The following is a 144,179-nucleotide window of genomic DNA, read 5'->3' as shown; positions in this document are numbered from 1 at the left end:
GGAACAAAAGTCACGGGAGAGCCAGCTGAGTTTGTCGTTAGGGTAGCAAGTAAGAGTTGCGCTTTGTCGTTAGGGTAGCAAGTAAGAGTTGCGCGGTGCTTTAGAGGAAAATGTACGTTGTTGCCAACTCAGAGAAGGGCACGTGTGGGGGATCAGGGGTCTGGATATTGGGGCTTCAGTGAGGAGAACACAGCAGGAAATAGGGGAATCGCTTTCCAAGTGTAAGCAAATAAAATTTCCAAAGAGTACAAGAGAGCTGGCTGAACATGTTCAGATCTCCTACATGGTCCCCGCTCGGAATGACTCTGCTGGTCGGGGTGACTTACGAGGGACACAGTTCACAATTCGGGTTAGGACTCAGTACAGCCACCTTGAGAGAAAGCCCCCAAATCATAGGCCTCACGAGGCTTGACAGTGACATAGAAAACTGGGGCCCAGTTGTTCTCTTGCTGGTGTGTGGGCCCCATGTGCATCAGAGCACCAGCCTGGTCCCTGCCTTCTCAGCTGCTGTTTCTAGCTGTGGCTCCCCCGTCGTGGTCCAGGATGTCATTGAGGTGCTGTTTCTCACATGTCACCCTAGACGTCCTTCCAACTCAATCTTCTTCTTCTTCTTCTTTTTTGATTTGTTTTTTCAAGACAGGGTTTCTCTGTGTAGCCCTGGCTGTCCTAGAACTCACTCTGTAGACTAGGCTGGCCTTGAACTCAGAAATCTGCCTGCCTCTGCCTCCCAGAGTGCTGGGATTACAGGCGTGGGCCACCACCACCTGGCCCCAACTCAATCTTCTAAGGGTAGACCTCCGTGCAGGGGTTTATAAAACACAAACTGTCAGGAACGCTATCTTTGAGATGAAGGGGATGGTGGGTGATGCACTGGTAAAATAGAATCGCAGAGAATTTGGGAGAGAAACGGCAGAAGCCTCCCTCTGGGATGTTTGTTCCTGCAGCGCCGCTCAGTTCTTGAGGTGTTCAGGCCCTGCCTGAGGCGCTGCTGTAGGGAAAAGGGGAAAAGGTTCCTTTCCCAGGAAACTTAGAGTCTAGCAGGAGGCTAGACAGATAACAAGCAGCCATCAGTTGACAGCTTGCCATTCATACGTGAGTCTTCAGATGTAACTTTGCATAATTCATGCCCAGAGCCGCCAGCATCGAACTTTGCTGTGTGAGGTCCACATGACTCATGGCAGTCAGCCTTGTACACTTTTGGTATAAATTCCACCATCTGATGTCCCTCACTAGGCATAGTGGCGCATATCTTTAATCCCAGCACTCTGGAGGCAGAAGCAAAAGCATCACCGTGGTGGAAAGGCCAGCCTGGGTGATGTAGTGAGTTCTAGGCCGGCCTGGGTTACAGTGTGAGACCCTGTCACAACTGAGTGATTGAAACCGCCTTTGAGTGTCTGTCCTGAGGTCCTGAGAGATGAGGAGGGTAGGGAAAGGAGAGGAAGAAATGAAGGTCCACCCCGAAACCCACCCACACGGTTAATCCAAAGTCTGATTCCACTTTGCTTAGAGGAGGAGACTTAGGGATCTTTCTCTCCTTGCTGAGCATTGGGTGAAGAGTAATTCTGGGGCTTTTTGAGGCATCTGGAGGGCACATTGGGAGAACTTGGGAAAGCACAGAGACCTGGTCTTTCCCTTCTCACAAAACCTTCATTGAGTGGTCCCTAAACCCGGTTTCACTAGGAACCCAGGAGGGGTCGTGTTCAGTGGGCTTCTACAAGGGGAGAGATTCTAAATCTAATCCGGAGCCAGTGTCACCTGCCTAGAAATCCTGCTGCCATTGCTACGCAACGAGTTTTTCCCTTTAAATTCTATTCCCAGTTTGACTTAAAAAATGAAATAGTGCATTAGAAAAATCATCAACAACAACAACAACAAAAGTGTTATTCAATTTGGATGTCTTAGTTAGGGCTTCTGTTGCTGCAATGAAGCACCATGACCAAAAACAACTTGGGAAGGAAAGGGCTTATTTTGCTGACTCTTCCAAATCACAGTTTATCATCAAAGGAAGTCAGGGCAGGAACTCAAGCAGAGCAGGAACCTGGAGGCAGGAGCTGATGCAGAGGCCATGGAGGGGTGCTGCTTACTGACTTTCTCCTCAAGTCTTGCTCAGCCTGCTTTTTTACAGAACCCAGGACTACCAGCCCAGGGATGGCACCACTCACAACGGACTGGGCCTTCTTACATCAACCACTAATTAAGAAAATGCCCTGCAGACTTGCTTGCAGCTCCGGCTTTATTTTCAGTTGCAGTTCCCTTCTCTCAGATGACTGTAGCTTGTGTCAAGTCGATATAAAAACTAGCCAGCACACTGAGCATAGGTAATAATATAGGCCTGTAATCCCAGCACTTGTGAGGCTGAGGCAGGAGGATTATTAATTCAAGCGTAGCCAAGGCTATACAGATAGCAAGACCCTGCCTCAAACAAAACAAACCAAAAAAATCAGGCTAGGTAAGATTAGCAGATACAGCTCTTACCGTGCAGGCATGAGGATGAGAGTTTGCATCCCCAGGAGTCCACAGAAGCAGGTTGGGTTTGGTAACCTGTATGGGAGGTAGGGACTGGGGAGCCCTGGAGCCAGCGGCTAGCCAGACTAGCCAGCACAGTGAGTTCCAGAGTCAGTCAGAGACCCTACCTCAATATGCATGGTAGGGAATATATAAGGGACATCAAGGACATTGCTCAGTATCTACCTCAGGCCCCCCCCAGGTCCATGTGTCCATCCATCCACATGCAAACTTGAGCATCCATACACCTATAAATTATCTATAACCCAAGGGCTGGAAAGATGACTCTGCTCTTAAGAGCAGTGTTGCACTTCCAGAGGACCCGTTTCTGGTTCCCAGCACCCACAGGTGCTCATTACCACCTGTAACTCCAAGTCCAGAGGATCTGATGCCCTCTTCTGGCCTTTACAGGTATTGCATACACATGATAGGCAACCATCCAGGCAAAATACCCATAGGAATAGAATTAAAATAAACAGATGCTTTAAAAAAAATAAATATTTTAAACATTATTTCAAAGATTAAGTTATAACTCAGGCATCTATTTTAGGTTTAGGGGGCATGAAATTGCTCCATCTGCTTAGAAGTCTTTTATAAGCTAGCTTAATTCCTGCCTGGAGTTTGTCTACAGGAGAGAAAAAAAAAAAAAAAAAGGAAAGAAAATCAGAGCCTTTGCTACCAGCCCGGAGGGACTGTGTTTTGGGCTATACTGCCCCTGAGGCCCAGGGCCAAAGGCCACTGGGGAACTGCTGTCCTTCCCAGCTCCATGTTAGGGCAGTAGGGCAGTTATTAAAGCGAACGAGGAAGCTCTACGGGAAGAGAGCAGCCTGGCTGTGTCCCTCTGTCCCTTAGACCTCTGGCTCAGCTCAGTGCTCTGGGAGCGAGTTCCCTGCCAGAGCTCCACCGCAGGTGAAGATTCTCTTCTGCCCCTGCAGCTGGAGCCGCGAGAGGTCACGCTAACTGTGGTCCTTGTAGTCCGTCTCCAGTTCCCTTCTTGAATACAGCGTTGGGCCTGCGCTCGCTCAGCAAAGCAGAGGACCAGCGAGGTGGCGGTCTTCTGCGGCTCGCCCGGCCCAGTCCGGGGAAGGTGAGATCACTGTGGACTCTGTGTTGCAGTTCTCCAAGGAGAGGCACATCATGGACAGGACCCCTGAGAGGCTGAAAAAGGAACTGGAGGAGGAGCTTCTGCTGAGCAGCGAGGACCTTCGCAGCCACGCCTGGTACCACGGCCGCATCCCCCGTCAGGTATGCGCTGCGAGCGCTTGCTCTGCTCAGGGAATCTCACGCCGAAGCCTCTGGTGGGTCCTGCTCAAAGACCACAGAGCGCTGGTGCTATAACGTGACTTAACATAGAACCGGCTCTAAAGAGACCTTTGGAAGAGCCAAAGGGGGGGACTCCAAATATATTCCAGTCATGAGGGAAAGGACTGTGCTCCTGGGGTCCCAGACTCATGCAGTACCCGCTGCCCGGGGCTCAGATAACTAAGCTCTTGGCCGTGGTCAGAGCCCCCTACTACTTGGACCCGTTTTTGAAGGCAGTGACTTAACTCAGAAAACTTCCTATGCCACAGGGCAGATGGCGCAGACTGACAAGGCCACCCCTGCTTCAATGGGGCAAGCGGAGGGAAGGTCCGCTGTCTTCTGTTCTTCTTCACCGAGTTCTGTGACTCAAAGATGGGAGGCAGGGGGATTACTCCAGGGGCCAGGCTCATCCTTCATAGCTCAACATGTGGTTGTCATTAATCATGTTGTTATTTGATAAGAACTAAAAATAGAGCTGGTCAGTGGTGGCCCACGCCTTTAATCCTAGCACTTGGGAGGCAGAGGCAGGAGGATTTCTGAGTTCGAGGCCAGTCTGGTCTACAGAGTGAGTTCCAGGACAGCCAGAGATACACAGAGAAACCATGTCTCGGAAAAAAAAATTAAAAATAGACTAAGTCTGTAGAACTGAAGTGTACAGTTACCTATGAGTTTTTATTATAAGCATAATCTGACCAGTCATTAATCAAGGACAGCATAACAGGAAATGCATGCCCAGGTCTAAGGAAGGTAGCGGCGTGTTGTAAATACTGCCTTTGGTGTAGCCAATTTCTCTTTTTAAAATTATTATTTATTGTGCATGTGTAGAGTGTGCCACAGCACACACATGGATATCAAAAGACAACTCTTTTTCTGCCACGTGAGCCTCGGGGATCCAACTCAAGTTGTTAGGCTTGACGGCAACCACCCTCCCCTGCTAAGCCATCTTACCAGATCCATTTTTTTTTTATAATACTTATCAAAGAAATCATTCTTATTTTGATCTTATTTGAAAGATAATTTTTTTTGTTGTTGGTAACCTTAAAACCAGCAAAGTGGTAGAAGATACAGATAAGAAAAAATAAAATTCAACTTTTATCCCTGATCGTCTCCCCTGGAGCTAGTTGTTATAAGTATTTTGGTGTATGTCCCTCCAGACCTCTTCAATCAAAACGGAGAGCTTCCTGCTTTCTGTGGTCCACTTTCCTCGCTTAATGGTGTGCCCTGGGAATTGCCTCTGGCTGTAAACTCTCCTGCTGTGCCTGCACACACTGTGAATATGGCCATCACACACACACATCACAATTTATGGGGTACTTAGAGTGTTTCTAGCAGCCTGAGCAACATCCTGTAGGATAACTACCACGTTCAAACCTATAATTCTTTCTGCTGGCTCGATTCCGGGAAATGGAATTTCTGCATGAAAATGTATTTTTAAGGCAAAGAGGCAGTTCTAAAGTAACCATGGCAGCACACTATTCTGAGCTAGCAGAAGTATAGCGTCACTCGGATGCTAGAATATCCCAGGGGGAAAAAATGTCATCACTGCTGTCCTTGTTAGTGCACCGGGAGGGTGAGCTTGCAGAAATCCATCCTCCTGGACCGGCTGACTGAAAGCCTATGGCAGTGGTAGCAGGGCGCCAAGATTCTATCCCTTTGAAGCTTTCAGTCACCTTATAAGCAGTAGCATTCTCTCTCTACATCTTATAGATGGCGTAGCTGGGCCACAAGGCGCTTATGTGCTCTGTCTAGTCACACAGCTGGGGCAGAATGCAAATCTGGGTGGTTAGGCTCCAGGCTGATGGACTGGATGGCTGGAAACATCAGCATTATAGTGGTTAGTTACCTGTGGGGTGTTACAGGCTCTGTACCTATGCTTTGCCTATTTCTCATATGCAAATGGTTATCTTTACAATAACTCTGTGAGGCAAGGAAACCTCAAGTGACTTTGTATTTTTTTACCCTAGCCTCATAGCATGCCCGGAACCCACCGTGTCCTCCCCGGGTTCACCCTGCTCTGCAGACAGGAAGCTTAGGAGGATATTTAGGAGACCGAGACCCAGATAGCCTGTTCCTCCTCCCTTTGATGACTAGAAAAAAAATCAGACCCAACAAGGGTGCAACCTCATTTCTTCCTGCTGGTTTACATCCTTCAAGTCCGTGTTAATGTCCTCTTATGGGGACATCTTCCTGGCCACCCTCATTTGAACAATAACCCTTCCAAGTAGTCCATCGCCCTTCCAAAGTTTTTCTTTCTTTAGCTTCACAATATCTGACTCAAAATATTTGGAGCCGTCTGTCCTGAGAGTGCTACCCCAAACACACACACACATACACACACACACTCACACACTCACACACTCACACCCCACACCCCACACCCCACAAAGCCCCTGAGGAAGCACACGTAGTCATTGCTGTATCTCCTGAGTCTGCAGCAGTGCCGGCATGTAGAGAGAGGATGGCCCATAAATAGTTGGGTGTTTTGTTTTGCATTTGAGAGGGGGATCACCTCAAATGTACTATGTATCCCAGGCTGACCTCAAACTCAACAGTCCTCCTGTCTTAGTTTCCTGAGCGCGTTGATCACCGCTGTGCATAGCCATACCCAGCTAGGATACAGCTCTTGGGTGTGACAACTAAAGACGGGACAAAAAAAGGGAGTTCTAGGAGATGGCTCAGTTGGTAAAATAGTCATCTTGCAAGCACAAGGATCTGGGTTCGATCCCACCATGAAAACAAAACAAAAACAAAATGCAGGAGAGCCAGGCGTGGTAACACATGCACTAGAGAGGCAGAGAGAGACAGAGAGAGGCAGAGAGAGGCAGATCCCTGGGTTGTGGAAGACCAAGTGTGCCTAAGGAAAGACGCCTCTGGTCTCTGCACGCATGCGCAGACATGCACACACGGAAGCGGACTTAGCAGCACTGCCTTCTGTTAAGTTCTTGAGAGACTGTGTTTGTCTTTCCTGCTCCTCATTCACCATTTTGTCTACAGGTGTCTGAAAACCTCGTGCAGCGTGATGGGGACTTCCTGGTTCGTGACTCCCTGTCCAGCCCTGGGAACTTCGTCCTGACCTGCCAGTGGAAGAACCTCGCTCAGCACTTTAAGATCCACCGGACTGTTCTGCGGCTCAGCGAGGCCTACAGCCGTGTGCAGTACCAATTCGAGATGGAGAGCTTTGACTCCATCCCCGGGCTGGTGCGCTGCTACGTGGGCAACCGGCGGCCCATCTCCCAGCAGAGCGGTGCCGTCATCTTCCAGCCGATCAATAGGACAGTGCCGCTCTGGTGTCTGGAGGAGCGTTATGGCACCTCCCCGGGCCGAGGCCGGGAGGGCAGCCTTGCTGAGGGAAGGCCCGATGCCAAGAGGCTGAGCCTCACCACAGGCAGCATCCAGGCTCGGGAACACAGCTTGCCCCGAGGAAACCTCCTCAGGTAGGTCTGCGGGGTGCCGGGGCCTGGCTTGGGCTAAGGGGAGGCGAGGATATTGGTCCGCTCACTGTCAGTGGGCAGCTATCCCGGGTGTGCATGATTAAACTTACAGAGCATCAAAAGCGAAGGGTGGAGCTGGATGCGTGATGCTTGCCTGTAATCTCTCTCCGTGCTTTGAGGCTGAAATGGGGGGACGCCCCAAGTTCGAGGCTACCCTTGACTATGAAATGAGATCCTTATGTCAAAAACAACAAAAAGACAACAAAACAACAACAAAAAACGGCAACAGGGTCTGAGCAGGGGGTATTGGGGGGGGGACACTGCAAAGAAAGGGGGGGTCCTCAGGGATTTAGTGTGAGACATTCAAGGACCAGAGGAGCCTGCAGGGCTGATTGGCCAGGCTAGAGTAGATTTGTGTAAGGGAGGGATGGGGTTAGGAGCTGATGGAAACCCCCCGCTGATGGTGGAGGCCTCTGTGCCAGGCTACAAAAGTTTGGCGGAGAACAGCAAATCCTGAAGCAGAATTGGGGAGCAGTAGGCGTAGAGGGGGGAGAAAGGCATAGACGGAAGCAGGAAGGCCAGTGTAGGTTTCTGCAAGGGCCCAGGCTGGAAGAGGGAGATGGGGTCGACTTCTGAGGTCTTCAGGGTTAGAGGGAAAAACCCACCTAGGCAATCAGAGGGCGGGGACTGTAGACATGCTGCGTGCCGGCGTCCAGCAGGGGTCAGTGCTGAGGCTAGGGACTGGTCCTGTGGAAAAGGATTGACTTGGAGGGAACAGATCAGGTTTGAAGGACTGTTAAGCACAGAGGGAGGAAACTGGACTCCGTGCCCCTGGGATGGAAGCAAAGCCTTCCTTCAGAGACTAGGCCGGAAAGGGCTGAGAAGAGAACTCTTTATTTGCATAGGACCTGGCTTCCAGAGCAGAGAATCCTTTATAGAGCCAATTGCTGGAGCCGGGGGAGTGGTGGGGGTGGGGGTGGTGGGGGGTTGGGGGTAGGAAGCTGAGACGTAGACTGGACCCCTCTAGTGCGCAGCAGCCCTGCCCCCACTCCTGGCTTCTGAGCTCCCACATATAAGTAAACGTGTCCATTCGCCGCTCTGCCTTCCTGTCTGGGCCAAGAGAAAGTATAAACTATAATTTCTTTACTGCAAACGCCTTATGAAATACAGGACTACGTAAGTAACATAAACTGTAGCTGTTGCCTGGTATGTATTAGTCAGCAACTGACTCAGAACCTGTGGCTCCGTGCTGGTTCCGTGTGGCTAGCCGTGCAGCCCCGGGCGGACACCTTCCACTTCCCTGGGACTCCCTTTCTTGCTCTGGAAGCTTCGGAGTTGCAAGGGTGTGGGAAGTAGAACTGTTCACTCCCCGCCAGTGCTGGCAGGCCTGGGAGCTTCCTCTGCAGGGGAGGCAAAAGTCAGGCTTAGGGCGAAGCAGGGCGGCAAGGAAGGACATGGAGATGCTCTTCCGACTGTCCTGTGGAAGGCAGAGGCTCTGGTACAGCTTCCCACAGGAAGCAGCCAGCACACTTCAAGTGGGGGAAGGGAGACCTCGGCATGACCAGTGGCCTTCCTGGGCTAGTCACGGTACCCTGCTGTGCTTCAGTGACTTCCCCACGTCAGCCTTGGCCTACTGCCACCTGCTGCTTGGCTGGCAGCCTGGGCCCCGGGCAAAGGTGTGCATTCTCAGGCACTCATGCCTACGATCTAGCTCTCCGGGCCTCTGGAATAATCTGACCGGTTGATGGTTGATCGTGGCGGACATGGCTCAAATATCGTTTCTCCAAAGTTGTTTCCTTCAGTAATTTGCTCCGACCTACTTATCTTTGAGTGGTTGCTGGAAGGTTTTTTGTTTGTTTTTGTTTTTTTATTTCTTTGTTTCCAAACGTGGGGAAGATCTTGCAGTTTGTGAGACTGGTTTACTGTTCAGGAGGACCTGCTCTTTGCTGCCTGCCTGGTCCCTCTGTCAATGGAATCCTGTCTTACCGCTGCCACTGGCTGTAATTAGAATGGTCCCCAATGAATCAGAAGGGACAGGGGGAGTGCTGGGACAAGCGCCTCAGGCGACTCTACCTTTCCCTTGGCTGGTTGCGCTCTGCGCCTCCCAGTTGCCATTTGGTGACCGTACTGGCCACTCTCCCCTCTAACTCAGCAGTTAGAGGTCACCTGTGGGTGCCCCAAGCCCAGCTGGGAAGAAAGGTATGAGAGTCGCCCCTGGAATCTGCACATTATTTGGGGGGGAAGGGGGAGAGCTGATCTGTGCATAGAAACGTAAAGTGGCCTCCAGCTCCCTCCCAGCTGACACTGACCCACTGTGGAAAAGTGTTAGCTAAATAAGCCGCTCCCCAGGGAGGGGGGGGGGGTCAGTTAGGCCTTTTTTTTTTTTTTAAGTACACATTCCAGATCATCAGATGCCTTCCCACTACTCCCCAGAGGACTGTGACCCATTCAGAAACTTTTCCCTACAGGATGGAAGGGGCTGAGGACGGAGCCCAGGACGGAGCTGCTCTGGCCCCGGGGACTCGGCACACCCTAGTCAGTGGCTCCTCCTCTCTGGCCTTTACTGTTAGAATCTGCGCTGCCGTGTCATTCTGGGAGCTTTCTTTCCTTAACTTTCCGTGACGTTGTCTAATTGAGGTTTTTTGTTTTGTTTTGTTTTGTTTTTACTGCTTAATGACGCGGTTCTGCCTGGTCTCGGGCTTCAGGAATAGGGAGAAGAGTGGCAGTCAGCCGGCCAGCCTGGATCACGTGCAGGACCGGAAGGCCTTAGCCCTCAAAGCTCACCAGTCGGAGAGTCACCTGCCAATAGGTAGGTGTGGGGGAGTGTCAGGCCATGAGGTGGTGGGTGGCACAGCCCCGGGTGCCCTTGAACTGTTTCTGCCCAAACAGGCCCCGGGGTTTGCAGATTCCATGCCCTCGGCTTGGGGGGGGGGGGGAGGGGGGAGGTTGGCAGAGCTGCCTGGTTACAGCTCGCTAAGTTTGAAGCTTTACACATCCAAGCACTTTAAGCCTCATAATCAGCCTTCAAAGTAGGCACAGTTATCCTCATTTTACAGCTGGGGAAACTGAGGAATTAAGGTACTGAGTAAGAGGGTCACCTAGCATTTGTACCCAGGAGTTTGACATTTCAAACCCTGTTGATGGGTGGTGGTTGGTCATCATGAGAGAAGATGGGGGTCATCATGGCCCCCCTCCCGCCCCATCAGCGCCTCAGTCGGTCTTGGGGCTGCTCATGGAGCAGCTGTCCACAGACACCTCACTGCTTCGCTGTGTTCTTTTCATGGCCAGGAAAAAAATGGTGGGGCGTGGACTTGGGAACTCCATAAGCATTTAGTGCCCGTGGGACGGTTTTCTATTTCTTTTAATAAGTAACCTTCCACTGGGCCACAGAGTGCCTTTTCCCAGCGTTCCTCTTGTGTTTGCTCGGCTTATCTACGTGTGTCTATCTTCCTTGCATCTCTTGCTCTCTCTTTAATGCTGCCTGAGACGCATCCTGACTTTGTGACTCAGGGCCCTTCATGCTGTGTGACTGAAGGTTTCTATTTCTTCTGACGGGGTTGTGCTATTATTCACTGCCCAAGATGCGTTTCCTTGTTCTGACTGTCCCAACCTGCTATGACCATAAAATGGTGTTAGAGCCCAGCCCTCCCTCCCCGGGATTTAGAGTCACCTCTAGAGTGAGGCGTAGCCAGGAAGGCCTTCACAGTGTTCTCGGCTGCCACAAACCAGACCTGCCGTGAGAAAGTCACCGTGTTTTCTTTTGTGGCCGAGAGGGGAACCCAAGGGCATAGGCTGAGAGTGGGGAGCGGTTATTCCCATTTTGTTTTCTGTCCTCCAGACCACCGAGCTTTCTCTGACCTTTTTTTGTCCTCCACAGGCTGCAAGCTGCCCCCCCAGGCTCCGAGTATGGACACAAGCCCTTGCCCCAACTCTCCCGTGTTCAGGACTGGCAGCGAGCCCACTCTGAGTCCGGCACTGGTACGAAGGTTCTCTTCAGATGCTAGGGCAGGAGAGGCGCTTCGGGGATCAGACAGCCAGCTGTGCCCCAAGCCACCCCCAAAGCCCTGCAAGGCGCCCTTCCTCAAGGGTCCCCCCTCTCCATCTCCCTGGCTCAGCTCAGAGGCCGGCTACTGTGAACTGAACCCCACCTTTGCGGTGGGCTGCGACAGGGGAGCCAAGCTTCCCTTTCAAGCTCACGACAGCCACGAGATGCTGCTCACAGCCAAACAGAATGGGACAGCAGGTCCCCGGAACTCTGGCATCAACTACTTGATCCTTGATGGGGATGACCAAGCGAGGCATTGGGATCCACCGGCAGCGCAGACGGAGGAGGGTCAGGAGGACAAGACCAAGTTTGTGCCACCTCTCGTGGAGACCGTGTCGTCATTCAGACCCAATGACTTTGAGTCCAAGCTTCTGCCTCCAGAGAACAAGCCCCTGGAAACGGCCATGCTGAAGCACGCAAAAGAGCTGTTCACCAACCACGATGCCAGGGTCATTGCACAGCACATGCTGAGCGTGGACTGCAAGGTCAGTGCTCGGCTGCTGTCCCCTTCCGTCACTTTTAAGGGGGTCTACCTGGCTATGCCCTGCCTTGCTGGGTAGATGCTTTGTCATAGGGAAAAGAGCCAGCCAGTAACGCAGGTGTGGAGATTTATTTGCAGGGTGGGAACCACTGTCAGAGCAACCTTTGCCCAGCAGGGAACTGGTAGACTTCACCTTGGACAGAGGGAGGGCAGACCTGCCCCTGAACCCAACCTGCTAAAGACAAGAGTGTCTGGGACTCTTCCTCCTCCTCTCCTCCTCCTCCTCCTCCTCCTCCTCCCTCCTTCGTTAAGGACTCCCCTCAGCCCTGACAGAACCTGAACGGCTGGGGGCGGGGGAGGGCCGCAGAAAGCCTGGCTGTTGGAGTGGCAGGGCCCTTGCTATTTTATTCTACTATGCATTATACACGGACATGGCATATTTATTTAATTTCTGATATGACCTTTATGATAATCATCTTCAACTTGATTTTTTTTTTTACAAGAATTGTTCAAGTTAAAAAATTGTAAGATGCAGATTAGAAGAAAAGATAAAAATCCTACAAAATCCAGTTTCCGGGGTCAGTGAGGTGGCTCATCGGGTATCCAGAGCTGGCGGACAAGTCACAACCTGAATACATTCCCCAGAACCCACAAGGTAGAGAGAGGACCAGCTTCTGCAAGTTACCCTCTGACCTGTACACACATTGTGGTATATATACATGAACACACACACACACACACACTCTAAATGTAATTTTAAAAAAAAAATCTCAAAACTCAGGCTAGAGAAACGTCTCGGTGGTGAAGAGCGCTGGGCCTCTATTTGATTCCCAGCACCCACAAGGCAGCTTTCAGCATGTGTGTAACTCCAGGTCCAGGGGATCTGACACCCCCTTTCTGGTGTCTTTGGCACCACCCACACATGTGTTTCAAAAACATACATGCAAACAAAAGACACATATACATAAAATAAAATAAAAAATTAAAAGCTAATTTAGAAACTCCAGCTTCCTAATGATCATCGCTGACAAGGCTTGGTAATGCCAGGCTTCTTAGCATTCGTTAATAACACTGTTTATCACACATGGATGCACTTCCAAGCCTGACTCTCACTCCATATTTATGTACGTTTTTATCATCTTTGTTTCCTGCTTTAAAAAAAAAGATTTATTTATTTATTTTATGTATATGAGTGCTGTTTTCATGCACAACAGAAGAAGGGATCAGATCCCATTACAGATGATTGTGAGCCACCATGTGGTTGCTGGGAATTGAACTCAGGACCTTGGGAAGAGCAGCCAGTGCCCTTAACCGCTGAGCCATCTCTCCAGCCCCATCCTCATATTTAACAGGGGCATTTGCTTCAGGAGCAGGTGATCTGTACGCTCTTGGCTTCCCTTAGACAATGGGCATCTTGGGCTTAGCACGCCTTCTTGGTGTATAGCAGTTGGTACTTGTTTCATTGGTATATAGCAGTTGGTACCTGTTTCATTCAACTCAGAGAAGGCCATGAGTTTCAAAGGATAGGTTTATTCCTTCCCGTGTCAGGAGTCCTGGCTGTAAATCTATCCTTGCCATACCCCAGGGAGTTTGGGGACTGATAAAGGACTCCCAGAATAAACCGGAGGGTCACTGAATAACCCTGGTGGAAAGAGCTCTTTTCCTGAGTCCAGGACTGGAAAGCTAACTAGAAGACCACTGTAAGTCAGTGCCTATGGCTGAGGGTGTCACCCATGCTCACAGAGGAAGGAGGGCGTGTCCCTGCTGAGCAGGCTGGGGGAGGGGGAAGGCTCCACGGGAATACGACTGCTGGGAAAGAACAGGGCTTGTTCACTCTGGTGACTGGGCAGCCTTGTGCAGAACACACAGGTAGGCAGATGATTGGCCATGTTAAATCCTTACCTACTATCTGGTGGTGGCAAGAGAGGACTGAGCGCTCCTGTCCCAGCAAGTCAGTCAGGCTGGGCCCTGGGTCTGAGCATTCAGCACCAAGCCAGCAGACCAGAGGTGAGTGAGATTCACACCTATGTGAGCCCGCCTGCCCGCCCCCCACAAGCCCCAGGAGGAAGCCCCTTGTACACACAGGGGTCTGTACTTAGAGAACAGCTCCTTTCCTGGGGGGCAGCGAGCCCTTGGCTGTCTGTGAGGCCTTGAGTGTCTAGAAGGAGAGAATGGGGAGATGCCTGCCTACTCCTCACAGGTCTGGAAGCTTCCCACTGCTGGTGACATCCTTCGAAGGAGAGCCCGAGTCTGATGTCACTGGACAAGTATGCAGTGCTCCTGCTTTTCCTGCCCTGAGCGGTTTGTCCTCCTCCTGGTCCTCCTCCCATATCTGTCTTCAGGTTTCATTGAAGATAGGTTTCTTGGGAGTCCCCAGCAAGCAGAGAGAAAGCAGCCTAGACTCTGTTCCCCAGCCTCCTGGGCAAGGCTCTGTTCAGTCATCCACATTCTTTCCTCCACTCTCGCTCTTCTCCCAGACCTCCTACCAGGCAGGCCAGTGTCTCCAGCAGGAAACTCTTCCCACTGTAAAGGTAGCAGCAGCGAGTGGAGCCGCCCAGGAGGCAGAAGCAGGCCTGGGGCAGCATCTGGGGCCATGTGCCCATTCCCCCCTCCCCCCAGCACACGGTTCAGGGACAGCTGCATCAGGATAGTGGGTGGGCCCAGTACACCGCAAACTCCAGCCCATCCGTGTCCAGCACCCCAGTCAGGGCCCCTGCCGCCTGCAGATGGGCACTGCTTGCGCCTCCCTCCCTTGCCCTCACGGGGCACAGCCACGCTGCCACCTACTGTCTTTGAATGTGGAAGAGAAGTCCCCCAGTTAAGAACTTGGCCTTTACGGATGATTCCAAGTCCCTCCATTGTCCGATAGCAGCTGCATGGTCCTCTTTCTCTCTCCATGTGTGCAATGGAATGCCGGCCACCCAGGTGGTCAGTAAAGATGGAGAGAAGATATTTGAAGCCCTGGGCACTTTGCCTGGCCCAGGGTAAAGCACTAAGTGTTGATCAGTGTCACGTGTTCAGCCTTGATTGAGCATCTGCTGTGTGCCCGGCTCACTGGCGTCTCTATCCTGGACCGACCTGCTGTGTGGTGGGAATGGGATGAGAGGAGATGTGATACAGGAACTTGGACCGCACCATGGCCAGGAAACGCTCTGGCAGGGGTGTCTGGACCCCCTAGGCTTGAGCAAGGGCTTGAAGCTAGAGATCATGGCCAACCGAGATGACTTTGGAAGGCTGAGCCGTTGGCAAGGTGACTGTAGAAAGCGGCTTGCAGTGCTGTCACAAGCTGTGGGGACGGGGTGGGGGGGGTGGTCTAAATGGGATTCATTTCTGCATCAAAGAATGGGGCGATGGGGTGGGCTGGGAAGGGCCTGATTGTTGTCCTCAGCGTTTGCATCTGGGCTCACACAGGATCTTGCAGTTATAGCACTTTACCATCAAGCCCATGTGTGCGTGGGCGCAGGTCTGAGTCCTCTGTGCTGGGGACAGCAGAGCCAGAACACCCAGTGATTGGGCCTGGTGGCCTGATTGCCTTTTCGGCCTCTTGGTAGCTGAGAGGAGGGCCAGGCCAGATCCCCATCAGGGGTCCTCAGGATACCACAGGGGTCTTAAACATAGACGAATGGGTCCAGAGAGTGGCGGCAAGAGTGTCTTGCCTTAGGACATTCGTGCCACCCTGCCCTGCCACAGTCAGCACACCCTCTGCCTCTAATCCTACAGAGGACTTAGCCTGGACCCCAGTGAGCTCTCAACATCCCCAGTCTTCCAGCTCAGCCCTAGAAAGTATATATAGCTCAGGAAAGAGACCTGGTGATGGGTGACTGACACTTAATTCCGACTAGAGGCTTCTTGCTGTCAGGATGCCTGCCAGTGCTTCCAGAAGAAAACTACGTCAGTGGTGAGCCTCTGAGGCCTACTACATAGAGGGCATGGGTTGTAGCGCATGCCAAAGAGGAGCAGGGCTTAGACTCTCTGGCAGGATGATGGGCTAAACATGTGAAACGTATGGAATGCCTTGCTGTGGTCAAGGTGGACTGCTGTTTGCTGAGATCGGGCCAAAATCACCCCCTTTCCACAACTTGTACCTTCAAATAGTCATCTGAATCCTTAGCAAAGCCCTTGAGAGGGGTGAATCTCACCTGCAGTGGGGAGCCTAGCCTGAATCCCAAGTCCTGTCCTGGGTGCCACCCAACTCCTGTCAGCCAGGACCTCATGTTCTTCCCCCAGGGCTGACAGGAGTTGCCTTGCTCAGCTGTGGGAGTTTCAGGTCAGGTTTAATAACTGTTGAACTTCCAGACCTTTGTTTGTGAGGCATACTATGAAGATCTCTGCACCGTTTACATGTCTGGCGTGATTATGGTAGAAGACAGCCCACCTCAGGAAGCTCGGAACCATGTCCAGACTTGGTTAGGGGTCCTGGATCCCAGGGTCACACTGCAGTATGTCAGTAAGCCAGCGTGGCCCCAGTTTAGAGATACAGCTCACTCCACTGTGACATTTCCGTGTGCTGTATACTAAGAAACGGCCAGGTCTGACATCTGATTCCATTCAAATGTGGTTATGCGTGTTAGAAATGAGATGGTAAAAAAAAAAAAATCACACTGTAAGAAACCGAAAAAATGAATTTAATCAATGAGAGAAAAGCAAAGAATTGGGTTGAGATGAGAGTTGGCTTGGACAAAGAAAGATTTTCTTTCAGGGAAACCTCTGTGGAGAAGATGTGGGAGTCTTGGTTTCCAATCACCGCATATGTTTTTAATGGCTTCCAGGCGTAAGGTACACTTACTGCACCCTGGAGAGGCCTAATTAAGGGCAAGAGCAGCCAGCCGCGGCTGTTAAATGAGAACATGAATGGTAGGGCCCAGAGCAGAGGGGAACTTGGACGACACGCTGCTTTTCCACTGAAGAGTCTGGTGGGCTCCACACACACTCAGCCTTGTTGGCAGCAAAGTGTCTTGCCAGGATCTAGCCTGTGTCAGGCCCGAGCAGAACAAATGATTAGTTCCCTGGCTGGGCTGGAATGCGTACCAGATCTTTAGACTGTACAGACCATTTAGTCAGTCCTTTGCCCACTAAGAGTGTGTGTGTGCATGCATGCGTGCGTGCGTGTGTGCGCGCATGTGTGTGTGTGTGTGTGTGTGTGTGTGTATGTATGTGTGTGTGTGTGTGTAGGTGTCCTGTGGAACTGGGGCTTGCCGCTAGACTGGTGAGACCCAGACCAAACTATTTCCCCCACTCCTCACCCAGTTTTATATTTTATTATGTATATTAAGATTCTTCAAACAGTTCTCATGCTGCCACTCAAAGAAACCCAAGCACATCCCATCCGCAGCCACGGGGTGTCCACGTACTGTATTTCTTTCTTTCCTCGACACACTTCCTGATCCAGCGACTCTCTCCTCGGCTCCTCACAGGTTGCTAGGATACTAGAAGTCTCTGAGGACATGAAGAGGAGCATGGGAGTGAGCTCGGGACTGGAACTCATTACCTTGCCTCACGGACGCCAGCTGCGCCTGGACATTATTGAAAGGTGAGCACACTCTCTGCGCTCCAGTGTCCGCTCCTCACGGTGGCCGTGCAGCAGGATGCTGAGGGAGGGAGAGAGGAGCAGCATCAATGTCCCGGAGTCGTGTCATTCCAGGGTGCGCAGGACTCTCCTCAGGCCTGAGCTGTAGAATACCTGAGGGTGAGCAGACAGTGCAGCCCCAGCCCGGGACATCTCGCCTCCCTTGCCCCCTTTCCGAGCAGTGGCTGGAGAGCGGCCTTGTTTGAGGCTGTGGTGTGACTGCAGCCAGAACTGCACCTTCCTGCTGCTTTCCTCCCCTCAGGTGCAACTCCCAGGGTCTCTGAAGCTTAAGACCTCTTGATGAATTAGTTACGATCGATCAGTCGATGGGGATAGACTGAGGAGAAGGGATTCTGCCCTTCAAGGGGTGGACAGGAGGGCTGGGGAGCCCAGGGCTTTCAAACCATGCTGCTATTCTTCAGAAACACTGTAAGCCCCGGGGTACTTAGTTTCTTGTCTTGTTGCTGTACTAAATTACCCTGGCAAAAGCAGCCCCAGAAAGGGATTATTTCAGTTCACAGTCCCTCGTGGTGGGGAAGTCAAGACAGCAGGAACTGGAAAGCTGTGGTCACTGCCTTCAGTCAGGAATGCCAGCTGCTGCTCCACACCCCTCTCCGTACAGAGAGCAGGGTCCCAGCCTGGGAGAGCCACCACCTCAGGGCCGAGGCTTCCCACCTCAGCTGATGAAGTCCCCCAGGGGCCCAGCTACCGGCTGAGTCTGGATTCTCTCCAGTCGACAGTACCCACACCACCACACTAGGTGCTCGGTGAACCACACAGCTGTCTGTAATCTCAGTACTTGGGGGCTGAGGCAGGGTGATTAAGTCCGGCCAAGGCCATATCATAAAGGCTTTTCACAAACAGTAAACAAACCATGAAACAAAACGAAAGCATGCCTTGAACATGGAATGCTGCAAGATGAGATACGCTCTTAAGACAAGAAACACAAGACTAGATTTTCATATTAAAACAAAAGCTGGCCTGCCTCTTCCTCTCTCTCTCTCTCCCCCTCCCTCATGCTCACCAGTGTGCAAATTATTTCCCAGTAGACATGACTGTTATAGCTTCCATGATATTCTTGTGTACAGCCCTGGCCAGTTGAGTTTTCTATGGTGCAGGAATGTGCTCAAACCACTGACTGTTGTGGCCACTGTGCGTGAGTGGTAGAGGGAACCGAGAGATGAAAAATTTTAAATTTAAGTGTTAATATCCACTTGTACAAGCAGCTGTTGGCCTAGGGGAGTAAAGGTTTCATTCCATACAACTTTATAAAAATGAGTGTGGGTTGGCCTGTCTGTAACTTCAGCATTGGTAAAGCAGAGGACCATAAATTCCAAGTCAGTCTGTCATATGCAGGGAGTATATGGCATATATACGGGGAGTATATGGCATATATGCAGGGAGTATATGGCATATATGCAGGGAGTATATGGCATATATACAGGGAATCCAGCCTAGGTTATATATGGAGATATGGTCACAACAAATAAAAACAACATAAAGCAAGTGGCTTTGAGGGAAGCAGAGGCTGAAGTGGGGGGTCAGGAGGAGGACAGATGTGTTAGAAAATGTCCCCCAACTTTGTTCAGGCAAGCTTTGGGGAATCTCATGTCTGACTTCTGAGCCACCTGCTTTCCTTGACAAGACTTCTCACTTCAGTTTCCTCCTCCTCCTCCTCCTCCTCCTCCTCCTCCTCCTCCTCCTCCTCCTCATGCCCACAGCATGTCTCTTCCCGTTGTTGTCTGGGTGGAGTGGTCACCCTCACTTCCTCATTCCGAGTAGATTCACTGCAATCTGGACTCTGCAGACACTGTTGTTTTTCTAACCTGAGAGGTGCGTTGGGGCCTGCGCCCGGGCCTAAGCCAGGCCAGCAGCTGCCGGGGCCGCTCTCTTGCTTGTCTTCTGACTTCTGCTCTCTCAGGATTGCTCCTTTTTGCTGCTTGCCGAGACCCTTGCACCCTAATTTGTTTCTGTCTCTGGCTGTGGGATCTACTCATGGAGCCTGGGGGATAGTTTGACTAGTTAGTGTGTTAACCAAATGAAGGCTTAGGAGCCCCGAATCTGGAATCAAACATAAAACTACCCCTGACATCTAACTTACTATCTCATCCCTGGGCAGGCAAAGCTGGTAAGATGTGGGTATGGCTAGCCGCTGGCCCGACATGTAAGCCACACACTGAGTCATTCTCACACAGCACCAGCACCAGGAAGTCCCCAGCAGATGGTGAGCAAGTGATTGTCATTAGCCACTTAGCCACTGTTAGCACACACACGAGTGGAGCAGGGGAAACTGGTTCATTGTTAGTGGAAAGAAACACCTGCAGTGTGGGGCTGAATTGACATTGTTAATACTTTACTAAGAGATACAACTCTTCAACAAATACATGAAGCTTACCTGGGAATCTGGTTAGACTCATTGGTTAGAAAGATAAGAAATCAGGAATGGGACATAGTTGGGAGAAAAAGAAAGAGATGGGACAAACAGAGAAAATAAATCAAGGTGGCCAGGTCGGATGGGGACAAGCTTGTCAGTTATAGCTTGTACAGGGGACTAAGGCAGGAGGACCACAAATTTAGTAACTGAGGAGGCAAATTAATGGGACCCTGACTCAAAGGTTAACATGGGCTAGGGACATAACTCAGGAGTAGAGTGCTTGCTCTGGATGTGCCTGGGTTCAGTCTCCAGCACCTTGTGGGCATGGGAGGGGGGTGTGAGTTAGAGTTAGTTATTCTTGTGCCCACAAATCTTGCCCCTGCTTTGCAAGTGCACACACACACACACACCCCACAGCCAGGAATAGCAGCCCCAGTTATGAGCTTTCAGAGTAGGACCCTGGAGTTCCAAAGGCACGGGCTATCTTAGGGACCATAGCTACAGACTGACTCCCAGCACTTGCACAGTAGCTTGGAAGATTAAGACAACTTTGGCCCAATGCAGTGAATTCCTGGGTTCAGATTGTGGAGGGGAAGGAACAGGTCACTGTCTGAGCTTCCTGCCACCACAGATCCTGCACATAGGCTCCCATTGTTATCTACAGAAAAGTCACCCGTGTTTCCTGCCCTAAGGCTCTTGAGTGTGACCCTTGTAATTTAGGGTGAGAAAAAGGAAGAATTGTGGGTGGGGGAGTAAATAGTCTGTTTTATTAGGGTCTGACCTTGTAGCCAATTCCTGCCTGTCTTTCAGTCTTTGTTTACCGCTCCACTCAGGTCTCTCCGTGGAGCCTGTGCTGGGCTGCAGAACGCTCTTCTCCCCTCCCCCTCCTCTTGTTCTAATACCCATGACATCAGGAAGCAAGCTCATATTCTTCCCCCCCAACCCCCGCCACTCCCCCCTTTCTATCCCCACTAAGTGGAGCTCCAGGCTTCCTCAGGGGGACTTGGTATCTCCTCAGGCCTCTCCTGGCAAGCGAGAGAACATGTAGCTGCATGCATTTCTGAGGAGGTCCTCCCCATGGTCCCATGCTCAGGGTTGCCCCTGATTTATGTCCTAGGGTATCTTACTTTCTGAATTCAGGTGCATTCTTTGCCTGGTGCGGGATGGACTTTAGCGAGATCAGCTTTCCAAACTGGCTCCCAGCCAGTGGCACACAAATAGCCCTCCTGGATGATTAGGGCCATTTTCTCCTCGTCTTGTTGGCCCAAGCCTGACCCTCAGTCTTCTCCTACTTAGACACAACACCATGGCCATCGGCATTGCTGTGGACATTCTTGGCTGCACGGGCACACTGGAGAACCGAGCGGGCACCCTCAATAAGATCATCCAGGTGGCCGTGGAACTGAAGGACACCATGGGAGACCTCTATTCCTTCTCAGCCATCATGAAAGCCCTGGAGATGCCTCAGGTGAGATGCTGACTTGGTGCAGCCTCCCATGCAAGTGTGCATTCAACACGTCACCACACACACCTGACTACTCCTGCCAACCTCTAAAGATGAACTAAATGTTCACGAAAGTGGCGGCGGGGACAGGCAGTGAAGAGAATTGTTCGCAATGTTCTGCTTCTGTTTGTAAAAACACTGATAACTGCTGATAGTTCTATAAATCATCTTCGATGCATAATAACAATTATACTTGGAAGAGTTAGCCTCACTACTAACAAGTAATATTCCTGAAGAACCAGTTAGGGCAAGGCAGCACACTGGAGTTCGTGGCATGACAGATGCTGCATCCGGTCATCAGGGATGTGGCTAGTTGGTATAATGACTGGGGAAACTGAGGCATCTAAGGAGCTTGTATCAGAGATTCCCTAAACCAGCAGTCCTCAATCTCTGATTACAACTTCTTTGGGCATCAAAGGGGTTACATGCCAGATATCCTACATATCAGATATTTACATCACGATCTGTAACAATGGCAAAGTTATAGTTATGAAGTAACATTTTATGGTTGGGGGGAGGCCACCATAATACGAGGAACTTTATTACAGGGCATTATATGTAGCATGAGGAAGGATGAGCACCACTGCTCTAAACTTGATTTGTTTCAAAGTATCTTCCCCAAGGTACTTTAGGAAGTTGTCTAGCTCTCTCACTGATCATAGCTCCTCAGCTAGAATATCTCAGGTAGGGTCTCTTGACTTTGTGTGCATTGGCAGATGCTGGATGCTTTCAGAAGCTTATCAAACACCATGGCCTCCACTGTGAAGGAGGTGAGATCTGCTGTGTGCTCTCCCTCATGGGAGTGCTTGCAGAACTCTGAGTGTAGAGTCAGTCCTGCCAGCCAGGTCTGGGCAGCAGTGTCACCACTGTGGGGGTCTTTATCTTGGCTGTTTCCTAGACACAGATTAGCTCCAAAATCCTGCCAGATGCTCATCCGTAGCCCTCCTTGCCACCGAGGGACCAGCTGCAGTCATATGTCCTGGAAGTCAGAGCACACTTGGCACATAATTCTCTTCATTAAAAACAAACAACACCACCTTAAAAGCAAGATGCTGAACAGATTAAGAGCCCTTACCAGAAATTTCTTGGAATCACACGGTAGGGAAAAATCCATTCACTAGTTGTCCTTTGACATACACACAAAATAACTACAGTGAGATAGTTTTAGGCATTTATTTTTTAAAGTATGTATAGATACACACATGCAAGCCCTGTGTATCAATGTCATCGGAGCAGTGTGGAATGGGGCAGAGGAGTTACCTCCCACAGCTGCTCTGACAACTTCCTGCTCATCCATCTCCTATTCCAACACTTAAGCAGAAAGGTATTTTTTTTTTAAAAGAGCCTTTCTGAAACAATAACCTTTCCTTCCTCCAGATCACAAGGTTAGAGAAAACATGGACCGCTCTGAGGCACCACTACACCCAAACAGCCATCCTCTATGAAAAGCAGTTGAAGCCCTTTAGCAAAATCCTGCATGAAGGCAGAGGTGAGCACAGGAGGGCAGGGGGAGTGTCGGTCGGTCGGCTGGGCGTCTGTAAGTCTCTCTCATGCTAGCGGTTCCTGTTCTGCTTGTCAGAGCTTTAATGGCGCACATGCTGAGCCCCTGCAAGGCTGATGCTGGCTCCCTCAGTGGCACTGCACTACAGCTGAGCAGTGGCTCAGGACTCCCAGGTGACTGGCTGGGTCTGTGATCGTCAACAACACGCGGTCAGGAACTCTCATCCTTCTTCTGCAGAGTCTCCCTGTGTCCCAGCAAGCAGTGTGTCAGTGCCACTGCTGATGCCCCTGGTGACCCTGATGGAACGCCAGGCTGTCACTTTTGAAGGAACCGACATGTGGGAAAAGAATGACGAGAGCTGTGAAATTCTGTTGAGCCACTTGGCGTCAGCCAGGCTCATGGCCGAGGCTTCGGAGAGCTACAGGATGAATGCTGAGAAGATCCTGGCAGGTAGGAACTTGTTTCTGGAATCTTCTCTGCACAAGGATTAGAAGGAAAAGAAACCAACAACAAAGGGCATGGATGTCCTTGAGAAAAATGGCCAACAAAAGAGATTAAGGTGTAGATACCAACTTTCCTTCGCCACTGCTCTTACTTCCTTTTTTGGTAATGTATAAGAGCATACAAAGAAATGGGTTTCACTGTGGTGCTCATGCGTGCATGCATGTGTGCGCATGCGTGTAAGCCAAAGGTCAACTTCAGATGTCTTCTTCAGGCCCCATACACCCCTTTTTGAGTTAGCATCCCTCACCGGCCTGGAACTTACCATGGGGGCTAGGCTGCTTGGCCAACAAGTCCTAAGGACCCTTCTAACCCTGTCTCTCCAGTATGAGGATTAGAGGTACACACTATGGCTCTCTTTAAATACATATTTTTTTCCAAGTTGTGCAGTGATGACACACACCTTTAATCCCAGTACTTGGGAGGCAGAAGCAGTTGGATTTCTTCGAGTTCAAAGCCTGTCTGGTCTACAGAGTGAGTTTCAATGAAGCCAAGTCTACACAGAGAAATTCTGTCTTGAGAGACAGAAATTACTTTTTAAAAAAAATTATATGTTTCTATAGGTGTGCATACAACCTGAGTGGAGGTGCATGGGAGGCAGAGGGATCACGCTGTGAGCTAGCTACAGGCAGCTGTAGCCTGACATAGGTCCTAGCAGCCAAACTCAGTCCTACACGGCAGTCCATTCTTAACCACGAGCCATCTCTCAGGCAGCCAAGACCAGCTTACAAATAATTATTGAGAATTCCATACATGAGTGCTGTATTTATGTAATTTCTACCATACATGCTTCCCTTCACCTCCTGTGTCTCCCTATGTAGATCACTATACACACACACACACACATGTATATATATGTATATACATGTATCTGCAAATATAACATTCTGAGTCTATCTAGTGTTGTTCATATGTGTATGTGTCAAGGGATGACCAACAGGGATTGGATCCCTGGAGGAGACTGACTCCTCTTCTCTTAGCAGCCATTAATTACTGCGGCACTTCATCTAGGGGTGGGACCTTCTAAAATTTCCCGCATCCACTTTGAATGCCAGCTGGTGTCGCCATTGAGCAGGTCGTGTTTAGGTGATCACAATTTTGAGATTTCATGGGTTCACTTCCCATCATATTCAGAAGACAGTACCTCAGAATCTTGGTCCCCTGGCCCTTAATCTTTCCACACCCTCTTTCTTCCCTGCTGTCCCCGAGCCCTAGGTGTAGAGACCGGATTGTAGATGTACCAACTGGGGGATGGGCAGCCCACAATAAATTGTTCTCTGCATTTGACCATTGGGGACTTTTGTTGGTCATTAGCAGCTGCTTTGATAAGCAGCAAGAGCTACACCCTTCTGTAGATATCAGGGTAGATACTTAAAGTACAGTCAGGAGTTACACTGGGATAGGAGAGTGCAGGTAACAGGTCTCTGACCTCATTAACCCAAGGTTGCTGACTAGGTTTACAGAACTAGGCACAATTCCCTCCTGTGAGTGTGCCTTTAATCCAAGTAGATGGCTATTGGTTACCCCCAAGATGTAAGTGCCACTCTGACAGCCTTTGAACTATCTTGCTATGACAGTCATAGCTGTAGCTCACGGGCTTTAAGGCTGAGCAGGACTTGGTGGCCTGCATAGCATCTACAGGTGCTGAGAGCTAGTCCTCGGAGAGGCTTCCAGGTCAGTCCAGCACCATCCAGCCAGCAATCGGGTCTTACGTTCAAGTTCTGGGAGTCTCTTGAACCCCTTGGACCAGACTCCGAGATTTCCTATGCCTGGCACTGGAGTTTCTGTTAGATTGACTATGGCTCTTGGGGGGGGAGTATTATCACCCCAAGTGACACAACTTGATTTAATATATTTATATATGTATACACATGCACTAATTTAAGTGAACATTAAGAGAACATTTGTTTCTCTATAGTTCTTTTCAGTCATCCTTGGTGTGTGTGTGTTGTGTATTTTTAAGGTTGGGAACAGTGGAGTGAGGAGGGACAAAACCTTCCCCTTCATAGCACCTGTGTCCTATTGTTCCTCTCTAGAGCTCCCCCAGAGACCCACCATTGTCCCATCCTGAGGCATTTGTCTTTTTGGGTTTGTTTGCCCCCCTCAGAATAGTATTTCCTAGTTCTATCCAGCTACCTACAGAATTCATTATTTCACTTTCTTTGCAGCTGAACAGTATCACATGGTGTACATATACCACATTTCCCTTATGCGTCCATCCATCAGCCCAAGGACACTTAGATTGTTCCCAGTTCCTAGCTACTGTGAAGAGCACACTGAGCATGACTGAACATGTATCTGTGTAGTACCATGTCAGGTCCTTGGGGTGTCTGCTGAGGAGTAGCATAGGTGGACCATATGCTATGTGAGCATTAATCACAGTAATCTACAGTGGCTGCCCAGTTCACCATTCCTCAACAGTGAAGAAGGGTCCCCTTTCCCCACATCCTTGCTGGTGTCTGTTGTTTTCTTGATCTTAGCCACTCTGACTAGGACAATGGGGTAAGATGAAATCTCAAAGTAGTTTTGTTTCTATTGCTTTTGGGGGGTTCGTTTTGTTTTTTGAGACAGGATTTCTCTGTGTAGCCCTGGCTGTCCTGAAACTCACACTGTAGACCAGGTTGGTCTCCAACTCAGAAATCCGCCTGCTTCTGCCTCCCAAGTGCTGGGATCAAAGGTGTGCGCCACCACTGCCTGTCTCAAAGTAGTTTTAATTTACATTTTCATAATCTCTAAGGATGGTGAACACCTTTAAAGGTGTTTCTAAGCTATTTCTGTTTTTTTGAGAACTCAAGAGCACATTTTTTAAAGTTGGGCTATTTGTCTTGCCTATTTTTGAGCTCTTCTGAATATCGTGTCAGCAGCTTTTGTGTTATGATGTCCTAGTTGTCAACTGTGTATGTGCAGCCCTTTAGTGTGTATTCTGGAGATTGACCTCAGGCCTCTCTGCTCATACAACAAGCGCTACTGACTGAGCTGTCTTCCCCAACCTGGAATTCTCATATACATAATGTCATTATCATTATTCCAATTCCTCCCCAGACAATGTCCTGAATCCAGATGATCTGGAGTCCTGTAGCTCCTTCCGTGTTTTACTCGGGGACAGAATAAATAAAAGGAAGAATGTCCACCATCAGCACCTATTTTTATCTAGACTTCATTGTGTTCTTGCTCCAAGTGTCCCATGCATATTAGAAAGTGCTGTGGGGCTGGAGAGATGGTTCAGTGGTTAAGAGTACTGACTGCTCTTTCAGAGGTCCTGAGTTCAATTCCCAGCAACCATGGTGGCTCACAATCAACTGTAATGGGATCTGATGCTCTCTTCTGGTGTGTCTGAAGACAGTGACAGTGTACTCATATAAATAAAATAAATCTTAAAAAAGAAAAAATCTAGGCATAGCAACTCACATCTGTAACCCCAGACTTGGGTGGGCAGAAATAACGAGGCCCCTGAAGCTTACTGGCCAGCCAGTCTGGCTGAATTAATGAGATGCAGAAAGCAGCCCTTTATTGAAGGAAGGAAGGAAGTGCTGAGTGAATTGAACTTTAAGCTTTGTCATAGAAGCAAGCAGCTTTCTCAGACAGTGATACACATTCATCACAGGTGGTATGTGCTGCATTAGCTAAGTGGTGATTCTCTAGGTGCCTAGAGAGGGGCACCTGGGCACACAGAGGGTGAGTGTAGAGTGTGCCACAGAATTCTCAGAGAGGCAGCATGTGAGGATGACTTCCAAAAGAAAAACAAAACTTGATTGTTTTTAATAACTGTTATTGTGAGACAGGGTTCACAGTGAAAACTGATCTTAAGTTCACTGTATACCAGGGACGACCCTGACTTCCTGATCCTCCTGCACCCGTCTCCCAGGGGCTGGGATCACAGGTATCTGCACCATGCCTGATTTATGCTGCAGTGAACCCAGGCCTTCATGCACACTAGCCAAACATTCTACCAAGTGACTTATGTCCATGGTCCTCTTTGTTGATTATTCCAACATCACTTGGCAGAAAGCAGAGATGGGCTGAGTTGGGAATTCTACCCAGACAGAAAAACTGGCTGCCTAGAAGTATGAAGGAAGTATCCTAGAACCATGTAACTTTCCTAGCATATATCATGCTTTTCAGCTAAGATAGCTGAATCACATGGTATGTAGCTGAACAAAGTGTCAGGTAAATTCTGCATCAGTCACATTGTTACAAACATCTGCAGACAAAGAGCCAGGCACCACGACTCCTCCCAGCACCACAAGCCCACAGGACACACAGGCTGAATAAGCTGACTGAATTCTTTAAAGCTGGTCAAATGCCCCACATTTTTCTTTAAGCGTTTTTTTTTAGAATTTTAACTCTTCTTTAAAACAAACTTTCGTTCATGTTTACCTCTGAGTTTTGGGCAGAAAGTACTGAACTTACCTGTTTTGTCTTGGCTAGATTTCCAACCAGATGAAGAAATGACTGAGATCTTAAAGACTGAGTTCCAGATGAGATTGTTGTGGGGCAGCAAGGGCGCCGAAGTCAACCAGAGTGAGAGATATGACAAGTTCAACCAGATCCTAACCGCCCTCTCTCGGAAACTGGAGCCTCCTTCTGGGAAGCAGGCTGAGCTGTGAGAGCCGTCTAGGGGACCTTGGGGCCACCTGGAGCATCTCCAGTCTCTCTGGGCATGCTTATTATCTGATAAAGTAATAACGTGCAAAGTCTAACAAGATACAAGCTGTTAATATCCACAGGATATTAAATGTGTAAATTGCACAGGGCACACTTATTTATGAATTGTTTTAAATTACTACTGATTTTTAAGTGAATGGTAATTTATTATTAAGATAACTATTGCTAATGTTGATCAGCAAATTTAAGACATAGCTATGTTGCTGGTTGTTTAATATCATGGTATTTCACCATCTTAGTTTTAATTCCTTGTCAGATAAATGTAAATAGAGGCATTTAAAAGAAAAGCATGAAACATGGAAGAAGATATCAGTTATATGATATTCTTTGAATATGAAACTGTAAATAGCCACGAATGGAAATATATCTTTTTGTGAAATAATTGTATCCTGTCTCTTTAATATTGACTCAACTTAGCATGACAATTCTAATTCTCGGATTCTAAGGACCTTTCTTCCCTATCTCCATATTAAACCAAACTTAACAAAAATGGTTTCCAAGTCTAGGGTTTCTGCTGCAAGACACAGAAGGAATACTGCTTCAAAAGACCTGGGTTCAAACTCAAGGCAAGTTCTTGCTAAAAATCCTACTGAACACCAAGATATCAGCTGCCGTTTATTTCAGGACATACTTGGTGCACTGAGCCCACGGTCCCAGGGCACTGGGAGCGACGCTTTCCTATCCATGGTCCTTCTGCATCTCTTAAGTCGTTTGTTGGTTACTTTCTGCAAAATCAACATGAGGAAGAAAGGGTTGATTTTGGCTTATGGTTCCAGAGGGACAGAGAACATCACAGCACGGAAAGTGTAGTCAGCCCAAAGCATGTTTTCATCTACACACAGGGCCCAGAGTAAGACCAGGAAGTGGGGTCAGACTATAAAAACAGCCCAATCCCAGTGACAGGGCTCCTCAGCAAGACTCTACCTCCTAAAGGTTCAAGGACCTGTGTGTGACCTTCCCAAACAGCACCAACTTGGGACACAGTGTTCAAAGACCTGAGCTTTTAGAGGACATTTCCACTGCACCAATCTCTGTGAGAAGGCAAACCCTAACACTTTCAGAATGTATAGTATTTGCTATACCTTGAATCAACAAAAATATATATAGAAGAAGCACGTGAAGTAACTGTTTCCTCTAGCTGGTAAATACACAAATCTTACAGGCTCATTTTCTAGGTTTTTAGCTTACCCAAAATAATACTCTATTTTTCCATTGTAAAAAGTTTAGAATACAAGATTTTAAAATATTCTGCCACCAACTATCAGAGACTTAGCTATTTGTTTTCCTATCATTTTTGTTTGAGACAGGGTCTCACTATACAGTCCTGGCTGTCCTAGAACTCACTATGTAGACCAGGGTAGCCTTGAGTTTACAAGAGATCTGCTCACCTTTGCCTCCAAGTGCTGGGCCTAGCTTGTTTTCCTACTTTTTTTCTTTTTTAAAGATATACTTATTTTATGTGAGTACACTGTAACTGTCTTCAGAGACACCAGAAGAGGGCATCAGATCCCATTACAGATGGTTGTGAGCCACCAAATGGTTGCTGGGAATTGAACTTAGGACTTCTGGAAGAGCAGTCAGTGTTCTTAACCACTGAGCCATCATCCGAGTCAGCCCTGTTTTAAGTATTTAAATCACACCAAGTTTTATGGCCATAAAACCAGTCAGAAGGTTTCTTCACAACATTAAATAATCCTTAGAAGAATGATTGATTGGTTACACTATAGTGTATCACACTATAACATAATACACTGTCCTAGTTTGTTTTGTTGCTGTGATAAAACACTGATTAAAACAAACTTGGGTTGAAAAGGGTTTATTACAACTTATATTTTAGAGTCCATCGGCAAGGGAAGTCAGCGTGGGAATTCAGTGCAGGGATCTGAACTGGACAGAGGCCAAGGAGGACTGAGCTTTCTGCATTGCTTCTTGCTTCTGCATTCTTACACAACTCAGGACCACCTACGTGCCTCAGCCATTACAAGATGTCCCAGAGACTAATATGAAGACAAAGCCTCAATAGTGTTCCCTCTTCCTCGGTGACAATTTATGTCAAGTTGACAAAGTAACAAGCACATTTACTCAAACCTACTATAAGCAAGTATAAGCCTCTATTTGTGGTCAATAAAACTGTTCATTGTATTGCAGTTAATACAACTGTTAGGTACTATTAGCTTCAAATCCTCCACTCTGTATTTCCATTACTAAAACCTAGAGTCACCAGAGTTTGCCACCTCTTGAAGTTGCTATTGCATGTGCGTGTGTATGTGCTGACTGTATGGACTTGTGTGTGCTTGTCTGCATATGAAGCAGGGAGGTCAAGGCTGGGTGTTTCACACCATTGATTTTTGTTTCTAGGATAGTCTTTCACTGTCCCTGGGGCTGATTTGGCTATAGTAGACAGCCAATGAGCTTCATGGGCCTTCCTGCGTCCACGCCTACACTGAGGTTACTCTCCAAGCCTGGCCCTATGTGGGTGGTGAGGATCTACTCAGGTCCCCATGTTTACACCCAAAATCTCCCAAATGCTGGAGTTACAGGCATGCACTAGCCCATCCAACCTACATTTGTTAATTGTTGTAGTAGGGGAAATGTCCATCTACTTTGGGCAATATAAAGGTTCAGTTATCTTTAGAAAGCTCTTTCACAAAAGAGCACCAAATAATTGTTAATCTGTCTTTAATGCAGTGTTGAGCTTATTGATAGAAAAACTCGTGTAACACTCCCTCTCCTCCTCAGCTCTCAAAGGTAGAACAAAGCCAAACCGACTATAACTTAACTCTGAAGGAAAACACTAAATTCACCCTAATGAATGGGAGGATGGAGGAGCTGAGCTTGAAATGACCCCATAAATGGGGATCCTACTTACTAAATAGGGTTGTGGTGGGGGCTGTGGGAGGGACAGTACCTACTTAGCAAAGGGGGGGATAATACCTGGTTCCTAGGTAAATTCTGGCTCTCCAGGGACAGAACCAAAATGTAATTATGTAAAGACTGAGGAGGGGGTTTAGTGGAAGTGACTTATATGCTTATGGAGACTAGGAAGTCCTGTTGCCAGGCCATTTGCACACTGGAGACGCCAAGATCCTGTAGTCTCGCTCAATCCAACTACAAATGACTCAGAATCAGGAAATCTGATGGGGGTAACTCTCCGTCCAGGACAAGGGCTTAAGACCCTGGGAGTCCCTGCTGTCAGCACTTAAGTCCATAGTCCGAAGGAGCCATAAAGCTCAAGGGCAGGAGAAGCATCCTAGCTCCAGAGAAGATTCCACTGCTCCTTGGTGCTCATGTCCTCCCAGTTAGTGTCCATCTATCTGCACTGAGGTTGAATTTCCCCAAGTCCCATGCCACCCTCTAGAACAACTAACATAGCCAGTAATACTTTCCCTCCATTGTTCTAGGTAAACCCTTAATCTAGACAAATGGACACCTAACATTAACCACCATACCGTAGAATATACCTTTATTCACTCCAAGAAAAACTGTAGCCTTCAGTGAGATTTTGCAGTCACTGTTCTTACCAGACACGTCTTAGAGTAAAACCTTAAAAATATACATAAAAGCCAAGATACTAATTTATTATGATCCTATGTTGATATAGCCTACTAGACAGATTCATGTTTGTCTTGCTAGACAGAAAAGCTCAGTATGAAGCTACAGTTCAACATAAACTGTTGTTAGGACGTGAATATGTGAAGGCAACACTGCTGCTCAGTGGAGGCAAGGATGACGTCTCCAAAGTCGTAAACAACTAGCCATGCAAGCCAACAGAAAAGAAGTGGCTCTGTATAATACAATTACAATCAAGATAAATGAGCCAGCATGCACTGGAGAGATGGTTTAGAGGCTGAGAGCACCAACTGCTCTTCCAGAGGTCCTGAGTTCAATTCCCAGCAACTACATGGTGGCTCACAACCATCTGTAATGGGATCTGATGCCCTCTTCTGGTGTGTCTGAAGAGCAATAATAAATACATAAAATAAGTAATTTTTAAAAAAAATCTCTGAATAAAATTAAGGAAAAAGAAAATCCATTTTAACTTAGATAACTAAGAATTCTAAGATTATACTTGTGTGTGCGTGTGTATGTGTGTCCATGGAGGCTGGAGGAGTGCATCCACTCCCCTGGAGTTAAAGTTGCAGGGAGCTGTGAGCTGCCTGATGTGGGTGCTGAGAAGTCGACTTAAGCCCTCTGAAAGAGCAGCTCCTGATGGCACCTGCTGAGCTCGCTCTCCAGCCCAACCAAGAGTTTACTTAAAGTCGATTTAAAAAAGAAAAGTAGTAGTTAGGGGCAAGTAGATGATACGAATTAAAAACAAACTTCATCAAAGAATAACTGGGTGGGGTTGGGGGGCAGACTAGAAAGATGGCTTAGCAAGTAAGAACACTGGCTGCTTTTTCAGAGGTCCTGAGTTCAATTCCCAGCAATCACATAGTGGCTCATGATCATCTATAATGGGTCTGATGCCCTCTTCTGTCTTGCAGGCATAGGTGAGACTATAATACTCACATACATAAGAATACATAAATATTAACAACAGGCATTACCAACACATAAAATTGACAAGATTGTTGACAGGCATCTTCTGCATCAGGCACGTTCCCTGCCTTCTGCTACCAACAGCTGTACTGTCCCACCCACATGGACCTGCCAGGCCAGGGCTGGTCACTGTGATCAGAGCATAGGACAGATTCGCTGTTATGTCATACCTGAGATTAGAACACAAAGACTTCGGCCTCCACTGTAGCTCTTTGTTCTTCTTTGGTCCACTAACTGTAAGATGTTATAGTGACAGTGTCACAGGGGAGAGGTTCATGTGATAAGAAACTAAAGCCTTTGATCAGAGTCCACCAAGGAACTATCAACCCTATCAACAACCTAAGAATTATCTTGTAGTGAGTTTTTCGGCCTCAGGCAAGCCTTTAAATGCAACCCATGAGAATACCTGAGTCAAAACCAGGCTTCTATGTTACCTATCTAGCTGTGTGTTTCCTAGTACAAACGAATGATACAATTAGCATCCTCAATACAGTAAGAATTCCCATGAAAGACAACTAACCATAGGGAAACAAAGGTCAAGGATTAAAAATGGGCTTTTCACAGAAGGGGAAACATAGTATTCACATAGAGATGCCCAATATGAGTAATCAGAGAAACCCACACCACAATCAACTTTGATATCCTTTGAACTGAAAGATCAGAATGTCTGACTCTCAAGAGTGGGTCAGGATGTGGAAAAGGTAACCCTTACACCAAAATTACTAGAATATAAAAATATAGTAACTCTGGAGGTTAAAAGGGGCCTTATCTTTAGAAGTGAAAATTGAACACTGTCTTACTGTTCTACTGCAGTGAAAGGACACCATCACCAAGGCAACTTACAAAAGAAAGCATCTAGCTGGGGGCTTGCTTACAGTTCAGAAGGTTCCAGCATGACCATCACAGCCAAAAGTAGGCGCGCGAGGATAGTGCTTGGAGCAGTGCCTGAGAGTTCACATCTCATCTCTAAGCTGCAGGCAGAGAGGGCCTGCTATGGGCTTCTTTCTGAACCCTCAAAGCCCATCCCTAGTGCCACATCTATCGCTTCCTAAAGAGCCCACCAACTAGGGGCCAAACATTCAAATAACATGAGCCTATGGAGACCATTCTCATGCAAACCCCTAACATATAAATTAGGACTTCTACTTCTAGGTATAGATTTTAGAGAAAAGTCCTGTGTCCATAAACACATATATGAATATTCGCAAGCAACATTGTTTAAATTGGACAAAGTTCAGGAAAATAGCCAAAATGTCTACCAAGAGAGAATGGGTAAATTGTATATTTGGATAATAGCAGACTATGCACAAGGAACCATGCAAGGAACTATGCATGGGCTTTTCACAGAAGGGGAAACATAGTATTCACATAAAGATGCCCAATATGAGTAATCAGAGAAACCCACACCACAATCAACTTTGATATCCTTTGAACTGAAAGATCAGAATGTCTGACTCTCAAGAGTGGGTCAGGATGTGGAAAAGGTACCCATGAACCTTGGGTGAAAAAAAAAAAAATCAACCTTAAGACATAGGAATGCCCAAAGTATATAACAAGTTAGGCATTAGTATATCCATTTTATCCATAATATACAAATAAGTATATAAACCAATAGACAAATCAAATAAGATGAGTTCTTCTACTTTTCCAATAAAATATGATAAAACTATCAGAAGATAAAAGTACCCCAAATTGCCAGTCATCTTCAGATCCTTTGTTTCAGTGGATCGTAGACTCCTGTTTGCAACGGCCAGCAAAAGGCATGGTACTCCTGACACTCCATACCAGCTGGGAACCACCAGAACTTTCCCAGAGACTTCCTCTTTTGAATTCAGTCATGAATGCCCTAACAAGCTGTCTGACACCTGCAGAGACAAGCCATGCAGCGATGCCCCCGGACAGCACAGTACCATCTGGGTGCTGACCATATGGGCAGAGCAATGGCCAGAACAGGCAGAGGGGTGGGGGGAGGCGGCGTTGGGATGGTGGAGACTAATCTGCTGGAGTCCTGTCTCGTTTCACACCCAGACTGCACTTTTACACTGGCCAATCAGAAGCCTCTGAGCTGTCGAATCAATGCTGAAATGCAGGACACATGCCAGAGGGAAAAAGTCTGAAAACACACAGGGCAAAATGGGCTTCCTCTGGTTCTGAACCACATCAGCTTGGTCCTCTCAGCGGTCAGCAGAGGCCGACTTGCAGGAGACAGATATGCTCTGGAGACAAACCAAGTAAAGAAGAAGAACATGACAGCTGTGCTGTGTCATCTGAAGAGCTCTAAGTAGACACAAATGCACAAGGTGGGCCTGCTCTCCACTCTACACACTGTTACCAAATAAGGCAAACCATGTAGAAGAGCATTCTAGGGCAGCACTGCCCTGTGGAGGGGCCTGCGCTCCTGTCTCTTCAGTTGCAATGCAGGCTGAGATCCAGCCTTCCGGCCCCTTGAGCAGGACAAGGGCTTTCTTTGTGGGGTGGGCAGAGTAGAGCCCTCCCACCCAGGGATCTATGATACCAGAGCCGCTCAGTAAGCCATAGTGAACTTTTGCCTTGTGTCCAGTGGCCACACCTGAAACACTGAGTAAAATGGGTGCGTGTATACCTTTTGGGCTGGACCACATGAGCTGGGACCTAGGTGCTTGCTTCATTTTGATTTCTGAGTTACTAAGCAGTATGGAGTGTTTCGGCATTTAGCATATGCTGTGCATGAGTGCTAAGGAACATGAATGTCGACCCTGCTCACACGGAACACCTCTACAGAATCATCTACCCAAGGTACTAAAAGCAACCCCCCCATCCAAAACAAAACAAAACAAAACAAAATTCAAATGCAAGATGAGGTGGCAATCATACTTTTCTACTTATTAAGTTAGATGCTTATTCAGTCTGATTCAAAATTTACACATACATATTTTCCTTAGAATTTCTCCAGAGGGTTGACATGCTGGGTTACCAAATAAGCTTGTTACAAAAGCTCCCATTCTTGTATTATATCACAAAAATGAGACATCTTGTCACAATGAAACGGCACTGAAATGAGGATGGTAAATACGTGTCTTAGACTTCATCTGTACCAGACAACGAGGCTTTGTAGGAACCTAAACCAGTTGCCTATGAAATTCCACCTGAATGCTGACATTATATACTACCTTTAAGGGCGGTTGTCAAACATTTCTGAAATTACTCTCCAAAGCTTCTGTTTGCCCATTTTCTAATTTCCTGGTGTCTTTCAACTTTCTGTGATCTCTATAACTGCCAACAAAAACTGATGGTTGATCTTGTCAATTTGACTACATCTGTACTCTACTTAAATCCAAACAGCTTGACTCCATGAACAATTTTCTTGATTGGATCATCTGAAGTTGACAAGCAAAACCTGGGTCATACCAGGTGGCAGCCCACATAAAAGGACAAAGAAAGCAGCTTTTGCTTTTTGCCTGTTTGCCCTCACTCGCACTGGCTGGCTCCTCACTTCTGCTGCTGAGGGATTACCTCCTTTGCTGGTATTAGAACCTACTACTTCAGGATTCTAGCCCAGACCACAGACCTGCTGAGACAGCCACTGAATAACTATTGGATTTTGGTCTTTCCACAGAGAAACCCCCAGTGTTGGCCTAGCCAGACCACAGCCTGTAAAGCCACTCTAGTGAAACCCTTTTAAAGCACACCATTGGTACACTCCACACTCCATGGTTCTTTTAATCTAGAGAAACCCGACTCATACAATGAGGTCTTCTCCACAGGGCTGGGCTCCTCTTTTTGTTAATGTGGCTATAAAGCTGTGTTCTTTCTCTAGAGCAGGGTTTGACTTCTTTGATCCCACTCAGTTAAACCTTATTCATTATCCTGAACATTTGCCCTGCCCCCTCCTTTAAACTTCTGCTCCTTTATAAGGTATAAAGTCAGACGCCATTTTGATGCTATTTTCATTGATCTGCATGTGTCTACTTTCGAACTTGGCGCTGATTTTCATCACCTTAAAAGCCCAGCCTCTCACTGCCCTGAATCTCTCCTGAAGTTTGATTCCCTTTGGGCTTCTGAAAACCTGCAGTTAAGCAACTGCCTTTTAAGAGTGACTCCTCTGAAATCAGACTTCCTGAAAGTTACAGATAATTTGCCACTAGTCACAGTAAACGCTCTCTTTCCATGCATTTTCCTTTCCCAGGAAGCATGGATACTCTGCAACTAGTGAGGAAGGAAATGTTAGCCAATGTGTAGTGGCCAGATCAGACTGCTGTCCCAGGACAGCTCATATAGATGACAGGAAGACAATGAGGCCAAGGATGTCTATGCCACATAGCTATTGCTGAGTAAAAAAAATTCAAATGATTACAGCTGATTTACATTCACGTTAATTAAGCATCTATTCTTTCCTTTGGTAAAATTTGGACAAAACTAAAAACCAGAATAAAATACTTAAAATGGTTTCCCCAAAAGACTTCCACTTTAGGAGCTTAGCATTAAAAGTATTAGCATTAAAGTATTAGCGTACTTTTATTACCTGAAGTCTAACACATTTAAGGAATTCCAAGTCTCTTTGGTTCAAACAGCAGTAAAAGATAAATACACATCTTAACTGACCATGAAAAGATTGCTTTATTCCATGAAAATATTCTCAACAGAGAACACTATCATAAACAAGGCTTTTTACCATTAAGAAATCAATATGTGCACAAAGTTGAAATTACTGCGAAATTAAGAGATTTTCTTTTAGACAGCTCACATGTTCAAAGTTTAAGAATGATTTAATGACTTAAAAACTGTGCAAGGACAAGTGTCTTTTCACATGTTATAACGCATACACAGGTTGCACTACTCCACATGAAGAAACTCGCCTACTATGGAAGCAAACGCAGCTTTAGAAAAACACGCAGTAGCTTGAAAAGAACAGTCTTTACAAGAAAGCTGTGAACTTTGCCCTCTGTGATTGTTAGTCAGAAAAACATAAGCACTTCAGTCTTTGTACAGAAGACAAACACAGCCAGGTCACATTTCCTTCTCATTGCTAACTTCTGAAATAAAAATAGCACTACTTTTTAAAACTACTTCATGTAGTCTGTCAGTATAGAATAATGTCACATTATATAAATAACCCTGTAACGAGATTTAAATCTAAAACTGTATAGTTTACTAGCCTCAAAGGTAATGTACTATATGTCAGCTGCATAACAGTGGCATACTTGATCTTACGAAGGCATTAATGCTCACACAATTGTCATTCAGCTTTAGCATAACTGGTAGTATGATTCAAATAGCATTGGAAAAATTATTAAAGCAGTCACACGGTTTCTAAAATATTGCTTGAAATCCAATAATACACAGAACATTTCACATTCTCTTTCTCCCCTCAAAACAGTAAAGAACCAAATTAATGGAGCTTCAGTGGTACAAATAACCCTCCCACCCCACCCACCTCCCTGTTACAAGACCACTAAGAAATTAGTTCCGATACAAGTCATTAACAGAACCACAAATGCGCGGCAGGACACATGAGCAATGAGGGCACTAACGACAATCATATTTACAAATATAAACATACAGAAATTCCCATTTTACAAGTAAAAGTGCACATAGATCATTACAAAGTTTCACTAAATTTTATCTGGTTCAAACAAAGCGTCACTTGGAAACAGACTATCATTAAAATAATCAAAGGAGATCGTCACCACCCCGCTAAACGATGAAGGGGGAAGGTCCATCAAACTTCTCATAAATACACCGATGAAAGTAAAATGGACTCAGACAGGCCTTTAGTTTGATTCATGAATTTGAAGATGCACCACTGCACATGGTAGAGCTCTAGAAGCCACCTACCGAGGCTACATCACAGCTGCGGAGGTGCCACAGTTAGAGGCAGAGCACTGAGCTGGCACAGAAAGCCCTTTGTGGGATACTGTAGTGGTAGTGTTGGCAATCAACAGATTTAGGCACTCGATTTTAAGGCAGCATTTGAATGGAAGCAGCTGACTTTTGACAATTGTCCCTTCGGTGTTATTATGCCAGGACTTCAGTGCTGACCAGATTCTCCCAGACTGAGGTGCTGAAGATGTGTCACATTTCACAGAGTCTTTAACTGGGCTGTAGGCTAGAGCAGAGATGTTTTCTTTTTCTTATCATAAATACTTCAGGTTCACAGACTATGTCTTCATGTCAAAACTGGAATGTTTGCAGTGGGGAAGTTTTAGCAGCATACACAAATACTAAGATGGAAACATTAGTGCTGAGGTGTTTGACAAAGTGATTTGCACTACAAATGCAAAATGAAACAAAAGCTTTGACAAGAACAGGGGATTACAGAGACATGCCTGAAAACTCTAAGCCCAGATCACTCTAGACATGCAACAGGATGTTAAGCAAGCACAGAGGTGGTGCAGGCAGACGGTGACAAATGGTAAGGGCTCTAACAGACGGCAGGTCTAAATGCCACTAGACAGAGCTGAGGAAGACAGTCCTACTGGACAGCCCAAAAGAAGACAAACTTTAAGACAGCTCTGTGTTCTTTCTGATTTGTAATCAATAAATGAAAATCGAGGTCAGCCATTGCTGGCTTCTCTTTTCCTTCTTCTATGTGAACAACTTCAGACTAGGAATTTAAGGACTGGTACTACAATGACTTTTTAATGTATGGAAATGCTAATGAAGTTAGTAAAAAAAATCTGCATGCATTCATGCAACTTGCTTCTCTCACTCTCTCTTCAGCCTGACAATTCTAATACCCTCCCCCAAAGCAGCTGCATGTAACCTCCTTCAACATCTCGCCCATTTCCTCAGAAACCCTCTTCAGGAACCTGCAGTCCAGGAGGAAAAAGAAAAAAACAATTACTGAAGACCTTTGGTAAGACCAAAAGGGGCATTCAGTTTAAAGTGTCTGTCCCAAATGTACCTAAAATCATTTTATAGTCAGCTACTAAAAACACCAGAGAACTCCGAAACACAAGACACTCAAAGGCCAGTGTTACTGCCTCCTCCCTTTATCTCCTCACTCAATTAACAAGGATGTGGTCACGTGACGACTACACTGTACAGCTCCTGACTGGACTCTAACAGATGCTTTTGGCAATACATTGGAAAAGAGGAACCTATTCTGACAGTCGATCCAGCTAAAATGAAGCCCTCAATGGTGGTAAAGATCTTCCTTCATCTCAGTAAACAAAACAAAACAAAAAAACCTGTTTCCTGTTTCTCCTCTAAGAGCACATCTGCCAGGACTTTCTTCCTCTATTCCAGACTGTCCTTTACCTCCACTGAGTTAGATTCCACTTCTCCTAGAAGTAACTTCCAGAAGCTAAATGAGCACTAATGTAATATTTCTAAAAGACGCCTTCAAGTGAAAAAGCATAAGATTAGCTTGGAATGAACTTTGTACAACATTGAAAATTACCAGTAAACCTGAAAATATTTTAAGGTCTCAATGCTGTTTTATTCACATATAAGCTCCAGCAGGTGACTTATCCTGCAATCCCTAGATGAGCTCATATTAAATAGATTATATACCAGGTATTTGTTTTCTTTCTTTAGAAAACCAAGTTAAGAATAGCAAGGAAAATGACTGTTATTTCACCTAATTATCCAACTACTACTTCTCTTCCTAGAACCTGCAGCTATAAATCCAAGCTCCTGAGAATCAGCCTTCTACAGCTCAGAGCAGGGTTGTTTATTTTAATTCATCAGTCACTGTTGTTTCTGAGGCAAGGGGGGCGGGGAACATTCTACCTATGATTCTTGCCTAATAATCAAATCTATATGTATAAGGCAGGAAAGCACACATCCTTTACACACACTTAGGCAGGACAGAAAGCGAGAGGCGTTGACTAAGCTTCCACACCAGCATCACTTGAACAGTAAGGCGTCAAAGAATTTCTGGTGGCAGCATTCACACTCTCTGATCAAGCCTGCACTCAGCTCACACAGTGAACAATGCATCAGGATGCCTTAACTGTTTGGTTTTTCTGACCTGTTGGATGTGTTGTCATTTTACGTGTACGTGGCACAAAGCTGTCTGGTTAGCTTAGATATAAGTTACTGCACCTTTACTGTTTTTCTCTAGAGTTACATCTATGTATGTTGTGGGAACGTAGCCTTCTTCACCATTCTGTCTCCGGGCTCTCGTCCATCCATCACCTTTGTCCTCCTCAATAATGTACAGAACTTCACCTTCTTTCATTGCCAGGGTACCTTCATTATGCCCTAGGTAAAAAGTTTTCAGAGCATATGCAGCATTAAAACACTGCAATAATGTTAACAAAAGTTATAAATACAGCATACTACCAAACGTGAAACACTACATTTCATCATACCTACATGTAAGAGCCCACAGAAGGCCACAGCAGTACTCTTTCTGTGATGCTTTCTAGTTTACTCAACACATAACACACATTCTCATCTGAATGACATAGTAAGCCTGTGAGGCGGGTTACAATCACCCGCTGTATACATAACAGAGTCACAACTGGGCAGAGCGCTATGTCACATACACGGACACTATATAATTTGACAGGGTAATCTAATCACTGTTTCACAATTCTAATTCTTTCCCCCAAATTTAAGCTGTGTTCCTATCTAAAAACTTCATGAGGTATGAACCAGAAAATTGTACGGATGAGAGAGGGCTCCTTGGAGCAGGCTGGCTGGCCAGAAGGGCTGTACTGGTGAGCTCTGCTTTCCATTCAGACACTCTTGAATAAGGTCAGAGAGCAACTGACGATGAGTCCTGACATCAGTTTCAGGCCTCCATATGAACAAGTACCCATGTACATATATGTGCAAATATGCACATATGTATACCACATATGCACATGAAATGTGTGTATGTATGTGTGTGCGTGACAGACAGTGAGCAAGCCTGTGATGGGGCATAAGTGTGGACATCAGAGGACACCTTCAGGTATCTCTTCTCCTCTACCACATGGATTGCCAGGGACAAACTCAGTCCTCAGTAAAGGCGGCAGGGGGGTTTAACTCACTGAGAGATCTCCCTATCCCTTTAAATATATTTTCTAAAAATGAAGAGTAACTGAAAACTTCTTCACTCAGTTGTAACACTAACACATGGAATAAAGGTGATAAATTACAGAGCACTGCATAACTGTTGATAGAGGTGTTACTCTACTCTTGTTAACTGAGGAAGAGGACTTTGGCTTTTAAGAGTCCTAGAGAAGGAAAAACCTAAATGACTGCAGAGAGAGCCACGGCACCTCTTCCCCATCTCCAGCCACATTATAGGAGAAGATGCACAGTCAGGAGCAAGCGCTGCTCTCATCTGAACAGGAAGCCTGCAGAATCAGCATACGATAGCATTCAGCTGTGCCTTAAGCCTCTCTCCACCATTCAGCAGCAGCAGAGAGCATCAAGTGACATTACAGCTGTTTGCTCCTGGCTTGGGATACATGCTCAGGCTGCCACAGCGTTGGTATGCACGTGTGAGTGTAAGACCTAGGATCTAGAGTTGTAGGGAATCATCTGTGTTAGGACCTGGCAGCAGTTGTGTGTGCGCGTGCGGATGTGCGTGTGTGGGGGTGGGGAGTGTATTTATAACATAGTTAAAAGAAAATTATACAATTACTGAACCAGGAATTTAATTTTCTGATACTAAATTAAGTGATGACTTACTTTGACTTTGAAGAATCCATTTTACCAAATATTATATATTATAAACATCACACCAGGGAGGGGACTGTGCAGGGGAGAGGGTGGGGATGGGAAGAGGAGGGAGAGACTACAGCCTGAGAGGGAGTCGGCCCCTGACACTGTTGTGCTTGCAGACAGGAGCCCAGGGAGGCTTCACCCAGCAACTGGTACAAACAGATGTAGAGACCCACAACCAAATATTAGGCAGAGCTTGGAGAATCTTTTAGAAGGGGAGGGGATTTGAAGGCACCAGAGGGGTCAAGGACACCACAAGAAAACCTACAGAAACAACTAACATGGGCCCACAGAGGCTCAGAGAGCCTGAACTGCTAACCAGAGAGCATTTATGGGATGAACCTAAGCCCTCTGCACATACGTAACACTAGAACAGCTTGGTCTGTGGGACTTCTAACAAGGGGAGCTTAGGCTGTCTCTGACTCTGTTGCCTGCCTTTGGATCCCTTTCCTCTAACTGTGCTGCCTTGTCTAAGCTCAACAAGAGAATATATGCCTAATTTTTCTACATCTTGATATGCCAAGGCTGGTTGATAACCATGGGAAGCCTCTCCTTTTCTGAGGAGAAAGGGGGAGGGGAGGGAATGAGGTAAGATGAGGTGACAGAAAGGGACTGGGAAGAGAGGAGGGAGAGGAAGCTGCCATCAGGATGCTAAGCAAATAAGCATCATCATCATCACCATCAAGCATCACACATACCATCAAAAGGGTAGATAGCTTTGCAGTGTCCAATAGCAGGCAGGGGATCATCATCTTCAAATTCATCATCAAACTCACTGTGGTGACCATGTTGTTGGGGTGGCCCACGAACTTCTTGGTTTGCATCATCAGTGTAACTTCCCTCAGGGCTAAAAACCATTAAAGTATCTCTGATCAGGTATCACAAACATGAGAACGCTTTGTGTATTATTTATAACGTGATCTCAGGAGAAATTAAGTGTCAGTGACATACTTCCATATTGAGCCCTATTTTCAGGTATTAACTATGCAAATAGCTTGTGGTAATACAAAATGATCCTTCACTTAATTTCCTGAAGTAAACACTTCAAAGATTACACTGTGTAGAGCAATGATCAGTGACACACCTCACTCCTAGAGGATCTAAGAGGACATGAAACAATGCAGTAGACACTGGTCTCTATGTCAGAGACTTTCCTGAGCAGAATCACGCAGGGCTACGTTTAGTCCACAGTGAGGCTGTTTGTGACCCAGCTCCCGAGGAGCCGTGTGCACAGCGTGTGCATGGAGGTGAGCAGCTCACCAGACCTGCAGAGCAGACCGGAGGGCTGCCCAGGACTGCTCTGGAGAAGCTCACTTCTTCTCCCTTAACCCAGAAGAAAACCACAAGTTTTTTTAAAAAAAAAATGTAGCCTTAGATGTGGCACAGGAGAAAGAACAGCAGAGAGGTAGAGAAAAAAATGAGTTCTATGAATATTATCTGGCTCTCTTAAATTATTTGATTAAGTAAATTTTTATTCCAAGACAGTATAAGAATTTTGCTTAAAACCTAAACTCCAAATTCTAATAAAATGATTTTCAAATGATTAAAGGAAATTAGTATGCTAGAAAATCCACAAGAATGGATAGTGTTTGTATGTATACACACACACACACACACACACACACACACCCTTCTCCCTCCAGCACCCTAGCAGCACACCTAGGTAAGTTAGAAAACCACATTTTAATTTACCCATACTAGAAAAACCCTTTTAACCTGGGGTTTTAACCTAGTAACAAAGCTAGTTATCTGCAGCTCTCTTGATAAACTGAACCGAGAGGAGCTGACAGGAGTGCACACCTCAGAGATCACTGTGCTCAAGGGCTTTACCACAAGATGCCTGACGCCATTCCCCGAGCACTGCAAACTTGATATAATGAGCATTATAACTTCCATTTTGTTTTTAGAAACTTGAGATAGGAAATATAAAAAATGAGTTTGCTCAAATTATGCTTGCACCGATTAGACCAATATCCAATATCAAGCCAGTTAAATTTTCTTAAAGACGAAACACAGATACTGATTATCTTATGATAGAAAAACCAAAACTAAACACATCATACTAAGGAAGAAATGCCACAAGTAGTATTTACAAGCAGACCCTGTGAAAAGCTAAGTTGAAAACTGTGCAAACTAATAAGATGTAACTCCTTTTCTTCATCAAATTCTAAGCAATTGACAGCATAGTTTTTCTGGTCATAAGCCATCCATCTCCACAAAACCTTGGTGGAATCTCTCCCATCCCTGAGGTCCCTGGGCTTGCTACAGTTTATTTTTTGGTATTTTCCTTGTTTTGTGATATTGTTGTTGTTTTTTATTCTTAGGTGCTCATGGATGTGATGAACTAGAACTAAACAAGATGAGATTTTCTATTTTACCTACAACCATTACCTAATATACAAAACAATTTCAAGATTGAAGTTATTTGATAAACTTACTAACAGGGAGAAAATTGAGAAAAAAGATAAACATTAAATGATTACTGAAGTTAACAACAAAAATTAAATAAAACAAACCCTGACCTTTCTCGCCCCTGTGTCACAAGATGATTTATGTCACTGCTGTGTCTTCTGTCTCCTCTTACACCTGTTTTGCCTTCAACTTCAGAGAGCCATGCCTTCAGGAAAAACAAAACACCAGACACTTCAGTAAGTTTGAAAATTCCTAAGAAACCCTGAATTTAAATGCACTTTGAGACTTTATGATTCTTAAAGAAATTTTATTCCAGTGCATACAGTGATTAAGTTCAGAGTTGACTTTTTTGTTTGTTTCTTTTGTTTTGGTTTTGTTTGTAGACAGGGTTTCTCTGTGTACTCTGGTCTGTCCTGGAACTTGCTCTGTAGACCAGACTGGCCTCAAACTCAGAGATCTACCTGCCTCAATCTGGGATTAAAGGGGTGTGCCAGCACTGCCTGACATTCTATAGTTGATTTTTAAAAATAGTATGTCTAATTTTATATGAAAGGTCAAATAACCAAATGAGTAGGCTATTAGTTTGATAATTATATATCATAATAACGATACTTTCAGTTCATAAATTTTAAACTTAAATATTGGTATATAAGTATGGCAAAATTCTATCTATTGTAATAAAATTTATAAAATATTTAAAAACACATTTGTATCTCAGTATGCTGAGTTAACAAATGTACCTCATTCTTGTGGATTTCCATCCGTAAGCGGTCAATGTTATTCATGGTCTCTGCTAATTTAGGCTGCAGACTTCCTGGGTCCCCCATCTGTGGATTTTTCTCATATACATCCTTCATTTTGTTGAGTGCTTCTCTGGGAAATAAAAGGAAACCACAAAATTAAACACCCACTTTCACATGCTTCTGGAATATTACTTAGCTTTGCAAGGTAAAGTCTATCTGAACCTTACAAAGTCACACTTTAAGTTTGGACAAATATATCTTAAAGACAATTTGTGCAAGGCTATATATACATTTTTGTGCAGGCGCGCGCGCGTGTGTGTATATGTGTGTGTGTCTGTGTGTATGTGTATAGTCAGAAATTTAAGGAAAGACTTAAAATTCATATTGCTTGAGTGTTAACATTTAAAAGACTTCTAATAGAAACATTTCTCATGTCCTTCTATATTACTTATACATACATGAGCTTAGTAATAAACAGCTGGTAGAATATTCCAGTGTTCTTACATCTATTGTTTCTCAAACCAAATTCATTGACTTGCTTTGTTTTGAGACAGGGTCTCACTAGATAGTCCAGGCTGGCCTTAAACTCTTGATCTTCCTAACCTGTGCCACCATAGAGCATTCTATGTCCTATCAGCATCATGCTGCCGGCATCCCTTACCTCATGCCCACAGCATCACTGTCCTCCTACTCATCTGTGCTGGAAATAGTAACGCCATCTTCAACTGTGCACCCCTTCAGCTATCTGCAAGCTCCTGGTAGCCTGCCCCCTCTCCTCGTCACATCATCGGAGACTATGCACAATCAGCTCTGACACGAGCACCCGACACTGTTGCCTAGTACTCCTTAATACTCCGTTCCTGACTTACCTAAGGGTTCTATTTTCCTTTCTCCTCCTCGCCTCTGCTTTCTTAGCAATCATTCACTAGCTTCTTCTTTGTTCAACTTTTAAATGTCTGTTATATAAATGACAAGGAGTTTTTTCTCATCTCATCCTACACTTCTCTTAAGAATGTTTTGATCTTCAGATGATTCTTCAATGTCTGTCTCCAGGTATTAAAATTCTAGATGTATAGCTCCATACTTGACTAGACACTTTCCATGTAAATTTTTCACAAAACGTAAGCAAAACCTTTACTTTCACCCAAACTTACTTTTCTTTTTTTTTCCAATTAATTTTATAACTCTCTCAGTATCTACAAGTTAGTTCCTCAAAAACTTTCCTTGTCTCCTCTCCTGATCTCTGATCTACTCATATACAAGGTTCAGTGACCTTTAGAACAGTTGGTAATGTGCTATCATCCACTTGAAATTGCTGAAGACCCCAATCCCCACTACCGACAGAATGGTACAAGTAGTTAAGACTGTCCCTAACTCATATTCTTGTTCCTTTATCCTATTACTACACTTACACAATTTCTAACCAAGTTCCATCTCTCCATTTATACAGAAAGAAACCTCAGATGGCTATTTTGAAGAATTTAATGACATGTTTCATGTAAAATGCTTGATGTATAGTTATGAAAATCCCTCAACCAATACTGAACTCAATTTATACATTAAAAAGTGTATAAAATAGAGGAGACGGTTGGTGCTGGCGAAACTCTTGACAACTTATTACCATACTTTGGGTTTCTGTTTTTTTTTTTTTTTACATTTGATTTTTATTTATATAATATGTAAGCCATAATGTTTTCTAGTTTAGGTTGTGTACTTTTCCCTAAAAACAAATAAACAAACAAAGGTGTGTCGGGGTCTGGAGAGATGACTCAGAAGTTAAAACCACGACTGCTCTTTCGGAGGACCCAGGCTCTATTCCCAGCATCCACTTGGAAGCTCACAATCATTTCTAACTCCTATTCCAGGGTGTGGGGTGGGGTGGGGTCTTCTGGCCTCCACTGGCACCAAGCACATGCAGATCAAACACTCATACATGATGAAAATAAAAAAAATTAAAATGTTTTTAAAAGTATTTCAATTGAGATATATGATTTAGGGAGAATGACAGGGCTTGAACTCAGGTCCTCACAAGTGCTAGGCAAGCACTCTTTGCCCAGCCCAGAGGGAACGGTGTGGGCACATGCTATGTGTCAGTCATTCCCATGTTCTGCAGGGAGGAGGGAGGGCTCAAGGGAACACTACTTTTGGTCGGCTTCTTTCTGCAGGCCCCGGTTGAGCTCATCGATGCGCTGCTGCAACTTCTTACGCCTCTGCTCTGGGGGCAAGTGACTGAAATCCTCCAGTGCTGGGCCCTGAAAAGAGAGTCCAAGTCATTATTCAGACATTTTCAGATATTTTGTTTAACTTTACCTTTTTTATAAATTAAGCAACTAACTTCAATTTTTATTTAGCCTCAACTTAAAAAAAAATCTATATAGATAGATGTATTAGTAAAAATCAAAGCTCAGATTTCGTATTTACAAAAAACATGAAAATAGGCAGAAAAAAAGAAATCTTACCAAATACAGGTAATTAATAACTGTTTCACATTATTTCAAGTCTTGACAGTTAAAATGAATACACACAAGTCTTCTTACAGCAACAACAAAATGGGAACACATAACATTTCTTATATTATTTTACTACTTTGTATGTACTCTTACATAGAATCTTAAGGAAAAAAAATCCAGTCATGATATTTAGAATACCATGAATGTGCTAAATAAAAATATGAAATTCATCACTGAACAACATAAGCAACTTACCGCATGAAGACAACTAATTAAAGTGTATTTCAATACTGCAGCTAGTTTTTGAATGATCATATTTTTTAGACCAGTCTTTGGAAACAAATTAAAATCTGATCATTAAAAAATTAAAGGTATCGTCTACAGATCAGAAATTATATACATGGAATACACTTCTAGTCTTATATAAAACCCAATGACAGCCCTCAGCTGTTTCTGAAAGATATAATCCCTTGTTTTCTCTGTCTCTGTCTCTCTCTAATCTGGATGAGACAGCAGGCTCTCACTACAGTCTGTAACTTAAACTCAGATGCTCCCGCCTCAGTCTCTCCAGTACTACCATTACAAGTATGTGACACCAAGCCCAGCCTTGACGCAATTCTTAGGGAGGATTCCTGATCTGAAAGATTTTAATGCTTTTGAATCTAGGTGAATTAAATGTTAATATAAAGGTGCAGATTTTTCTATTATAATGATGCTTTCTCCATGCCTCACTGTGTAGCTTTGCCCTGAACTCCCAGCCTCTGGTCTTAATTTCCCAGTGCTGGGGTTTCAAGAGTGTCTCACCACACTCAGTTCCATTTTCCTCTTAAATGTCATTTAGTCATTGTTACTTCAGCTACATTGTATAGAAATTATAATAGAACCATTATTAACTACTGAATCCATTTAATATATAACCTGTTACTATATTACATTTCAAAAATTAATACTTATCCTTTATTTTTCTCAAATGGTTGAATACGAATATTACTCTCATTTTTTTAAGTGTTACTGTGACAAGCTTACAAAATAAAATGCATTCTTTATTTCTGGACTACTTATGTCTTTAACAAATGCTTAATAGCTTGATTTTACCAGTTACAAGGACATTCTATTCACTTTTAAATTATTTTATTTGAACAATGGGTGATTTCCTGCCTTGATCTAAGTTGTTCCCAGAGGCCAAAAGAGAGCATAGGACTTTCTAGAACTGAAGTTCAGGACAGTCGTGAGCCACAATGTGAGTACTGGGAATTGAACCTGGGTCCTTTATAAGAGCAGCCAGAGTTCTTAATGTCCAAACCACTGCTCCACACTTGTGTCATTTAAACAAAAGCAAACCCACTTAAAGAAAAAACCAATAATCAAATGTTACCATAATTAATAACAAGCACCTCTAAGACTCAACAGTGGCCCAGAGACTACGAGCATCCAACAGCCATAAGACTAAAGCGGGGCCAGTGTTTAAGTGGCTTTTGTTTTCTATCAGATACTGTCAATCAACCAAATCTAAACTAAATGACAGAATAGCAAAATTTCCTATATAAAATTCCTTTAAACTAGGTAATGATCAATGTAATTTACTAGATTCATTCTAATTTGGTGCCCAGGGATTACACTATCATGTACACAGATAACCTACTTTATATTTTGAAAAATAATTTTGAAAATAATTTAAGGAAATGAAAATATATATTTTAGTTTAATAGGCTTTGGGGGAGTTATAATGGGCCATTATCAAAGGGTAACTCTCCAAATATCTGTGTAATGCTGATACATTTTATTACCTAATATCTGACACCTAATATTTTAACAATAGGAATCAAGGAACTTGCATTCCTAACATCTCATTTCAGCATTATAACACATTCTTACATAAGAACATGAAGCAATTCCATTATATTTACTAAGGACTTCAAAAAGCCATGCAAGGCATATAACAAACTGTTTTATAGATGTCTCAACTAGAAATGTCTAAAGCAGTAATCTGCTTTCTGTATCTGTGAACATAGCTTTCTATGTAAGTGCCCAATTACTTCGGGGTTAATTCTTCGTAATGTAAATCCATCAATTTGTGTGAAATAAATGCATATAGGAACACCTCAAACACAGAAGGATGGGAAAGCACACTCTCACACACTCTCACACAAAACAGATTAATTTTGCTTCCCAACAAAGAACAAAACTCATTATAAAATTAGCAAAACTTTTTTCTTTTCTGGAAAAACCTAGTAATTCTTATGATAAAGTAAACATTAAATTTGTATGACCTTTTAAAAGAAAGTAAATTTTTAAAAGTGTATTTCTAAATTTTACTTCAGTAAAACATCAACTTTTTTTTGTTCTACTATGTATCTTTAAAATTTTAATTAAAAAATTAATTCTCTTTACCACAACCTGGACTCTATCAAATAACATTTAAGAATTTGATGGGTTGATGACAGTTAAGCACATTTTTGTCTAATCTATTATACCCAAAGGTATTGGCATATATTGGACTATGGATTAAAGTATTAAAAAAAAGCATACAAGTTGAAATGTGGAATGTACTTTAACAATTGTTCTGAGTTAAATCAAACAATATTTTCGGAGTATTTAATGTGGGTATAGTATACAGATCAGCACACAGGGCTTACCATCTTCATCGACCACTGAATAGTTCAATGGAAAACAGAAAGAAATGGCAAATTATTCACATGAAATCATAATACAGAAGATGCAATAACTTATATTTTTACAATATTAAAATAAATTATATACACTTTACAATCCAAACAATTATGCCAGAAAAAAAATTTAAGCACACTTGGGAAAGCAAATTGCTTGCACACACACGCAAACAAACAAACAAACAAACAAAAAGAAGAAGAAAGGAAAGCACGCACTGATAATGGGCAGATATTTTCTAAATTTACTAAAAGTGCACCATCCTACTGTCATATATTTTAAGGAGAATTTTGTGAAAGTGTTTACTCATGTCATTCATTTTCATTAGCACTGATATTTGAAATGTGCTGACTGAAAAAGATACAATGTTAGCCATTTAATAGGAAATTGATGAAATCTTTAAAATCCAGAATGTCCCTCTCAATGCCTAACAGAAAACATTATTTCCTGAAGCTTCATAGTCCAAACACTATTTTGGACTTTAAGTTTGATAAGGGTAGCATTCTTAAAGTGTGGTTTTTAAAAAATAAAAATAACAAATGAGGTACCCAGTATCAAGTTCTCTCTATATTATTAAGCTCAAAGGTATAGGTTGAGTTTTGCGTTGTTTTCTATTTTTTAGATTTTATTCTGAAATCAATGTACCAGCCCTGAACTTACAGCTCTGCCTCTGGCAACCTGAACGCAGAGCTCCCTTCAGAAGACACCGAGTGAGCAGAGTCTGCAGAGCCCAAGGGTGCGCTTATGCATCAGCATGTCACACACCATTCTGACACAGGATTCTGCAAGGGCCCAGAACGATCACACATGACCACACATGACCACATGACCCCCCCCAACACTTGCACACACGCGCGCATGCTCGCGCACACTGCCACCCACACTCTCACGCACACACCCACACACAAGCACACAGTGGCCTAGACGATGCATCAAGCTTTACAAATCTTCATACTCAGTACATTTAGCTAGTCTTAAAGTTCTTTCACCTAGGGGACAGGGCCTGGAGACACATGCCAGTGGTGGACTATTTGCCTCACATGTACAAGGCCATGGGTTCAATCCTCAGTACCCCTCACTTAAAAAAAAAGTCTGTTTTCTTAATCATAATTTAAGGAGAGATACTATGTCAGATAAAATTTTCACATAAAATTTTAAAGAAATTTAATAAATATCTAGCAAAAATATCTACCCCTTATCTCTGATGAGTTGGTCATGTTTATTAATGATCATGACAAAAAGATGACATTTGCTATCCATTGTCTTTCTAAACTACGCTTAACATTCTTTAGACCGTCAGTACTTTAAAAGAAGAAAAAAATTAATTTATTTTGCTATCACAAAATTCAGTGATTAATATAGGTAATTAAGAAAAGATAGCCATGGTATTCTTATACACTAACAAAACTATGTATGACAAGGAATAAAATAGTTAACTGAGTTGCATTATCTTTTATTTTAATTTTCATTCCTGAGTCATATTATTACTTTCCTAATTTATATTTTAATCTTATAGAGAAAATAGGATAATTACAGCTGAAATATCGAATGCTTCTATTTTAGCTTGTCTAGTTTTACTAAGTAGAAAATAAATTTAAATTCACTGAAAAAGTTTTCTATAAGAACATAAATATTGGTTTTAATACATGTTCAATATAAATATTAGACTTTCATATAGAAATAGTTTACAAATTAGAATATTTCATATAACCACTACATCTTAAGGTAGTGCAAAATACAGAACATTAAGTAAAGGAATGAAAATAATTAGGTATGTTTCATCTTAAAACAGGCCAAAACCCAGGGAACTGTATTCTGAAATCTATAGGATTATGTATGATTAAAACACAAACATGAACTCCTATTATAAGCTGGACAATTCTATTACATTAAAAGGAATGTCTATGAAAACAAAAGAAAGTAGTTATGGAGATAAAAATGCTGATTTGTGTATTAAGCAGTCAAGTTTGGGTGCATTCCCCAAACATCCACTTAGAACTTGAGACCACAGAGGGCAACTGCAGAACCTTATCCCGTGGAGTAGAGCCAGTGGCACAACTGTCAAACTCAAAAACATCATTCTCATGTAACATTTTTCAAATCCTTAATTATGAGACTGCATACACCAGCTTTTCTTTAACAGTAAACATATGTATATGTACATTATATGTATGTGTTTTAGAGAAGCTACTTAGGAAGCACAATATCCAACAAGACAGAAAATAACTTCTGAACTGAAGGCACAACTCAGTAGCTAGAAGCTGTCTGAAAAGCTTCTGATTTTAGTAGACTGAAAATCCATGTAAATGCACATAATTAAAAAGTTTATTAAGGCTTGCTTTCTTTGTGGAATTCTTGAGTGGAAAAAATCTGTATATCTAGTATTAATTTTCAAATATTATGTAGTAAACTTTGAAATATCAATCAAAATATAAAAATTTCAATCCTAAAGATAAACACATCCCTCCCTGCTGTCCTCTAACCCTCTAGTTAGTTACTATGGCAACTAAGACATGGAGATTTCTAGTTAGTTACTATGGCAACTAAGACATGGAGATTTCAGTTTTCCAGAGTTATAAAAACAATGTGTGACAATTTAAAGCAAAATATGAAAATAAATCTAATAATGGGTAAGCTAACAATTTTTAAGTGCTGCTGCTGTAAAATCCTAACTGCAAATTGTTCAATAAGAATGCTACATATTTAAGATTCTCTCTCCAGGCCTTATAGTTGTAAACTGCATTAAATTTTTCCCGTATAATTAAATTTAGTATGTATCTCTATGAGAAGCAACTTAAAAATTCTGCCTCATAACTAAGGCAAAAGAAATTCCAAATAAAGTCTCTCACATAAGAATAAAATTCTTTCCAAAGTAGACAGTCAGGATGCTTGTCCACAAAACACAAACTTATCCGTAAGGGACCTTTCTAAGGGTCATGACTGCCTCTATTATCCACACGCAGCTAGGGAAGCCGAGAGGTGAGAAGTTAAAGGAGACACTAAACACTGCATTGGTCTGTTATTACTGCTATCAGTGAAGTTTGTCATATTGTCTTAATAGTTTAGAATTAAAAAATAACGTGATCTTGCCCTAGACAAATACATTTTGTTCTTCAGGTGTTTAAAATGCACTTTAATTCTTGGAAATGCTACAGAAAGAAAGGAGAAAGAACACACTATTTGTATATTACTGTTAATGATCTGATGCTATATATGATTATCACACCTGTTTTTCAAATAGTGAAAACCCCCTATAAATTAATCTAAATTGTAGCTGCATAATTAAGAGCATTACCTAAAATTCAAACATAAAGGTGAAAATGTTGCGGGCTAGGTGATCAGTTTAGTGCTAGAGTGTTTCGTATACACAGAGACCTAGGTTCAATCTTCAGAACAAAGAAAAACAAAAATTAGCCCTATTAGCATAATGAAGTACCATTAATTTATTGGTAGTGTAACAGTCATTGCTAAGGGACACTGCACTTGAATTTTTCTAGTCTACACATTTTCATTTTCAGAGTACTATTAAAATACTGGATATCTAAGGCTGGCCAATTAATAAAAAGTAAAAGGAAAACTCCAATAAAAAGGTTTATATTTAGTTCAAGAAAACAAATTCCATATGAACTTATTCAATAATACCTAAGTATTTTATAGGTTTTATCATTTAATAATACCATCTAGTATATTAATTTGACACATAAGATTCTGTATTTAATATATTTATCTTCTTTTTTTATTTTTGCTTTTAGAGATATCATTTCTCTCTATAACCAAGACTGGTTTTAAACTTCATATGTAATCCAAATTAGCTTAAAATTCTATCCTTCTGCCTCAGCCTTCCAGGCGTTGGAATTATAAAGCTATGCTTCACTCACATTGGCTTTTGAGTTTTTTAAGGCATTAGAAACTATATTTTATGCATCTAAAAGTAAGAGGGCATAAAAAAAAATCAAGCTTGACATTTTACTGTCAACAAAACAAAATTTTAAAAGTTGTTAAAGTCAGCGTTAGTGACAAATCATTACAAAAGCAACTCCAGTGACAAATTACTGAAAGTCTTAAAAATGTAAATACATTACAAGACAATGGTGGACATATGATTTCACATAAACAAAAAAAGCTAAAATATGACTGTACCCAGCACCCTCTTTATAATACCATTTTTTATGGTTGAACATTTCAAATGTTATAAAGAGGAGTTGTTTTTCCTTGAGGGCAGCTATACTTAATTCTGTGGTGATTTTAAACTGTGTCTTTATAGGAGAGCCTTATAATGAGGGTGGAGAGTATTGAAAAGCCACACTACACAAACAATTAGGCCATCATGCATTTCAACCCATTATTAAACTTACCCCTCTTTTGAGGCTTCTGAAAGAAGGAATTCTGGGCTTCCCTGTTTTTATTTCATTCATACAATAATGCACGGGCTCAATGGAGAGTGTGAGAAACTGGGACCCATTAGGAGTACTGGATGTGAATAAACTAGTAGGGGTTAAGGGTGGGGACTGTGGCTAATATGGAAATAAAGAAAGGAATCAATAAGCCAAATGTGCATAGTTTTTTGTCCTAAATGAAAATTCTATTTCTGGCAACATATTTTCACAAAATACACTTTAAATAAAGTTTTCTATGAAAATAGAGAGTAAACATAGTTTTGCTAAAGCTATTATCTTTTAAAAGTAAAGTCAGTTACTTTTAAGCAATACCATTTCACTTGTTTTTTTTACAAGCTGATAGGTTAAAATATAGAGTACACAAATTATGTTAGAACAATATAACCTAGACTAAAAATTTTTTTCTGGATTTTAGCATGTTAGCATCATAATGGATTCTATACAGGTTATATTTAACTTGTACTTGTCAAGAGATAAAGACATCAACTATAGTTAAAGTTATCACACAAAATACTTCTAAAACTGTATCTGATTACTATAAATAGGCAAAAGCTTCCCATCATCCCTAGCTTTCCTCTCAGACCATCTCTTCTTAAACAAGCTCTGGCATTCGCATCTTTCTAAGCTGCTCGGGCTGCTCTGCTGTGGCCAAGAGAGGTCTCACCACTCAAGCTCTTCACAGGACAGTATTATCAGAAGCAGAAGGAAAGCCCGAGTTAGCAATAAATGTGTTTTTAAAGATACTAGCAGTTAGATAATGAGTTAAATTTTATATACTTGCAGATGCCAAGATCTAAATACTAAACTAAATTAAATAAACATACTTTAAAAATTACAGTGTATCAGACAGAAGGAATACATCTCTCCTTATTGGTCCAACACAATCACTAAATCAAGAAGAAAGACAAAGCACTGGTCTATTCCATTTGCTCATGTGTTGAGCTATGTTTGTTTAGCTTCCAAAAACTACAGTACATCACAATCTGGGGTTTGACAAGAGCAGGATTCCCCTAGTAAACTAGAGGTTCCTAAAAGCTGAAGTTAAACAAGAACACTAAGCCCTTCTTATTAAAACTGCATATGGATGATAAAAGGTTATAGCAATATGAGCTATAACATCTAATTTGACACTGATTATCAGTGAGTTTAATCATTTATTCCAACTAAGAATCTCCACTATAGTAAGTAGTAACAGTAGAACATTGCCTTAGAATTGATACTATATAAATAAAATTGTAAAAACATTTAATTTAATTAGATATTAAAACGTAGTTAATATTCTTCCACATTATTAAGTGCTCAAGGTACAAGGCTGTTTTCTAATTAGTGAAAGATTAATTGAATCATTCAAGCTAAATGAAATTATTCCTCTATCAGTCGTAAATTATTATTCATTCAACATCTTTTTCAACTTACTAAGTAAGAGTTTGATTAGCATATGGAGATTTTATGGTATTTTACCTTTGGTTTCTTTCCAAAGAGCCACAGTTTGCCCTTGGCCTTCCCTACTGTGGACTTGGAATCCATCTTGCCACTGTCCTGTTTGGATGCACTGATGGTCCCATCCGAAATGGTTCTGTAAATATGCTGACTGTAATCTTCAAATGGAAAGTCTCCTGGAGGTTCAAAGCCAGACTTGAAGGAGTCTACTACCATTTGAGAATCCTATACATAAAGAAACAATTTTTAAAAACAATTTTGTTAACAGTACATTAGCTTTCAAAAAAATTTAAATAAAAGTTTAAAGAAATAGTTGTATTGTAATCACCAAAGGCTTAAAGAAAATAATTTCTCCCTGAATGTTGGAATAAGCATTGAATATAACAATCCCAAGTGAAAAAATATGACACACACATACTTTGAAATTCTCGACTAAAGAAACTAAAAGGCCTTTTCCTTTTTTTAAAAAATTTAGGGATTTAGTTAGTTACAGGTAGGCTCTCTGCTGGCACTGACTGAATGACTTGCTGTGAAGACGGAAGTACATGGCACATATCTGACACTCTTCCAAAATTAGTTTTTTCTTTTTTCCTCTCAGAATGTCAGAGTCTACTTGTCCATGCTTCTTAGTAACTCTGTCAGCATTTACTGAGAGATAACAAGATCTACGGCTATGCTGCCCTTTGGCTAAGCTGGGATGATTCTAGACCTATGTTCTGAGAACTTGACTCCTGACGCCCTCTCTTCCTCCTCCTCGTGATCTCTATTCTACACTCTGTTCTGGATCAGCCCAGGCACTAACTCTTACATTCAAGATGGACTACGCAAGATCGACCTGACACTAGATCGATCTAACCACAGCCTTCTGTAAACTTTTATTAGAATAACAGCATAATATAATTTAAACACATAGTTCAAAGGTTATAATTTTTGATTAGAAAAAATAATGGACAGGAGAGGGCTGCAAGTGTCTTTAAAGACTAAGAATGTTAGCGTTGACCTTGCTTCAGGAGTCTGACTTACGCAAGGCTCTCTCTCTCATACAGAGTCTAAGTAAGAAGCAAGTATTCCTTAAGTTCCTTTACTCCTCTCCCAAACCACAACATTAATTTCAAATGCACAACACCACCACATGCACTAATCCAGAGACAATTATATAGTACTTACTCTTCTTTCATCAACTGATTTTGCTGCAAGAATCATTCCTTCTAAACATTTTGAGATGATAGGAATAACTTTGCGTTCTGAGTCTGCAAACCCTCTGTAACATTCACTGAGTTTAATCGTCCTTCGTTCATCCATTTCCTGTAGTTGCTAATAATCCAGAATTCAAACAAGGAGGGAAATTGAATTTTCTATTCTGAAGAACCATTAGTGACCTCCCCAAAACTATTTCTTAGGTATTACACTTTTATTTTTAGACCTTTCGATGGTGCTATATAGACTTAACAATTCTTATAATCTCAGGCCTGTTAAATAATAAAAGGAGGAAAATACAAGGCTTTTAATTCTGACATTAAAAATCATCTAAAACATTACACAATTGGCAACCAGGTCTCTGCTTCACACCTCTCCCACCTTGTCTCAAAACCATTTTTTTTCACTCAACTAGACGACACTTACCTTGTAAATCTGAGGGATCACCACGTAGAAATGCCTGTGCTGCTCTCCATTAAAGGTCTGCAGCTGGGCGGCATATTCATTTTTATTCTCGTCGGCCATGTGCGTACGGAGGTTCAACTGCTGTTTGGCCTATGGGCAAAAATGATCCAAATGATTGCCAAAAACAAAGTAATTCATTTTTCTGAAAATTATACCAACCTAAATTATGTCATAGATAACACAACAGCTAATGAATGTTTCCAAATCTTACACAGCCTCCTTATGACAACAATCCCCCTGTTCCTATGAAAGCTCTCCTCTTTTCAATAATCTAGTCTACTTATAAAATTCACACAGAAAATAATAAACTAAAATCATAATAAATATGAATGATTAAAATGTGCTTTGAGTACTGTAATATTCAACAGTGTTTCAATCTCTATAATACCAGAGGTACTTATTTAAAATAGTTCTACATTTAATTTCTTGCAGAAAATCAAAGGAATATCATCTTCACTGACAAGAATACAAGTAAAACTGTTAGTTCTAACACACTGAGTATAAGCTAAACAAATTTTCTAACTGACTGTGGTGGTTTGAATATGCTTGGCCCAGGGAATGGTACTCTTAAGAAATGTGACCTTATATCATTATGGATGTGGGCTTTAAGACCCTTATCCTAGCTCCCTGGAAGCCAGTCTTCTCCTGTCGGCCTTTGGGTGAAGATGTAGAACTCTCAGCTCCTCAAGCCCCAGGTCTACCTGGAAACTGCCAAACTGATGCCTTGATGATAATAGACTGAACCTCTGAACATATAAGCCAGGCCCAAGTAAATGGCCTTATAAGAGTTGCCTTGATGATATCTGTTCATAGCAGTAAAACCCTAAGACACTGATCTAAAATAGGAAATAAGAATTAGCTCCCCAGATTCAACACTGCATACCAGCAGTTTCACATACATGCAAGGCTGAGGCATCAGAGCTGCAGTGTAACCTGGGCACAACATAGCAAAAAGAAGAGAGGGAGGGAGGGTGGGAAGGAGAGGGAGTGCTATGTGGGCTATGTAAACATCAGGGGTATAGGTTACACAGCACACTGGGTATTGAGACACCTCCCTATTTTTATTTCCCTTTCTTTTGCTAAGGACTGAACCTCAGGGCTTTACTAAGCCTTGCTAACACATGCTGTGGCCAGATCCTCATTCCCAGTCCTCTCCACCCCTCATTCTTAGGATGCTAACTCTTACAGACCCAGTTACTTAGCTTCTAACAGCAGTCTATAACTATAGCTTGTTAATTCAGATAAACTGACTATGGAAGCAGGATAGCCAAGATTATAGATAAGCCCACAAAACCTTATTTAATCCACAGCACATCAGAAGTTCCTACAAGTAAATACTATGGAAACTAAATATTATGAACCAAAACATGAAGTATTTCTATAGAGAAAAAATGAAATGAGACCAAACTTGAAGTTCCAGCCTGAACATTTCTTCACACACAAATCCCTTTTTCTCCTTCTACCATAAACCACAAAGCGGGACAAAGATTCCAAGTCCTAGTCTCAAGTCCTCCTGACCTATCAGAGAGAACTCCTCCAGGTCCCAGCTAGGAAGGAGGTCTCAGCAGAGTATATAAAAAAATAAGGCTACAAAGTCAAATAGATGAAGCCTAGTCTAATTTTTTAATAATAAAGAGATTTCAAATAATTGAACATTAAACCATGAACACTGAAATTCTGAAAAAGATAGGACAAACTAACTAGCAGCCATATTATATCTAGGTTTCAAGATGCTTAGTGAATACGTAAAGCTAATCCCTAGACAAAGTGAAGATGTTGATGTGAGTCCACTAAACATATAACTTTAAATTGCCTGTGACATAAATTTGAATAACCACTATATGATACTGACTCAAAGAAGTGTTTAAAGGTGAATGTCAACGTTGAGACATGTCCCCTGTACAAAATAGTGCTGTTATTCACAATACTATAGAGTAACACATTATTCAATTATGAACATGCCATAATGTTGGAAAGGAAATTATATAATCAAAATAAAGATATAAAAACTTAACTAGCAGGATCAAAGCTAATAATAAAGATGTCCATACAAATTTTAAATTCAGTCTTTAAGTTATAAGAGGCACATCCTCATACCAACACACATGTAAAGACAAGATAATCATAAACTCAGTGGTAGACAGTTCAAACAACAAGGCTGCCTAAGTCATAAATACTCAGGTCATAGCAGCAAGAACTTAGTGCTCAGACAAGGAAGGTAATCGAAACCAGAACTGATCAAACATACAGTATTACAGTCAGTTCAGAATTTTTATTATTTAAAATTATTATTTAAAAATGTATTTGACATTTGTCTATGTAACTCAAAATCTGAGAGATGAGTACAGCCTATATAAGGAAATAATAAAGATGTGGGGGAGGGGAGCCCAACTGAACTCTATTAATTAACAAAGGAGAAAAAAAGAAACAGCAGTTACGAGACCAATCAATCCTATCAGCAAATTATGCCACAGAATAGCCAGCTCAGAATCTGGGACAAGACTTTTATCAGGTAATGAGGTGACATGGTGACAGTTCAGCACTCATGTCTGTAAAGCTGCTGAGGTACTGGTACTGTTGAGTCACACCCAATGTGCATACTTTATGGCTGTATCTCACTCTTTTTATTCAATTTAAAAATAAGGAAGAAAGCCGGGCGGTGGTGGCGCAGGCCTATAATCCCAGCACTCTGGGAGGCAGAGGCACGTGGATTTCTGAGTTCAAGGCCAGCCTGGTCTACAGAGTGAGTTCCAGGACAGCCAGGGTTATACAGAGAAACGCTGTCTCGAAAGAAAACAATCCAAAAATCCAAAAATACCAAAGGAATAAGGAAGAAAAAAAAAAAATCATTTGGAATGTAAACAAAGAATATAGAAAATAAAAACATATAATAAAAAAAAAATCCTAATAGCCAGTTTCTCCTGAGCATTATGAATGCAACTAAGGCATTATGTTATCATTTTTCCTTCTTAGATCAAGTAAGCAACATTTGCATATTTTAGATTTAGATATAATAATGATGTAAAAGGTATGCCTTCTTTCCATACATATAATATTTGGTTATCAAAGCAGGATTGTTGACTTTATGCAATGGATACACACCAGTAGTAATGCTGTTTCAAAGCCCATTTGGACCCTTACCTTTTCAACATCGGCCTTGGTTGCGTTAGTGTCATTATCTAATCTCTCATAGCTCTGTTGTGCTTTCTCAGCTTCTCTGCATTCTCTTTCAAATTTCTTTTTACTCTGCAAAGAGAATTTTAAAAACTTGTTTGCAAAGTAGTTTAAGTGTTCTCAGTGTGTATTATTTAAAAATGAACTAAAATAATGAAAATAAAATTTGCCCTTTCTAATTTGGAAAATTAATTATTATAACCAACTTAAATTTATTCTAATATTTATATCTTAAATATCAGTTATTAGTTACTGACAATAATGAAAAATAACATGAATATAACTAATACTCAAAACATTTCTAATTCTCTGTCCATAACAAGAAAATTATTATAAATGAGTCTTCATTGGTTGGTTTTGGTGTAGTTAAGATGTGGAAATATCCCTTCAAAGTGGTTTGAAGTTGTTTCTATCAGATAACTCAGGAACATTATCAGCAGAGACACAAGACTACTTGTTTTTGTGTTGAGTTTTTCCTTAAACCAACAAAAACAGAGTTTTACTATGTGGTCCGAGCTGGCATGGCATTCACTGTGTAGTTCCCCTGTCCTTGAATAGTTCATCTTCCTGCATCAGCTTCTGAGTGCTAGGGGGCATGTGTCACATGGTTTTTTTGTTTGTTTTTGGTTTTTTGTTGTTGTTGTTTTTTGAGACAGAGTTCCTCTGTGTAGCCCTCGCTGTCCTCGAACTCAGAAATCTGCTGCCCAAATGCTGGGACTAAAGGCATGCGCCCCCACTGTCCCTCTCACATCCAAGTTTTATCTAATTCAAATTAGTATTACTTTTAAAAAGCTATTTATGACTGCTCAGCAGTTAAAGAGTACTTGCAGCTCTTGTAGAGGGCCTGGGTTGGGTCCCAGGATCCACAAGATTGATTTGTGGTCCAGTAACTCCAGTTCCAGGGAACTGACACCTTTCTGCCCTCTAAGCACACTACACACACACATGTGCACATAAAACATGCAGGAAAACTCATAAAAATTCATAAAAATATACTCATTCATAAAAAAATATAAAAGCTATTTATAAGTGAGATATGATATATATCCATGCACATTTAATATACACTTACTGTTATGTTAATCCTCATTATTTACATCATTTTGTTCTCTGGTTTCATTTTCTCCTCACGGTTTCTAACTCACACCAGCTGTCCCAGTAGAGAGCTGTTTTCTTAGTCTCCCTTTCCTATAATCCCAGGGTGCCTTGCACCTCTGTTACCTGGATACATTAGGTTCATTATCATTCTCAGGATCGCATTCAGCAGTAGCTTTCAAGAAGGTTTGTAAAATGTAATTTTTGAGGTGAGAAATGTTTTTATCGTTACCACCCATCCCATCCCATCCCGGACCACCATGTCTAGGCTTTCTGAACTCCAGGCCATTGGGACAGCCCTTTACCGCCACTTTTAAGTGGCTGAGTTGGAAACAGTTTCCTTCAGAAAATTTAAAAGTACTATTCTATTATTTTCTGGTTTGTATATAAGTAGGTTGAGATATGCCCAATCCTGTTCTAATTAATTCCTGATTCACTGTAAAAGGCATGTTTATTTTTTTGTTGCAACATTTTGCTTCTGTGACTAAATCTGTTCTCTCTTAGATATCTGGAACCTCTCCTGAAAGTTTGGAGATCTGCTGCAGTGTAGGGTAATACCAGGACAGGGAAGCAGGAGTAGGTTGATTGGGGAACAGGGGGAGGAGAAATGGGTTATGGGACTTTTGGGGGTGGGGTGGGCAGGAAAGGGGACGTTTGAAATGTAAATAAAAAATATATCTAATAAAAAATAAATAAAACGTTTTGAGATGCCATGCACATAAGATGAGCTCTTTAAGAAGAGGTCACAGCACTGGTTTATATATGTATGTATGTATATATGTATGTAAGCGCGCGTTCACTCAGAGGTCAGAGTTGCACGCTCAGGAGTCAGCTATTCTTCCACTTCTACTGACTGCTTACGGGTCAGGGCCGGGATCGAGTGCTAGGCCACCTTGTCAGCTCTTATGAGGGCAAGTGTTGACAGTTCACAGAACTGGATGCAGCAAGTTCTTTCCTCCAGAAATCCATGACTTTACATTGAAGGCATTTTTTTCCTTGACTTACTTTTATCCATCTTTTTTTTTTTTTTAATCTAGCACGGTTCTTTTGAAAAAGAAACTGCTAAATGAAATTTTCTGATTTTATTCTGTTGTTTTGTATTTTATCCTCTTTAATTTTTACTTTCTGAAAGATGTCTTCAGTTTTGTCCATTTCTCATGGACTTTTCATTTCTCCCTATATGAAGTCCTTTTGTATTTACACCAATTTTAATAGTATCTACCTTTATTTCCATGGATAAAGCATTTCCTATTCTCCACAGAGAAAGTTAATACCATTTTTGGATATCCTTATCTTTAAGCTTTTCACCTTCATAGTTGTGGTTTCCTCTATATACTATTGTGGTCTCTGATCTGATATTTTCCTTCACTGTCTGGGAATCCTTGTCTGTGTGCTTATTTTACGTTTCCATTAAATACACTCTAGGCAGGGCTGGCTAACCCTGATCTTTCCCTCTGGAGTGAAGCAGCCAGGTAGTTTCCTTGGAAAAGCCCTGTGTAATTCCCCAACTCTGTGACTTGAGTTTGTGAGAATCCCCAGAGAGAGCCTCTATTAAGTTTTTGCCTGGAAATGCTTTATGATCTATGTTCTGAGAATTACTCAGAAAAAGAAAGCAGAAGACTGGAGTATTTTGTATTTACACAATCCCACTGTGGTCCAGTGGCTATGTGTTAATAATTTTGACACAAAATGAGGCTAGTTACACACAAGTATTTTATATTATATATCTTATTTGTGGAAAAACATTCACTTTTCTTGGAATAGCAAGGCAATCACAAATACAAATGAATTAAAACTATTCCATTCACCATGTATAATTATACAATATAGAAAATGACCTCTATTCCCTACTCTTCCGGAGCAGAGTCTGCCTGTCAATACAGAGGCTGTTGACAACTGTGGCTTTATGGTCCTTAGAGGCACCCAGGAGGAAGTCTACTGGGGTTTTCTGCTAGTTTTATGTCCTTGATTTAAAAAGAACAGTGAGAAAAGAAATGTTCCTTTTTTTCTTGCCCCAGGGTGCAGCAAAGCTGAAGAATAAGAAGCAACACACTCTGGTGGCATGTAGCACTAGTGACATCACTCCACCACTGACAGACTAGAGCTGCTATTTCTGAGCTCTGCTCTTAGGAAACTGTAAATCATCATCTGGAGCCTGCTGACCGCTACAAGTAGCATCGAACATTAATCTTCCTAAGTTCTGGCCAAGCTCTCCTTCACAGGCCACTCTCTTCTGCCCTCCTTTGAAATGCCACTGCTCACCCTGGGAGTAGTGACTTCTTCCAACTCCTCCCTTCAACTGTTTCATGTCCCTCACTTCCCCAGTTTGTTAGAGCTCCCTTCAACTACTTCAGACACATTAGGTTTCTATAATTTTGTTTTGACTAAAAAGGAAAAATAATTAGAAATTAGGATCCGATATTTGTTTCTAAATAATGCCAGTCTCTTTCACTGGACTCCAGGCTCCACAAAAAACAGAAGCCATGTCATATTTATTTAGGAATATACAGGGACCAGGACAAGTAAAGGGCTGACTAGGGCTAAATTTACTTTTTCATAATATTGTTAATGACTTGAAAAAAATACATTATTTGAAATACCTAACTTTTGTAATGGTTATGTCTTACTTTATAACCTTTGTAACTTTTCTTAATAACTGCCAATTGTTATAAAGATGAGTCAGCACATACTGTAAACAGATTTATGTCAACACCCAATTCTAGAAGAACCAGGACCTCCTGAGTACAGGAGTATGTTATTCTATGTTAATGAAAACAGACACTCTCTTGCACGCTTATTAGATGGCAGATACTAAGGATGCCACTGATAGTAATTTAAGTTTTAATAACTAAAAACCCTCCTGTAAAGTCTTGGTGAAACCAATTATAAAGAAAATGAAAACAGACTATTAACATACCTAAGAACTCTAAATCAGCATTGGTGATTAAAAATCACTGACACTTAAATAGAAATAGAATCTAAGTTTTAAATATTCATTTTAACAGGAAAACATAAAAGCATAGCAAATATAATCATGAGCTTTCAAAATGCCAAAGATTTGCATAGTATGAAGAGACACCAGAGTGCCTTCATGAGCTTGTAAATTTTAAGTCTCCAAGCCCTTCTGACAATCACAACTAGAAAAATTAAATATATACACACACATCACACCTTTCTTCAGCACAATTCTTAAAGACTATAGTTATCTATTGTAAAAATACTAGCGAAGAGCCAATCACTTAGCAACCTGAACATTTAAAAAGTCTATCTTGCTGGGCGGTGGTGGTGCACGCCTTTAATCCCAGCACTTGGGAGGCAGAGGCAGGTGGATTTCTGAGTTCGAGGCCAGCCTGGTCTACAGAGTTCCAAGACAGCCAGGGCTACACAGAGAAACCCTGTCTCAAAAAAAAAAAAAAAAAAGTCTATCTTATACTACAAAGTCTTTCAATCTAGCATATCCAGTAAATAAGACTATAGCATCTATGTGGACACCTTGTTTATGTAAAACAAAACCTTTTTAAAACTGCACATTATAAAGGACCTTAGGGAAATTTAAGTAGTTAGTAGGTTTTCTAAGTCTGATCTATTAGTTCTTTTTCTGCAATTTGAAGCTTACAGCATTACTGAGCTAAAAGAAAGGAAGTCCTTATAGGAAAGGACTTCTTATATGGTAGTCCTTGCTCCTCTGCTAAAAAGGACTACCATATAAGAAGGTCATATGGTAAAAAGGAGGTCAAGAGAAGTCTAGTCCATAAAAACATTCAAAAACCACAATCTTAGTTCTTTCCTCTCAGGCAAATAGTCTCCCAAGATAGCTGTTTACAAATTCTCCAAACTCCACTTATTGGATAAATATCTCTAGTATTTACCAGGATATGAAGACTAAAGAATTTGTCCCACTGTTTACATAGGGAAAAAGGAAAATGCAATGGGCTCAATCCTTTATTTATACTCCTTAGTTATCATAAAACAAAAACAAATGGCAGATTATGAATAATAACTCACTTATTACATAGCCTACAGAATGAGACCCTGACACACCCTGGGAGGGGGCGGTGTGGAGGAGACAGGTGGGAAATGGCTCGATGGCAACAGTACTTGCTGCCAAACCTAATACACTGAGAACCATGAGACTCAGATGTAGAGTTTAATGGGGCTGAGGGTCAGTCAGTCTGTGCCTTTTTGATCATCCATGAAAAACACTGTTACTCACATTATCCATCTGTTTCCAACACATGTCAAGGTACTGTTGAGCTTTCCGTCCTTCTTGGAGATGCTGAAGATAACCATCAGCAAACAAACAGAACAAACAAACAAAAATAATTACATTTACATACTAAGGAAATGCCAACATCCTCAAAGGGCTCTTAACTTTTCAAGGTGATAAAATATATACATGTATATATTAGTTATACATACTATTCCTAACTTTAGAGTTAGGAAGAGAGTGAAAAACTTATTTAAAATATATCTTATAGGTTACTTTACTACTTTTAAAATAACCTTTAAAACATGCATAATATTAAAATAATGATCATCTTCATTGGACTTTTTCTATAAAAAGTCAGATAACAAGTAATAGATATTTTACGTTTGTAAGTCAAACAGTATTCTGTCTACAATTGTGTAGCCATAGGAAATATCACACACAATGAATGCAAATTAAACTTTATGGACACTCAAATTCAAATTTTATAAAATTTTACAAGCCACTATTTACTTTTAAATTCTTTTCTACCACCTAAATATATAAAGTATCCTTAGCTTATGGGACCTAGGAAACAAAAGTAAGAGACAGGCTGTATTTGGTCTGTGGGCTGTATGTTGCCAAACCCTGATCATAATTCAGATTATAAACTGGTAACCTTAGCTCACAGCTTTTCTTTTTTACTGACATTGTTTTGCAGTATATTCTCATCTCACAATTTTTAATGGAAGGAAATTTAGTAATATAGAAAACCAGTCTTAAACCAAACATAGTTCTAAAAGAAAAATAGTTATTTTCAGAAACTATTTCATATGACTGTTGTGATTAGATGAAAATCATAAATATTACCATTTTTCTTTCCGTTTTCAGATCATGGGCATATCTCATTAATTCACCATATACTCTGTGTGCCATTTCTTCTGCTACTACCTCTCGCTGTCCTGCATAGTCGTTTAACTCATTAAGGATGTTAAAAAAGGCGATACATGAAGTAAACCTGGCAAAACATATTAAAAATAATAAGATTTATCTTTGCTTCCATTACAATTTTTTTGTGAAGTATTTTTGGTGTCTAAATGTTGAGAAGCTTTAGTATACTCAACCTAATCCCAGCTATTGGTTCTATATTAATTACATATGGAAAGAAAACCTGCATTGAACTCAAGTTGTACATGTTTAAGTATCTTTAGATAGCCTTCAATTTATAAATAAAGGGATATTTGGGGTCAAAATATAATAAGAATACTACCTGCAGGTTCTTTTGACATAGTGGAATCTTTAGGTTGCCAATTGACTGGCCTGAGCTTGGGAATCACTTGGGTGGATTCCTAGGCTTGGCAGCTGAACCTGTTGCAGAGATGATGTGCTTGTTCTCGAGGACAGAACCTGCCAATCACACCACTCAAATGCATCTTGATAGCGGATCTACAGAACTTTGCTATCAGCTCTGGATACAGCTGCCTGTATGCCTGCCCACATCCTGAATGGAAACGTACCATTGTGGTTGGCACCAAAGAGGGATAAAGGGGGCAAAAATAAGGGTAAAAATGTGTGTGAAGGGAAGGAGAGAAACAAAGAAAATTACTGTGTTAAAATGTATATATCTACTTGGAACACACCAAGGAACACTCTTCAACTGGGGGCTCAGACAGGGCTGGCTCCCTTAAGAATGAATGCTAAGAACCAATAACATACAAAAAGCTGTTGAATTTAAGCTCGTTTAATTTCTACAGTTTACAACCACCTGCATATTAAGATCTCCAAAAGGCCCAAAAGAAAGTTTTCATCTTTTATTCAGGATTCAAAATTATCCCCTAATTTCATCACTTTTCACTATCCTGAAAGGCAAAGTCTTAGAAGGCTGATGACAATATCACAATGAAGTGTGGAAAACACCCTTCTGCTGGGGACTATGCAAGGCAAGCAGCAGTCTGGTCTAAATCTTACTTAAAAATCCCACTTTTATTTATTCTTAAAAAAAGAAAAACTATTAAGTTCATTAAATTATCTATCCTCAAAAGATAAATAGTAGTTTCTTTTTTTAAAAATATGTGATGTTTTTATTAAATAACTTTAAAGAAAAACTTAATGAGTTTTTTTTAACAGTACATTTTACAAAGTAAAAGTTCATACATAGTATCCTGAATATTGTAATGTGCAATAACTAACAGGTTAGATTTACCTTGGTTCTTCATCTTTGGAGGAGCGTTTGGGACAGTACTTCTTAACCAGATTTCTAAAGGAAGAAAAGTTTTGATTTTATAAACAATACTTTTGAAATAAAAGTTTTAACCTAAATTTTGTCAATTTCATTAAGGGTTTAAGAAAAGACTATTGTATATAAAACACTGAGAACAACATGTCATCTTTAAACATTAACATGATAATACATGATCACTATTTATATTTTATTCTTAAAAATATTAACATTATTTCTGTTTATGGTATTGTAATTACAGTTAGATTATGCATAAACTAAAAGGAATAACAGGAAAACAATATTCAGTATATGGAACTGAGTGATGGAACAAAGACACATTTCAAAGAAACACCATCACTCTCTTGTTTGACAAATCAGATATTTTTAATAGCAACTGAGGCAAAACATAAACAGATGCTGACTAAAGGGATAAAAGAGCAGCTAGCTACCATCCTCTACCAAGCTGCTGCTCTATGGAAATCATGTGACTCACTCCCGGTTTTAAGGTGTGGGGCCTCTTTTATGCTAGAAAGTGCACGACCAGCAACCACACCCCTGGTCCTCTAGCTTCCCTTTTCTTTAGGCAAAAACACATTCTAACTTGTGACTGACTATATGTGCCGACATTCTGTCTATCTGTAACATTCTTAGAATACTGCCTTATTTCATACATATGAAATAAACTATATGCTAGTACAGAGACTTTAGAGCTAGACTGGGAGATATGGGTTTGAATCTTGGCTAAATGATTTTTATATGACCCACAGCAATTTACACTAATTTTTCTCTGTTCCTCAGATTCCTATATGGTGTCAACAGTGCCTACCCCACAGATTTCTGAGAAGTTACTGAGATAAAACATTGACCACAGTGCTTTATATATAACAGGTTTGCTTTACAACATATGGACCACTGGAGGTCTAGCTTTCTGAACCCTGTGTGTGAGTGCAGGTGTACCCCTGTGGAGGACAGTCGGGTGTTCTCCCTCCCTTCCACCCTGTTTGAGATGAGCCCTTCCTTGGTCACCACTGCCTTTAGAAGGCTGGCTGCCCTCCAAACTTCTGGAGATTCTTCTGTGTCCATCTCCCATCTTGCCCCACAAGTGTTCATGACATCCATGAGATGCCATGTCCTGTGTTACATGAGTTCTAGGATTCAAACTCAGGTTCTCATGCTTGAGTAACAAGTACTTTACCCACTGAACCATCTCCAACCTGATAGACTTTTTGAGAAGTAATTTTGTGTCTGCTAATCAAAAATTAAAAAGACCAATATTTTTTTTTAAAAAATCTCTTATTTCTTGGTATTTAATTTATATTGATTTTCTAAAAGTTTAAGAATACAATGGAAAGGAAACTAAGAAGAAACTAGCCTATCATCATGATTTAAACATAATCATTCAATGATTTTCAGAACAAATTAATTCCACTTATAAGTTAGCTTATTGAGTCGACAAATAATGATGTGCTCTGTCCTGGCTGCTGTGTAAGCTACCAGGAGTGCCGCCAATGACAGAGCTATCCATGTTCAAGAGACACTTCCTTCCAATGAGGCAGCTGCATAGCAGCAATTACAAAGTGCGGCCCGGCGAGGGCTAAGATAAAGTACAGAGACGGTGCTGTGACAAAGTGAGAAGCTACCATCAACCAAGAGAGAAACTGCTGAAAAGCTCAGTGCCTGCCATCAAGAAGACCACAGCCAGCATTAGAAAGCACAAGTCGAGAGTACTAGGACTTACTTGTGATTTTAATAAAAATTGAATATTTAAGAAATGATGGCATACCACTCATTTTAGTCTTACTTCTATTGCTATGATAAAACACTCTGAAAAATTACTTAGGAGAGAAAGAGTGTATTCAGTTTACAACTATAGGCCCTGTCAAGTCAGGAACTAGACAGAGTCATGATCAAGAGCAACGAAAACACGGAGCACATGTGCTCACCTCAGCTCTACTATTATATAGTCTAAGACCCAAACTCAGGAGATGATGCCACCCACGTGGCCAGGCCTTCTTGCCTCAACTACTGTAATAAAGACAACCTCTCATAGACAATCCCCACAGGTCAACCAGATCGAAACAGGTCAGCGGTTAAGAGCACTGACTACTCTCCTGAAGGTCCTGAGTTCAATCCCCAGCAACCACATGGTGGCTAACAACCATCTGTACTGAGATCTGATATCCTCTTCTGGGGTGTCTGAAGACAGCTACAGTGTACTTATATATAATAAACAAGTAAGTTTCTAGGCTAATATCCACTTATCAGTGAGTGCATACCATGATTGATCTTTTGAGACTGGGTTACTTCACTTAGTATGATGTTCTCCAGCTCCATCCATACCTAGAAACTTTGAATACCCAAGACATAATCCACATATTAAATGATGTCCAAAAAGAATGGAGGAGTGGCCCCTGGTTCTGGAAAGACTCAGTGCAAGAGTATAGGGGAATACCAGAACAGGGAAGCGGGAAGGGGTAGATGGAGGAACAGGGGGAGGAAAGAGGGCTTATGGGACTTGAGGGGAATGGGGACCCAGAAAAGGGGAATATCATTTGAAATGTAAATAAAAAATATATCAATTAAAAATAAAAAAAATAATAATAAACAAGTAAATCTAGAAACAGCCTCACAGACTCTCACTGAGACTCACTTCTCAGGGAATACCAGATTGTGTCAAGTTGATAACTGAAATTAAACATCACCATTCATATTCTCTCTCTCTCTCTCTCTCTCACACACACACACACACACACACACACATACAATTTTTAAGCAGCTATACAAGTTCAAGCACAAACATTTTCATAAATAATATTACTGATCTAGACTGGTAAAATATAGATACTGCTAAACAGTATTACATGAAGAGACTGCATAGCTCTTAAAACATCTTTTTGTAAAGAGGAAAGGCTAAAATTTTCCAATCCTATATTTGTGTAAAGAGCTAAATAGAAATTAGGAAACTGGAGAGCCCTGAGGGGAATTCTAAGTACAATGAGTGAAGAGGAAGAAGCAAGAAGGAAATCCATGAAGAACTCTAAGTGCGCTCTATGTTGCTGAAACATCAAAAACCGGAGAATGTTTGGCACTAAAGTAGAAAGGATAAAAGGGAACACAGAAGAAAAAAACAAAAAAAACCCTAGTCATATTAATGAACACTTAATACTCTTAACCATGGTTAAGTAACAGGAACATAACCAAAACACACTGGGAATCAGTGCCTAGATTAATTTCACAGCTCAACTAAATACCAGCAAAGATGCTTAGTGCTGATCATTATTTCAGGTGTTAGAATGATAGACGAGTCCTAACTATCAAACTAGTACTAATGCAAAGCTTACAGTCATTCTGAACGGGAACCCAAAAGGGGAAGATATGAGGAAGAGATGACAAATCTAGGAGCTAATTATATAAGCAAATCCAGAGAAACAAAAATAGATTAAGTAGTTGCCCAAACCAGGGGAAAAAAAGGAAATTACTGGGGATGGGTACAAAGTTTATTTTTATGATGATAAAAATGTTCTAAAATTATAGGGCTCTGGAGATGGCTGCACCCTGAAGTGTCGTTGTGAAGCGTGGAGACCAGAGCTCCTCCTCAAGCTCTTAAGTAAAGCAGAGGCGTGCGGAGTGCGGCACCCGGCCACCCCACCACTGTGGAGGTGCAGGGAAATATCTGAAGCTTGCTGGGAGCCAGGCAGGCTAGCTAAAGCAGCAAGCCTACTGCAAAATTTAGTCAGAGATGTCCAAACAGCTCCTAAGCTTTCTAAGACCAGGAACAGCCTGGTCAGAGGACCCTGCCGGCCAGTCTTCAGGTGTATGGGCTAAGTGCTCAGGACTCTTCCTTAGGCAGTGGGCTCTGACAGCATTGATGCTATGAGTCTGGAATCCCTAAAGGGTTTTTTTGGATTTGTTTTTGAGAAGGGCCACAACACATCCCCTTAGTCAGGCTGCAGGTGTGGGTGGATTTGCTGGTATGGGATCAGTCACCCTTCCTGAAAATGGGGGTAAGGGGAGGACCCTTGCAAAGAGGATCAGTGCAGTTGGCATAAGAAGTGTGGCTATCTGCCAGACAAGGACCCAGGTACACACAGCAGGAATGGGTGGTATCTTTGTTATTCTGCTAATTCTGTGATATAAAACATCATAATCAAAGCAACTTATCAAAGAAAGCATTTAATTCAGGGCTTATGGTGGAGAGCTAAGAGCTTACATCTCGATCCACAAATAGGAAACAAGTTAGAAAAGACCAGGAATGGCATGGGTCCTTTGAAACCTTGAAGGAAAGCCCCAGTGATTAACCTCCATTAGGGCCACCCCTCCTTATCCTTCCCAAACAGATCCACCAACTATGGACCAGGTATTTAAACATAAAAGATCATGAGAATCATTCTCATTCAAACTCTCACAGGCAGAATTGAAGTCTAGCTTTCTTGCTAGGGTAGGGATGGGGCAAGCATGCTTTGGCAGGGGTAAAGGGGTTATGAGCTTTAGTTAGGATTCCTAACCTGAAAAGGGTGTGCAGAAAGAGGAACAGAAAGGCAGACCAGACATGTGTTTCTTAGGCAAGTGGCAGAGGTCATGTGGATTTAGTGCAGAATTCTACTAGATCTTCAATGAAGAACTAACACTATTACCTCTCAAGCTATTCCACAAAATAGAAAAGGAAGAAATACTTACAAATTCCTCTTACAAAGCCAGTATTACTCTGATAACCATAATCAAATAAACAAACAAAAAAGAAAATTGCAGGCCAATTATTTTTAATGACCACAGACATAAAAATCCTCAAATACTTGGAAGCAGAATTTAAGAACACATCAAAAAGATTATCACAATCAAGTCAGCTTCATCTCAGAGATGCATAGATGGTAGATGATTCAACACATGGAAATCAACAAAAACAACCCACCACATAAACAGGATTAAAATCACATGATTATCTCATTAGTTGTAGAAAAGTCCTTTGACAAAATCTACCATCCTTTTATGATAAAAGTCCTAGAGAGAATAGGGATACAGGGGATGTTTCAACATAATAAAAGCAATATACAAGGAAATAGCCAACATCATCCTAAATGGAGAAAAACTCAAAGCATTTCCAATAAAAATCGGGTCTAAGACAAGGATGCCCACTCTTCCCACTCCTGTTTAACATGGGCTGGAAGAGTCAGACAGGTGAAGGAGACAATGGGATAGTAGTAGGAAAGAAGGAAGCAAAAGTATTTTTATTTGCAGATAGTTTGATTCTGTATGTAAAAGATCATAAAGACTACAACAGAAAATTCCTACAGCTAATAGCCAAATTCTGCAAAGTAGCAAGATATAAAATTAACACAAAAATGTAGTAGCCTTCATATATACAAATGACAAACCTAATGAGAAAGAATTCAAGAAAATGTCACTCACAATTACCTTTGTATGTGTATATTCTAAGAGAGGGTGTATGTGTTTTGTGTGTGTTTTAGAAGAAATCTAATTAAAGACACAAAAGACTTATACAATGAATACAAAGACACTGAAAAAAGTAAAGATGGAAGGACCTCCGATTTTTATGGATTGGCAAGTTTAATATTGTGAAAATGTCTATTCTACCACAATTCTAAAGATTCATCGCAGCCCCAACAAAATTCGAACCTAATTCTTCACAGAAGCTGAAAAAACATTAAATTTCAAACACACACACACACAATGGCCAAAACAATCCTGACCAACAAAAAACCAGAGGCAGTATCACCTTCCAGATGTTGCGCCACTACAGAGTTCTAGCAATGATAACAGCAGGCATAGCAAGTTGCTCACTGATCAATGGATAGATCTGAGTACCCAAATTTAAATCCACACCTCTGTAGTCATCTGAACTTGAAAGACACCAATAATAAACACTAGAGAAAAGACTGCACTTTTTAGCAAACAGTGTTGGACTCCATATAAAAGGAAACTTGATTCTCATCTCTGACCCTTTGCAAGTCTCCAAATGGATCAGTAACCTCAACAGAAAACCTGAAACCCTAACTCTGTAGAAGAGAATGTAGGGAATATTCTTGAACTTCACTGGTATGAGAAAGGACTGGCTTTCTGAACAAGTGAGCATAGTCATTAGAATTAATAGTCAATAAATGAGATCTCATGAAACTAAAAAGACCCTATCACTTAGATAAAGGAGCAGCCTACAGAATGGGGGAAAAAATCTCTACCAGCTACATCTGACAGTTAAAATCTAATATATACAAAGAACTTCAAAACTTAAACAAAAAAAAATCAAATTAAAAAATGAAGCACAGAACTATAGAGTTCTCAAAAGATGAAATACAAATGGATGAGAAATATTTTTACTTTTTAAAAAATTTTTGATATTTTATTTACATTTCAAAAAATTTCTCCTTTCCAGGTCTCTCTTTTGGAAACCCCCATCCCATTCTTCCTTCCTCTGCCTCTATGAGGGTGCTTCCCAACCCACCCACCAACTCCTATCCTCCTGCCCTGGCATTCCCCTATACTGGGTCATTGAACACCCTCAGGCCCAAGGGCCTCTCCTCCCATTGATGTCCAGCAAGGCCATCATCTGCCACATATGCCAACAGTGCCATGGGTCGTTCCATGTGTATTCTTTGGTAGGTAGTCCAGTCCCCGGGAGGTCTGGCCGATTGCTCCCTCCATGGAGCTGCAAACACCCTCAGCTCCTTCAGTCCCTTCTCCAACTCCTCCTTTGGGGACCCCAAGCTCAGTCCAATGTCTGGCTGTGAGCTTCCACTTCTGGTCAGGCTCTGGCAGAGCCTCTCAGGAGACAGCCATATCAGGCTTCTATCAGCAAGCTTCCCAGCATCTGGGTTTGGAGGCTGTGTATGGGATGGATCCCCAGATGGGGCAATCTTTGGATCGCCTTTCCTTCAGTCTCTACTCCACACTTTGTCTCCAAAACACTGACTAATGCTGGCATGGATGTGGAAAGGGGAACTTACTGATGTTAAAAATGCAAACTGGTATTCCCACTATGGAAATTATCATTAGGGTTCCTCAAAAAACAAAAACAGAACTACCATATAAACCAGCAATACCACTCTTAGCTTTAAACCCCAAAACCCTCTATATGCTACTCTAGAGATATCCACAAAAGCCAGAAAATGGAAACAGCTAGATGTCATCAACTGATGAACAGGCACTGAGAATGTGGCACATTAATACAATAAAATATTATTCAGTTATTAAGGAAAAACCCTGTGACACTTGTAATTGAATGAATGCAGGTGAGAACAATCATTGAGTGGGGTGACCCGGAGTCAGAAACAAGCATTGCATGTTCCTCTCATCTCTGCATGCTAGCTTTGAATCCTCAGATATGTGTTTGATTTGGAATACCTCAGAGGTCAGGAATTACTTAGGGCTCATGGTAAAGGCCTTTCAAGGAAGGAGATAGGACATGCAGGCATAAAGGTTTAAGAGGCAGTAACAGCACAGGAAGGCTAAGACTGGGGAGGAGTAGCAGAGAGGAGGGAATATGGGGAGAGACGACCAACACCCACAACCATTTTGTAAAGTCCTATGGAACCCACTACCGTAGAAGGTCCCCCCACAGAGCAGCAATGCCCCACTAGGGACTAAAAATAGAATAAAAGGCTCATTGTCAAGAATGGGTTAATTCTCCCCCCCCCCCTTTTTTTGAGTTGTTGGGCAGCTAAGTTCCATAAGCCCCCAAACATTATAGACTATAGCCACTCACTGCCCTTGGTTACTCTGGAACTTGATGGTAAGACCTTATTGCTGAAAATACTTAATACTTAAGCAATATAACACGGCAAAATCAAGCTGGTATGTACCTGGAAGCTTCATTCCTACTAGCTAGCTTTCATAGTGCACCGAGGTCTTGCTGCACTTTGAAAGCTACTGGGAAAGAAAAAAAAAGTAACTATCAGTTATATCCAGCCATAACCCTGCAGGCTACAATAATGACTTGCTTGGCAAGATATGCCCACAGGTACAATAGCGGTGAAACATCTTGGGAATAACCTACCAATTTCTGATCGGATTTAAGCACTACTCCATAAGATGAAACTTAAACCTGGCACCACTGCTTGGATAATTACTAAACAGTTCATGGGCCTAGGGAAAAATCTACTGTTACATTGCTAAAAGGACACAGTATTAAACCAACTCCTAATGATTTATTGTAATACTGATAGATCAAAGCATCTCTCACCCCTCATCTGAGAAGCTTCTATCTGCAGTGGATAGTAGGTAACATAAAGACCCACACCTTGCCAAGGGACAGAGAACAGACTGAAGAATGCTCAGCCTTTAAGGGGAATATATAGACTACACACATCATATACATGCATCTACTGCTAAGAGATCATTGTGGAGACAGGTCAGAAAGGCTGCAGTTGATGACAATAAGGAAACCATGTTTTCTGGACGCAGCAGGGCAGGTGCACATGTGAACTCAGTGCTTGAGAAAGCATGTACAAAACCTGTGCGAGCCCGAGCCAGACCAAATCCTAGCACAGAGAGGGGAGTTGGCACAGAATCTGAGCGTTAGCTTTTGAGAGAGGGAAAGACAAGTTTTCTTTAAAAGTGTAGCCCTAGTAAGTCAACAACACTCAGCAGAATATTACACATCTATGAGTATCTGGGCAGCAAAAATGGTCTTAAAAGGTTTAAGAGGGAAAAAGAGGGTACAAATCTGTGTGCATAGAGAATTAGGGATAGATCTGGGAAGAGTTGTGGGAGGGGTGAATATGACCATCACTGCATGAAACTCTAAAAGAACTGTTTTGAAGTTAAAAAAAGAAAGTTATACACAGAAATACTACTGGGTCTCACTATTTTGTTTCTGGGTATGCAAAAACAATGTGAAAGCAATAAAGAGATATTTGTACACCTATATCCATAATAATACTTTTCACAATAATCAAAGGTGAAAACAATCCAATTCCCAATAACAAATGAGCAAATAAAGAAAATGTGAATGTACAAATAATGAAAGAGTTTATTCTTTAAAAGGAAGAAAATAGATCCCTAAGCTTAGGTAGCAACACCATCTCTTTTCTGGCCTGACAAATGTCCACACCTCCTCCAGGAGCCTACGGCAAGCCAGCAAACCCCTGTTCCTCAGTGAGCACATGAGAACAGAATCTAGGGATAAAATGTGCAAACATGACGGAGAAATGCCACAGAACTTGGGAGGGTGTGCTTGTCGGGCACTGAAGACATGTTCTATAGAAAGAGGGCAATGCAGCACCTGCCAAGGAGGAATATGCAGTACAACTCACTTGGCACCACATCGTGGGCGTGATCTTTGTTATGTGACACAAATGGAACACTTCATCTGCTTCTTCCCGAGTCAAGAGACTATGATTCTGTTCAAAGTTCATTAGAAGAAAGGACTGTGCACTCAGTGATCTATCCAAAAATAAGAACTGCAGCCTAAATTCTAAATACTATAGATTGAACTCTTCAGCCTTGCTAAACAACAGTCCACTCTGAATCTTAAATGTCTTGAAGAAGGCATCCTCTATTACTAGTTGGTGGTTATGAACTAATAAACCAGTGTATGTCTCTATCTCTTTTCTATTCCATACTTCTGTACCTGTTTTCCCCCTTCTTTAAAAAATTATGTTAAAGATATATTTTTAAAAAGTATTAAAGCATGAGTGTTGCTAACATAATACATGCTACATGTATCATTTAGACATTTGTTATTTTGCTCATCATTTATTTTATTTACAATAATATTCTTAAGTACCAAGAGTATTCAAACTTACAGAAAGATAAACAGGAAGGTAGTTGTTAGGGGCTAAAGGCAGGTGGATGGAGAAGCTATTATTTAGTGGGTATAGTACTTCTCTTCTGAATAAGAGTTATGGAGATGGATAATGGTGATAGCTACACAGCCATGGGGATGTCCTTAATGTCAACACATTATACCTTCCAAATGGTCAACACGGCAAATTTTAATTTATTATTTTACTTCAATTATTAATACTAAAATATAGGCTATCAGTTCACTCATTACTATGTAATACTAGAACAAAGTCTGAATATACATACTGTTTTAAAAAGACATGCTTCAGTCTCAATGTTTATACCTATGCTAGTGACAGATGTTAAGTAGACAGGTAATGAAAAAAATTAGAAGCTTTAAATATTGATGTCTGAAAAACTCAAGGAAAGAAAAAAAAAATCAAAGGGGCTCCAAGATATGAAGGTATACAAATGGTCTTTCGTATTTTTTACACCCCAGCCCCTAGTATTATCTTCAGCATTTCAAGAATATAGTATACATAAAATATGGATGAATGTGAGCTGTGCATGCTGGTGCACCAGCCCCACATCTATACTCAAAGAATGCTAGCAATGTGTCATTGCCGTTGTATAATAAGCATAACAATGAGGCTTTTGAGGAAACTAGATTTTTTAGAAGAATATTTATTTTCAAGTAAGTTAAAAATAGACAAGAAAATCTCTTCAATTTAGACTGAGAAACAAACTGATAATAAAGACTTAAGTATTATGTTTTCCAGATAAATTCTGCTAAGAAATTTGATCATTTGTTTTCCTTTTGATTTAGATTCAGAGACCAAATGAGAGCTATAAGGCTCAGTACTTGAGTGCTTATCTGACAGACAGGCTCTAGGTTGACTCCTGGAAGAGGGTTAAGGACTGAATAAAGGGCACACAACTGATACTATGAACAACCAAACTATTTTTTCAGTTTAATGTTTAGACAACGAGGTCCTTAAATAGCGAGAATTTCACCATAAAGACATTCAACCCAACAGGTCTAAGTTTATTTTTGTTCTTAAAAGGCTACTGACATGCAGTTCTTATGAAAGTAGATGTACCTGACCTTATTAGAAAAATGACAAATGTTTACTGAATCATTCCACAAAAATACAAGGTGGAAGGTTACTATAGATGTACTCTATATGTGCTAAAACCACAGTAGTTACAGAAATCGAACTCTTGTGAAGATTAAACAGGAAAGCAGTTTAATCTCACTGAAAATAACACAAATTCAGTTGTTACAGTCCAACTAGTTTAGCAATTGGCTGACAGTTACACTGAAGAACAGCCACCTTAGGTACCACAGAACAAAGGAAGATTAAAGGGAGCTCCAAGGCACACAGTTCATAAAAACAGGAACAGAAGGTAATGATCACAACAACAAACAACCACATCGATGACAGATAAATGAGGCCCAACTGCACATCAAGGTGCAGGTACAAGACACTGAAGAAAACTGTTCTGCTGATAAGGCATCAAGAGAAAATTAACAGAATTGAAGAGAAACTTGAAGGGGAAAAGCCAGAGGAAACTAGAGTAATATATCATCTGCAATTTATAACAGGTTACAGAAACCAAAGTAAAAATTATTTATTCAAATCGAGAGAGAGACAGAGACAGAGACAGACAGACAGACAGACAGACAGACACACACACACACACACACACACACACAAAGAGAGAGAGAGATCCTTCTAAATGAGTTTTAATACTTCAAGCAACCGAAGCACCACAAATCTGTCCCTCAGACAATCAATTGTTGAAATGCTTCTTGAAATGCTACTTGTTTTTAATGAAACTTCATTAATGAGAAAAATATTTTCTTAAAAGAAAGAAATTCTTAACTGTTGTTGCTTTTTTGTTTTATTCCTCAACTTTATAGAAAAATACACAGCCAAGACCTAAATTTTTAAATTGTATTTTTTTCTTCCCATTGAGACAGGGTCTTACTATGAAGCCCTGACTGGTCTGAAACTCAATGATCCTCCTGCCTCTGTATCTCAAGAACTTGGATTAAAGGGATGTGCCACCATGCTTAAGATTCTAGTTTATATTTTCATAAAATTTCTACAATTATCACTATGCTATATAGATATGGATCCATTAGTTGGAAAAGTATGTTACTCAGTTTGGGGATAACTTATTAATACATTATGATGTAAAGTCTTTACAAATATAAATATGTAGTGTGCACTGGCTATGTGGTGGTGGTGGGAAATCAACAGAACTAGTAAATCTCATAATGAGGCAATGCAATATAACCCAATACCCAGGGGCCCGCACTCAGCCGCAGCAAATAAAATGCAACTAGTTTCCATTTCCAAATCTATAAAATAGAACCGAAATCTCAATTTCTTAAAGAAATTAATTTTTTTCACAATTAATTGTGTTAATAAGAAGCACAGAAGCTGGGCAGGCAGTGACAAAGACAGGTGGATCTCTGTGAATTTGAGGTTTGCCTGTCTATAGAGTAAGTTCCAGGACAGCCAGGGCTACACAGAGAGGTCCTGTTCCTAACTCTCCTGCCCCTACCACAAAAGCATGGAAAATAGTACTGAAATATTAAGTGCTATAGAAAGGAATAAGTAAATATTAAAAATAAAAATGGCTTATTCAGAACAAACTAACCCTTCCCATTGTGTATTTTATATTTTAGTATAAGGATTATATCCTTCAATTAAGAAGCAGAGATTATTTCATAAAATCATTCAGTGGTTCAATTCGGGTAGAGATATGTACTGAGGCACACTGAATGTCTAGAGACTGACAGTAACTCCTGGGCAGGGTGACAAAACACTTGTAATCCCATAGGGCTACAGAGCAAGACCTTGTCTGAAAAGGAGGGAGTGGTAGCTTACAGGGCAAGAAAACATGGCAAATAGGAACAACAAACCAAGAAGTTAATTAATTTAATTAATTTCTATTTTCAGAAAATCAGTATAAAAATGGACTTCCTGAGTTCTTCTGAGTTTAAACAGGGTGATCTGCTAATGGCAAATTCTGATAAAAGAACGTAAAGTGTATAAGTTTACCCTAAAAGCTTTACCTCTGTAAACACATAACCTTAAGGCAGTGATGTATATAATACCAAACTCCAGTCCAGACAGAGATCAGTGCATCATCAAAGGTCCTGAGATGCTAAGTTAGACAGAAATAATCATTCATTCATTCATTCATTCATTCATTCATTCAATGTATACTTACTCAACCAAGTTATCTGACTTGGCATGTAAATGCAAATGCCCATATACAGTATCAGATTAAAGGGGAACTCAAAGAGATTTCCAGAAGGCTAGTTTATAGGCTCCTCGCCTTCTAGTACAGTTGTCTCCAGTATCCCACACCATCACCCTTAGAAGTTCTAACATGGAGGCTGGGGAGATATAAGATTACAAAGCTATACTTCTATGATAGAACATAATACTTCAATTATTTTTACTAGAAAACAGTATATTCTTATTGTGCACACCCACTTAGAGATTTTAATTTATCCCTGCTATATATATATATATATATATATATATATATATATATATATATATATATATATATGTTTTATTAAAATCAGTAGACTGGAGATAAACTTACTGGAGGAGTATGTGCATAGCACGTATAGGCATCATGTTTGACCCCTGCATATACATACATACACACATTGACTGACTTTAGTTGGTTGTCTGTCTCTTGTCTTAGTCAAGGTTTCTATTGCTATGACAAAGCACCATGACCAAAAAGCAAGTGTAGATTTGTCTTACACTTCCAGATCTATACACAGTACTTCACTAGAGGAAGTTAGGACAGGAACTCAAGCAGGGCTGGATCTTGGAGACAAGAGCTGATGCAGACAGAGGCCATGGAGGGATGCTGCTTACTGGCTTGCTTCCCCAGCCTGCTTCCACAGTCTTAAAGAACCCAAAAATATCAGCCAAGGGATGGCACCACCTACAATAGGAGTAGGGGTGTGGGTGGGGTCCTCCTGCATTGATCACCAATTGAAAATGCTTTATAGCTGGATCTCATGGAGGCATTTCCTCAACTGAAGCTCCTTCTTCTCTGATGATTCTAGTTTGTGTCAAGTTGACACACAAAACCAGCCAATACAAAAATCAGTAAATCAAATATTCTCTAACCATTATTTAGCATGACTCAAAATGGATATCAACTTTCTTTGATCACACACTTTGTTTTCTATACTTATATTTATACTGATCCCTCATATCAATTAAAATCTAACACCAAAATACAGTTAAACCTAAACTATAAATATATGCAAACATCAGGGAGAGGTGCCATACCCCTTTAATTTCAGCACTCCAAAACCAGAGGTGAGCAGATCTCTGTGAATCAGAAGCCAGCCCGGTCACATAGTGAGTTCCAGGCCAGCCAGAGCTACAATGAGATCTGTCTTTAAGGAAAAAAAAAAAAAAAAAAAAAAAAAAAACATAGAAAAGAATTTTAAAAGGAGGGGGAGATAATGGGAGGTGGGCACAGGATGCCTTGGTATCAGAGATGTTTTAAAGCGTTCAGTCTTACGATGTATTTAAACTGAAGAGGGGCATGATGATACATGACTATTTCATCCTGGGAGGCTAAGACAGGAATCAGTGTGGTGAGAAGCCAAACTAGCTAAGTATCAAGACACTGTACCCAGTCCCCTCTGAGAAAAAGGTGAAATATTTAATAACCTAAATACAATAATTATAAAGGAACAGAGTACCTCACCAAGCAGCATTATTCTCCTCTTATACATGAAATCAACCTCTATAACAACAAAAACAGGAGGAGCTAGCTAAGAGAAAATACACAAGACAAGCTCTTCCCTTTGAACAACAAAAAACCCACTATAAACAGCACCTGACATCTCCATCATTTATCAGTCATTCATCCAAAGCAGCAAATCTCCACAGAGCAAGAGGGAAGGAGTACACGGCTTCAAATTAAACATGCCTCCTCCCAAGTCTTCTCCCAAATACCTCACCATTAACCCATAGCCCAGCCACTGAGAGCCTGTTAGGATGGAGATGTGCCAGACTCCTTTAAAGAGGCAAATCCTCAGAATACAGGACAAGTCCCATTTTTCCCTATAAAACTGGATTTTTTTCATAAATAACTGGAGTTCCAGCCACCCTGTTGCAATGCAGCTCAACAGCCCTCCTCCCTTTCAAGTAAGTGAAGCAATAGTTACCAGTCTTAGACAGTAGCAAAGAAGCCTGCAACCTAATAAGATGAGCCAGTGCTGCGACTCTAGCAAAATTGAATCTGTCACAGCCCTCTTAGAGCTGGGAGTTACCCTGGGGAATTAAGATATACTAAGTGGTCTAAGTTTTATCTTATAAATTATCAATTTTTTGTTTTGCAATTTGTACTAGCATCTTTTCCAAGTATACCACTACTTTGCTTAGAGTTCTAAATTACCAAAGTTGTACATAGTCACTGAAAATTATACCACAAAAACGTCTAAAGTAAAAATAGTCTCCTTCCCTTACAGCTTACCTGTTCCCAGTCCACAAGAGCAACAACTGGAAACACTTGGAATTGTACAGCTCTTCAGGATAGATACAAATGTTACAAACTTCTACCTAATCATACATACAAATTCAAGCAAGGAGTAAGATCTACATTCTGCAACATGCTTTTTTTGTTTTGTTTTGTTTTGTTTTATTTTGGTTTGGTTTTTTTTGTTTTGTTTTGTTTTGTTTTGTTTTTTTTTCCCCAAGACAGGGTTTCTCTGTGTAGTCCTGGCTGTCCTGGAACTCACTTTGTAGACCAGGCTGGCCTCAAACTCAGAAATCAGCCTGCCTCTGCCTCCCAGAGTGCTAGGATTACAGGAATGCCACCATGCCTGGCTTTGCCACATGCTTTTTAATATAAAGTCTTCTAAGTTTAAGTAAGCTGGTATATCTGGTTGCTGGTATAACTGGATACATACAATAATACTTTTCATCATTCATATGTTGGTAGATATTTCTAGAATGGAATCCTATTTTTCAGCAATGATAATTTTGTGCATGTATATTTATGCGCTTCCTACAAAACAATTTAGAAACTAAAATGCTGGACTAAAAGAGGTACCCTGTCAAATGCCCTGTCTTCTTGAAAGAAAGAAAAAAGGTGATTAACTTTTTTCCTGAGGACCCAAGCATTCTTATGCGTTTCATTTTGTTGGTGGTGTGCTGTAACACAGTGGTAATATTCTTGGGGCCTCAGAGATAGTTAGCTCTGTTTGTTCCTAAAATGATGTAGCTCCTTTGTGTTTTTAATAATTTATCATTTGTCATTTATGTATGTCTTCAATTCACTTGTATTAGAAACTCAAAGCTATACATTTTTATTTATTAGAATTCAGAACAAGTTCAAAATTAGATGAGAGGGCTGGAGAGACTGCTCAGTGATTAAGAGCACTGGCTCCTCTTCAAACGACTTGGTTCAACTCCCAGATTCAACATGGCAGTTGACAACTGTCTGCATTCCCAATTCCAGGAGAGCTAATGCCCTTTTCTGGCTTTCCTGGGCATTGGGCATACACAATAGTATGAGATAGAAATGTAGGCAAAATACTCATAAACATAATAAAATAAATACATTTTTAACAAGAAGGCAAACATTTTTAATTTGCACGAGTAAACTCTTCATGTTAACCCCTCAGAGGTCCTTCATGTTTAAGATTCCCATATAATTTTTGAACAGTTAAGTGTCATTACTGTTACTAGTAAAATATTGATAAGCTCCCTATTTGTATTCTTATATGAAAAGTACCTTAAGAAAAACCAGAAGAGAACAAATCAGGAGACTGGTATAATATCAGTTTCCATAAATATCACAGTAGTTAAAATATAAGTTTTGCATATCATCCACTCTTTATACTAGACTAGTTCTTTGTCTTCCTACATCCAGTGAGTTGACTACAAGGACATAATTGACTTACCACTATTTCCTCTTCTTTCTGATCTACTGCTGCTAGCCAGCTTCTACCATTACCTAGAAGTCAATCCAGTATTATCATTTCAAAAAATTACACAAAATAAGCATACAACCTAATCGGAGTCATAAATCACAAAAGGAAATCTTATTAGAATATCTACAAAAAGGTGGGAATGTGGTGGTAAAAGCCTTTAATCCCAGCACCTGCAAAGCAGAGGCAGGCAGATATCTGTGAGTTTGAGGCCAGGCAGAGCTACAAAGTGAGATTGTGTCTTGAAAAAAAACTAAAACAAACTAAAGGTGGTAGAGCAACATCTCCCCTTCTCCTTCCTCCACCCTTCCACTCCCATCTCTCCCTTCTCCCCCGTCTCAAAGGTACAACAGAGAAGAGAGTTGGTCTCGGATGCAGAGTGGGAAGATGAAGAGTCTGAGGGGACAGAGTAGAAAGGAGGTTGCTGAAAAGAGGCACACACAAAGAAACAAGGAGTAGTTCATTTCGTCCTGAATGAAATGTGCCTGGACTTTTCAACCACACATGTCTGATTCATGTTGGGACCTTGTCTTCTGCAACCTGACGCACCCAAACTCCTAGATAAAACTTCACAGGCTGCTCTTCAAACTTCAAGCATTATTTTTATCAAGTTCCTTGATAAACTGTCATGAATTTCAATGATAATTTTTTCTATTTCAACAAAAGCTTAAGATTAATTCCATCAAATTTAAGACTTAAAAACTCCCCTTCAAATATTTTGGTAATAAATATTTTAATATATATAGAAAGAAGCTTAGTTCAGCACAAACTCTACTTTGAAGACTTGGAAATTCCCAAGTTCAGTACATTAGGAAGAATTCTAAAACAAATTATCAGTGAATAGTAAAAGTATAATAATATTCTGAATTACTCCTCAGACCTTGTGTGTTTAGCCGTTAAACCACTTTCTTTCAAGGCTTGCAGGCAGAAGGTGGAAAGGGGCTGAAGTCAGCAGGCTCTAGCTGCTTAGGTGGGCTCCCCTTTGCACTGAGATGTAAGGATTTTAAGTGTCTTTGTACAAAGTGACTTAAGATATAGCTAGTCAATACTACCCACGAGGCAATAGTTTACCTAACTTAACTATCAATCCTCTAATTCAACCACTAGGGATAAAGAGCCCAAGGTTTAACCCATACAATACTATTTGTTTTTAATATTAAGCTGTTTAAATGTGTAACTTCATTTCTAAGAAGTGAGAAATAAATCAACTTACCTCAACTGTTTCGCATAGTTCTGTTCAATTTCAATTCTCTCTTTAACAAACTTGGCATATCTTTCCAAGAAGTCAATTCCCCATTGGGTATGCTTATCTAAGCTGTCGAACTGATCCTAGAAAAGGAAAGCAAAAACAGGCTGAACAAGCTTGAAATTGTTGCCACAGATATTTTCAGCAGTCTCTGATATTTGTACAGAAGCAGTTAAGTATAAAGTACAGACGGAAGAGTCCTGGTCCCTCCCACCTTTCCTAACCCGGGACAAATGTGGAGGGCCACCACTGGTGTGCAACTGTGGCTCTTCCCTGGGTGATCCTTTCCAGCTTTTGTTCTTGCCAAGTCTCTACAACCACGTAAGCCAATTATTTGTAAGAAATCTCTCTAGAGTGGTTATGACTCCCTACAACCCTGTGCACAGAGCACTAGCACACCAGACTCAAACAGAGAAGCAGCAGATCTCCAAGACTGTAGAATGGCCCACACACTCTGGGTCAAGAACTGGAAGGAGGAAGCAGAGGAAACAACTGTAAAGACAGACTCAGGAAGCCAAAGAAATGGAGCAGCCAAAGAATGGAAAGGGAGGTTGTCCTTTGGGAGGAGAAAGCCATCAGGCTATAGGAAACAACAAACCAGCTCACTCACCATTTGCTCCTAACTGTGTGGGCCACAGAACAAGAAGGATGATAAGGAGAATGTATTCATGGCGGTGTGCTGAGGAACTTGCCTAACATTCTTACAAGGGAGCTCCCGAACACCAACACAGCAGCTCTTGGCTGCTCTCACGCTCCATGAGCTCAGGAAAGGGAGTTTCTACTCTTTTCCTTTTCACTGGATTCTTCTGTGGTCCACGTACTGTCACTGTCGAGGGAGTCTTGTGTTCCTAGTTCCTAGCTGCCCACAACCTTTGCTCACAGTCTAAGTTCTGTTGATAAAGAATTTTACCCACCATCATAGGAAAAGGTAAAGCTAATAAAGCAAGTAAAAAACCAAAATTAAATCTCTTTGTACATGTATGTATGTATGTATGTATGTATGTATCCTGCTGATTCTGTTTCTCTGGAGAACACTGAGAAAAAAACTCTACTCACTTTAAAACAAACAGAATGTGGGGCTCAGCAGTTAAAAGCACTGGCTGCTCTTCCAGAGGACCCAGATTCAATCCCCAGCATCCACATGACAGCTCACAACTGTAACTCCTCTTCTAGAGGATCTTATACCTTCACACAGGCATGCATGCAGTCAAATCACCTATGCACATAAAATTTTAAAAGCACAAAAACAAAACTTAGCAATCATTGTTCTGGCTTCAGCTCCCTCTACCTACTACGTCTCAACAGACCAAACCAAAATATATTGCTCATGCTGAAGTTCCCAGCTACAGGGGAAGAAGGAGAAACAGGCAGACAGTAATAACCAAGTCCCTAAGCAGGCCAGGTCTAAGCTGTACTTAAGTTGCTTTAGTGACTTCCACAGGAAAATAACATTTAAACACTCAAACTGCCTTTTGCTCTATTCTGCTATCTCAGCCCTTCTGTCTGTAGGACAAGCATACTCCTTGTATTTTATGCAATGAAGTGTTGCCCAAATATAGACCTGTAAATCAGATCAATTATAATCTTTAACTTTTTAGTCTTTTGACATATTTGCTTGTAATAAATAAATAACAGTATTTGTAGAAGACATAGGTTAAGTAATAGATATATTTCCAAACACTCATTTCAAAATATTTTCTCCATAATTCATATTTCTTTTAAAAGGCAACTAATCACTAACCATTAAAACATCTCTTTATCTTTTGAAGATACACTTCTCAAAATTACATATTATGAACATATAACTGACAACCACTTATTTTAAAAGGGTAACAACTTTAAAACATCCAAGAGATAAACTGAATTTATGAGAGACAGATTTACAAGGGTCCTTCCCAATTCCTACTAGGAGCACTGAAAAACAGCTTGACTTCCATATACTATGAAAATACTATTTTTGTGAGGTTAACTATAACAACATGCCTAAATGCTCTATGGACTTCTCTCATTCATTTTCTCCTTACCTATAAATAACTAAGTGAATAAATTTCAATTTTTATTTCAACTTCCTTTTTAAATTTCCATTCAAAGCACAGGGCTAGTAGCATAATGGAAAAATTCCAGTCAAAACACTGCTTTACTAATAGCTAACATAATTTTTTCACAGAATATTGTTTTTGTTGAAGTCCTTTATTACTGAGAATAAATGTTGAACATCTTTTCTTTAATGGCTCACACACAAAAAAGGTAGTTCTAAATATACTTGCATATTGAAACAGAACCTAACTGACATTTATAATCTGAGAAATACTTCAAATATCTGTACTTTAATCAACCTACACAGTCAACTATATGACAACACTGTTGTACATTTTGTTATTGTTGTTGAAAATCAATCAATCAATCAGTCATCTCAGATCAGCTACTTTGGAGGCAGAGGCAGAAGAACCATTTGGGCCCAGCAATTCTTTAGAGGTGTTTTCTAAGCAGCTTCTACAGTAGTTAGCTTGTTTCCACATTGCTGATATGTGATGTTATAGATACCTGTATCTGTAATACAAGAGCAAGCAAGAAATGCGCATTGGGTCTCTGGCCTCAGTTCTTAGCACAACTTCTAAAACCTTTAGAACTCCTGAGTGACAAGACATGCTTCCTGACCTTTAAACATATAGTCCCCCTTGAACCATACTTGATTTTATGCTAATGAGGTGACCTGGATTGGAGGTCATTTACCAAAGGAATCTGTTAGCACAGGATTGAAACTTTCAACCTCCTTATAAAAGGGGCTAGGGATTGATTACAATAAGCAATAACCAAGGATTTCATCAATGTTGCCTATGTCATGGAACTTTCATAAATAAACCTAAAAAATGTGTTTCGAGAGCTTCTTGCTTGGTGAACACAGCCTTGTGCCACAGGGACCAAAGGTCTTATGTGCTCTGAGCCCTTCTGACCTCATCTTAGGTACTTCTTCACATGGTTGTTTACTGCATGTATCATCAAGCAATAGGAAAGCGTTGCAAGTTCTGTGAGACATCAGAGTGAATTATGAAACCTGAGGAGGTCGTGGAGCACCTGATTTCATCAAACCTTCTGCAGCACTAGAGGCCCAGGACAGCGTCTAAAGTGGGGGCAGTCCTATAGTGGTAAGCCCTTCAACTTATTAGGTCTTTTCTTTATTAAAAACAAAACCTTTTTTTCCTCCAAATATAGTAAGAGGACAAGCATAATGATGGCCATTTCTTACTGTCTGCCTATGCTCTATGTATTAAATTTAACCCAGTATCTCTTCAAATCCAAGACATTGGTGTCAATTCACACGTTACTAGTAGAGCTTTAGACAATACGAATATTTCTAGTGGATCATTTTGTATATTCTTTTCATAAGATTCCTGCCTCTTTTTTTTTTTTTTTTTTTTTGGTTTTTCAAGACAGGGTTTCTCTGTGTAGCCCTGGCTGTCCTGGAACTCACTCCATAGACCAGGCTGGCCTCGAACTCAGAAATCTGCCTGCCTCTGCCTCCTAAGTGCTGGGATTACAGCTGGGCACCACCACGCCCAGCTAAGACTCTTGCCTTAATAATGAGCTATGCTTGTTTGCTCTGCGCTTAGTCATTATCCCCACTGAAATACTACTGGGCTTTCCCAGCTTCACAGAAGAATCGACCAAGACTGAGGCCAGCCTAGGCTAACAAAGTGAATTCAAATCTATCTGGGTACAGATGAGGAGACCATGTCTCAACAAACAAACAAAACTGTTTTAAAAGTATATGTTAATCCTATGACCTTGAATAGTCAGAGACATCCACACTACAGTTTCACTAGCTGGAGTTGCCGGTTCTCTATGGAGGCCTCAGCCTTCCCCTCCGCAGTGTTAACAGGGAACCTGCCAATCCACTTCAAATCTCAGAAGCATCTGCTTTCTCAAAGGTATTTTGAGTTGTATATCATTTAAAAATAACTAAAAAAATAAAAGCTTTAAAACTAAACTAATCAGACTATTGAGAAAACATGGTCAAATTTCACTATTAGTTAAATTTACAAGCCATAAAATCTAAAATATAATTTTCTTTATTAAGGTTTTCCAGTTTGAAAGAGTTCTTATTTTTAATTAGGGGTTTGTGTGCATGTGAGTACAGGTGCCCTGAGAGGCCAGAGCATCAAATCCACCTACAACTAGAGTTACAGACAGTGTGAGCCTCCACACATGTGCTAAGAACAGAACATACTCTTAAGCATTATGACGTCTCTCTAGCCCACATTTATTAAGTTTTACAAAAATGTTATATGTATACAATTTTAATTAGTTTGTTCTTAGAAAGTTACAAATAGCTCAGGTAAGACTCAAATGCACTATGTAGCTGAGAATGATTTTGAATTTCTAATCCTCCTTTTCCACCTTCCAGAGTGCTGAGATTACAGGTGATGTCCCATGCCCAAGTGAATTACATCCAAGGCTTCGTATATGCTAAGCAAGCACCTGCCAACTAAGCTAGATTCCTAGCCATACAATTTTCAATTACTAATGTAAATACTTAGAATTAGCACTGCAGAGTTGGACCTGAAGACTAAAGGAAGATCAAGAGTTCAAGACCAGCTACATAGTGACTTCAAGATCTCCCCAGACTAAATGACAATACCCTATCTCAAAAACACAGATAATCAAAATAGAAGCAAAGGTACTAGACATCTAACATGTAGAAGAATATTAAAGGTGCAGTAATTGAATATATTTTAACTAAGGATTTACTACACTTTTAAAATAAATAGGTCCCCAAAAAGTCAACTTTATAAAAAACAAAACAGCAGTCAGTGGGAAACAGCAGCATGAAGGCAAGAAACATGAGGTTGGTTCTAAGTGAAACAGACTTTGCAGTATAACCACTGAAGCAAGAGTGAGATCAGAGTAAGGCAGAAAGACAGTTGGAGGAGAGTCTGGAGAACCATTCTAACTATTCCATAACCAAATTATAACAGTTTTCTTCTACCTCAAACAGTAAACCTACAAAATGAAAATAAATAGTAAAATATATTTAAAACACAAAGACATTCTTTATTTTTATGTTAAACCATACAATTCACTGAATAGTAATATCTTGATCTTCAAATAGGCATATTAACTGCAATATATCAAGAAATAAACCCTATAATTCTAGCACTTGGGAAGATAGGTCAGCCCCAAGTATATAAGGAATACAGGTCTATAATAGCAAGGCCTGTGGTGAGGGTGGGGGCAGGAGCAGCAATGACATAGAATGGGTCAGACATAAATATCACAAATCAAGTGTTTGGTAAATATGCTCATTTTAAATTCCTTACTCTTGAGGCTGGAGAGATGGCTCAGTGGTTAAGAGAACGAACTAATCTTCCGAAGGTCCTGAGTTCAAATCCCAGCAACCACATGGTGGCTCACAACCATCCATAATGAGACTTGATGCTCTCTTCTGGTGTGTCTGAAGACAGTTACAGTTTATTTACATATAATAATAAATAAGTCTTTAAAAAAATATTCCTTAATGTTACTAGTTATTTTACTTAAATCACCTTTAAGCAGAACCAAAAACACATTGGTTGTTGAAAACTGACTTAAGGATGTTGGAAACTGGATCGCACAATCCTGCCTCAGCATTCCCGGATTTTGGATTATAATCATGCCCTACCAAATCCAGCTCACATGTCAATTTTGCAGAAACTAAGTAGTACCAATTATAAAGTTGGTCTAGTTATTTTAAATCCAATAACATAAATAATAGGAAAAATTATTATTTGTTGCTATGTACGTTTTAATCAAATAATTTAATATATTCATGGGTTTAAAAAACAAATGCTAAAACCAGAAGAAAAGACAAAATAAACTTCATCTGAAACTTTGGCACATGAAAGGCACTTAATTGCTGATTAAATAATCACTCTATTTGCAAAATGCTTTGGAATTTACAAAGTTCTTGCATATATGACTAGATGTCACTTAGAAAGTCTTTACTTACAAATACGGCATTTCACAAATGTGGTCATCAAGTTTCTGAAATTGAAAAATTCACCCTTTATTTTCACACTAAGTCACAATTTTCTTTCTACGACAAGAGATCAATATTTGGTTAAGGTTAAAAACTAGCATTTATTAGTACACGGCGGTTTCAACCTTCTCATTTTATGTAAGGTAACTCTGAGCTTGCAAATACACTCGGTAAAAAGAGAGTAAACGATGGATAAAGCCACTCAGAAAACATCTAGAGTTAGAACTAAGAATACTGGCTAATGAGGGGGCTTAGCAGGTAAAGTGCTTGGCACCAAACCTGACAACCTGAGTCTGATCCCCAGAACCCAAGTGATGGAGTAAAGAACTGACTTCTGGAAGTTCTCTGCCTTCCATAGAAAGACCGTGGCCTCTCATGCCCTCCCATAAACATACATACACCTGTAAATAATTTTTTTTAAAAATTAAGACTATTCCATCATCACAGTGGGCACTTTATCATCACTCCCCCATCTTGCTGTCTTTAGCACTTCTCTCGGTCCACATTACTAGATACCTCTAAATCTTTGCTCCCTATTTTAGTCATTCTCTCTTCCTTTCAAACACATCTGTCCATACCACAGTATCTGTGAAAGAAATCCCATTAGTGTGTACCCTAAATTCACCTTATCTCACATTAAATGCAAGAAAGCTCTTCTACTTCTTTTTGGTACTTCTTTTTAATTTTCTAAAATATCTCAAGTGAATTTACTTCAGAATAAGAGGAAAATATTCTAAGTGCTAGAATCAGCATCAACTTACATGTCCCACTATGCTATGACTCCAATTATGTTTGTTACTCTGATAATCTACTATAACACAGGCTACCTCATAAATATATCTATTTAATCTACATTCATCTAGGTACCTTAAATACAATTCATAATAAAAATACCTATTACAAAATACTGTATTTTTTCCAGAGTTCACTTTTAAATATGCAATTCTTGTTTTTATAATTACTCTGATACAAGCTTGCATCCAAAAAAGTACTCTGGTAAAGAAACAAGGGCCATCACCATTTAAAGAAGACTTTTCTAACTGAAAGCTGAGTAATCACTCCGCTGTCCTAGTTTAGATGTACTTTATGGCTCTATGAGCCTGCCAGAGTTTCCCCAGCACTTCTGAATACCAAACTACTACTAAAGACATTTTAGAAAACCTAACATAACTGACTTCTCCTCTTTAACGCCTATGGACTGCAGAAAGAGTCTCTTTTTGCTTATGTCTCATGGAACTAAGAAAGCAATTATGATTCAGGGCAGTCAATAACATCTACCCACAAAAACAAAAATGAAAAACAAACAAAACAATAATGTACATTTGTATAATAACTTAATTATTTTCATGTTTAAGGTAGAATTAAAAGTTGTGTATCTGGACAACTCAGGCATTTTTAACTTAAAATTTTCAACTCAATTTTAGATTAAGCTCACAGTGACTTCAATATCAACACAAACTATCCCTACCACAATTTCCTTTGTCACTTCTCTTCCTAGCACTTACCAGTCTCAGCCACTCATTCTCATGGTTATCTCCACTGTCATTAACATTACTACAACATGACCCTCCTTCTCCACACCTACAAGGGAATTCAAAAATCTAATTTAGACGGCTTGTTTTTTTTTTTCTGTCTCCCCTCAAAACTCTAGTCCAGCAACTGTGTGACCCTATAGACACTAGTACTAACATACTATTACTATCCTTATCCCTCACCATCTTCATTCCCATCTTTACACATGTTGGATTCCACAAGCCATCATATTTGCTCTTTGCCAATACTGCTCATTGTCCCTGACACTGTTAAATCTTAACAATGATCTTATTATAGTCAGCTGGGGGTTTGATTGTTTTAAATCAACCCTTCCTCATGCTACTGTAGAAAGGTAATGACCAAGAATCACACTAACTGGTCAACCCTTGACATTTCTTTCTGCTAAACTAAGGGCTCCACAATGCTCCTTAGCTCAGGCCCTTTCATTCACTATCCCTTTATTATAACCAATTCTCTGATGTTAAATGTAAACCACCTCCTACCCATTGATAATCAATAGCTTTACTTCCTACTTCACAAAAAAAGTTAATTGAATTGAAGATTTCTTTTCTGAAGTAGGATAGAAAGATAAGAAGTTAGCAAAATTAACATATGCTTTGAAGACACCAACATGGAGGTACAGTATTCCTTTTATATGCAGATGTTTAGCAGTGACTCACGCAGAAGGGCTAAGTACATACACATGCACATTTACATATATGAATTTCACAAAGAACTGCACTTACAGTAAAAAAGTGTCTTAACCCCTCAACAAACTTTTGTGACCCACAAATCCTATTCAAGTACCTCTGGAGCAATCCTATAATTTCACTTAAAACAAATGTCAAGGTTTGACCAGGTGAGAGGATCTTACAGCCTTTTGAAATGTAACTTGAAAGCCTCCAAACCAGCTATGCTAGCTAGGACACCTAAGATTCACGACATCTTGTGAATCGCATGCTCACATTTTGGGGTGTCTTATCCTTTCCCTGAATGCTTCTCTTTATAATATTCCCTCCTGTTTAAACACATGTGAATCTCTCTTCAAATGGGCTTGTCCCAAAATTCTTTATTTGTATAAAGTCAAGAACCCTAGATGCATCTGAGCAGAGGCCTCTGAAAAGAACATGAACTGCATTGGTCCGCTTCACTGCACTGGCATTCTAACACTTTTTATCACCAACACAAAACACACACCCATGTGCTTTGTGTCTACCCCTGGCATTACACTCCCTAACTTCTGCACCTGGGAACTAGTGCAGTCTCAAGTTCAGCTGTTAGAACATTTAAGTCCCTAGGCTTATAAACTCTTGGTTTATTTCAGGGAAAGTAAGCTAAAACTGAGAGGAAGGAAAAGCGCCTGATGTTGAAATGGAAGCATATAGTGTCAGAATGCCAATCATTGTGTCTTCTACCCCAATCTCAGCTTTCACTGAGTGATTTGAAAATACATAGGAAAATTCTGAGCATAAGCCTGATGTGCCCTAATAGAGGCTTTTAAATAAGTCATTCTGATTTATATGTTAATTAAAACAGTAGTTTTTTGGGGTGAAGTTTATTTGAGGGGGGTTAAAGGAAGCAGCAGAGCAGTGAGAAGTGGTAAGAGTTTATATATTCGTGTGTGTGTGTGTGTGTGTGTGTGTGTGCGCAGACATACGTGTGGAGGGTGGCAGACAATCTCAGGTATCATTCCTTGAGCATCTTCCATCTGGCTGGCCTGTGAGCTCCAGGGATCCTCTTGCTCTACCACTCTAGCAGTAAAATTATAAACACATACCTGGTATTTTCACATGGGTTCTGGGAATCAAACTTGGGTCTTCATGCTTACAAGGCAAGCACTTTACCAACTGGGCTTACCACCAGCTCCAATTTTATCTATATTCTGAGGGTAGTGTAAATAAAGCTTTGTGATGTTTTGACTGGGTGTTGTTAAAGACATCAATTTTCATGCTTCATCAACTATAAGAATGAATTTGCTGTTTACTAAAATGGGAGACTGAGTAGAGGGAGCCCTGGCTTTAAAAAGTTGTACTGTTTTTTAAGAAATATTCATATGAACTGATGAAAAGGTATGTGAATATCTATTCCTGGAATGGTTCACCAAAGACATGTGGCAAAAACATTCCCTAGGTACAACCTCTATAAGCTCTGTTGTAAACTATACATTTGAACACTTCAGCTATGGGCTGCTCCCAGCCAAATGGCCTATGTGTAGCTCTATCTTTCAGTGCTGGGACTACAGACACATGCTACTACACCAAGTTCACAGGATCTATTGCTAATTCTGTGTTCCCACTTAGTCTTGTACCATTTCCCTATTCTTGATTTCAGATTCTACATCTACAAAACTATAGCAATTACATGGCTTTAAAGGGAAAAACATTTAACACAGAACTTGGCACTGGTATTGATTTTTAGGTCATTTAAACCATCAAAGGAAAATAATGCTGAGCTTGGCATTAGACATAAAATGTAAGCAAAATCACTGTGAAAAGGAGCACTATTAATCAAATAATTGTAAATATAACTTTACTATCTAATATCTCTAGAATGTGTGAAATACTAATATCTAACTAACAATAGTTAAGAGATCAGATTGTATAACTCAAGCTCAGACAAAATTTGGGTCTTCTATCTTCTAGGAAAATTCAATTGTGTTTTCACATAATTTAAACTACAGTATTATAACAACATATATAAAAGTTATACAGCCAGCTTGTAATTGCTATAATCCCAGCCCTTGGGAGGCTAAGGTACAAGGATTATAAACTCAGAGCCAGCCTGAACTACTGAGTGAGACTGATTCCAAAACTGGAGATGGAGCTAGGGAGATGGTTCATTCCCTAAGTCTTAAGGAGGACCTGAGCCCCATCTCCAGAACCCACACACAAGACAAAACTGAGTGTGTGACATGGCAAACTTCAAGGTTAATGAGAGAGTCCCTGTTTTCCCACAAAAGGTGGAAAAGTTGAGGAATGATACCTGAGATTGTCCTCTGACTACCACATGCACCTACACACAAAATGCACGAATACAATCTGTCTCAAAAAGAAAATCTTGCTGTGCTAAATCTTAGCAACCTCAGGACACCTTTCCCCTACTTCTTTATTGAAAACACTTTCTAGATTATCTTTGGTACGTACAAATCGCTGGTTATCACTATCCTTTCTGTTTTCCTGAACATAAACACTGCACACGAAGACAGTATGACATTATTAAGAGGCAGATAGTTCAGTGGGTGGGCAGCATATATAGCAGAGATATCCTAACAAAGGGATGCCTCCAATGGCCACCCTGTGGGTCAGCACACTACTCAGAATTTATAGTTTGCCCATTTAATATATCAGCCCACAGCTGACCTTAGGTAACTGAAATTGCAGAAAATAAAACCACAGTCTACTGAATCCTCTCCCTGGAGCTGACATTTTACCCTGAGACTAGGGAACATAATCAGAAGAGAAGTCAATAGCAGAACCATTCTTTATGTGTATATTTTCTATTTTTAACATGAAAACTCTCCAGGACAGAGCTAGCTTCCTTTTTCCAGGTTCCGTTTTGAATTCTTGATATTCTCTGTTAGGTTCTTTTTCTTTTTCACTCTGGCCTGCCTCTCCCTTTTTCCCTTTCCAATGGAGTTTCTTAATCTTCTTGCTAAGTGGAAAGTAAGTATAAAATCTAATCAAAGGTCTTTAATAGCTAAAAAGGACTGTAAATATCAGACTGTTGTAGATTTAAAAAAAAAAAAAACTTAAGGACAGAAACTATTTGCCCTAGGTAATAGTGCTAATACAACCAAATCTTAATTTCCTGTTTTCTTGCTTCAACTCAGTTCATTTAGTTAAATACTTTTAAGCTACATTTATTATTTAGAAATCAAATATGCTTCCTGTTGCTAATCTAATCTGAAGTGATACTTAGCTGTTAGTATATTCTTGGGAATAGTTCCAAGGAGTGACCTCATGCTACTCTTACCATATAATTATGGTTAAATGCTGAGATAATTTAGTTCCATCCATATATGCTGCTATATTATAGAAGCAGAGTTGACCCAGACAGTACTTTATGCCTTATTTCCAGTAGTATTATTAGAAGGCCTTAACATTTACAATTAAGAAATTATCATTAACAAATTGTATCAGAGGATATATATGCAAGTATTTATATCTATCAGATAAGTCTGTTAGGTAGCTGGTCAGAATTAACAGGCTTAAAAATTATCAAAAATTAGACTGAACCTTCCTATCCTCACCCCGTTCTACTCCACCCCTAAGATGTCCAATGAGCTTTTTGAAGCTCATTTGGAGAAGGCTCTTTCCTTCTGGTTAAGAACAGCCATTATCCTGGTTATTTATATCATTTCTATAAACCACCTGGTAAGAGCAATTTAAGCAAAGTTTGGGCTCGGGCTTGAGAGTATAGAGCATCATGGCCAGGAAGGTATTGTGCAAGACCATGAGGCAGCTGGCCACACTAATCTACTTCAGGAAGCAGAGACATGAAAACTGACGCTCCATGCACTCGGCTTCCCTCTATTGGGAACCCTAATCACAGAAAGGCACTGCCCACCTTAGGACAGGTCAGTTAAGCCTTGGGGAAATACCCTTGTAGTCAAATGCAGAGTGTTTCCATGGTAATTCTAAATACCACCAAGTTGACAAGATTAACAATCACATCTATTTTATATTTTTTTTAATTTTTCTTTAACCTATTCACTCTGTTACATCATTTTTCGTACAAAGAATGGGACCTGAGTTCTACCTCTGGACCTGAGTAAACATGTAATATTCTAAAATGTCTAAAAGATTATTCCCAGATTACAAAAATACATTATTGTTCCCTTTTTCAAAAGTCAATTCAAATGAGCAATCACCTGAAAAGGAACCTGCCCTTGGGAAAACAGTCTACTTCAGAAGCTTGAAGGAACAAAACATACCTGAAGACACACTGAGAAGCATACACATGCCCTTAATGACTCTGGAACTACAGAGTAGTGCCTCCCTTGACCCACCTTCGGGCAGATACTCATGGCTGAGCATGCCACTTATCAGAATCAGAAGCTGCCTGCCCTGATATGCTGAACATCCTCTTCTCGTTCTCTTGCTCTCTCCCGTCCCACTCTGTCCCTGGCCATGCAGCTGCCTGTGGACCTGCATGCCAAACCTAACAGCTTTTTCAACCTCTATTCCAAAAGCAAAATCCATCTAGCTCCTATGGGGACTTGAACAGATCTCCAGTTTGCCAGTTCCATCAGGTTTTTTTGTTTTGCTGTTTCCTCTGAAATCAATAAGTTGTCCTCAAGCATCCTTCTGGGTCCATTTTTTTTTTTTTTAATCTATCAAACTAAGAATCCACAATCATGATCCTATGTTTTCCCTAGGAACATCTTCATGACTCCCAAACAGAAATAAATGCATGTTTTAGCCAATACTCTCCCTTTTTATTAAAGCCTCATTTTAATTTCATGTGCATAGGAGTTTTGTCTGCAGGTGTATCACATGCACGCAGTGCCTAAGGAACCCAAAGAAAACATCGGGTTTCCTGGGATTGGAGTCAGTCAGTAGTAGGTTGTCATACCTTGCTAGGAATCCTCTAAAAGAGCAGCCATGTGCTCTTAACATTCAAGCCTTCTCTCCAGCACTGTTTTCCTTTCTTATAGGACCTATTTGATTGCAATAATGGTTGAAGACATCAAGTGAAAGAGACACGATCAATGAATTGTTTTGCTCAGCAACAACTAAGCATGCTGCCTCCACTATGACAGTGTTTTAACAGAAGCTCTGATGGGAGCTGTTTGCTGTAAAACTATCATCCTTTTTTCTGTTCTTCCCACTTGAAAAATGAGTGTGCTTAACACTCATGTAAGAGTTCGAGCTCAAAGCTGACCAAAAAAGAAAAGATGCAACAAGCTTCAACTCTGTGCCAACCAAAAGAATGAGTTCAGAAACAAGGCCTTCTACCAGGTCCCGAACAAGTGGAAAGATCTTACATCTCACAAAAGCCCAAGTTATTTTTTATCAAAAATGGGGTACTGCCAAGCATGGTGATATATACCTTTAATCACAACACTTGAGAGAGAGAGAAGCCAATAGATCTCCTGAGTTTGAAACCAGCCTGAGCTACATAGTGAGACCTATATTTAAAAAAAAAAATTCATACACAAGGAAAAGGCAATTCCTCTTCTGCATCAAAGTTCCCTCTAAACCTCTGCTTTGCTCATTTTTATCTGGTAAGTTAGATTCTATTTTCACTAGGAAAACTGAATCAATCTATTGATAATCATATTGTTGTGGTTTAGACTTTACATGTTCCCCACAGGCCCATATGTTGAAGGCTCAGTTCCAGCATCTGACACTTAACAGAAGCACTAGCACCTTTATGAGGTGGAAACTCAGAAAGTTGTGGGCCAGTGCCCTTGAAGGAAATAGCTGACTCTAGTCTCTGCCTTCTTGCTTTGTTCTTTGCTTCTTGACCACCTGAGGTTAGCAAGCTTTGCTCCACCAGCACTCCCTCACTACCTGGCTAGAGGCCAACTCTGTACTGAAACCTCTAAACCTCACTCTCCCTTTAATTTATCTCAGGCACTTGTGACTACTGTGGAAGGCTGATACACATTTCTATCAGTAAGCTATCAACCTCTACTCTGCAATAATTTTACTTGGCCCTTAAGATCAATTCTTTCAAGGCTGATATATGGCTGAGTGGGTAGAGTGAGCACTTTACAAACATGAGGACCTGAGTTCAGATTCCCGCCAGCCATGTAAAGCCAGACATTCAGGTGTGAGACTGATGCCAGTGCTAGGGAAGAAGCAGATAATACTTGGGGTTCACTGGCAAGCCAAACACCCAAAAGAGTGTTCCTCTAAGTCAGAGAAAGAAAGGTACTTGGCTTTGACTTCCAGGAGCCACAAAGGCATGCACCAGCACACACACACACACACACACACACACACACACACACACACACACATAAACAAACATCCCCACTCTTAATCCATTTTAACTTGTGCACAGATCTCTTGCCCCTTTTTCTTCTCTGGTTCATTGCACCAGAGACTATCCCCTTCCTGTATTATCATCTTCCCTTTTCGCTAGATCCTTCTCATTCATAAATAGACCTGTAATATCTTCTGTGCTAAAACCAGTAAACTCCCCTCTAGCCCCATTGTTCTGCCTCCTTTATTAGCAACTTTTTCCAATAAATTCTCTTTCTGTGCTTGCTGTGATGCCTTGCGTTACTTTGTTCTTCTCCCCAGGTGCGTCCATGCCTCTCTAGTGGTCTGAATGAGAATGTCTCCCACAGGGCCATACATTTCAATACCAGAAGGAACTGTTTGTGAAGCATTGGGAGGCACAGCCTTGTTGGGGACAGAGGCAGGCTTCTGAATGTTCAAAAGACTGGCATCATGCCCAGTGTGCTCTCTCCACCTCTTGTTTGTGGCTTGAGATGTGAGCTAAGGCACGGTGGCAAGAACAGCTGAGACATCACAGACTTTAACCCTTCGGAACTGTAAAGCCAACTAAGCACTTTCTTTTATAAGCTCTCTTGGTCATGGAATTTTATTACAGCAATAGAAAAGTAACTAATATAGTGTAGTCTATACAAAAAGACCTTCTCCTATATAACAAATATGTAATCAAGATAAAGATGTTAATGCTGATTTCAGATCCACTCAAATCTTGTCAGCTGGACTAATATCCTTTAAAGGAAAAAAAAAATCAGAGCTAGACTATGTGACAGTTATTTTCTTGCTCAAGTCTTCAATTTGAATTGTTCTTCTCTTTCCTAACTTTCCTGGCCTTCACAATTTTTTAAGTTTAAAGCTACTATTTCAGTAAAATACCCATCAACTTTAAGTTGTCTGATGCTTCCATTAACCCTGATTATGCTTCTTGGACCACAAATGCCCTGTGTCTTTGCACTACATCCAGTGAGGTGGAATGTGATTCAATTATACTATTACTCGAAATGCCAACTGATCACTTGATTAGGGAGTCATCTTAAGATGCCTTCAAAAACAAACAAGCAAACACCACAAATCTCCATCATTCTTGAAAGTACTTTCTCGATTTCTGAAATAAGATTCTTCATTTTAGGTTCATCTTGCAATTTTTTTTCTGCACTAACCTGGCATCAATTATATCTAAAAACAAACAAAACAAAACAAAAAAAATCCTTTATCCTTTTAGTGAGTGAAAATATTCAGAAGCCCAGATTTTAATGCTAGGTATGCTCACTGCTATTTGGAGATCTCATTTACAAGGCTTGTTAATAATCAGAGTACAAATAAAGACATAACACATTTATTTACTTCTTTATTGCTGTGCCTGTATATACATAAAAGGTGTTTAGAGCAAAACCTCAAATTCCAATCTAACAATACTTTGAAGATTGGTAATCCCATTCTCTGAAAGTGAAAAGAACTCTGGCTCTTTTTATCTCTACTAGTTACTCAAGTAAACATTCCCCAGTGTGTAAACAATCTCCCAGGGCCACCCCGACACTCCCCCTCAGATACCTTTTGCTTGGTACTGGGTCACAAGGTGCCCCTACTTTGGCCTTCTTCAAAGTCTGACATGGAGCAGTGTTTCCTCCGCACATCTGTGTTCCCTCTCCCGTCAGCTGCCTGCCCTCATGTACAGATGCCGGCCTCACTCTAGTTGGACTCCGATACACTGAAATGGTTATTGCTTAGACCCTCTCATTTAGTCACATTCATTGACACACTGATACAATAGTGTCCCATGGAAACTGTCCTATTCTCTATTTGGGTCCTGGCTTACCACTCCTCATTCCTGAGGTTCTCAAAACCTGATCTAGGATTATCATCCTCTTCTAACTCTATGAGGAAACTGACACTGTGTACAACCTCACTTCAACAACCCAGAAAGTAAAATACAAAGGGAAAGTTCCTGCAACTCAGCTTGGATTCTGTTTCACATCCCCTCACCTACCCCTAACTGAAAATATCCTTAATTCAAAACATTTGCTAATTCTAAACCAAAGTGAATTTTCAAAAGTAAATATGCACTTACACAGACTCTCTCTCCATATATACACACACATACATATGTGTGTGTATGTGTGTGTGTGTATGTATGTATGTATGTATGTATGTATGTTTGTTTGTTTGTAACAGCCTGGTACCCCAGGCAATCTCCGCTACTCCAGAGGCTTAGGTAGGAGGGTCAGAAGTTCAAGTTCTGCTTAGGCAACTGAGTAAAAACACTAAATCAAGTAAAAAGTAGCTGGGGGATGTAGCTCAGTGGTACAGTGCTTATCTAGCACTTACAAGAACCCAGGCTCAATCCCCAGTACCAGAAAGGGGGGAATTTATTTCTGACAATGAAATAATTAGATAGTCTCTACTTATAACTGTATTTAGAATTAGAGAAAGGACTAAAATTGATGAAGCAAATGAGGTAGAATATTAAAACTATTATTAACATTTACAACTTTAACACTCCAAGATAAAATGTTTTAATCATAAAATGTATTAAGTCAGGATATGGTTACAATAGGATATCTAAGAAGTATGATTTTTCATATCAAAACAAAAAAAGTCTTCTTTGTTCATTTACCTTTATTACTAAGAGTAAAATCTTCAGTTTTAGAGTAAAAGGTGTCTTTAATTTACTCACATTTAGAGCACTCTTCCTTTACTCTCATATCTAGAAGCCATATTAGCTTTATATTTAACTTGCTTTGTATATTTAAAGACTTAATGAGAGTTGAAGTACTTAATGTATCAGGAGTACCAAGAAGTTTGGAGGATGAGCATAAAGAGCCTGTTAGTACATAGACCAACATCTTCCACCATGTATGTAAGATACTGCCTTGGTGTTTTAACAGGTAATTCAGCAGTTGCTCCATATACATTCCAAATACCGAAGCAGCACACATGAACATGCAAGTAGTTAGATCATTTTCCATCTATTCACAGGACACTCCCACATTGTATAACAATAAGCCATCTGTCTCTCTGCACCCCCCCACCCCATCACTCTAGATACAACCAGCATTTGGAGATACTGCAGTACTATCTTATTTCTTAATATCTGTTCTATTTATCCTTGAACTCAAAATTCACATTTTTCTAGATCAATCATTTCAAAATTCAAAAGTGATCGTGTAAGGCATTATAGTAGTTAAGATCATTGATTACTGGCTTAGGCATAAAGCACATGCAGTGTTAAGTGTGAGTACTGAACATCAATCTATAATATTTGAAAATAAAAAGGCTGGGCAAGTAGCAGCCTGCCTCTGTCTGAGTAAAAGTAGAGAAGCCAAAGAGTGTAATAGGGAAGACACACACACACACTCTCTCTCTCTCTCTCTCTCTCTCTCTCTCTCTCTCTCTCTCTCTCTCTCTCTCCTCCCCTCCCCTCTCCTCGATAAAACTTCCTCCAGAGCAGTATCTCTGCTCTGTACCACCTGCCTCTCTAGAACCCTCTCCCTCCATCTGTGCTTCTCTGAACGCCAACAGACTGCATCAGTTGATTCTCTTGTTTTCTACCTCTTCCTTGGGTACAGGCTATGGGAGAGACAAACAAGATCAAGTGAGGTCCAGGTTCTTATTCCTCTGGCAATCTGCCTATCAGGAATTGCAAGCTTCCTATGCTCCTCTACTGAAAGTCAGATCGTATCAGGTACCCCTCAGTCAAAATTACGTTAGTGCCTGATAACTGTTTCCTCTTCTTGCCTTTAAGACCTAACTAGTGCCACGTGGTAGTGGCACATGCCTTTAATCTCACCACTCAGATGGCAGAAGCAGGCAGATCTCTGTGAGTCTGAGGCCATCTAGGTCTACAGATCTAGTTGCAGTTGTGTATCCAAAACTACACAAAGAAACCCTGTTTAAAAAAAAAAACGAAAAGACAAAACAAACAGAAACTAACAGCAAACAAACAAAACAAAACAAAACCCCTTACATAGTAATAGCTTCACAATGTTACCATGGCAAGTGAACTGTTGGTACTGTCAGGCATGGTGGTGCACTCCTGCAATTTCAGTACTTCTGAAGTGAAAGCAAGATCAGGAATTCAACAGACTACAAGACAAGTTTAAAGCCAGAATAGGTAACATGAAACCATCTCAAAAAAACCTACAATGTCTCTTTATTAAATGTTCTTTCATTAGCCCTTTAAGTATGCTATTTCCTACCAGCTCCATGACTAATGCAGAACAGAAGTGCTGTGTTCAAAGATATGCTAAACTCAATGCAAGACTTTCTAGGACTGGAGAGAGAGCTCAGCAGTTAAGAATGCTGTCTGCTCTTCCAGAATACCCAAGTTTGGTTTCTAGCACTCATACTGGACAGCTCACCGCCATCTCTACCTACAATTCCAGGGATTTCAATACCCTCTTCCTACCTCCATAAGCACTGCACATATAAAATAAAAATAAGTAAATAAATGTTGCCCATGGGTCTCTTAGGGAGCACTAATATAGTGTGGACAGTATTATCAGAGTCTTCTTTGTAGTAAACTGACAGACTATGTATCCTCTTCGTATGCTGTCGAGGCTCTCCAAAACAAAGGTCTTCAAACTTCTAGCTTCATCCACGTTTTACTTTTCTATCAAAACTAGGTATTTTCTTGATACATACTACCACAAGAATTTAAGATAAACTTTCACATATTTAAAAGCTAACTAAGGTGAGCAGATATTGTTTCCAAGTTATACAGATGGGCTGAAGGTATAGCCCAGTGGCTTGTAACCAAGGCCCTGGATTCCAGTCATAGCACTGGGGGAAAACACACAAATAGGAAACTGGCAAAGAAATGATGCTCAGGCGCTGTGGGAGAGATGGTCTGATGATTAAGAGACTTGGCTGCTCTTCCAAGGAACCCAAGTTCTACTCTTAACATCTACATAAGGCTCACAACCTCCTGTAACTTCACTTACAGGAGATCTGGTGGCCTCTATGGGTACTGCTTGCACATGGTACATATACACACATGCAGGGATAGCCACTATGATAGCATGGCTATAATCAAAAAAGCAAATGAAGGGCTAGAGAGATGACTTACACTGCTCTTCCAGGACTCTAGTTTAGTTCACAGCATCCACATTGGATGGCTCAAAACTACCTGCAGTTCCAGTTCTGATATCCTCTTTTGGTCTCTGTGGGCACCTGTACCACTATATACAGATACACATAACTAAAAATAAAAACAAAATCTTAAACTAAAACCAAATTTTTTTAAAAGGCAGATGAAGGCCAATGACATGACTTAGCAGGTAAAGGCCCTTGCCACTAAGCCTGGGGACGTGAGTGTGACTGCTAGAAGCCACACGGTGGAAGAGAGAAGCAACTTACTTCTGCATCCACATTGGTACCCTCATACCAAGTACCGACAATAAAGTGCAGAAATTTACACCTTCACACATTGCTTGTGAAAATTTTAAATGCACAATAAGCAGGGAATTCTTGAAGCAGGTAACAGCTACTCAATGATTCTGCAATTCCACTCCTAAAGAGAAACAACAGAAAAACCTTGTTTTGAAAAAACGAAAACCATATATCCACTGAAAAACTTAGCCATAAATCTTCACAGCAGTGTTACTCATAATAGAAAAACATAGAAACCAAAAGTTCAATGAACAGATTAATAAAATGTGCATATGCACACAATTAATATTATTCAATAAAAAGAATGAAACACTCACCGATTAATGCTACAATGTGGATGACCTTTGAAATCATTATGCTAAATGAAACATGGCCCATATATTTTATGATTCTGTTTACATAGAATGTTCATAACAGATAAATCTGCAAATGGTTTCCTAAGGCTGTAGGTAAGTGAAGAGAAGAAAATACAGAATTGACTTTTAATGAATATCATCTTTCCTTCTGGCAGGACAAAAAAAAAAGCATACGGAATAGAGCACAACGGCAAGAAGCAGATAAAAGCTCACAGAGTATGACAAAAGGGAAAACAGGAGGGAGGGAGTCGATTAGTGAGCGTGCGCACACATACACACACACACACACACACACACACACACGCACGCACGCACGCACGCACGCATATTTGTGTCTAAGTGTGGAGATTACAGGTTGAAATAGGTGTACAGAGTAAATGATTTATATTAAGAATAGAATTAAGAGATGGAGATGGCTCCGTGGTTAGGAGCCCTTGTTGCTCTGCACACAGCCTAGGTTAAATTCCCACCACCAAATGGTGTCTCACAACCATCTCTAACTCCAGTCCCAGGGGACCTGACACTCTCTTCTAACCTCCAAGAGCACCAAGAACACATGTACATACAAGTAAATCACTCATACACTTGAAATAATAAAATATATATTTAAAAAAGAAAAAAAAAACCCTCAAACCAGAACTGATTTCTCACAGTTCTAGTGCCTGCTGTAACTGCTCTCTGCTTCCACAATGGCTTCTCCATGCTGCACTGTCACAAGGTGAAGATGTCCTTCAAGTCCTTTATAAGGGCTCCAGGCCCATTCTTGAAGACAGTGTCCTCATGGCCTAGACAGCTCCTGAAGAGCACACCTCCAATATTATTGTATCGGGAGATTAGTTTCAACAAATACCAACCAACTATACTTTAGCTATGATGAATAATTCTGTAATAACACGAACAGTTATCTCTTTTACATCTCTTGCCACTTGCTTTACATATATCCCGGAGTGAGATTTCTGGATCATATGAAGTTCTAGTTCTAAATATTTTAGGAACTTCCATGCTATTTTTACATGTTATGCTAATTTACATTTCCACCAAAAGTGGTACACTTCCATGTTCACCAACACTTACTTTTTATCAACTTGCTAAAAGCCATTTTTAATGAGATACAAGGTAACAGCTCACTGTTTTCAATCTGCATTTTCCTGATGAATACTGACATTAAACATTTTTCTATACACTTGTTGGACTTTTGAGTGATGTCTATTCAGCTCAATTGCCCAGTGTGTATATGTTTAAGTGTGCAAGCACATGTATATAATGATGTGCATGTGTGGGCACACACATGTGACAGCAAACTCATGGAGGTCAGAAGACATCTCAGGTGTCAGTCCTTGTTGTCTACTTTGAGGTGAGGTCTTTGTTATTCACTACTGCATATACCATGTTACCTGCCTGATGCGTATTCAGAGATTCTGTCTCCACCTCCCATCTCCCCGTAAGAGCACTGAGACTTCAGATACATGCTTCACATGATAGGATTCAAGTCCTCAGTGCACAGATGCATTTTATTCCCACAGCTCTGTATATCTACTTCTAAGATCAGGTTATGTATTATCTTGGTACTATATCCCTAAGCAGATAAGTTTCCAAAAGATGTTCTCCCATTCCAGACACATTTCTTTGTTGTATAGAGTTATATCTATTTTTGCTTTGGCTACCAACACTTTTGGGCAAGACCAATGTCACAGAGCTGTCTGTCTTCTAGTATTTTTACAGTTCCAGGTCATCCATTTAAGTCCTTCCTGTTTGGTTTTATTGTTTTTAGTGTTGTTGGGGTTTTGGGTGGAATACGGTATACAGTAAGGGTCTAGTTAGGTTTTCTCAAACAAACAAACAAACAAACAAACACAACCTATCTTTGATCTAGACCAGTGTTCTCAATGTACAGGCCAAAACCCCTTTGGGAGTCAAAATGACCCTTTATAGCATCACTTAAGAACATCAGAAAACACAAATATTTATATTGTGATTCATAACAGTAGCAAAGTTAGTTTTAAAACAGCCACAAAAATAATTTTATGGTGTATGTGTGTGTGTGTGGGGGGGGGGGTGTCACCACAACATGAGGAACTGTCTGTCTTCAAGGGCTGCAGCATTAGGAAGGTTGTGAACCAATGATCCAGACAATGAAGTGTTTGAAAATATCCTCTAAGATTCAAAGTGAAAATACTCTTGGTGATGTGGTCTGTTGGTAGAGTGCCTGCCTGGAGTATACAGTGGCCTGGCTTCAATACACAGCACTGCATGAACGAAGAGTAGTGGTGGATGCAGTCATCTCGTCCTCAGGAAATAGAGGAAAAGATCAAGGTTCAGGGTCTTTGCTATGTAGCAAGTTTGAAGGTAGCCTAAGCTATGTGAGATCTTGTTTAAAAAAAATAAAAAATTTTAAAAAAATTTAAGAAGCACATTCAGAAACACACACACAAACAAATATACACACATACACACACACAAAATAAATCAGTTTCTACCTATAAGAACATAGTAACAAATATTAAAATCTCAATATAAGAAAACTCTGGTTTCACAATAATGACAAACAAGGTTATTTAGATCAATGTCACTATTCTACAGGATAGTCTAGATTAAGATCTGGATAAAATATATCTTAAATAAACTAAAGTGACAAAAGACAAACCAAGGTGATACAAGTGTGAAGTGTCCTATGCAGGTTCATGTGTTGGAAAACTGGCCCCCAGCTGGTGGAACTGTTTGGCAGTACAGTAGAGACATCAGGTTGTGTCTAGCTGGTGGAAGTGGGTCACCCAGAGAAAGGTCCTGAGGACCGCAGTCTGCCCCTAACCCTAACCCTAACTAACCCGACTGCCCACTGAGCCAGGGATGTAAGGCAAACCATAGGAACCATAAGCTCCACGTGCCACTGATAAGAGCTGCCCTGCCACCATGTCCTTCCTCCTGTGCATGATGCTTTATGAACCGGAATCCAAAACAAATCTTTTCTTCGGTAAGTTAACTCTGTCAGGTACTTTGTCAGAGCACCAAAAAGTTGACTAAAATAAAATAGTATGAAATTACAAGGTCACAAGTAAAATAAAAATGAACATCCAGAAATGTATAATGCAGAAAAAAAAAAAAGCTACCTCTGTTCTAGGAAGTTTGACAATTTTGAAAATTTACATCTGTTTTAATAAAATAGCGGGGGACACAGCACAGGAAGAGAAAGCAAATCCAACAACCACAAGTAAATTCCAAAAGCTTATACTTAGTTCAAGATGGTTCCAGATTGGGAGTGATCTTAAACACATAGCAAAATAAAATTCCTTTGTAGTCAACTGACCATAGACAGATAGCTCTCATAGATCTCTTGTCAAAATGGCCAAGAACACAAGCCAGAGGGCATACTGTATGACAGCACTTATAGAAAACCAACCCTTTGTCTTCCCTACAGTTAACTCCATCAGCCACAGGAGCACGGACAAAAAACTGGGTGCTCAGGGGTCTCCTTTTTAGAGTCTGAAGGGCCCACAAATATGAGCTGTACTCAAACACCCAGGAAACAAGACTCCCAGACCTAAATAAGTTGGGAACATTTTCACATAAAGAGACAACCAGTTTCAATACCAAGTTATGAAAAAGATTCCTCAGGCTAAAACAGATACAACAGATACAGCTATTCCTCAGAATTCATGAGGGAATGAATCAAGGTCTGCTCACAAAAAGAAACCTATGAATGCTTAAGTCCCTTCTACAAGATGGTACCATATCTGGCATAACCCAGGCACACCCTGAAAATGTATCCACATACTTTAAAACATCTCTACATTACTAATAACACTTAATACAATATAAATGCTATGTAAACAGCTGTTTTACTACATCGCTTAGGGAATAATAAACTGGGAGGAGGGTAAGGGCAGTGTTTCTTAGTGTTCCATACAGATACAATCTTTGTGAAATGTTTTCAAACCACAGATGGCTGACTACACTGGTACAGAACCCAGAGAAGGCCAACTAATTACACACCCAGGAAACAAAAACTGCCTTAGGACCTAAAGCATAATTTAATTACAAAATTATTGCAATCCGTTGAAAAACTACCTTAGAATCCAAAGCAGAATTTAATTACAAAGTCACAACAATCCACTGAATTACTCCACCAAATCAAGAAGTGTCTGAGTGCTTACTAGAACCAGCTGCTTGTCTCAAGAGTAGAAACAAGACAAGTATGTTCACTTCCTAAAAACAAAATTTTAATGTGCCAAAAATGGGGATATTGACTACAAATATAAGCGTTTCAAATAGTAACAAGCATATAAAAGATTTTACACCCAGTGCTAGGATTAAACCTAAGATACTAGATAAATGTGTGATCAGGGAGCCTCCTCTCCAGCTCCTCCCTCCCTGGATACTTTAAAGACTGATTAGTGTCCTATCAAGACAAGAGAAGTCAATTGAACAGTGTGCACCTGCAATCCCAGCACCTAGGAACTGGAAGATAGAGAATTTAGAATTCAAAATCAGCCTCAGCTACATAGAAAATCTGAGGTTAGTTTGGGCACAAGATCATATCTCAACCAAACAACATGAGAACACAAGGAAAAACTGCCTCTAAGTCCTAAATTAATTAATTTAATTAATTAATTTGGATTCTGTGGGGATAGTTTATACAAACCCTTTCCACTCTGCCTTTCTCAACAGCTCTGGACAAATCCTAAGTGCTGAACCCCAAGATATAATTTTATAATGCCTGATAGCATTCCTTTATACTGCAAAAGGGGTTTCAAAGAGCTAGTCAGAGGAAATTATTCAAAAGCAATCACAAATTTTACAACAATGTTACTTCAGAAACAAAAGAAAATGCTGAAAAGTCAAACTATTAAAATGATCTGTAGTCCCTATTTTCATAGCACAATTTTCAAATTAAAGGATTCATCATTCTATCATTAATTAGAAAGTGGTGTCTCACTTAAAAACAAGTTTCTTTCACACAAGAAAAAATTCTTAGTCCATAAATCAGCTCACAAAACTCAAAATAGAGCAAAGTGCCACATTCAAGCCTATTCCCTTTTCCCATTGAGGAGTCTTTCACTTCCAAAAAAAGCTCTGCTAACTAAAGTGATACAGAAGAAAATACTAAATGGCAGACGAGGAGAGAGGAAGGGGTTTGGCAGACGAGGAGAGAGGAAGGGGTTAACAGTATCAACAAGCTGTGGTAATAATTCATAGTAAGAAGATACAGTCAGTTTCAGAAGATACGACTGTACTGAAGAAAACAATACTTCAAACATTTCTGCACGAGTGACAAAGCACATGGAATTATCTTCCAAAATCTACAGGACAAGGTCCAAGTCAAGAGCACTGGCTGCTATTCTAGAGAACCAATGTTCAATGCCCAGCACTCACACTACAGCTCAACCATTTGTCACTCCTTTAACTTCAGTTTCAGAAAATCCAGTGCCCACTTCTGGCCATATACATGCAAGCAAAACATTCACATACATAAAATAGAACTTTTAAATAAACAGATAAAATATAAAGGAATGCCTCTTTTTTTCACCAACGACTTGGGGAAGAAGTGAACCCTTCTCCTAAAGCATATTAAGATTTCCTTCTGTGGACTTTTTAATGGTTCAAAAACTTGGCTGATTTTATGCTAATGCATAGCTACACAGGCACAGACACACAAATATCATGACCCTGAATCAAGCAGGCAGCCAGACCAGCCTCTCTCTCTGGGCCTGGTTCCTATCTCCAACTCGAGCTTCTTACACTTAATGCAAGTCAATCTGCCCACTATGATCAGGTTGGCCCAGAAAGCATTTATTCTCAGTGCCAGGCTCTGTGTCAAGAAGCATGATGGTAACCGAGAAAACAGTAATGAACAGACAATGAAAGAGCAGTGAGTACAGCATGACCTCTGCTCTCTAGGAACTGGAGAATTCCCACAAGCACAACCCTTCCCGTTCTAAAACCTAGGTGAAGTGACACAATCCTTCTAAAACTTCCTCTACAATGGACAGAAGAAAAAGCAATTTTTTAAAAAATAGTGACTTTCAGTTGTCACCTTCTACATATTTTAGTGCTATTTCTAAAGTCTTAAGTCACAGCTGGAGAGAGAGCTCAGTGGTTAAGATTACAGTCTGCTCTTCTAGAGGATCCAGGTTCAATTCCCACTACCCACATGGTGGCTTACATAACTCCAGTTCTAAAGAATCCCTCTTCTGGCCTCCAAGAAAACCAGACACACATCCTGGTGTATAGGCATATGTACAGACAAACTAAATACAGAAAAGAAAAGTAACAGTCTTAATCACACGAGCTACTAGACATTCATGTTTCTGTTCAATTGATTCTTTTAGGATATATCCACAAAGCCTAGATTACTATTTAAACCATATGAACACAAAATTAAAATATGTTGAACGGCCTAACATCAGTCTTTTCCACATCCTTTAGTATGCTAATTACTACACATGGCTTCATCTGAAATACAGGGCAGCCCTCAGTTTTATTTACTGAGAGCTGCTCTCGGGGCTGGCCAACTCCGGCTAGTCTAGCTAGTTATCGTCCTCAGGAAACTTGTGACTGCCTCCTGAGCACTGGGATTTCAAACAGCTGCCACACCTGTCTGACTTTTGCATGGGCTCTTGAGGACCAGAGCTGCAGTCCTCACACTTGAACAAACGCGTTGCTTTCTCCACTAAGCAATGTTCCCTGACCCAGGCAGCAAAATCTTAATAGACCATATAAATGTGATGTGTCTGACCTATTTCTGTCATATAGACATACATACATACATACACACATATATATATGTATATATATAATGTATATATACGTATATATACACATATATACATACATATCAGTACAAATTTTTTCTGTTGAACTTTAATTGATCTCTCAGAAAACTAAAATGTTACCTCCTGACAAGTCAAACTTACTGACTAAAGGAAGGAGTTCTCTGACTCCCTTAGCTATAAAAGGAAGCTATTAATTGCAAAATCTGTACTTGTGGGGCTAGAGAGATGGCTCAGCAGTTAAGAGCATTTGCTGCTCTTGCAGAGGAACCAGGTTCAGTTCCCAACACCCATAAGGCCGGCTCATAATTGTCTGGAACCCAGTTCCAGAGGACCTAGCACCCTCCAAGGGCACGGAGCACATACAGGGAAAATAGGACTCTAGTCACTACCTCACTTAAACGCTCATTTAAAACTAGAAGTCTCTTAAAGCACAGCTCAGATACATTAGCAGTTAATGCACAAAGCCTTACAACTACACATCAAAAGCCTGACCTAATCCATTTAGCAAATTACTATTAGTTCTGAAACCCAGGACCACGAATACAGCTTAGCAAATCTATGGAATACTTTTATTTCCAAAATTTAACATAAGACTTTAAGAAACATCCATCAAGCAAGCTATGGTAGTGTACACCTGTATCCCCAGGAATTCAAGATCGGCCTGGGCTGTACTATGAAACCCAGCCAAAGAAGAGAGAGAGATTAAAATGGCAAAGGCGGTTGGGGAGGGGGCTGAAAAAAAAGATAGTGGGATAGTGCAGCTGGTAAAGTGGGCAAGTACGAAGACTGGAATCCACAACAGAGTGAGAAAATAAATAATAATCCCACCACCGAGGAGCCAGCCATGACGACAGGCTCCTGGAGCTCCCCGACCGAGACCGAAGCTCACCTAATCATCAAGCTCAAAATGCAGGAGAAATCCTGTTACAAAAAAAACAAGGTAGATGACCCCTCAAAAATCACCAAGTGTGACCTCTGTCCTCCTCATGCATGCATGCACGCATGCACACCCACACGTGCAAGCACACACATAAAAGACAGCAAAAAACTTAAGTTTGAGCATATAATTACATTTCAAATTTTTGTATAACAATGAATTTTCAAAAATTAAACCCTTTGGACAGTAATGTGACCCTAAAGATAAAATGTGACAACTGTTTTCCATATTTAAATTTTGATGCAAACTTTCCAAATATCACATGCCCAATAACAGTACAGGTGCTTGTATTACATTGCAACCCACTGGAAAACACAGTCCTCAAAACTGTAAACAAGGACTAGAGACATGGCTCAACAGTTAAGAACACATGCAGAGAACCTACATTTAAATCCCATCACCCACATCGAACAACTCACAAGCACCTGTAACTCCAGCTTCAGAGATTCATGTTCTCTTCTGGACTCTGTAGGCACCCATTCATATCCATGAACATGTACACAGATTAAAAAATAACTAAGTTTTTAAAAAACTACAAAGTCCAATCAAGTTTTATGTTTAGTCCAATAGCTAAGGGCACTTCCTGCTTTTTCAGAACACCTGAGTTTGGTTCCCAGCATTCGTGATGAGCCTCAAAATTGTCAGATCTACAGTTCCTGGGGATCTGATGCCCTCTTCTGGCTTCTTTGCCAGATATACCCAGTCAGCCACAAATTCATTGATTTAAAATTAAAAATAAGGGGCTAGAGATACAGTTTTTTGTCTAGTATGAGTGAGGTCTTGGGTTCAATCGCCAGCACCAAAGAGAAAAATAATAAATTTTTTAAATGGAAAATAAAACTATAGCCATCTCCAGTCACTGATGGCAATGTAATGCATCATAAAATGTACATTTAAAAGGGGGAAAAAAAAACCTTAATCCCAGCAATTGGAGGGAGAGTCAGGTGGATCTCTGAGTTGAAGGGCAGCCTGGTCTATATAGCGAGTTCCAGGCCAGCCATGTTTATAGTGAGACTGTCTCAAACAAACATAAAAACAAATAGGAAAGAACCAATAATGCCTGAACATCTAACTGATGTTACATGATTCGTTTAAATGACGATAAATGACGCTCACCATTACTAGAACAATCAGTGGAGAAGGCTCCTGAGGTATTTGTCTTGGTGGTTATGTTTGCACACTGGGCGAAACACTTGTGCAGAGTGTTACAGGACAGATTCCTAGGGCTGGGGTTAAGTAGGAGACTAGAGAAGCTTTTAAGTGTCACTTCTAAAATTCCCAATCTCCAACACGTGGAAACTGAGAAAACATTCGGCATTCTGATTAAACGATCTGCTTCGAACCCCAGTTAGTGTACATACTCAAAACTTGTCCCTCCCCTCCCGCTACAGAGATTTCCAGAGATTTTCGCAAACAAAGGCACGAAAAATATGCACAGGTGGGATAAAAAGGGGAGTGGCAGAGGCCGGGCGGCGCTCGAGACAGCGCCCCCACGCCGCCAATTTTTCCCTGCCGCACCTGAGAAATCACTGCCGGGCACACCTCCACCCTCAGGAGGCGGCGTCCCGAGCGAATTCCCCGACCTATAACCCTCCGCCTGCACCTTGATCGGGCATTGGGTATTGTCTGCAGCCTTCAGCGCCCAGGCAAGGCACGGAAGAAAGACCAACAGAGAGAGACAGAGACAGAGACCGAGAGAGAGAGAGAGAGAGAGACAGAGAGAGAGAGAGAGAGAGAGAGAGAGAGAGAGAGAGAGAGAGAGAGAGAGAGAGAGAGAGAGAGAGAGAGAAGGGGGGGGGGAGAGAGGCGAGAATAAAGAACCGGAGGGAAATCAAGCAATCGGCAAGCCGCGCGCTCCTTTCTCCAAAATGAGCTTTCCTTCCTCGATCCCTTTACCTAATTCGGGTCACAAAAGCAGACCCGCCAGCCCAAAGAGGCTGCAACCGGAGCTGACCGGCGCCGAGTCGCGGGCGCCCCAGGTCCAGAGCAAGGAGGCAGCAAGAGAGGGAAATGGGCGTGTGGGTTGGGCCTGGCTGGCCCGAGGCCGGGCTAGGGAACAAAGCCGCCCGGCTCCCCCTACCTGGAGCTGGGGCGTCGCCCAGGCGCGCGGCGCGGGGATCCGAGCGGCGCCCCTTCGGGACAATGGCTCCCTCCCCCGCCGTCGGGCGCAGGGTACAAAGGCGCGGCGCCGGGCCGGGCACCGGTCCGCAAAGTCAGGCGGAGGCGGGAGAGGGGACGGCGACGGCCGTCTAGGGCTGCGGCCCGGCCCCTCGGAGGGAGCCCAGGCAGCCGCCCCGTCGCCTCCCCGCCGCCGAGCCGGGTCTCGCAGCACAAAGAGGCGCGGGAGTCCGCGCCGCGCCAGCCCCGGGGCTCCCGCCGCCGACGGCGCGAGCCGCTCAGAGCGCTCCCTACACTCACCCACAGCTCGGTGCCCCAGCTCATGGCGGACCCTGAGGCGACACGCGCCGGCAGGCTGCTCCCGCTTGAAAGGGCTTAAGCGCTCCACTCGTCCCGACTTTCCTTCCTCAGGGTCCGGCCGGCAAGCGTCCGCCTCGTAAGCTGCCGCCACCACCGGGCTCCCCAGTGAGTGAGAGAGACCCGACTGAAGCGAGCTGCCGCCGCGTCCCCGCCTCCCGGCAGCGGGGAGGGAGGGAGGGAAGGAGGGGGCCGGGGCCGAGGGGAGGCGGGACGGCGGGGAGGGGGCGGGCCGCGGTGCACCCTGGGATCGGGGCGGGCCCGCCCTCGCGCGCGCGGGGGCCAGCGGGGTCTCCCCGAAGCCCCCCTGCCGGCGGTCCTCCGGCCCTCGGCGGCGTCCGCTGCGGGAGCCGCGCTCAGACTCCAGCGCCAAGATGGAGCGCGAAGGAGGACGCCCACTGCCCCCGCCTTGCTCCGCAGACCCCTCAAATGAGGCGAGCCCACACGTCAGCGTTCCCTGCCGACCCCTGACAAAGAAACCTCGTCCAGACGTTTGAACAGAGGGGCGTGTGCGTGTGTTTAGTTCAAAATCTTTCTTGCTACAGTACTTGCGTCCAGGCTTGGCGCTTCAGCCTGTGATCCTCGGGAATCGCAAACGTGTAGAGGTCAAACGTCCACTGTGAATGCAACGTGTCACACGACGTGTCTGTTTTAATAAAGCATTTTATTTTATTTTATTTTATTGTAAGTTCTTTCAGGAAACCTTTTTTTTTTTAAAGAGGCAAGCGATCCAGTAATCCATTGGGGACGTTGCCATGGTAAAAGACTTGGTGTAAAGCGAACCCGACTGACACCTGCAGGAGGTGAGACACTGAGCTTGCCCGAATTTTGGGCTGGTGGGCACCTGCAGGGGACCGGTCTCTCCCTGGCAGTCCTAAACAACCTGTTCAGAGCCTGAGGCATCGCCTGCCTCTGTTAGGAATCTTGGCTGCAGACCACCACTTGCTTTTATCTGTGCTGAGTTATTTCCCAGCCTGCCTCCACTGGCAGTCAGCAAGTTTGGCTGGTGCTACTAGATACCGCGTACAGTATGCTCAGTAACTCCCTAACATATGCTTTAGTATTAATTGCTTGTCGCTTAAAACACACACACATTTTCATTTTATAACCAGTAGAGTACTCGTCAGTGAGTCACGACGACTGAATGCTTCAAGGTCCCCCCACCGACAGACTTCTTATCAGCTTTCAAACTCCTCCTTGCAGGACCTGCACAGGTGTTCAGCTTCTTCCGCCCCAGCCTTCCTGTTTACCTGGTTCTGATCCGCCACTGAAATCCAGGCAAATAGCCAGAGCTCTCCAGGCGGTCTAACCACCACTCACCAAATTCTTTGCTGTCCTCTTCGGAGGTAGGCTGAGCAAAGGAATACTGTCTTCTAATTAGGTTAAGGCCGGTTTTTAAAAATGCTCTTTGAAAGTCGCTGAAGCCAGGTGTGCTAACGCACACCTGTAATTTTAGTGCTCCGGAGAGGCTAAGGCATAACTACCGGAGTTGAAAGCTAGCCTGGGTTACAGAGTGTGCAGAGGGGGGCGTGGTAAGAGAATATCTTCCTAAGCAATAATTTCTTTCCACTATTTTTCTATATTTCTCTATTTCAAACACGCCTGTCTCTTTCAAAGTATGTCTCCTAACAGTGCTGGTCACCTCTCCGGTCTCCCGCTCCCTCTCTAGATAGTATGAAGTTAATGTAGCAATCACAGGTTAAACTAATTAGTAGTGGGATGTACTTAATAAATGGCTGTCTCCTCTAGAGCTATCCCAGTGTTAAGATGTAACTTACCAAAGCTCTGCCATGAAAGTTAAGAATGACCTAAAGACCATAATTCAAACCAAAATTACCCCTCTAAGAGGCAGAGGGCAGGTGAACCTCTGAGTTCAAGGGCAACCTGGTCTACATGTGGAGTTCCAGGACAGCCAGGGCTACATAGATGTGTCTCAAAAGTAAAATAAGCTATTAGTCATATTAAGACTACACTGTCTACATAATTCCCCAATAAAGCATAAAGTTTTGTCTCTGAGCTGAGCCATTTTTCTTTCCCTAAAACTTCTGAATATGACCTCACAATTTAAACAACTCATTATCTTAAAAGTAAAAATAGATTTTGAGTTGAGGATATGGGTAAAGCACTTGCTTAGCATTGATGAGGCCTTGCTTAGAGTTCAATTCCCAGTTCTGGAAAACAACAACAACAGCAACAACAAATAACACAGAGCCCTAGATTTGAATTATTTAAAACCCAAGCAGCTGGCTATACCTGTGCTACTAGGTGTAATTTTTTTTAATTACATCATCAGTTTTAACTACTGCAGCTTTGACTGCCATGTTCAACATCTTGGGCACCACAAAAATAAAAACAGGTTCTTACAATACATGAATAAATGTGTCTATTGTTACATTTTGTTTTAAAAACTAATATTAATCAAAATTTAAAACAGACTATCTAAATCCTCATCTCTAAAATAGTTGACATTTAGCTATGCAGAAGTGTTTTACACATACACACACATACACACACACACACAGTCACACACACAGTCACACAGCCAAATGCCATATCACAGAGGTCTTGTGGGGGTATTTTGGGTTTTATTATTATTGTGTATAAGTGTGTGTCTTAGAGTTTTTACTGCTGTGAACAGACACCATGACCAAGCCAACTCTTATAATGACAGCATTTCATTGGGTCTGGCTTACAGATTCAGAACATCAGTCCATTATCAAGGTGGGAACATAGCATCGCCCAGGCAAGCATGGTGCAGGCAGAGATGAAAGTTCTACATCTTCATCTGAAGGCTGTTAGGAGAAGACTGGCTTCCAGGCAGCTAGGATGAGGGTCTTATAGCCCACACTCACAAAGACACACTTCCTCCAACGAGGCCACACCCATTCCAACAAAGCCACACCTCCTATTATTGTCACTCCCAGAGCCAAGTATATTCAAACCACCACAGTGTGCATGATGGGAAGTGGGTGGTACACATGGAGGTGAGAGGACAACTGTGAAGTCAGCTCTTTCACCTCTGCATGCGTCCTGTCCCATCGATCAGTGGTGCACCTGTAGGCTTGCACAGTAGTCAACTTTGCCTGCTGAGCTATCACACCAGCCCAATATAGCAGGTTTTATTAGCTGGTTCTCTAGAGTCACAGAACTTATGGAATGTCTCTATATGTTAAGGAATTTATTGTAATGACTTACAGTCTATAGTCCAACTAACCCAACAATGGGCAGCTGTAGGTGGGAAGTCCAAGAATCTATCAGTTGCTCCGTCCCATGAGGCTAGTTGTTTAAGTTGCTCTTCAGTAGAAGGAGGTTCCAACAGATGTGCTGGCAAGTAAGTATAAGCAGTTGAAGATGAGTGAATCCTTCTTCCAATGTCCTTAAGTAGGTCTCCAACAAAAGGTGTGGCCTAGGTTAAAGGTATGTACAGCCATGCATGGATCTGGGATTTGCTTTGTCCTCAGATGACCTTGAACTCAGAGATCTCCTTGCCTCGGTCTGAGATTAAAGACATATATGACCTTGCCTGAGTCTAAGCTTTTCATGGCCTCTAGGTATCAAGATCTTCATGCTAAGATCCAGGTCAGAAACTTGTGTCTTCTAGCCTTAAGATCTGGATCCCAGGTTGGCCACCAGGAATAGCCATCACACTGGTCAAGCTATTTGTGCTTTTTCATTGTTATTTTTAAGTAGTTTAAATTAACATCATTTTCATCTCTAAAATTTCAACTCATGATTGTGAATACTTTTAGTATAGCAAGGGTATCATCTACTCTGGATGTTGTAGATGCTATCTCTAGTCTACATGGAAATCTAAACTTTACAAAACTGTTCTATTAACTGTTCCTTTTTGCTACTTAACCTATTGGCAGTGAATCAAATCATGATTTCTATTTCATACTGCAGAAGCAACACTAAGAAAGAATCAAGGGAAAAAATTACTATTCTACACATATTTACTCCAATGAGTAAACTAAACTGTAAAATCTACTACTAAAGCACTTTTACACTTTTAATCATTTTTACAATTCTCTCTCTCTCTCTCTCTCTCTCTCTCTCTCTCTCTCTCTCTCTCTCTCATCTTATGCAGGCCATGATGACATCCAATAGCTATATAGCTATAGTAGACCAGGCCAGTCTTGAACTCCTGATACTCTTGCTTCTATTTTGCAAGGGTTGATGGGCCACTGCAGTTTGATACACTGCTTCTTTCCCATTATGAAAAATATTTCGAGAAAGTGTGTTTTTAATGAAGGCTCAAACCTCTGGTTCTCCTGCCTCTGCCTCTAAAGGGCTGAGATGCCCACAACTGGACAGACTGTTTCTTCCCAATATGGAGAACACTTTGACAGAGTGCAGTTCTCCTTCAGGCTTGTTTGAACTCCAGTCCATAACCAACCATTGAACTGTTGTGGGTTCTTTTTCTTTTATCACATATTTATTCAAACACAAACCACTTTTATAATTTCTTTTTCTACTGAGTAGGCTCCTAAAGTTTTTATTTTCAATTAATGCAAAGTAATTACCCCCTCTAATCCCATTACATCATAAACATCTATCTCATACCTTTTCCTGTTTCTAGTTTCATTGAATAAATTGTGGCTTTTTTATAAGTCGGGTGTAAAGCACAGTTGTTCAGTGCTGCATTGTGAATATGTAATAATTCACTAGTCCAAACACTCCAACCTCCAAACCCTTGGTTGCAAGGAAGTCAACTTAGTATCTGGAGCATAAAAAGCTTCCTTTAGTATGTTTGTGTCAGTGTCCCAACCCTGAATGAATGTCGTACACCATTTCCACTACACACAGTATAAATAGTGCAAGTGGCAACCAACTTTTTCTCATTAAAAATATTAAGCCTGTCGTTTAGAATTGAAAACTATTTTTGTAAATGTGCAAGGCGGACTACACCTATAATTTCCCCACCCCAGAAGTAGAAGTAGAAGCATCAGAAGTTCAAGGCCCTTCTCAGTTACATAAGAGCTTGAGGCCAGTCTGGGCTACAAGAGACCCTGTTTCAATAAATGAACAAAACCCTACTGAGGCAGTGTCCACAAATAAAATTATTGTCTGTCAGTAGGCCAGGAAATCAAGCTAAAACCTTATTAGGAAGAATGTCAAAAGCTGTTCTAAGTAGCCAGTGGAGCACCACACAAGAAGAATCTTTCTAGCCCCTGATTCCATGCCAGCCAAGGGAAGAAAGCCAGTAGCTAGTTAATAGTCGTCACTACTTTCTGTACTGCTAAAACTGGAAGACATCCAAACTTCAAGGGCATGGTTTAAGGTGGCTCCCTAGAGAAAAGGGGAAAGCAGGAAGAAAGAGCAAGGTGCATGGACAGGCTGCTTTTTGCTTTCTGGGGAACTCTACTTTTCATTATTAAATGCAGTGAAAGCATCTCCTGTAATGATCCTAATGAAACTTTGCAAGAAGGAGGAGGAGAAAGAAGGAGGAAGAGGAAGAAGAAGGAGGAAGAAGAAGGAGGAAGAGGAAGAAGGAAGAGGAGGAAGAGGAAGAAGGAGGAAGAAGAAGGAGGAAGAGGAAGAGGGAGGAAGAAGGAGAAGGAGGAAGAGGAAGAGGGAGGGAGAAGGAGGAGAAGGAGGAAGAGGAGGAGGAGAAGGAAGAAGAAGAGGAAGAGGAGGAGGAGGAGGAAGAAGAAGAAGAAGAAGAAGAAGAAGAAGAAGAAGAAGAAGAAGAAGAAGAAGAAGAAGAAGAAGAAGAACAAGAACAAGAACAAGAAGAACAAGAAGAAGAAGAACAAGAACAAGAACAAGAACAAGAAGAACAAGAAGAAGAACAAGAACAAGAAGACGGTGCCTGCTGAGCACACATGCAGTCCCAGCACTGAGGAAGCAGAGGGTAAAGAGAATCGTCATCTGATCGTAAAAAGTTCAAGACCAGCCTGGTCTACACAGCAAGTTCCAGGCTAGTCAGGGTGATACATGTAGCCCTTGTCTCAAACAAATGAGTGAACCAACGAACAAATGAACAGACAAAGAAAAGAGAGAACAGAACTATACAAATCGAATCAGCTGCTTCTACACATCTATGGGAATTGTCTCTCGTTTTCACCTACACTCTGACAGAATGTGCAGTTTTAAAAACAGTTCAATACCAGGGTTCGGTAGCTAAAAGCACTAACTGCTCTTGCAGGTAAACTGGGTTCAATCCAGTTCCCAGCACCTGCATGTCAATATACAGCATTTATAAGTCTAGTTCCAAGGCACCAGATAGCTTCTGGCCTCTGGCTACCAGGCATGCACATATGTACACGCAAGCAAAGCATAAATACACATAAAACAAAATAAATAATCTTTAGAAACTTTAAAAGTTAAGTATTTATGTCAATTTTCTTCTGAATAAATATTACCATGTTTTGGATATTTATTATAGTTTCTTAAAGTAGTTTAGAATTTTACAAGTTAAATGTTTTTTAAAGATTATTTTATCTAGCATGTATGTTGACTTGCATGTATGTATGTATGTATACATGCACACTGTGTGCAGCACTTGGAACCTTTGGAGGTCGTAAGAGGGCAATCCAGTCTCCTGAACTGGAGTATAGGCAGTTGTATGCTTCTGTGTGGGTGCTGAGTACCAAACCTGGGGCCTCTACAAGAACAGTAAGTAACTTTACAAGGTTAAGTGCTTGTAACCATTGAGCCATCTCTTCAGCCCCTCCACCAGTTCAGTAACTAAACTACTCCAGTGGTTTCCCCTACTTGTTGGTTGGTTTGATGGATCTGTATGGGCAAATTTTAAGATCTGAATATCAATTTAAAAAAAACAACACATAGTTCTCAGTGTTCCTTTTAGGAACTCCAGACAGAGCTCAGTATAATCACAAGTGCCTGCAATCCCAGCACTTGAGAGGTGAAGGCAAGAGGATCAGGAGTTCAAGGTCATGCTCAGCCACATAACCGGAAGCCAACCTGGGCTACGCAAGACCCTGTCTCAGTACAACACTAGTGTGCTAGGAATTTGTAGCCTGGAGCGTTTCTGCCCCACCCCTTCCCATAATAATAACTCTGAGATTTTATCAATGAATGCCTATAATCCATTAATTCTAATCTATGTCTGCCAGGTGATTGGTCACATCTCCTCGGTTTCATTTGTCCACCTTCCCCAGAGCCCAGGGAGAAATCTCCCAGTCTTTACTCTTTCCCAGAGTCCTGGGATTGAGTCACCTAGAATGTCTCACCTCCTGTTTCCTGCCTCAGCTAACAGGCCATCAGCTTTTTATCAGCAAGTAATGATTCCACGGTCCCTAAGAGATTCTCTCTAGAGGGATTTCTTTTCTTTCTTTCTTCTTCTATTTTGTTGTGATACAAGGTCTCACTCTGTAACCCAGGGTGGCCTGGAACTAACTACGTAAACTGTAAACCAAGATGGCTCCGAATTCTTGGTGGGCCTCGTGTATCAGCCTTCAGAGTGCTGGGATGGACTGCTGCATGAACAGCGACATCTATCTTGGAACTAAGAGTCTAACTTTCTAACAATAACTTTGAGGAACATTAAACGATAGCATTCTGGTCCCCAAAATTATGTCTTTCTTTTCTTTTTAATTTTATAGAAGTGTACTGGTGTGAAGGTATCAGATTCCCATGGAACTGGAGTTACAGACAGTTGTGAGCTGCCACGCATGTGCTAGCAATTGAACCCAGGTCCTCTAGAAGAGCAGCCAGTGTTCTCAACCACCAAGCCATCTCTCTAGCCCCGATTATGTCTTTCTTACATAGAAAATACAATCATCTCACCTCAATAAGTCCCAAAGTCTGAACCCATTTGAGCATCAGCTCCAAAGTCCTTAATTAGTATTATCTAAATCAGGTATCAGTGAAACTCAAGGTTTGATTCCCTTCCCCCGAGTTGTTGGACATCAAATTCAAGGCCTTTATGCCAGTGGTTCTGAGCCCACAGCCTTCCCAGTTCTCTGCCCCTTTAATAGAGCTACTCAGGTTGTGATGAGACCTAACCATAAAATTAATTTTTTGCTACTTTTTTTTTTTTTTTTGGATTTGGTTTTTTCGAGACAAGGTTTCTCTGTATAACCCTGGCTGTCCTGGAACTCACTTTGTAGACCAGGCTGGCCTCGAACTCAGAAATCTGCCTGCCTCTGCCTCCCAAGTGCTAGGATTACAGGCGTGCGCCACCACCGCCCGGCATTTTTTGCTACTTCTTAGCTGTAATTTTGCTACTATTATAAATTGTGAATGTCTGTATTTTCCAGTGATCCTAGGTGATCCCTGTGAAAGGGTCATTAGACTCCCCAAGGGGGTCACGATCCACAGGTTGAGAATACTTATGCTTACTCAACAAACATTCTACCTTTGAGCTGAATCTCAGCCCTTGGTTGTTGCTGTTGCTGCTGCTGCTGTTGTTTTAAGTTTCAAGTTATATATACCAACCAGGAAGTGTGCATGCGCTGGTCCCTGGGAACCGTAGTTACATGTAGGTGTAAGCCCCCCCATCTTGGTTACTGGGAATAGAACTTGGGTCCTCCGCAGAGCAGTATGTGATCTTAACCACTGAGATGCTGGATTTGTTTTAGCTGAGAACTCATGATATAGCTCAGGCTCATCTTGAGATCACAGTCTTCCTGCCTCGTCTCTCTAAACTCTGGGATAATGAGTATGACCTAGCCCTAACTGTGTGCTGCAGTGAGTCACCAAGTCCGGGCCATGTGATTTATTTCTGAGGCAGATTATCCTCCAACTGTGATCATATGAAATCAAAACATGAGATGTGATACCAAAGTAAGTACAAGACAGGCACGCTCTTTCAGAAAGGGAGAAGGAGGCAGGAAAAGGAGCGGCAGATTCTAATCTACCCTCAAGCTCAACGTGGAGGATGCCAATCAGTCTCTTAACATTTTTTAAATTTTCTTTTATTTATTATTAATGTGTGTACGAGTGTTTGATGTGTGTGGGTAAACGTGCTGTAGCCTGCAAACACAAGTCATAAGACAACTATGTGGGGTCATCTCTCTCCTTCTACCTTTATGTGGGTCCCAGGGATCAAACTCAGGTTGTCAAGCTTCTGCAGGAAGGGCCACCACCCACTGGGCCTCTCAATGGCCTTTCAGTAAGTCTGGGGGAAAAATTCCTTCTAATTCCACGTTCCACGCGCAGAGCACCCGGATGGCTGCCAAGGACGTGTCCCTAAGGCCTAGCTCAGCCTGGCCTGCCCCACTCTCCTGGGTTAGTGTTCTCCACCTGTAGGGTTCCCAGGCTGGCGTTTTTTCCCAGGTGGCGTGTTGCCAGCAAGTTTTCCCTGGGGAAACGTAAACAAACACCTACTCCTCCTTATAAAACCCCAATGACAAGACAAACCAGTGTCTGATTCCTCCAAAGCCCAACTTGTGAACCCTTACAGGGCATGGGTGAGGAGTTACTATTTACAGGACAGGCTACCCAGGGCTACCCCGAAGAGTCACACTAAAACATCCTAACCAGAGACCTCTCTCCCTGGCTCCCACTGCCAATCCACCGTCTGCATGCTCCCACTCCTCCTGACCCCACTAGGCCATGTGTAATTAGGACAGAATTACACATAAATGTCTGGGAGCACAGAGGGAGCTTCCAGAATCTCAGAGGAGGTTCCAAGAACCTCCCCCCCCTCCCCCGGACTCCTCCCTCTCTTCTGAGGGAAGTCAGCAGTCATGGCAGATCTCAGGGGTCCCTTGTGAGTAATCATAGCTGTTCTGATGACAACGATGTCTGGTATACTCAGAGGAGAGAATTCTGCAACAGTGATTGGTTCCCGTCTGCACTGGACATTGCTGCTCTAAGGGCTTTCAGCAGGGGCTCTGCCCCGTGACATCTCTACCTGGGATTCCAGGCTGTCTGTGGCATCCTTTGAAATCTAAGCAGATGCCACCACAGTTCCACAGCTCTCGCAGTATGCAGGTCTGCAGAGTTTGTGCCACATGGACTTCCTCCCCAGCTGATGCTCTGGGCCTGTAATAGGAGGAGCAGGTCGAAAGACCTCCGAAATGCTTAGGGTCAGTCTCTCACCACATTGAATAGAACCTGGCTTTCTTTCTACCCAAAGTAATCTCCAGTGGATGGTCACTTGACCACATACTTCATGTTCTCTACTAAACAACAATTGGTTTTGTTTTGGTTTTTGTTGTTGTTTGTTTTTAAATTCTTTACATGGTGCTATGGTTTGAGTGGTTCATCATAATTCAATGTAATCCCCATTGTACTCAAAGGATGAAAACTGAAGTCAATTGTTGTATTCGAAGGTGGCATCTTTGGAGGTAATTGGGACTCAGTGAGATTACAAGGACAGAAGTCTCTCTCTCTCTCTCTCTCTCTCTCTCTCTCACACACACACACACACACACACACACACACACACACACTATTCCCATGATTGCGCTAGTAGCTTTTTAAGAAGAGCAAGCGGTTGTGGTGGCACAGTGGGTTAAGTCTAATGACTGTTCAAGCTCAAGAACTCACATCTTAGAAACAGAAAAACAAACCGCTCCTGCAAGTTGCCCTTTGCCCTTTGCCCTCCACTCTCCTGCTTCAGCACCCACTTGCACATGAGTACACACATAAATGAATGTGATATTTTAAAAAAAAAAAAAGGGAAGGAAAAGAAGAAGGAGGAGGGGGCAGAGGAAGAGGAGAGGAAGGAGGAAGAGGAAGGGAAGGAGGAAGGGAGGGGGAAAACCAGAAGAGAATCCAAGTAAACAAACTTGCTCTGTCTTACCCCACGATGCCCTGAGTGGCCTTGGACTCTGCAGGTCGACACTAGCAGGAAGGGCCTTGGTTGCTCCGTCCTGAACTTCCCGGCTACCAGAGCGGAAAGACCAAGCTTTCTGATTCAATCTGTGGTATTCAGTTCCAGCCACAGAAAACAAAGTAAGACACGTGAGCCGGTTAAGAGCTGTCCAAACCTCTCTGCCCTGTTTCCCTTTAGATTACAAATGCCTTCTTCTGGGTGGAGCATCGAACACCACCTCGCACAAGCCTGGCAAGTGCCACTCCGCCACCTAACAACATCCCTAGCGCCTCCACCCGAGACTTTTTAGAGATAGTATCTGACTGTCTCAGACTGGTTTTGAACTCAAGAGCCTGCCCCCTCTTCATTGTCCTCGCCAACACCGGAATTAAGAATATGTGCCACTGTGCCCGGCCATATAAATCATATATGATCTTTAAATCATTTCTTTTTCACTCTCATTCTGCTGTGGGTGGTAAAAGCCAGACACACAGCCTCTTCAATACTGGGTTGCTTAGCGATTTCTTGCATTAGACATCCTGGCTTTGCACTCTGGAGTTCTGATTTCCTAGAGTCCAGGAAATAAATGGACTTCTTTCTTGTTCTTTACTGTGTAACAAGGATGGTCTTGAACTCTACGGAGTGTTTCACTATTATTACTATTTTAGTATTTTTGTGTGGGAGTGTGTTTTGCCTGCATGCATGACATCACTGCTACATGTGTACCGTGCCCCAGAGGCCAGACAAGGAGGTTGGATCCCCAAAGCTGGAGTTACAAAGGATAATGAGCCACTATAGGACTCCTCTGAAATAATACTAAACTAATACTAATACTAATACTAATACTAATACTAATACTAATACTAATACTAATACTAATACTAATAAAGCAGCCAATGCTCTCAACCAATGAGCAATCTGTCACTCCAGCCCCCAAGCTCCTGTTTCCAATACATTCTCCTCAATTCAGTCTAAAGCCTCACAGGGTAGCCGTTACTGCTCACAGTTCCATGACCACTTAAATGGTCTCTTTACTTCCCAGGCTTTCCCTACAGTGACCTCTCAGTCTTCAAGAGAATCACCTTCGCTTTCCATTCATGACTGTCTGGACTTGTCTGACCTACGCCTCCAGTCTGTCCAGCATTGCCTAATCCAAGCTACTCCGTCATTTTCCTGTACTTGGTATACAAATAGCCACACTTTCTGCCAGTTTTCTCTCTTGGGTTTTTGTGGTGCTATAAGAGAAGAGCGGTGGCTGGGGAATTATAAAGATTCGATTTCTCTTCTCTCACAGTTCTGGAGGAAAGGGCTTCTTACCAGGCCATTCGTGGCAGATGGTAGAAGGATCTAGAGAGATCAGAAGGGAGCCAAACTCACTTAAATAACAAACCCAGCATTCCTGTGTTAGTGATAGTAACTCACTTGTAAGGGCAGAGTAGTAATGACTAATCCGTCTCCCACTTATTGAATTGAGGACCCTGTTTCCAACACAATCACTTCGAGATACATTCAGACTCCAGCAGCTACTGAGAGACTGCAATCCTTTTCAACTCCAAAGTAACAGAATCTTTCCATATATTATGATAACCCATGCTTCTCTTTCATAATTTCTTCTCTCTCTCTCTCTCTCTCTCTCTCTCTCTCTCTCTCTGTGTGTGTGTGTGTGTGTGTGTGGAGAGAGAGAGAGAGACAGACAGACAGGCAGACAGACACACAGAGAGGCAGATTCTCAAGTTACCTAGGCTGGCCTTGAACTCCAGATTGTTCTGCTCAAGGAGTACTATGATTCCTGCAGCCACTGCTGTGAACCACCAGGCCCCGCTCAATCCTTGCATCTTACTAGTGTGCTAACATTCGTGATTAATTGTCATTTGGCATTCGTATCACATGTTATCAATTTACTTAAGAGCATCAATCGAGGAGCTAGAGGGATGGCTCTGTAGTTAAGATCTTGCTTCTCTTTTCCCCATCACCTGTGGAGCTGCTCACCCGTCCCTGTAAACTCCAGCTCCAGGGACTCTGATGCCTCCTGGCTTCTCTGGGCACTGCGTGCATGTATTAAAACACTCATATACATAAACTAAAATAAGCCCCAAATACTATACATCACAACAGTGTATCCTTCGTGTCAGAGTCTTATACACTTAAGTAAATACTTGATAGTTTCTTTAGTGGCAATAACAATGTGGTGTACTGAAAACAAACATTAGGGTTAAAATGAAAGTTAGGGTTAAAACAGAACAGTTGGGGATACTGCAGAAGAGACTGACCTCAGCTGGCTATATAAACAAGACCAGAGAGGAGGAAGGACAGAGTTCTGGTCTTGAAATCCCAGTTCTGTTCATCCCCAGCAGGTGCAAAGCGATCACTGCCCTGTCCCCTAGAAAGCATCCCAGCATCATGGGCAGTGAATCCCTCGTTAAGATTCTTGCAATTGTGGCTAAGGATGGCTTCTCCTAAGAAAGAACTTGCCAGTTCCACAACGGACACCACCAAAGCACCCTGAGGATGGGGCAGGGAAGGAGAGATGGCAGATAGGGGAGGAGGGATGACAGACAGGGGAGGAGGGATGGCAGACAGATAGGGGAGGAGGGATGGCAGACAGGGGAGGAGGGATGGCAGACAGACAGGGGAGGAGGGATGACAGACAGACAGGGGAGGAGGGATGGCAGACAGACAGGGGAGGAGGGATGGCAGACAGGGGAGGAGGGATGGCAGACAGACAGGGGAGGAGGGATGGCAGACAAGGGAGGAGGGATGGGAGACAGACAGTGAAGAAGGGATGACAGACAAGGGGAGAAGGGATGGCAGAGAGGGGAGGAGGGATGGCAGACAGGGGAGGAGGGATGGCAGACAGACAGGGGAGGAGTGATGGCAGACAGAAGGGGAGGAGGGATGGCAGACAGGGGAGGAGTGATGGCAGACAGACAGGGGAGGAGGGATGACAGACGGGGAGGAGGGATGGCAGACCAGAACTTGACGCTCAAACCAGTCCTCCCTCCACTCTGGAAAGCAGATTTAATTTTCATGCCTGCTTTCTTATCTCTTCAAATACACTTTGACTATTCTCTTGTTCCACCCGTGACTTGGCGTAGAGTCTTTTCTTTAGGGAGCACAAGGCCCCATGTAAGTGCTCTGGTTGAGATGAGAGGGAACGTTCTCGGGGATGGGGGTGGGTTGTGAAGTGGCGGGGGAGGTCTCGGTCCTCACCCACATGCCCTCTACTCCAAACTTAATTAGGGTTTTTGTCTGGGGCTCACACGGAGGACCTCGTACACAGCAGGAAAGCACTCTGCTGTGGGCTGTATTCCCAGCCATTTTAGCTATGATTCTAATTCCCATCAAAACCAATGTAACTCAGATCTTAGATGTTTCTGGGGGAGTTGGTCTTATCACTTATTACATGTCATCTGGGTCATCTCTAATACAAGGCATTCTAGGGAATATTGGTTGGAATAAATCCCCAGGAATAAACATTTTCTGTAAGGTTCGCAAATGTAGCAGCTAAACCCCACGGAACTACCACTTGAATTCCAAGTTCAGAAACTGAAAGCATTGCATAGAACAGACTTTTAAACACATGTGTACCAATTAATGATGGAGATACATCCTGAGAAATGCCCCACGAGGGAGTTGCCTCAAAGTGTGTTTATCCTAAGACAGTGATAACTTCGACTAGCTGAAATCTTATACACACAACCCATGGTTACCCACGGCACTGTCATGTGCCATAGACTGGACTAAAATATCATTTGTTATCTGAAATTCAAATTTAATAGAGAACCCTGAATTTTATCTGGAAATATCAAATATTTTATGCATTAAACCCCAAGGTCGAGGGCTTTTGAGTAGATTTATCTGCACCATGGATTTCAGAGTTAATGAATCCTTGAAGCTGTTTGTAAATGATGCTTCTTTGTGGTTTGAGAAAGGGTTCCTTATAACTCGGGCAGACTCACATTCACTCCACAGTGAACAAGGGCAATCTAAACTCCTGATTATCCTGTGCCTACCTCCCAAGTACCAGAATTACAGACATGCACCAACAAGCCTGGCTTATAAAATATTTTTAATAGATGTGTCTGCAGTGATTTTTCTGGGGAACAGAGGGGAGGCCTTTATTAGTGACTCTTAATAAAGACTTTGCTTTGAAATCTCTTGGAGAACTTTAATAAATTAAAAAGAAATCTGACAAGGTTCAGAACAGTAGGTGGAGGATGTTTTCACTTTCATCTGGGAGAGGAACTGGGGTGTGGTGGCGCATACCTGTAACCCAGCACCTGGACGGTTAAGTAGCATTACTATTCTCAGGTCAGAGACAGCGCCCTGTGCACAGGGGGTTCGAGCCTCGCCTGAACTACACGAGTGAAAGACTCCGTCTAAAAACTCCAAAAAAAAAAAAAAAAAAAAAAAAAAACCAAAAAACCCCAAACAAAACCAAACAATAAAACAAAACAAAAACAAGAAAGGATGGAAGGAAGGAAAAGAAAAGAAAAAAGATGAAAATGGGCCTTTAAGACCAGAGAACAGAATACTTTCAGAAGGGACTCACAGAAAACAGGAACAGAGGGATGAAGATGGAGATCTTCCCGCCCACCATTACTCTTTTGTGCTAGTTAGTTGATTTTTCTCACAAGGTACATATTTATTTATTTAAAAGAGTTTGCAACTACAAAGTAATAGTAATGGACCCTAGCAGTATCCCGGCCTGCCCGGGGCCCCAGGATGTCAGCATTCCTTTTTTTTTTTTTTTCCCTCGAGACAGGGTTTCTCTGTTGCACTGGCTGTCCTGGAACTCACTCTGTAGACCAGGCTGGCCTCGAACTCAGAAATCCGCCTGCCTCTGCCTCCCAGAGTGCTGGGATTACAGGCGTGGGCCTGTAATGTGATGCCAGCATTCCTAATTCTATAGTGTGTTGTGGTTAAATGCTTAAGAACACACACAGTTCTCAGGGACATTTACCCAAACAAACAAACAAACAAACAAGCAAACACAAAGGCATACAACTTTCACTCGATACACACCATCCCTTGAGTCTCTCAGGAAAGAGTCAAAAAGTAGACTGACTCTCTTCAGGCTGGGACCCGGATGATCTGTTTAGACCTTAAACAGGCTGAGTCAAAGCACTCTGTGGTCAGCAGTGGGCAAGACCGGAAGTTCCTAAGGGGTTCAGTTGCAGTTGCAGGCTCAGAAGGGCAGACTCCTAATTAATGTTTTTGGCCACCAGAGCACAACACGAGGTAACTGAGCCTTTATTTATACCCCTAATAATCCAGCTGCCTTTTCTCTGCTCGCACTGGGCGGGGCCAAGAATAACAAGAGCCGGATGTCCTGCCACTCCTGGAGACTTCCCGTGTTCTGGCGCCGTAGGAATCTGCCCAGCCTGCTTCAAGGTGACACGCCACCTGCTCATAACTGATCTCGCTGCTGCTTATTAACTCGCAAATGCCATTTGGCTTTCTAAGGTTTCTCGATGGGAAACTGCATCGCCAGCTAACATGGCCTGATCAGCCCCGAGATCATTGCCCCGGAGCTGACTGCAGAAAGGGTGTCACTTTACTGCTACCTTTCTCCATCCCAGCTAAACTGGCAGCCAAGCAGTTCTTTGTAGGCAAACATGCAATCCAAGGAAAGAAAACAAAACAGAGAACCCGTTTATGAGGCCTGGAGGGGCGGCTCAATGGTTAAGAGCACTTGATGCTCTTACAGAGGTCCTGAGTTCGAGTGTCACTCACACCAGGCTGCTCACAAACTACCTGTAAGTCCCTCTCACAATCCAGTGGCTCTCTGTCCTCCATAGGTACCTGCACTCGCATGCAGAAACCCACACAGTCACAGACATACATTATAATTAAATAACTATAAATAAATAAATACATACATAAATAAATTATAAATAAATACACAAATAAATAAAGTATGTATACAGATTGCAAATAAATAAAACAATTATGTACATAGATTGTTAAACAGTGATTTGTACATTACCTTTTCTTAGTGTTCTGTTTTTGACTGATGTATCCAGAGGAAGGAAATGTCACAGATCACACAATACAGTGCATTTGATGATATTCACAAAGCCAACTTGGGTAGTGCTAGGAAGCCACGCCCTAGAAATGTGGTGAGTTTCTTTTGACAGTATCCCTGGGGTTCTTTGGTCTTTAAACTGGGCTATCTCTAGAGGCTATTGTAAGTGTTTTGTGTATTCTCTGGAAGACAGTGCTCTTAAGTCTCCCTTAGTAATCCTGAATTAGAGTCCAACTAGAAAATTCTTAAGATGGCTTTGTGGGGTTGTTTGGCTTGCCAGGATTTGCTTTAGATGGGTATGTGTGTTTTAGAGAGAGTTTTGTTATGTGGTTCAGGCTGGTTCAGAACTCAGAATTTCTCCACCCCAGCCTCCTAAATGCTGAGATTATAGTGTGCTCTACCACACCAGACAAATTACACACACACACACACACACACACACACACACTTTATTTTATGTATATGAATGCTTTGCCTACATGTATATTTCTTTACCATGTATGTGACGGTCAAGGCCAGAAGGGGGCGTCAGACTCCCTGGAACCGGAGTCACCGCCAGCTGTGAGTTGGGAGCTGCCAGGTGGCCGATCTCCACAGAGCAACCAGTACCCTAACTGCTGCGCCACCTCACCAATCCCCTATGGCAATAGTTTTAATAAGAAAGATATACTGTAGCAGTGTAGCAGTGTGATTTTTATTTGTGTGAGGTGCATACGTGTGTGTACACATACGAGCCTGTGTGAACACGTAAGTGCTGATGTTGGGTCCAGAGGTTGACATCAGGTGTCTTTCCTATCACTCTCCACGTTATTTTTGAAAATCAATTTGTGTGTGTGAGTGTTTTGCATGTACATATGTCTGTGTACCCTGTGTGTGCCCTCCGAGGCTAGAAGAGGGAAGTCGGAATCTCAGAAGTTCCCGTATGCTTGTGAGCCACCATGTGGATGCTTGGACTCGAACCTGCGTCCGGGAGAAGGAAGCCAGGGCGCTGAACCACAGAGCTCTCTCTGCACCTCACCGCCTCAACTCCCCACCTCCCATCTTGAGTTTCCGAGACAGGCTTTCTCCGGAGTTCTGCCTGGCAGCATCCTCCCAGCAATGCACAGCGCCACGCCTGGCTTTTTAGGTGGGTTCTGGGGATCTAAACTCGGGTCTTCATGCTTGCACAGCAGACTTTTCTTCACCTTCCTGGTTGGACTCTAACGACTTCGAAGCCCGAGGTACTGCCCGAGGGACCTGATGCCTACCCAAGGGAACCCATGACTGTGTCAGTGTTCTCGTGCTTTTGGCCTGGGTCCCTCCCACCCAGTGCACTTTCACAGTTTCAAGGGCTTGTCTTGAGGTAGTGAGCAACACGTGCTCCGTGACACCCCCTTTCTTCCTTCCTTGGTGTCCTGACGCTCTGCGATCTTCAAAGTATTATTGTTCTTGGTGTCCTCTGTAAAAGCAAATAATTCAAACAGCGTGTGTGTGTGTGTGTGTGTGTGTGTGTGTGTGTGTGTGGGCTGGCTTAGAGCTCCCCTATGTAGCCCAGGATGGGCTCGAACTCACAGAGTTCTGCCTGCTTCTTCCTCCTGCTGGAATTAAAGGTGTGTGCCCCACCAGGATCACCTGTCAATACATTTAGAGCACAGCATTTTTCTGAAACAAAGTATGCATTCAAGTCATACTTACTAAATAAATACATAAATAAATAAACATCAAATATTCTTAAATGACAAAATTTACTTTCTATTTAGCTTTCAGGTTGGCTACAGATACAGTCAGTCACACTTCTAGAGTTGATGTTCAGAATCCCTTTTTATTAAATATAGCTATTATCCCATTCTTATTTGCCTTCAATGCATGAAGAAACAGGATTAAAGTAGATTAAAAGGAAATCTTGAGTGCTCCGTGTTTAATAGCATTGGCTACTTTTGCAGAAGACCTGGCTTCCATTCTTAACACCGCATCAGATACAGCCAGCCATCTGTAACTCCAGTCCCAGGGGACCCAAAATCCTCTCTAGCCACTATAGGTATTGCGAGCCTGTGGTTAATATCTAGACAAACACATATACAAATATACACATAAACAAAAATAAATTCGAATGTTAAAAATAAATCTATAAAATATTATTAATTGATCCGTTATTTGCAAAATAAGAAAAATGGATAAGAGATAATTATCTTAGATTTGTATAATACACAAAAATTTGGGTATATTATCCTTGACATAAACACTGTGCATCCCAGACTACTCTTGAACTTACAACCCTCCTGACTAAACCTTCCAAGTGGTAAACTTGCAGGTGTGTGCCACAATTCCAATTGCAGATTTCTGAAATGAAATGCTCTCAAATTCAAAGTTTTTTTTTTTTGATAGTTCACAAGGAAGTGGTATCATTGATTACCATTTTAAAACCTGTGTAGAAATCCAGGCTCAGTGAAATACTTCTCAAATGAACCAACTGACTGTACTGACAACACCTAGGACGCACGGGAGGAAGATCATTACAACCTGGAGACCAGTTCAGGCTAGGTAGCAAGTTTCAGGCCAACCTGGGCTATCTAGTAAGACGTTTTCACAAAAGCAATCAATCACTAAACCGAATTTAGAAAGATCAAAACAATCACTACTTCAACCCTTGCAGGAATAAGACAACATGGGTGAAGGATCTGTTTACTGAACACCGAAGAATGCTCAAAAGCCAGAAAACTTAAAATACAGAGAAAGCCATCCAACTGTGACTCCCAAACTTTTAACATAGAATATCACTTTTGAGATAGTCTCCAATTATGTAGCCCAGGATGACCTCAAACTCATGATCCTCCTGCCTCTGCCTCCCACACACTAGATTACAGTCACTCACCTCCAAGCCTTGCTCTTAACTTTTCCTATTGTTGCCTTCCTAAAGATTTACACCGGCAGATAAATAATACAGTCTACCAAAGCCATCCCCTCATGTAGTCCAGTACTACAGACACTTTATCAAGGTTGGACAGATTTGGAAGGCCATATGGTAAAACCATACCCAAGACTCTCAAGAAACAGGGAACACATTAGCCCACATTGAAGGAAATTAAGTTATAAAGTTCAGAAATAATTTTAGGTTATGACACCTCTTGTTTGTAAATCAGATACAAGGCTTTTCATTTTAGTGTTTATGGCAAGGGGCGCCTACCATGACACATCTGTGGAAGCCCAAACACAGCTTGTGGGAGCCGGTTCTCTCCTTCCACCTGCCGCTGCCGAAGAGTGCACTTAGGTCCCCTGAGCCATGCCACCTGCCCACAGCTGAACTACAAATACGGAGCCAGCAGAAGCCGGCTCGGCAGCTAACAGTGCCTGCTACCCTGCCTGATAACCTAAATCCAACCCCAGAACCCACCTGGTGGAAGAAATTGACTCCTGACAGTTGTCCTTGGAATTGAATGTCCTGATGTGTATGCCCACACAACATACACATAAATAAATTAATAAAAGTCCTAATTAATTGACAGACATTTAAGCTGTGGATATTACTATTAAATGTGTGGAAACAGGATTCATGTTTGGTCGATGTCCATCCTTTCCAGCACGAGGAGAACGGAGTAGCAGTGTTTGGCTTTACTGTGTCTATTTTCAACTTCGTCAGCACATTGGAATTTCCTAATCTAGATGATAATATCTTCAAGGGCTTGAGCCAGGTCAGTCGCAAAAACATATTAATCCTGTCTTTGAGGACAATAATTAGCCCTGCAGTGTAAGGTCTAAGTCTGCAGAGTCTACAGCACTTGAAACAAATTATTTCTTTAAATTCCTTTAAGGAAAATAAATAGAATTTTAGACTTTCCAGACAGTTCCATGCATCTTAGCTTAGAGATGAAGTTTCCTTGTGATAACCAGACGGGATCAGAGTTTACCACCCCAGGTCTCATGTGAGCCAAGTCTCAGTGCAGCCGTGTGGGTGTGTGGGTTCTCTTGCTTGCACAACTGTGTTCTAGCCTCGTGGTGGCTTGGGCACCCATTTCTCATGCCTGCCATGTCCCTGTGCTACAGTTTGGTGACCTGGGCTTACCTGATTTTACACCTTCCGTGTTCCAGGGTTGCCATGGAATATTGTGCCCACACCTGTTAGCATGTTTGCCGTGTTCCCTGAATGCCACCACCTGATGGCCCGAGCACATCTGCTTGCACATGCGCTGTGTCCCGGGCTGCCATTTGGTGGGTTGCACACACTGTTCACACACCTGCCACGTTCCAGGACAGCCTCATGAGTGGTCTAACCTCGCCTGTCTGCACGCATGCCTTGTCCCGGGACAGCCACACGACAGCGCAAGCATAGACTTCTGCACACCTGCCGTGTCCCGGAGCCACCAAGTAATGGCATAGCCACTCCGGTTCTCATCATGCTGTGTCCCCAAACTTCCAATTGTCAACCTAGGCTCACCTGTTGGGACACATTCCATTTCCCAGCTCCACCACGGGTCGGCATGAGTCTACTTGTTCCTGAGCCTGCAGTGTTCCAGCAATAACCATGTGTTGGCACAGGTACCTTTGTCCACAAGTTTGCCAAGTCACAGGTCCTGTGAAAGTCTGGGCAAGCCCACGCATACGTGAGTCTCACGTATCAGTTCCACCGTGTCGCAGTGCATTTGACAACCATGTTCTGTTCCAGGACTGCAAAGTAGGGGATCGGGTTCACCTGCAAGTTGTGTCCTTGCATCTCTACGTGGTAGTAAGCTCATCTGTTGACACTCTTTCCAGGGACTCAGAATCTCCATGTGGTGGGTGGCCTGGGCATCTCTGTGCACGTCTGTTGTGTTCCAGTGCTGCCACCTGGTGGCTTGTGTGTGTGTCTGTTCACACATCTGCTGTGTCCCAGTGCTGCCACCTGGTGGTCTGTCTGTATATATCTGTTCACCATGTGGTAACCTGGGCATGCACGTTTGAATGCCTGCTGTGTTCCAGTATGGTGTTCCACTGAGCTGTCTGGACACACCTGTTCACACGCACTCCTTGTTCTTTTAGCCGAGGCTCACTCGTTTGCATGCATGCTGAGTCCCAGGGCCAACACGTTGCGGCTTTGGTATATCTGTACTCGGATCTACCCTATCCTTGTGCTACAACGTGGGGATTCCTGGCTGCCAGCCTGCCACGTCCCAGCACTGTCACTTCATGGCCTGCTGTGTTTGCACGTCTGCTGTGTTACGGGACCACCAGTGTGGTGCCCTGGGCAAGCATGGTGGCCTGGGCAGCCCACTTCTCTGCCTGTTGTGTCTTAGGGCCACCAAGGGATGAATGGTCTAAGCATGCCTGTGGTCACTCCTGCCGTGTCTTAGCCCAATGCCTGGTGGGATGCATGCTGCTTCCCAGTGCCACCACGTCTGGGTGAAGGATCCCTTACTTACACGTCTGCCAAGTCCCAGTACCACCCTGTGGCAGAACAGCCACAGGAGCTCAAATGGGTACCACATCCCAGTACCGCCGTGTGGTGTTCCGGGTCCACCTGTTCTCAGGGGAGCCACATCTCAGTGCTGCCCTGTGGTGGCACTGGATCTCGTGTTCCCATGACCGCCATGTTTTAGCATCACCACGTGGGGGACATGCTCAGCTGTGTCCCAGCGCTCCCGCATCTGTGACCCAGGGCTCCCACACGCATGTCCCGTGTGCCAGCATGTGTTCCTCCAGGCTGCCTGTCACATGGCTGCCACGTCCCAATGCCATCCTTTCATACCTGGAGTGGGCCTTTCACAGACCTGCGACTTCTCAGGACATTCCTTGGTGGCCTTCACTGGCCTGCTGACACACAGGCTGCCTTCGAGTGCCAGTCCACGTTGACAAAGGCACACTGGTTCTCGTCTCCCCACGTCCCACGTGGCACAGCACTGTATTGTGGAGGTCTGGGTTCACCCCGTTGTATGCTAGCGGAGTCCCAGCTCTGCCGTGTTCCGGCATCGGCTCTCACGTGACACCCATTTTCCAGGGCCACAATACGGGAAGGGGGGGTTGTCACCTTTTAGGAGGCCAGCTGTGTCCCCGCTTAGCCCCGTGTGGTGGCTAATCTTGCCGCTTGCTTTCCTGCCCTGTTCTTTCGCTGTCGTGTAGTGGCCTAGCCACGCCCGTTTGCACATCTGCTGTGTTCCTTTGCTAACACGCGTTGGCACGGGCAGAGCTGCCAAATGCCCACCATGACACGGTGCTGTTGTGAGGCAGCTCAGACACGCCTGCTGCGTGCCCGCCCTGTATCAGTGGTGCCAGGTCATAGCCTGGGCAGTCCTGTCACCTGCTGTGTTCCGGGCTGCCAAGCAACTGTAAGCGGGCGTGCTAGCAAACATGCATGTCCCAGCACCACTAAATTTTCGCCTGTACATGCTTGTTCATATATGTGTTCTTAGCCTGGACCAACATGTTACAGCCTGTGCTCATTGGTTGTCTCAGTTTGGGTTTCCATTGCTGTGAACAGACACCAGGACCAAGGCAACTCTTAAAAAGGACAACATTTTATTGGGGGTGGTTTACAGGTTCAGAGGTTCAGTCCATCATCACCATCATCATCATCATCATTATCATCATCATCATCACGACAGGAGCATGGCAGTGCCCAGGCAGGCATGGTGTAGGAGGAGCCAGGAGTTCTACATCTTGATTGGCAGGCAGCAAAAGGGGACTGTTTCACTGTGTGGAACTTGGGCATAGGAACCCTCAGAGTCCCGCCCCACAGTGACACACTTTCTGGCTACAAGGCCACACCTATTCCAACAAGACCACACCTCCTAATAGTGCCACTCAGCATGGGCCAAGCACTCAAGCACACGGGTCTCAGGGGCCATACCTGTTCAAATCACCACACTGATTCACAAACGCGCTGTCTCCCGGGCTGTCCCATGGTGACACAGGCTTACTTTCCTACAAGAGCTGTGCCCCAGTGCCACAAAGTACTGGATTGAGCATGCTCATTCACACCTCTGCTTTGTTCCTGATCATAAGACGGCCAAGTCATAGCACCACCTGGGCCACAGGTGGCGTGGGCACACCTGTCTGCACCCCTATCATGTGTACCCACATGCATGGCAACATAGAAACACACGTTTGCCTGCCTGCCGGGTCCCGGTGCACCCATGGCGATACATGCATGTCTCTTTTCCCATCTGTCATGTTTTAGCGCTATCACTTGATGCAGAAGGTCTGCCTAGTCACATGCATGTTGTGCCACAGAGCCACCCAGATGAGCTCCTCTGTTTGCCCGTGTGCCATGTCCCAGCACTGCTGTGTGGTAGTGCAGGTTCTCTTGTTCAAATGTGGTCGGCGTCCCAGAGTGACTACATAGTGGTCTGGACTCACTTGTTCACAAACGTGCCGTTACCAAAGGTCTGCCATTGACAGGGGTCTGCCATGTGGTTGGTGGGCTAACCTGTCCCCATGCCTATCCTGTGCCAACACTACTCTGTGGAGTCCTGGACACACACCGTTCTTACTGAGTTCCACTCTATCCACACGGTGGCCAAGAAACACCTATTAACTTGTCTGCCTCCTTCCAGTGTCATGAGTTAGTCACCTGGACACGCCTGTTTCCACACCTGCCGTGCCCCAGTGCTGGCACACGGCAGCCTGGGCTCCCATGTTTGCATGCATGTTATGTCCCAAGGCTGCAACATGGTAACATAGATGTGCCTGTTCCTTCACCTGCCAGTTCCAGCACTGCGGTGTAGAAGTCTGGCCATACCTGTTCTTAGGCCTGTTGCGTTTCCAGGCCACAGTGTGGTATCGTGGGCATGCCTGTCACATGCCTACTGGACGCCAGTGCTGCCGCCTTGCAGCCTGGACAGGCTTGTTCATAGGGCCACCGAGTGATGGCCAAGGATTCAGCACAGAATTCTATCAGATTTTCAAAAGAGGATTAACACCAGATATTCCACAAATTATTTTGCAAAATAGAAATGGAAGGAGCATTGCCAGTTCTTTTTACAAGGTTGCAGTTCCCCTGATACCAAAATCATTGTATAAAGACCCAACAAAGAAAGAACTCCAGAGCGATTTCCCTTATGAACATAAAAGCAAGAATTTTCAATCAAATGTTTACAAACAATATACAAGAATGCATCAAAAAGATCATCCACAATGACCAAGTGAGCTTTATCCCAGAGAAATGGAGATGGTTCAAAATGCATAAACTGAAAAACGTAATCTACCTCAGAAATAGACTAAAAGGCAAAACCCATGTGATTATCTTATTTTTTTATTCGATATATTTTTATTTACATTTCAAATGATTTCTCCTTTTCTGGCCCCCCACTTCCCGAAAATCCATTAAGCCTCTTCCCCCCACCCCACACCCCCCCATTCCCCCATCCAACCCTTCCCACTTCCCTGTTCTGGTAATCCCCTATACTGCTACACTGAGTCTTTCTATAACCAGGGGCCACTCCTCCGTTCCTCTTGGACATCAATTAATATGTGGATTATGTCTTGGGTATTCCACATTTCTAGGCTAATATCCACTTATCAGTGAGTGCATACCATGATTGATCTTTTGAGACTAGGTTGCCTCACTTAGTATGATGTTCTCCAGATCCATCCATTTGTCTAAGAATTTCATGAATTCATTGTTTCTGATGGCTGAATAGTACTCCATTGTGTAAATATACCACATTTTCTGTATCCATTCCTCTGTTGAGGGACACCTGGGTTCTTTCCAGCTTCTGGCTACTACAAACAGGGCTGCTATGAACATAGTGGAGCATGTGTCTTTATTGCATGCCAGGAAATCCTCTGGGTCTAAGCCCAGGAGTGGTATAGCACGGTTCTCTGGAAGTGTCATGCCCAGTTTTCTGAGGAGCCACCAGACTGATTTCCAAAGGGTACCATCTTGCAATCCCACCAGCAGTGGAGGAGTGTTCCTCTTTCTCCACATCCTCGCCAATACCTACTGTCTCCTGAGTTTTTAAACCTAGCCATTCTGACTGGTGTGAGGTGAAAACTCAGGGTTGTTTTGATTTGCATTTCCCTAATGACTAATGATGTTGAACATTTCTTAAGGTGCTTCTCAGCCATCTGAAGTTCTTTATGGGAAAATTCTTTGTTTAGCTCTGTACCCCACTTTTTAATAGGGTTATTTGGTTCTCTGGGGTCTACCTTCTTGAGTTCTTTGTATATATTAGATATTAGCCCTCTGTCAGATTTAGGGTTGGTGAAGATCCTTTCCCAATCTATTGGTTGACATTTTGTCCTTTTGACAGTGTCCTTTACCTTACAGAAACTTTGTAATTTTATGAGATCCCATTTGTTTATTCTTGATCTGAGAGTGTAAGCTATTGGTGTTCTGTTCAGGAACTTTTCCCCTGTGCCCAGGTCCTCAAGGGTCTTCCCCAGTTTCTTTTCTATTAGTTTCAGTGTGTCAGGTTTTATGTGGAGGTCCTTGATCCTCTTGGAGTTGAGCTTAGTACAAGGAGATAAGAATGGAACAATGCGTATTCTTCTGCATGCTGACCTCCATTTGAACCAGCATCATTTGTTGAAAAGGCTATCTTTTTTCCACTGGATGTTTTCAGCTCCTTTGTCGAAAATCAAGTGACTATAGGTATGTGGGTTCATTTCTGGGTCTTCAATCCTATTTCATTGATCCACTTGCCTGACATTGTACCAATACCATGCAGTTTTTATCACTATTGCTCTGTAGTAATGTTTGAGGTCTGGGATACTGATTCCCCCAGAAGTTCTTTTACTGTTGAGAATAGTTTTAGCTATCCTGGTTTTTTGTTATTCCAGATGAATTTGAGAATTGCTCTTTCTAACTCTATGAAGAACTGAGTTGGGATTTTGATGGAGATTGCACTGAATCTGTAGATTGCTTTTGGCAAGATGGCCATTTTAACTATATTAATTCTGCCAATCCACGAGCATGGAAGATTTTTCCATTTTCTGAGGTCTTCTTCGATTTCCTTCTTCAGAGATCTGAAGTTTTTGTGGTATAGGTCTTTCACTTGTTTGGTTAGAGTCACCCCAAGATACTTTATGCTGTTTGTGGCTATTGTGAAGGGTGTCATTTCTCTAATTTCTTGCTCAGTCTGCTTTTTCTTTGAGTGTAGAAAGGCTATTGATTTGCTTGAGTTGATTTTGTAGCCAGCCACTTTGCTGAAATTGTTTATCAGCTGTAGGAGTTCTTTGGTAGAATTTTTTTTGGGTCACTTAAGTATACTATCATACCATCAGAATTGAATGAAATGATCATATGGTTTTATTCTTTGAGTTTGTTTATGTAGTAGATGGCATAGATGGATTTCCATATATCCCTGCATCCCTGGGATGAAGCCTACTTGATCATGGTGGATGATCATTTTGATGTGTTCTTTGATTCGGTGGGCAAGAATTTGATTGAGTATTTTTGCATCGATATTCATAAGGGATATTGGCCTGAATTTCTCTTTCTTTGTTGGATCTTTGGTATCGGCTTAATTGTGGCTTCATAGAACGAGTTGGGTAGTGTTCCTTCTGTTTCTATTTTGTGGAATAGTTTGAAGAGAATTGGTGTTAGGTCTTC

General features: G+C 42.1%; 2 protein-coding genes across 5 annotated transcripts in view; one reads left to right on the top strand and one right to left on the bottom strand.

The window, feature by feature from the left end:
- The window catches only part of Bcar3 (BCAR3 adaptor protein, NSP family member), a 109,134-nt gene extending 80,877 nt beyond the window's left edge, over positions 1 to 28,257 (top strand). For both annotated transcript variants that reach the window (XM_052179318.1, XM_052179319.1), the window contains exons 4-12: positions 3,622 to 3,750; positions 6,802 to 7,241; positions 9,944 to 10,047; positions 11,116 to 11,768; positions 17,179 to 17,294; positions 21,001 to 21,172; positions 22,586 to 22,697; positions 22,947 to 23,159; positions 27,639 to 28,257. In XM_052179318.1, the coding sequence (XP_052035278.1) occupies positions 3,622 to 3,750; positions 6,802 to 7,241; positions 9,944 to 10,047; positions 11,116 to 11,768; positions 17,179 to 17,294; positions 21,001 to 21,172; positions 22,586 to 22,697; positions 22,947 to 23,159; positions 27,639 to 27,817 (2,118 nt within the window). In that variant the 3' untranslated portion in view covers positions 27,818 to 28,257. The remainder of the gene's footprint in view (positions 1 to 3,621; positions 3,751 to 6,801; positions 7,242 to 9,943; positions 10,048 to 11,115; positions 11,769 to 17,178; positions 17,295 to 21,000; positions 21,173 to 22,585; positions 22,698 to 22,946; positions 23,160 to 27,638) is intronic.
- An 8,729-nt stretch (positions 28,258 to 36,986) lies between these two features.
- Positions 36,987 to 117,088, bottom strand: Fnbp1l (formin binding protein 1 like). Of its 3 annotated transcripts, XM_052179315.1 has the most exons (15): positions 116,865 to 117,088; positions 86,449 to 86,564; positions 68,486 to 68,539; positions 67,153 to 67,300; positions 66,310 to 66,372; positions 60,969 to 61,073; positions 57,789 to 57,917; positions 57,333 to 57,479; positions 56,187 to 56,390; positions 47,354 to 47,463; positions 45,209 to 45,341; positions 44,579 to 44,673; positions 42,755 to 42,903; positions 40,443 to 40,601; positions 36,987 to 39,202 (listed from the first exon to the last, which is right to left on the bottom strand). In XM_052179315.1, the coding sequence occupies exons 1-15, from the start codon at positions 116,886 to 116,888 to the stop codon at positions 39,195 to 39,197; spliced, it is 1,644 nt and encodes a 547-aa protein (XP_052035275.1). In that variant the 5' UTR covers positions 116,889 to 117,088; the 3' UTR covers positions 36,987 to 39,194. The 3 variants fall into 3 exon arrangements, with proteins under 3 accessions (XP_052035275.1, XP_052035274.1, XP_052035276.1); XM_052179314.1 differs by having other exon boundaries at positions 36,987 to 40,601; XM_052179316.1 differs by lacking the exons at positions 86,449 to 86,564; positions 116,865 to 117,088 and adding an exon at positions 85,209 to 85,238 and having other exon boundaries at positions 36,987 to 40,601.
- Between the last annotated feature and the right edge of the window lie 27,091 nt (positions 117,089 to 144,179).

The sequence above is a fragment of the Apodemus sylvaticus genome, chromosome 4 (assembly GCF_947179515.1).
Source record: "Apodemus sylvaticus chromosome 4, mApoSyl1.1, whole genome shotgun sequence".
Taxonomy (NCBI): Eukaryota; Metazoa; Chordata; class Mammalia; order Rodentia; family Muridae; genus Apodemus; species Apodemus sylvaticus.
This window is presented reverse-complemented; position numbering and strand designations above follow the sequence as displayed.

What these genes read in the sequence shown, in the direction of transcription:
- Fnbp1l (XM_052179314.1), bottom strand. Translation starts at nt 116,888, where the DNA reads ATGAGCTGGGGCACCGAGCTGTGG. An exon ending in AATCAGTTGATGAAAGAAGA is followed by an intron (nt 56,391 to 57,332) that starts GTAAGTACTATA and finishes CTTTATGTATAG; the next exon opens with GATTCTCAAATGGTAGTAGA. An exon ending in TGGAAATCCACAAGAATGAG is followed by an intron (nt 44,674 to 45,208) that starts GTACATTTGTTA and finishes TTTTTCCTGAAG; the next exon opens with GCATGGCTCTCTGAAGTTGA.